Here is a 144,179-nt window from a genome sequence, read left to right on the forward strand (position 1 = left end):
AGAGTACATTATATACACCATGAGTACAGTATGTACTACCACCTCACCCCATTATATACACTGTGAGTACAGTATGTACTACTACCTCACAGCTCATTATATACACTGTGAATACAGTATGTACTACCATCACATAGCAGATTATATACACTGTGAGTACAGTATGTACTAACACCTCACCACATTATATACACTGTGAATACAGTATGTACTACCACCTCACTGTACATTATATACACTGTGAGTACAGTATGTGCTACCACCTTAGAGTACATTATATATACTGTGAGTACAGTATGTGCTACCACCTTAGAGAACATTATATATACTGTGAGTACAGTATGTACTACCACCTCACCACATTATATACACTGTGAGTACAGTATGTACTACCACCTCACAGTGTATTATATACACTGTGAGTACAGTATGTACTACCACCTTAGAGTACATTATATACACTGTGAGTACAGTGTGTGCTACCACCTTAGAGTACATTATATACACTGTGAGTACAGTATGTACTACCATCTCACTGTACATTATGTACACTGTGAGTACAGTATGTACTACCACCTTAGAGTACATTATATACACTGTGAGTACAGTATGTACTACCACCTCACCACATTATATACACTGTGAGTACAGTATGTACTACCACCTTAGAGTACATTATATACACCATGAGTACAGTATGTACTACCACCTCACCACATTATATACACTGTGAATACAGTATGTACTACCATCTCACTGTACATTATATACACTGTGAGTACAGTATGTACTACCATCTCACTGTACATTATATACACTGTGAGTATAGTATGTACTACCACCTTAGAGTACATTATATACACTGTGAGTACAGTATGTGCTACCACCTTAGAGTACATTATATACACCATGAGTACAGTATGTACTACCACCTCACCACATTATATACACTGTGAATACAGTGTGTACTACCACCTCACAGTACATCATATACACCATGAGTACAGTATGTACTACCATCTCACAGTACATTATATACACCGTGAGTACAGTATGTACTACCATCTCACAGTACATTATATACACTGTGAGTACAGTACTTACTACCATCTCACAGTACATTATATACACTGTGAGTACAGTATGTACTACCACCTCACAGTACATTATATACACTGTGAGTACAGTATGTACTACCATCTCACTGTACATTATATACACTGTGAGTACAGTATGTACTACCATCTCATAGCACATTATATACACTGTGAATACAGTATGTACTACCATCTCACAGCACATTATATACACTGTGTGTACAGTATGTACTACCATCTCACAGTACATTATATACACTGTGAGTACAGTGTGTACTACCATCTCACAGCACATTATATACACTGTGAGTATAGTACATACTACCATCTCACAGCTCATTATATACACTGTGAGTACGGTATGTACTACCACCTCACAGTGAATCGGTGCTGGTAGCAGCAGTGTTAGCTGTGCTTCTGGTTATTTGTTTTGGGGATGGAATTAAACCCAGGCCCAAAAAATACCAGTGGCAAATTCAGCGTGGAAAGTTTGGCTACACTTAATGAGATAGTGAGGTTAGTAATACAAGAAATCTGTCAATGGCATGAGGTGCAAGAAATAGAGGACGTGATGGAGGAACTTGGAAAGGAGATAGGGAACATGAAGAAATGGTTAGAAACGATGACTGGAATCGAACAATAGAGCGTACAACAATGAGAAAGTAATAGAGTTATTAAGGAGGAAGGTGAAACTTCTAGAAGAAGAGGTGATGATGGTGAAGAAGGAAGCAGAGTGATTCATTCAGGAGAGAATGAAAAAAGCCATATTTATATAAGGTGTGGAAGAAGGTGAGGGGGAAGGCAAGATTGATATAATCTATAAGGTAGTAGAGGTCATACGGAATAGGATGAAGATGATATTCAGTGAAGATTACATAGACGATGTGGAGAGAGTAGGCAAAAGCTAAAGGACGGAGACCAATTAGGGTACAGTTTTCTCTACCCTAATGGCAGTAATTGTGTTAAGAAACGGCAACAATTTGCAGGGTCAGAAAGTATGGATGAAAAGAGACATGGGAAAAGAAGGTGGTGAAAGTATGAAGATTTTGAACAGGCATCTTTGGAGAGCGAGACAGCAAGGGCTATAAGCCCACATAAGAGGGCAGAGACTAGTGGTGACGAATGGAAGATGGGTTAGAGAGCACTCAGCTTCGAAGCTGAAAGAGATGGATAAACACGTCAGTTCCGATGGGGGAGTGATGGCAGTGCAAGTTGGATGGAAGGAAGGAAGGAAGGAAGGAAGGAAGGAAGGAAGGAAGGAAGGAAGGAAGGAAGGAAGGAAGCAGAAACAACTAGGGGTGGAGTGGAAGAAGTAGTGGAGATCAACCCAGGTGGAAGTGGACAATGCAGTGTGGATACGGAAGAACAGAGCAGTGAAGGGGTGAGTGAGGGTGAGCCGCAAGAACCGGCGGGAGCAGAGTGCAGTGGTTTAGAGAACAAGAAAGGAGGTGAGTAGAGTGATCGACGGGAAGGTAAAGCTGTTATGAACAGAGGAAGAAGTAGGAGCCTAAAAGACTTGTGCGGTGAAGTGTGCAAGGGGATGGAGGATACGGAGGACATGGAACGGCAAAGTTTGTTTAAAAACGGAGGAATGGAAATAGGGAATGAGGGGGCGAGAACTACAAGGAGTAAGAATAAGGGAGGAAATTTAGAAGGGAGTGAGGATAAGTTATAAACTATATTTGAAAATAGGATGTGTGAATATTGAGGGGCTAATAAGCAAACGAGAAAACAAAAAGTTTTGGGAAGTAGTAGAAAGTTTTAACGTTGTGGCACTTTTGGAGACGTGGCTGGAAACAGGGAAAGAGAGTTCATGGAATGGGTTTGTGATTAAATATAAATATAGAAGAAAGAGAGGAATAAGGGACGCGCCCCAGGAGGACTGGTAGTACTAATTAGGGAAGAAATTAGTGAACTAGTAGAGGATATGAAGACAAATATGCAAGAAGCTATCTGGATGAGATTTAATATGGGATGGGCAGAGGGAGGGATGACGTGTGCTTTTAAACATAAAGTTCGATACCCGGGCTGCAGGCCTGACGTTTCGTTGACCACGCATTAACCTCTTACGACTTAGAGTTGAACTTGGAACAAGATGGCGGCTATAAGACTGTATACGTTTGTTTTAAACATGAAGTTCCATACCCGGGGTGCAGGCCTGACGTTACGTTGACCACGCGTTAAACTCTTACGACTTAGAGTTGAACTTGGAACAAGATGGCGGCTATAAGACTGTATACGTTTGTTTTAAACATGAAGTTCGATACACGGGTTGCAGGCCTGACGTTACGTTGACCACGCGTTAACCTCTTACGACTTAGAGTTGAACTTGGAACAAGATGACGGTTATAAGACTGTATACGTTTGTTTTATACCTGAAGTTCGATACCCGGGCTGCAGGCCTAACGTTACGCTGACTACACGTTAACCTAACTTATCCTCCTAGACCTTAAAGTTGAACTTAGAACAACATAGCCCGTTTTCGAACACACTATCTCTCTCGAATGCAAGCTTACAACAGCACGCACCTAACCAAACTGAATACAACTAGAGAGAATGTCCAGTACCTCGCTCTCCAGGTGGTTCTCACCTGCTGTGCAGAACATAAGGTATGTAGGAGGATAGGAAACGTAAACAGCATTAATAGGCTCTGTTATAGATTGGGTTACAGTAAATCCGTTTTTTCCGTTACGGTGACAAAACCAGAGAGATCAGAGTTCCAATCTATATCTGTAATACAGATTTTTCTGTTGCATGTGTTTGATGTTTTTTATTTGAACAGAGAGATCAGAGTTAGAATCTATATTTTTTTTCCGTTGCTTTATAAAGTTGATGTTATATTCACAAAATAAGGAGAGAGATAGTTTTATCTCATGCAATCATAATCCTCTGCGTGCGTGTCCATTTCTCTTGTTTTCTTATCAACAAGATACCGCGAGCCCGTCCGACTCGTTGGCTGAGTGGTCAGCGTACTGGCCTTCGGTTCAGGGGGTCCCGGGTTCGATTTCCGACCGGGCTGGGGATTTTAACCTTCATTGGTTAATTCCAATGGCCCTGGGGCTGGGTGTTTGTGCTGTCCCCAACATCCCTGCAACTCACACACCACACATAACACTATCCTCCCACGCAGTTACTTACACATGGCATGTGCCGCCCACCCTCATCGGAGGGTCTGGATTACAAGGGCTGCACTCGGCTAGAAATAGTCACTCGAAATTAAACCGCGTGCCCTCCTTCTAACATATATTTATAAACAAGCTAAGTTTTTTCTGTTCAGAACATGATGGGGAATGTATGGTGAATATTCAAATTTTTACTGTAAGATAACAACAGATTGTATTTTTTTCTAAACACAAAAAAATGTTGCTCTTGGTAGAAGGTCATTTTCCGGTCCTCTGTAACAGGATTGATTAACAGCATGATTTATCTTGTTCAGGAGGAGGTCTCGCGTCTGATGGAGATGTAAAGCCTTAGCGACGATGTAGTTAAGCTTCCTCCAGAAAAGTAGTAGAGGGGAGGGCATCTGTCCGAAAAACTGTGAGGAGGAGGTGAGATTGTGCTGACCTCCATGACGTCACGCTCTCGGATACAGAACTGTAAGGAGGAGGAGGAGGAGGTGAGATTATCCTGACCTCCATGACGTCAAGTTGTTGGATACAGAAACTGTAAGGAGTAAGAGGAGGAGGGATTAAGCTGACCTCCGTAACGTTACGCTGTCAAGATGGTCAGCTAGCCTTAAATTTAGAGTTCTTAGTCCTCTTCTCTAAGATGGTGTCGAGAAGGGCATCTTGCCTTAAAACTTGAGTCCTTAGGCCCCCTCCAAGATGGTGTCAGGAAGGCCAGGTAGCCTTAATACTAAATCCTCTGTGGTTAGGCCCGCTGGCTATATCGCGTCAAGATAATACCAGTGAGGTTATGGGATCGGCCACTTTTTCAAAATTCCACGGCAAAAGCAAGTGCATGTAGTTAGGACCTGTCAAGATAGCAGTGGGGTTAGGACCTGTCAATATGGCAGCAGTGAGGTTAGCCATATTCACTTGTTTAACAAGTGCACGTGTTTAGGACATGTCAAGATGGCAGCTGTCATCTTGTCAGCTGTCACTTATTTAAAATTCCGCGCCCCACGTAGTTAAGATGGTAGCAGTGAGGTTAGGGTCTGTCAAAATGGCAACAGTGAGGTTAGCCACGTTCAGTTGTTGAACAAGTGCACGTGGTTAGGGCCTGTCAAGATAGCAGCTGTCATCTTCACAGCTGTCACTCATTTCAAATTCCACGCTCCACGTGCTTAAGATGGCAGCAGTGAGATTAGGACATGTTAAGATGGCAGCAGTAAGGTTAGCCACGTCCACTTGTTCAACAAGTACACGTGGTTAGGACCTGTCAAGATGATAGCTGTCATATTGACAGCTGTCACTGCTTTCAAATTCCGCACCCCACGTGGTTAAGATGGCAGCAGTAAGGTTAGGGTCTGTCAAAATGGCAACAGTGAGGTTAGCCACGTTCAATTGTTCAACAAGTGCACGTGGTTAGGACTGTCAAGATGATAGCAGTGAGGTTAGCCATGCACACTAAATCAAAATCCGCCCCAAAGCAAATGCATGAGGTTAGGAACTATCAAGATGACAGCTATCAGGTTAGCCACGTACATTTGTTCAAATTCCGTGCGCAACGTGCCCAAAAACGTAAGGTTATGACCTGTTAAGATGGCAGCAGTGAGGTTAGCTGCGCCCACGTTCTTAAAAAGTGAGGTTATGGTCTGTCAAGATGACATCTGTCAAAACACGTGGCTTTGTTTAAAAAAAAGGCCACGTGCTCGTGACGTCATGGTCACGTGCTCATGACGTCATGAGATAACTGACCTTGGTCGAGGTGAATGACCTCTGGTGCTGACTCAACACAATACAAATGCTGATGAGGTGGTTTAGAACCCGTATGCCCCCCTCCAAGATCGTGTCGGGAAGGGGCATGTCGAGAAGGGCAGTTAGACTTAAAACTGGGTTCCTCTAAGATTAGGTCCCTCCAAGATAGTAACATGTCTAGAAGGGCAGCATGCCTTGAACTATAGTCCTTAGGCCTCTCCAAGGTGGTGTCGAGAAGGGCAGCTAGCCTTAAAAGTATCCTCTGAGGTTAGGCCCCTCCAAGGTGGTGTCGCACGTGGTTAAGTCCAGTTAAGGTGACAGCAGTGCGGTTAGGGTCGTTCAAAATTCCGCGCCAAAACAAGTGCACATGGTTAGGACCTGTCCAGATTGCAGCTGTCATCTTAACCCGTTCAGTGGGCGAGTCTACAAGTCGCTTGCTCGGTGGGAAACACGGATATATCCGCCGGTTCAATTTTTTTCTCAGTTGCGTATTCTGGATGAGTCTGCCCTCTGATGTGATTTTTTTTTTCAACTATGTTCTCCCAATACCAATGTGTCATCCGTGAGTTGCAACATAAAGAACGCAGCTGAGTCCGGGCAAGAACGACCTAAGGCCTAATAGCTCCGCGCTGAAGCTTTAGCTCAACGCCTTATCGTCCCTTGGAGGTAATAATATTGCTGTAGAAGGGATTTCTAGAGATTATGACACTGAACAGACCTCTCTGATAACATTTTAGAACTGTGACCTGATTTATTACATGAGTTCTACCTTCACGACTGGAGTGTGTGTTTACCGCGAGTTACATAATATTTAATTATCGTACGCATCCGTAATACAGTCATATTTCATGATTTCCGTCCAAACTGCTGAGACCAGGGTTCTATTCGATCCTTTTTCTTACATTTTTTTCCGCTAAAATATCTATAACGAATTACCGGCCCGCACTGTTAGAGGAAGATGATTTACGAGTCATGATAAACAAAATGTTGGTATTTAGTGGGGAGAATTGTGATATTAGTGAAGCAAGTTCTGCCGAAGGGGAATTAGTAAGTGATAGGAAATTACCTGGAATAAGTACTGCAGGCTCGAATATACATAGTTTGGGTGTAGCTGATGTGAATGTTCAGCAGTCGCAAAAGAGACAACACGTGTTCGATTCCAGTTCAAGTAGCGATCATGACAGTGCCAGTTGTGACTGATTACAATCCAACCATTGCAAGTTCTTCGTCAACTTATGTTAAAAAATGGACAAAGAAATTCCCGCTTTGATCCAAATTTCCATCGTGATGTAAAGAGAGTGATTTTAGGGAAGACAAAACTGAGCGAAATATTTTACTTATATTTTTTTATGGCGAGATAAGCCAGAGCATAGCTGAACAGACAAAAAATGCCAAGCAGAAAATCGCACATAAAACCCAGTTTAGTAAGACGAAAGGAAGGAATCGAGATCAAGACCGTGTCCGGACAAATAAGGACGAAATAAAGCTTCTTATGGCCATACTGTTACCTAAATTAGGACACTATTTCTCGCAATCGCTTGTTCACTACGCCTATTTTCCATGAGCTGATGACACAGAAAAGAATTTTTTCTCGCCAGATTGAGTGGCCTGGCCAACCTCCTGACCCCAACTTGGCAGGTTCGATTCTGGCTCAGACCGGTGGTATTTGAAGGTGCTCAAATACGTCGGCCTCTTTTCAGTAGATTTACCGGCGTGCAAAAGAACTCCTGCGGGACTAAATTCCGGCACCTCAGTGTCTCCGAAAACCGTAAAAGTAGTTAGTGGGACGTGAAGCAAATAACATTAGTATTATTATTATTATTATTATTATTATTATTATTATTATTATTATTATTATTATTATTATTATTATTATTATTATTGTTGTTGTTGTTGTTATTGTTATTATTATTATTATTATTATTATTATTATTATTATTATTATTATTATTATTATTATTATTATTATTATTATTATTATTATTATTATATTTTCCTCCACAGCCTTTTAATATCTCTAACAATGAGGTGACAATTTCCTCTCAAAATATACGAGATAAATCCAGTATTTGACCGCCTGTTAGCAAAATTTTCGGAAGCTTATACACCTGATGGCAAAATGTCAATTGATGACAACCTCTTGCTACGGAAAGGGTGGCTAGGGTGGAAAGTTTACATAACAAGAAAACGATCACGTTTCGGAATGGATTTATATAAATTATGCGAAGGCGAGACAAGTTATATAACATGACCTGCTTCCGTGTGTATCATAATGATGTGTATCATAATGTACAGCTGTAAAGGACATAATACTGTGAGTATTACCTGTATTGTAGTGTAATGTAGTCCATTTATGTCACTTAGTAATTGTAGGAGGCTATATAAACTTGATCCCTCGAAAGCGCAAACCAACATAACAGAAAATTTTGTGAGTATTATAATTTATTCCATTGTACATCTTTTAAGTACATGTAAACTTTGTAAATCTACAATTTACATATACAGAAACATTTATTTTCAGGCAGAGATCGATAGTAAACTGCCTACAATATTCAGGTGAAAGTTACTGTATAAACAAAAACCAGAGCTTTGCTGTTAGGAAGAAGCAATCTCGATTTCACAGTGTGAAAGCACTTAGTACGTTTTTGAACAAAGTATTGAAAAATTAAAATAATCGAATTTTTCAGCAATTAAATACATTGTATTCAAGTAAATATTTCTCTTATCGCCCTTCAATAGTTCATTTTAGTCTAAGATTATTTTTAATCAAGTAATTAAATGTTTTCTTCGGTCAGGGAAATCGCTCCCCACCTGAGAGTGAGCTAGTGTGTACCGAGCTCTCCGCTTAAGCTGTTACTTATTTCAACATCCGCGGCCCATGTGATTAAGGTGGCAGCACTAAGGCTAGCCACGTTCACTTGTTCAACAAGTGCACGTGGTTAGGACCACTCAAGATGGCAGCTGTCATTTTGTTAGCTGTTACGTATTTCAAATTCCTCGCCCTACGTAGCTACTATGGCAGCAGTGAGGTTAGGGCCTGTCAAGATGGCAACAGTGAGGTTAGCCACGTTCACTTGTTCAACAAGTGCACGTGGTTAGGACCTGTCAAGATAGCAGCTGTCATCTTGACAGCTGTTCAAATCCCGCGCTCCACGTGGTTAAGATGGCAGCAGTGAATTTAGCCACGTTCTCTTGTCCAAAAGAGTGCTGACCCAGCACAAAAAATGCTGACGATGTGGTTTAGATTCCCCCTTGCCCTACTACTATTATCTTTCTCTCGTTCTTCTCACACTGTAATTGAGGAAGAGCAATTTATCTTCAGATTTCAGTTCCCAGAAGGGTTTTTCCAGCAACTGTTTTATTACACACGGTTCAGCGATTTCAAAAAAGTAGCATCACATGGTCACAGTCACGTTATACACTACCGGTATAACTTCAGATAAACTGAAATTGTTCTGAGATATATAATACTACTGAAATGCACGAATAATTTTCAACAAAAAAGCAATCCCTGCACATGCAAAAACAAACTCATGATACAAGGGTGAATCCCATCAATTCGGACACTTCCGGAGAACTTCGAGTCTTTGGGCCTTCACTTTCTACCGCAGTCTCCCTCGTCAGCGGTGGCGGTAGCACACCTATCTCCTCGTTCCCCGCACCTATCCGACATCCGCCAACAAGATCAACTACAATCCTCAGACCTCAAGGCAGGTTTCGATTAGTGGCAACATGACCGTGGGTGCGGACCAGGCGTGGGTTTAATGTAATCGTGGATACGAGTTTAAAGTAATAATTGTTAAATAGGTATTTCGAGTCCGCGTGTGATCGTACTTGGTGATTTTAATTACTGGTAGGGAAGTATTTGTGTCGCCAGTTGCTTTTTCGTGGAAGCTTAAAATACCTGGAGGTTATTTCGTATTTGAACGTTGTACCGCATAGGTTATCTGATTGTTAACCATTGTGTTTGAGTGTTGGTGCTATAGTTACTGGTGTCTTCTTAGAATGTGGTGTGCATATATTACCTCACTGTGGGTCAAATCATGGAAATTCTTCGGGTATGACTGCCCTCACTGAAGGATAAGGTCTTCGAACGAAATGGTGCACTGATAGCGGGAATTTTGCGTAAATGATGAATTGTTGAGTGCATCAAACATTTTAACACTAAATATCAAAAAGAATTGCCACGAAACTTAAAAATAGGGAACCAAGAGGAATTGTTTTTTAGATGTCTGTCGGTGCTAGTTTTAGTCAGCTTCAATGTTTTGGTGAATGATGCTGTTATAGTGTTAATAACATCGGGCGAGTTGGCCGTGCGCGTAGAGGCGCGCGGCTGTGAGCTTGCATCCGGGAGATAGTAGGTTCGAATCCCACTGTCGGCAGCCCTGAAAATGGTTTTCCGTGGTTTCCCATTTTCACACCAGGCAAATGCTGGGGCTGTACCTTAATTAAGGCCACGGCCGCTTCCTTCCAACTCCTAGGCCTTTCCTATCCCATCGTCGCCATAAGACCTACCTGTGTCGGTGCGACGTAAAGCCCCTAGCAAAAAAAATAATAATGGTGACATTTTCAATCAAACTCTGAGCGGTGAACATCGTTCATCCACTATTCAACCTGATCAGAACGTTATTAACAATCCACTACTCTACTATCCTGATCATAGGGGTCCGTATGTGTATGTGTGGAATCTGTAGATGACAAAAATATTGGCGATATATATCCAATGGCACTTGGTAGGATTTTTTATGATAATCAAAGAGCAGGCATAACATCCATCTCAAAAAATGTGCTTACCATGCCAACAATTTTCTTCTCCACCCAATTTTTGAATCTGAAAATCTTAAAATTTGCATACCGTAGTCCAGCATTTTTCACACTGGGTTAATTCGGGGAGTAGATGATAATTTGACGGAGGAGGATATTGTCAAATACATACAATCACCAGTTCCTATTGTCAAGGCCCAAAGGTTAAACAGAAGAGTGACAGTTGACGGTCAAATTAACTACATTCCCACTGGAACAGTAAAGATCACATGCAAATGCCAAACGTTACCCGAATTCGTCGCCATTTTTTATGTAATGTTAGAAGCACAGATTTTTATTATTCGCCTAGTAAATAGTGGCAAATGTCAAAGGTAGGAGCATACTGCCAAGAACTGTCGAACAAGACCCCCGTCATGTGGTCACAGCTCTATGACTCATGAAAATGACAAATGCTCTGATAAACTAAGGAAATGCCTCTACTGTGGACATAATCACAGTGTGGGTTCAGATCGCTGTGAAGTCGATAAGCAACAAATAGCGATTAAACGCATTATGTGCGTTGACAATATAATTATCTTTTCAATAAGCACAAGAAAAACTGCAGCCAAAGGAATTTTCCCCCCTTCGGGTCCCACCCTCTTTTCACCCATTCGTGAACCCGATAACACGTCGATCCATCACGAAAGTGCAAATTCACTGAAGCGGTCCACAAAACCATATGACCAGCCTCGATTCCAGGTTTAGACAAGGCAGGGTATTCCACTATATTGTGAAATCCTATTTTGGAGCATGTCCAAAGAATCGATATCACAACCTCTATTAAAAATGTGCAAGTGGGACCTTCAACTAACACAGCTTCAAACTCATCAAATCTGCAGACTCCACCCGATCTGAATAAACTCCCTAGCTCAAAGAAGAGTGCCCGAGCTGAAATCCAGAAAGATTTCCAACGGTTAGCCGCGGTTTGGGGTGAACAACCTCAATGGGTGAATTTACTTAAAATTGTCTTTGATAAAGTTAGTCAGTTTTTCGTAGCGGAGGATGCGAATAATGCAATGGAACAGTAGGAGTATTACTCCTAAAAACAAGAATTAACATCATTAATTCAAGAATATCACCCCAACATCATTTTATTACAAGAATCGTGGCGAAAACCTGAGTCCAAATTGTATGTACCAGGTTACAATGCTTAACGCGTGGATGATTGTGGGTATGGGGGCGTGCTTACTTTAATTGAAACTAATATACCATATACAACAAAAGTACTAAATTATATTATTCCTAACACATGCTCTTACCGGTCGAGTTGGCCTTGCGGTTAGGAGCGCACAGCTGTGAGCTTGCATCCGTGAGATGGTGGATTCGCATCCAACTCTCGGCAGCCCTGAAGATTGTTTTCTGTGGTTTTCCATTTTCACACCAGGCAAATACTGGAGCTGTGGCTTAATTAGTGCCAGAGCTGCTTTCTTCCCATGCTTAGGCCTTTCCTATCCCATCGTCTCCGTAAGACCTAACTGTATCGTGCGACGTAAAACAAATAGCAATAAAAACATATACTCTTTAGCAGTGAGGGTAAGCAATTGCATTATTGTGAACATTTATTGTCCACCTGAAATACAGGGAAACGCCATTAAATGGAATCAGTATTTTGTTCATTTTTCGTCCCAAGAACGTTTCATTATAGCGAGAGATCTAAACGGACATCACAGTGACTGGGGATATGTCAATACAACATCAAAGGGTCGCAATATTTTAAATTCAGTATTAGATAACAAGATTTTTATTTTAAATGATGGCTCACCTACGCGTCTATCACCACCAGGACACCCTAATATTTAATTATTAACTATATGGATTATCTTGAGTTTACTGGTAAGATATTCCTGTTTGGAGATGGTATATTTATATTTTATGACAGCAGTTGCGAACAAAAGATTATGGATTACATGCAAAAAGATCTGGAAATACTAACATCATGGTTGAACAAAAGTAATCTAGTAATAAGCACCTCGAAAACAAAATAGATGATATTCCATAAACCAACACAAATTATCAATGCCTGTAATGTAGCAAAAATTGGCAATGAGACATTTGAAATAGTAAACCAATTTTCATATTTAGATCTGGCTTTAGGCCATAACTGAAGTTGGAATGAGCATATCTCAAATGTAAATTAAAAAATTATTAGTGTAATTGGAGTACTAAAAATATTGATGGAGTATGGAATAAACAACCAACACTAAGAAACATACATACCTTCCTCATACATTCACACCTTATGTGCATGAATATAATATGGGGGAATTGTACAGGGGAAGCAGTAAAGGAACTAGAAATACTCCAAAAGAGAGCTTTAAAAATTATGCATGGATATGATTTACTGAAACCATCTGTGGAAGTTTTTCAGGTAACAAACATATTACCAGTACAATGCCAGATCAAATACTTTCAAGCTTTATTTATGTTGAGGTATAAAAATAATATGATTTCTGTTAATACAGAACTACGATAAAGCAAAGATGTTCACACCCATAGCACAAGATCAGCAAACCAGTTTTAAAAAGATTCCACTAACACTACCAATTATGGTGTTAGAAACCTTTCTTATTCGACAAGCACAACCTTTAACAGTCTACCTCCAACATTGAAACAAATCAATAAGTTGTACAGATTTAAAAAAGAAGTGCGCAGGTACTTCCTTGAACACTATGTTAGAGAATAAATCGATAACCACTGTGTACCTGTTTATTCCACCAAAGTTTACTTTATTTTGAATATCTTCTTTTTCATGTAAAATAATGATATTATGATGTAAATCAATATTTGTAAATATTTGTTAACTGAGGAAAGCAACTGGAAACTACCTCACCTCTCATTTCCCTAGTATGCCTCTTCAGCGATTCCTAGGTCATCTATGACAGGTGATGGCGGAACTGTTGAGGATCCAGCCAGCCTTAGGGCTGAATACCCAACACATCTGTTAACTGAAACTAAAAGGTGCCAAGCTGTGATTGTAAGGGGCAGTCCCTCCTTGAGCCACTAGCTCACTGAGACATTCTATAACCAATAAATAAATAAATAAATAAATAAATAAATAAATAAATAAATAAATAAATAAATAAATAAATAAATAAATAAATAAATAAATAAATAAATAAATAATAGTGCGGTGGATTTAACAATTTGTTCCGGGAATCTAGCATATAAATCAATATGGTATACGCATAAGGATACTCATCTCAGCAATCATTTTACAATATTAATAGACATTGGTACATAACTTCATTCGCAGAACACATATTTATCAACTCAGCGTCGAACTACAAATCTGCACGAGTTTGATTGTGGACTGTCCCATGACTATATTTTAAACAACATTAAATTCCTATCACAAACCTCGTCAGCATATAATACCTTATACAAAATTCTGATATACACCACCCTCTTCAACCTCGGAACTACAGGAACACTCAATGGTGAAATAAACAATGTACGGCGACGACGAAGAAGCCTTCACAAAAATGTAAATTAAAAAAATATATTTACAATTATGTTCGATACAAAAGATACGGCATTTTTTCAGCCATTGACGAGAAGCTTGAAAATATTTCATCAACAACCTCACCGTAAAAGATATATGGGCTGCTATTAAAAACTAGCTCAAAAGGGAAACCACAAAATAGAAAGCATGCCCTTAGAAAGCATCAACACATTCTATCATACCTTAGCACCGGATTTTGTTATCCCAAATTACAGGCAATATAATACAGAGCCTATATCTGATAAATTTGTCACACTTTCACAACCAATTAATTATCTAGAATGCTTTAATATTCTAAAGAAGAAGCTTACTTCCGCACCAGGCCCAGACTCTGTCACCTATTAAATGATCATCCACGTTCCTTACCATGCACACAGAATAATGATATTATTATATTACAGATACTAAAATCAACCATCACTCCTTCTGAATGGAATACATTTACTCTTGAGCCAATACAGAAACAAAAACTCTCGCCTACAAATTTAATAGAATATAGAGGAATCTCTTTAGGATCCTTTTTAAGGAAGGTGTTCCTCAGCATTCTGTTACAAAGGCTTTTATGGTGCCTATCTTATTACAGTTTACGACCCAAATATCAATACGCTTTTATTAAAGGGATGATCACAGCTGATCCCGAAAATATTTTATTCACAGATCTGTTACAAAACAACGTAAACAAAGAACACTGCATTTATCGATATAAAAGCTGCATACAACAACGTCTCCATACACATCTTATTAACACAACAGAATAAGTTGAACCTCCCCATCTTCATTAACATATTCAAAAATATATCTTAGGTGTATGGAATTAGAAGACATAGTCACACGAGACTCTAGAATATTAATTTTTGCAGATGATGAATTTGCTCTTATAATGCATGTCTGGAAGAGTGCAGAAGTAATATTAATAAAACTTTAAATAATGATAAGGCATAGTTAAGCAATCACTATCACAATAACTACAATAAAGAATCATTCAAAATCAATAACATTACAGTTTCGGTTGTAGGAGTACACAAATATTTAGGCATATATTTAGATAACAAATTGTCTTGGAGACCCAATTTTGAACATCTAACGATGAAAGCACAAAATTTTACTAATATATTAAAAATAACAATTAGACGTAAATGGAGTGCTGATCCAGTAACAACTTTACTACTTTACAGGCATACCATACGATCGCATTTAGATTACGGATCCTTTTATTTCGATATTGCATCATCCACTCTTATTCAATAGCTCAACGTAATTCAACATAATGTGCTCCGATTATGTATATTTGGACCTTAAACTCTACTCCGACTAACGAACTACTCGTTGAAACATGCCAAATGCCTCTAAGCTGTCGAAGATTGTATTTAGCTTCCAAATATTCACTTCAAAGAATGGCCATAGCCCGGCATCCTGTACTACCTAAAATACAACTATTGGTGAAATATGAGCAACGTACTCAACAGCAATCGCGAAACCCGCTCTTTTAGAAGCCTTTCAGATGGCACGACAATATAAAAAATAGTATTCAGCAAAGTCTTTCGCTTCCACATAATGCAAAGTCATATAACGTTATGCATTACAAACCTAATATTATAGTGACCCATCACATTTCCTTTAACAACAGTACAATGCAAATTTCCGATATGCCTAACCGAGCAGTTAAAATGGCAATAGATAATCTAAACCCTAATCCCACAATACATACAGATGGATCCAAACATGATGGAGGCACAGGAGTCGCATATTACATCCTGAATCGTAACATCAGCGAGCAATTTAGCCTATCCTTCCTAAAAATGCCTCAAAATTTACTGCCGAGGCTTTTGCTATCAGACGAGCTACATAAAACATCACCTAATCCCAAAGGCCACCTTTTTTTACAGATTCCTTAAACCGTATCCTACATAAATCATATAAAAATTGGTACATATGCCCCATAAGACGACTGTTATCTGAATTAGAAAATGTTGGCTATGATATAACTCTAATATGGACCAAAGGACGTCCAAACAAATCAGGCTGATAAAATCGCAAAAAATGCTGCATGTGGAAAAGGTATCAATGCCTCAATTATATATTGGAAGTGCGCACAAATGTGCATAGTACAACAAAAGAAATAATTTAAATATTATTTCTAATAATACTTAGTTTTGCGTATTCACTTATTACATCCAGTTAATTAAACTTACCATTAAACGAAAATGGCAACACAACTGGACACAATAGGCGAAATTAAAGGGAAAGTATTACTATCAAATTCAACCTCTCATTCCTAGTCTCCCATGGTTTTATAAAACAAAATATTCACGAAGACATATTACTACCATTATCAGATTAAGATTTAATCTTCACCGGGCGAGTTGGCCGTGCGCGTAGAGGCGCGCGGCTGTGAGCTTGCATCCGGGAGATAGTAGGTTCGAATCCCACTATCGGCAGCCCTGAAAATGGTTTTCCGTGGTTTCCCATTTTCACACCAGGCAAATGCTGGGGCTGTATCTTAATTAAGGCCACGGCCGCTTCCTTACAACTCCTAGGCCTTTCCTATCCCATCGTCGCCATAAGACCTATCTGTGTCGGCGCGACGTAAAGCCCCTAGCAAAAAGAAAAAAAAGATTTAACCATGCTCTTATCCCGGCTTATAAATTCAAATTTAAATTGACAAACTCACCCATGTGTTCATGTAATAATAGCATTGCAGACGTCAATCATATATTTTTTCAATGCTTGCATTTCACACTACATAGAAAAAACCTTTTACACAAACGGATATCGCACAAAATGCAAGTTCCAACAACTGTAGCTAATCTTGTTAAAAACCCTACACTGTCACTTGTCGCCATTATTCAGGAATTTTTGGATAACTGTAATATCAATATATAAATTCTCTTGCATAGTGAGTATTCTGAACTAAAACAAATAGCATCCTCCTCTATATAACGTGCCAAATAATATTTCGTAACGTAACAAAAAAGCAAACCTACTGTTCATAAATGTGACGATCACTTCAAGAAATCTAGAGTGCAAGTCGAGTCTGCTTCCTTGAAGATAAACGATAACTCTTCTTCTTCTTCTTCTTCTTCTTCTTCTTCTTCTTCTTCTTCTTCTTCTTCTGGAAAGGTATGGTTAGACAAATGTGTTATCGTCCAGTCACAAACACAGGTAACGTCCACACTTACACATATATCATTCACAGTTAACGGAAATAGTGTGGTTGTCAGAAAAGCACGCTACATGAATCACACGAGTCATGATGACCTCACAGAGTAAGGGGAAGAAGGAGATATATATCCCACCAAAGAGTATGATAAACATGTTGCAATTGAAATGATGGCACAAAAGTATTTTCAGAGGTTTATAAAACAATACGTGCATCATCAAGAAACTGGAAGCTGTTAACAAGAGTAGGAGTGAAACACGAAATACTTGTAGGAAAGGGGATGTACATTTGAACCAAAGAGGATAGAAAGCGCTGTCGGGAGTAGTATAAGTCAGGGATTCGGCGGCCACCTCCACCTCCGGCTCTCGGGAGAGGGATAGCAAACTCTCTCATTCTTTTAACAGTCTTTTTGTTAGTGAAAGCATTATGCATACATGCACCAAAGCATTATGTCCACCAATTCCAAACACACAACATAGGCCCATCATGTGCCAAATTTTGCCACCAATAAGACCTCAAGAAGTCCGTTTTAGGCGAAGATACAACTTTAAGAAGGCTGACTGGGCAAGATTTTCTAGCATACTGGATGAGAAGATTCTGAGCATCGCTCCTGTTCCTGAAGAGTACGACAAGTTTGTTGATATCGTCCAATTTTCTTCAAGGGCATCAATTCCAAGAGGTTACAGAACCAATTTTATCAAAGGCATTAAACCTGAAACGGCCACTTTGCTAGAAGGATATTACAAGAAATATGAACTTGATCTTTTTAGCGAAGAAACATCAATCACTGCACAAAGCGTTCTTTCCTCACTATCACTGGCTAAAAGGGATGAGTGGATAAAAATAATGACAGATTGTGACATGAGCAAGAGCAGTCAGAAGGCCTGGAGACTATTACGTCGTCTCAATAATGACAACACAAGCCAGTACATATGGTAACATAAAGGCAGATCAAATTGCCCATCAGTTGCTAGCAAATGGAAAATCAACCCGATCTAGAAAGCTAGATAAGAAACCAATAACACGGAAGCCAAACCAAGAGAGCAACATCCTATCTCCACCATTTACTGAAGCTAAACTGGAATCAGCACTGAGGAAGTGCAAATTGGGAAAAGCAGCTGGACTAGACGACATTCGAGTAGAGCAGATCAAGAATTTTGGTCCTGTTACGAGGCGATGGCTACTGGAATTAATGAATATGTGTGTCCAAGAATGCAAGATTCCCAAAATCTGGCGGAAGGCTAGAGTCATTGCTATCCCTAAACCAGGCAAAGATTGGCTGGATGCCAAACGATATAGGCCTATTTCCTTGCTCTGTCACCTGTACAAGGTTCTGGAGAGGCTCATTCTTGAGAGACTGATAGGAAAGGTGGAGTCATCTCTTATACCACAGCAAGCTGGAATCCGAGAAGGAAAAAGTTGCACATCACAGGTTTTAAACTTGACACAGTACATTGAGGATGGCTTCGACAATCGGCTCATTACAGGCGCTGTTTTCATTGATCTTTCTGCAGCTTATGACACAGTCAACCATCATCTTCTTCTAACAAAATTGTATGACATCGCCAAAGACTTCATCTACTGTGCAACATTAAAAATATTCTCCTAAACCGAAGATTCTTTGTGGAATTTCAGGGAAAAAGAAGCAGATGGAGAACACTGAAGAATGGGTTACCGCAAGGCAGTTTGCTCGCACCACTGTTATTCAACATCTTTACTAACGATCAGCCTCTACCTGAAGGTATCCAGAGTTTTATCTATGCTGATGATTGTGCAGTCACTGCTCAGGCCAACTGTTTTGAAAAGGTAGAACAGATTTTATCCAAAGCTCTGAAAGAATTTACCAACTACTACAGTGAAAATGACTTGAAGCCAAATCCTGCCAAAACTCATAGCTGTGTATTTCATCTTAATAACTAAAAAGCAACTAAAACCCTACAAATCACCTGATAAGGAATCCCTCTTCAACGCTGTTCTACTCCAAAATATCTGGGAGTGATTCTGGACCGTACTAGGGCTCTCTAAAGACTAGGTATGCTCGCCCGCCATTATGGTTCATTCCTGCGCTACGTTGGTAAGGCAGTTGACCGCCCTAGCCTTGTATATCCCTCTTTTTACTGTTCTCCACGCTTGAAAATTATGCTGAACTAACATACTATAAAAATACGCATTCTCAATATTACTCAAACGGTTAATAAACATAAACATTAGTATATTTCTTACATTATTGTGCAATTTTTACTCGAGACGAAGATTGTAAAAGCAAGGTGGTTGATAATTTGCCTTTTAACAAACAAACAAACAAACAAACTAGGCATGTACTCTCACTGGAGAAATATTAGAAAAATAGCTTACTAATAAATCGGTTTTTTATTATTATAATATTGAATGATCAGTGTGACTGTAGTAATGTCAGTGGGAGCTGGATGCAGGTTTCAGCCAGCAGTTGAAGTAGAAGAGGAGTGGAGGCATAATGTAACCTCTATCGCGCAGTAGAGACATTACCACAATTAGGTGCAGAACAACCCACCATTATGTGATAAATATTGATAAGTAGAATAGGTTGTTCGTAAGGTATGGGCCACGTGATATTGATATAGGGTACTGTCGTTCTTAAATCTCGGAATTTGACGTGGTAATCGGTCAGTGTTGAAGATATATAAACTGTAATAGAAGATTTTGATACCATATGATCTCAGTCGGTGTTTCATACTTGCGTGAAATTGATACAGCGCTTTTTATGCTATTTTTTCGGGCGTCGACCTATAAAGATCTTTTGCCCCTACTTGCACCATATGATATGAACCTGCTTGTAATTGGAATTGCGGAAGTGTAGAGTGTTGAATGTGATGAAAGGAACGTTAATGACGACACAAACACCCAGTCCCCAGGCTAGGATATTAATCATTTACAATTAAAAACCCCTGAATCGAACGCGGGGCCGCCGGATGACAGGCGGACGCGTCGCACCCTACTCCTTGGGGCCGGACTGATACAGCGCTATTTGCAATGTTGTCAAAATTATAAGAAACATTGCTTCGAAGAAAAATAACGTTGAAATGTGATGTATGAAGACGAACACATCCAAGTAACTGGGATTCTTTAAGTTTATTTCTTTCTTCTAAAATTTAGTCCCTTTTCTTATTTACCAGTATTTAAAAAAGACATTCTATGTAAAAAGTAAACTTAATTTTTGGCGAGCGTTATGAATCTCATCAGCTTATTCAGTTATAATGAACAGAGGATTTTAGTTTATTCAACCGAGCATTCATGAAACAAATGTTATGTTATTATAAATTACATTCAGGAAGAAAATAGGAATAGAGTAACTACTTCTATAGCTGAATCTTCTCTCCCAACGTGAAGTATTTCACTGATAATCAGTTACCAGTGACTTAAAATAGAAGGGACCCACAGGCTGTGGAGAATATTGAATTTTTTTGACTTTGGCAAAGTTAACAGTACTTTTTTTTACAGAGATTCCTCTGATTTGAGGAGTAGTAGTATGATTTCTCAGCACGACTCACCTTATTAAACTTCGAAGGGCTGCAACATTGGTAACTTGCACAGACAGCACATTAAATATATATATATTTAAGTAATACTTTACTAATTCCATGTGACCTTGCTGCGGTGGGGAGGCTTGCGTGTCCCAATGATGCAGATAGCCGAGCCGCAAGTGCAACAATATCGGATGGGTATCTGTTGAGAGACCAGACTAACGAATGCTTCATCGAAAGGCGGGAAGCACCCTTTCGGTAGTTGCAATGAGCGGCAGTCTAGATGATCGACTGATACGGCCTTGTAATAATACCAAATACTTTAATATGAACATACCGGACAGCTTGCTGTTTTCAGCGAGAAAGCCGATAGTGCTGCTACCTACATGGCTTGGTGTGACCAACTCTTCAAAAACATATTGCCATCTGTATGATTCTTGGCGCACTGCCGTGTTGTTTATAATGTATCAGTGTTTGTCACTAAATAATCTTACATTGCAGTTATATTCCAAAAAAAGTGTTATGAGCTGAAAAAGTTACCCAGCAAGATAATGGGCGTGAGAAATGATAAGGACCGCAAGTATTACAAAAAGTAATGACCTCGCATCTGTGTTGAGGTTACATTCTATGCCCCTTATATTAAGAAATTCAATCAAATACCCTACTGAAATGTTAGTAGGACGTAAAACCAATAATATTAACAAATATGCAAATCTAGTATACTCAAGCTTGAGGGTCCATATTGTTAAACAGTGCCATAAATTTCACAATCGAAAACTTGTGGGTCTGTAGCGTAATGGTTATCGTGGTGGTCTTGAAATTGAAAATTCAAAGCCATGAGTTTCGAATCCAGTCACCTTTTCTTTTACTGTAAGAAAATAATAATAATTTTCTTTACGTCCCACTATGTACTTTTACGGTTTTCGGAGACGCCGAGGTGCCGGAATATAATCCCGCAGGAATTCTTTTACATGCCAGTAAATCTACCTACACGAGGCTGGCGTATATGAGCACCTTCAAATACCACCGGACTGAGCTAGGATCGAACCTGCCAAATTGGATCAGAAGGCCATCGCATCAACCGTCTGAGCCACTCAGCCCGGCGTAAGAAAATTATTTCAGTGCATTATTGGCATAGGCTTGAGCACCAGTCCAATTAATTTAAAACGTGGATATGGTAATTCTTCATGCATTAATTTGTGAAAGAGACTTTAGGAAATTCTGGACCCTTCATCGTCAGGAACATCGTAGTTCACTCACGTAACCCCAATATGTGTTATATATTATGTATCTTTGTCTTCAGAGATAAAGCAGAAAATTCAAAGAACGGCAAAAGCGAGATAGCAGCGTGAGGTTGAGTTGCTCTGTAGAGTTCGGGAAGATCGGCCGTACCGAAGAAGAAGAAGAACAAGAAGAAAGAAGTCAACATAATGGACCAAACTACTGTTTCTTAATTACAGCTTCTTCTCTTTCCCAAAATCTTAATAAATCATGGATGTTGTTAGGTTATCTGTCCCTGTTGGCTCTTTGGCTGATTGGTTAGCTCTTCGTGCCCCCTCCCCCCATTTATGATACCTTCATTCTTTGGAGTGTTGGACTTCTTCCATTTCCCTTCTAAAACCAGACCCCTTGGCACTACAGCCCTTGAAGGGCCTTGGCCTACCAAACGACCGTTGCTCATCCCGAAGCCCTGCAGATTACGAGGTGTCGTGTGGTCAGCACGACGAATCCTCTCGGCCGTTATTCTTGGCTTTCTAGACCGGGGCCGCTATCTCACCGTCAGCTAGCTCCTCAGTTCTAACCACGTAGGCTGAGTGGACTTCGAACCAGCCCTCAGGTCCAGGCAAAAATCCCTGACCTGGCCGGGAATCGAACTCGCGGCCTCCGGGTAAGAGGCAGGCACGCTACCCCTACACCACGGGGCCGGCCCATTTCCCTTCTGATTAGTGTTAATAGAGGATGGCTGGCCAGTTGTACTTCCTTTTAAAATAATCACCACCACGGAATGGTCAGCGTAATGACCTTCGGTTCAGAGGGCCTTGGTACGATTCCCGGCTAAGTCGGAGATTTTAATCGCGTCTGTTAATTCCTACAGATCGAGGGCTACGGGTTTGTGTTCGTATTCATACGCATCTTTAAGTATATACAACACATCATGCAAAAAACAACCACAAAAACACTAGTGAGTACGGTATTGAGAGGTTTCTTATCTTGCTGACTAATTTTACAACACATGCAAATCTGCATTTAACTTGAAAAATCTGAAATATCTGCATTTAAAATGGTAAATCTGAAAATTAACATTCATTAAATATAATACACACTCGTCGGACCTTGTACTCACACTTACTTGTTACCTGCTTGCTTACACATACGTTATTTGAAGGGCGCCAGCTGTCACTCAGTACAGCAATAATAGAATGAGACTCTTGACTATCTCTAGGGTGTGGGGTAATGAGCTTACTTTTGACAACATACCATATAAGTTCTGGGAAAAGGAGATTGGCGTTCGGTTTCCCCATTAATTTTGAGGTTAAGATATTTTACTGTAATTGAAATAAAACTATGAATTCGTTTGATAGAACAATATATATTCTTTAAATAATATATCAAAAAATAGTGAGTCTTGTTGCGATAAAACAGATGAGAATATGAAATTATGACATTGCAACTGAAAGAAACTAGGCATGAATTTGAATTCTTCTTGACCGGACATTTAACAATTTATACGAAATATTTCCCTCACTGATTCACTTGACTGTACCTTCAACACTTTTAGTGTAATTACGACGTATTCCTTTTATCTGGTGTTTACTGTAGATGTATCACGCCTAACTTGGTGATACATCCTTGTGACTGCTTCTTCTCCATATCATCTGACTTCTTTGTAAGTCAATATGGTATGACCTCTTGGCAGGTCCAGGGTTGCCCTCTCTGACTCCATGGTAAGCCCTTGCGTCCGTGTCTTCCACTAAGTGACGGACCAACCATTTGGTCTCACTCTCTCAATGACCAAGAATTAATGGCTCACTGAGTCTTCACCATCTCTCGTTCACACTCGTTGGCTGACCAACTAAGGCCTCTTGATCTAGTAGACTACTTCACTGTACTGCATCCGTATAACTAATGACATACTCCCACCTACGCGACAGATATTACACACAGTGGTGAAATAGCCCGCAGGCGGCTAACTCCGTGAGCGCATATCTAAATAAATACAATGCCGTAGCCATGGCGCGGCGATGACTTAGCAGAATCGCCACTGGTATCGCAATATAACAACGTCACTTCCAATCTCTGATATATACAACAATTCTCACTGTACAGGTATTGAGTGTTATACTACACATACGTATATATGCATACATCTAAGTGCAATCTTCCAAGCAACAGGCAATTGCAAAATTGAATAAAACGGATAATTACAATAATAGTACAATATCACAGATAACATAATAATAATACTGACATAATAATAATAATAATAATAATAATAATAATAATAATAATGACTTCAAGAAGAACAATACCAGAAACTTTTACAGAGGCTTTAAACGGAACGTTAGTCACTACAGTCCACCCAGTCTCCATTTCCGTGGACCAGATGGGAAGATAGCCTATAATGACACTGACAATTGCCACCTTCTCGCCAAGTACTTCGAGGATCTCCTTAATTGTGAATCACCTGATACCTTTTTTGTTTACCAAGACAACATCAAGCAACCAAACTCGCAACCACCATCCAAAGAAGAAGTAATACAAATCATCCAGTCTCTGAAAAACAACAAAGCATCCGGAGAAGACTCGATAGTAGCCGAACTATGGAAGCAGGCTGGAGACAAGACTGTAAGCAAGCTGACAGAAATTCTACAAAACATCTGGGAGACCGAAACATTACCTAGTGACTGGACCACTGCACTGATTCATCCCTTGCACAAGAAAGGAGACTTGACTGACATCAATAATTATCGAGGAATCTCATTGGTACCAGTCACATACAAAATTTTCTCTAAAGCCTTATTAAATAGAGCCGAACCTCAACTAGACCCACAATTAGGAGAGTACCAGGCAGGATTTAGAAAAGGACGCTCTTGTACAGAACAGATACTCAATCTGCAATCAGTATTACATCAAGCAAAAATGGCCGGTAAGAAATACGTTGTCATTTTCGTCGACTTTACAAAGGCGTATGACTCGGTAGACAGACCTACTCTTATGAAGATTTTGCAGGAACTAGGACTTGATGAGAAGACCCATAACCTAATCAAACAGACTTTAAGCAACACCAGGTCACGAGTAAAGTTCAGAGGAGTCATATCAGAAAGTTTTGAAATTAAATCAGGAGTGAGACAGGGAGATGGTCTGTCCCCTCTCCTCTTTAACTGTGCCTTGGAGAAAGTAATAAGAGAGTGGCGAAAGGAGTTAGCTAGAATGGAGATTCCAAGTGGCATTTATTTGGGACATAAGCGCAATGAGCTCAATGTTGACTGTCTGGCGTATGCCGATGATCTGGCCCTGATATCTAATTCAATAGAAACTTCAGTGAAACAACTAAATGTTCTCAGACAACAAGCAGCAAAGGTTGGGCTACATGTGTCTCTCGAAAAAACACAATTCATCACGAACATCGGTGAATCTCCTTGTACGTTGCATCTGGAACAGGGAGAGATCAGGAAAACCAATAGGTTTAAGTACTTGGGAGAATGGTTGGAATCCAATCTCTCTGAAGGAACAGCTTTGTCAACTCGAGTTAACAGGCTTGAAATGGCCTACCAACTGACCAAGAATACGTATAATAAAAAGTGTCTCTCTCGTAATACTAAGATGAAGCACTACCAGACAGTCATCCGCCCTGAAGCCTTATATGCTTCAGAATGTCTAACATTCAACAGGAAGGGACTCATGGAAAAACTTGAAATCCAGGAAAGAAAGATAATGAGGAAGATACTGGGGCCAGTCAAGGAAGGGGACAGTTATAAAAGACGGCCTAACCAAGAGCTCTACAAGTACTGTGAAAGAATAACGAATGTAGCAAGGAAGAGACGCCTAGCATTCTATGGGCACGTCTACAGGATGCATCCTACCAGGTTGACCAACCGGATTCTCAGCTACTGGCAAAATAGGAAGACCAAGTCACCATGGTTGATGGAAGTGAATAAAGATCTACAGGAACTGGGAATAACAGAAGGAATCTTAAAGGATCGTACAGCACTCAGGAAGATGCTTAAACATAAGAAGTTCCAGGACAGATTATCAACAAAGAAGACTGGCGCCCTTTGGACAAAGGAGAGGAAGGAGCAACACAACCTGAGGATGCGCAACTACTGGGCAAACATCAAAGCCCATTCCAAAATGCAATAGTTGAATGTCGTGGTCCTTAGCTGGCCTATACGAAACAAGAAGAAGAAGAATAATAATAAAATACAGATAAAATCATACAATAATAAAAATACAGATATCATCTTGTAACGGGATTTGAACCGTTACAATTCGCCTCCCTCATAAATAAATCGAAGAACAAAGAATCAATTGATTTATGAACAACATAATATATATATATAACACTGACACATATAAACACTTTAAATGAGTATACAACAATAATTTTCTTTTTTAGCATCCATACATTTTATAATACATCACAAATATGAGAATTTTTCTCGCACATTGCCATCGTAGATAACTGTTCAGTGTCCCATTCTCATACAATACATAAGAGCATAGCCCTTAATTTAACACACACAAATAATTTTAAATGATTACACTACATTCTTCTTTTTTTTAACATATCAAAACTTTTTGTGAAATATCACTTATATGAGAACTGTTCTCGCATATTGTTATCGCAGTAACTGTCCAATGTCCTGTTCTCCGTTTTTTTTTGTCACACAGTACATGACAATGTAGCACTTATTCTTCCAATACACCAATACGACACTTGGTTCACACGCAAATCGCAGATGTTAGTTTTATTTTGCCAGTTTCTTACAAAAATTAATCATCTTATTATTATCTCAACAAATCTCACGTGAAGTACTTCATTAAATATATAGTACTATAAATACCGACAATATCCCCTTCCTGATCTTTTATAAGAATATGCACACTCCCCGATACGGTTCACAATAGTGAAATACCCCTGATAAAAATAACTTCAACGTATTTCCCGCCTCTGCAGATGATAAAAATGGAACTCTGAGTAGCACTCTGTCACTCAAACTGAATCAATTTTGCCCTCATTGACTTACATATATCAATAAATCACATCCTTCTTGGCAACAATAATTAAAAGAATCAATACTATGGCTACAAGATGGTTCAATTCTTCCGTAATCCAGCATAATGTTTATTTGTTCTAAGACTTCACTAGCATTTTTAAGTTGAATGGGGTACTTACCTCCCACAAATGATGAATGGTCATGTACTACAAATTTATGTTCATATACGTGTTCTTCCTCACTCACCACTAAATACATCTCGATGCTTACCTAACATCGAACACAATTACTCCTGTAATTCACTCAAATTACCTCACGTCACTGCCTCATACCGACTATCCCTCGGATACTGGTCGTACAGGCACGTAACACACCCAACAAAACATTTCCTCTCACTAGGAACAACTTCACTTACCTCTCATATATTTCAAAGAACACACGTCACCAACACACTTACCTCAGACCATCATAATTAACACGTACTTCTTTGCTAGTTATATCCCAGAACAAACACACACTACCTAAATTAAAGTCTACTCTACTTCCATGATTTGCAACCAAGTCAGCCCCTAAAACAACTGAATACACAAGTTCTGGTACAACAAGGCATGTCTGAAACTTACAATTATCTTTACTTATGGTCGGTACCGCTATCATCTTATTTACTCACTGTGACTTGCCCAACGGCTGTTATAAAATAGTACCTTCTCTTACCTTCTTCATATCACAATTTCCATCATCGGAGTTATTCCCTCACTACTTACATCACATTCTCGGCATTCTAGGTATTTACATCACTTAACAAAACACTTCTTACGTCTAACTTACTACTGCCACTAATTACTTCATTATCTACGACTACGTCACTACTTAAATATCTCACTTAACATTACTTAGGTCACAATCACACTACTCTTAAATCTACTTTCCCTACATAACTACTTATACTAAATACCTGTTCATTTTCTACCTTCGGACTGTTCACTTTATTTACCCGATTCCCTGTGAATCTGAAATACTCTGGCTCGATAACAACACTTGGATAACATTCATATTAAGACTATCATAGTCTCTCTGATAACTCAAACCTGTACGCCTCCCATCTTCCGATTCTCTCTGATTACTCCTCTGACCACTATCACCTTCAACACAACTATTAATCCTCTGCGGATCATAATCAATCCCTCTCCTCTGATACACTGCTAACATTTTCCCCCTTCTCTCTACAATATTACTTTCCCTAGACATCATACGCTCTCTCTCTCGCGCGCGCGCCCTTGCACACATTCTTTCCAAAGCCTATCAATGAACACTTTAAACTCTCCTAAATTAGACATATTATTCCAGTATACTCGAAACCATATTCTACTTTCACCGACAAAATCATTAGACAAAATCTCCAACACATATTCCCATTCAATAATATTATTCCTCAACTTACTTGCAAATCTTTTCTCAACTACTTTTACAAATTCTACCGAACTGAACTGTTCTCCAGAAAACTTGGTTAAATCACGATCCCTACTGAACAAACCACTCACTATTACCACTTCTCTCGCCATCTCACCTGTACCTTCTTGCCGTATCACTTCCTGGCAACTCAAAATTTCTTCTTCTTCTTCTGCTTCCGCTGCTCTCTCAGAATTCTCTTCCACTATTCTCACGTCTTCCTGCAATTCTTCCTCTCTCTCTCTCTCACCTGCTGTGATAGCATTTCCTTTTCGTTCCGTAGTTCAGTGACCTCCACAAGTTTGTTTTCAATTTGCTCATTTCTACTAATCTGTTCCCTCGTATCTTCCCCAACTGTATTGCAAATCTTGTCCAATCTTTCCTCGACTACCTCATGAAATTCTTCCCGATTACTAGAACTTTTATCACTTAATTCTTTGATATTCTCTGTACAAGTTCCTTTGACATGCTCAATTTGAGTATGAAGATCGCTCCGACTCGACTCCATTTCACCTTCAATTTCAACACACTCTTCATTTAGCTTATTTTCTAACTTAGATTCTAATTTAGATGTTTGATTATTTATCTCCAATATCTTAGTATCTATATTACTATTGATCGTATTACAATTTTCTTTATTACTGCCAATTAATTCTTCCATCTTACTACTCACAGAGTTAATATGTTTATTAAAATTTTCGTTATAACTACTAATTAATTCTTTCATCTGTTTACTCCTATCTTCACAATAAATATCAATCGTATCCTCCATACGTTTCTGACTATTTTCATTGAGCTTCTTATTTTCATTACTGAACTCGGTAAATCTGGCCATCAGCAAATTTAAAAAATCTTGGTTCATTCCCCCCGCGATTTCCTTTTGAGTTTCAGTGTGCTTCTCAATTTCTGCACTTTCCTGAATTAATTCAGAAGCTTCCATCGTATTCACCTGTTCCCTACTCTGAATTTCACCTTGGATGTCCGCAGAAACAATAACCTCGTCGTCACATGACTTTTTATTGTCTTCCTTGTCCATCTTTGGTTCACTAGTGATAGTACGCGATCTCAAATTAATTTCCCTCTTCAAATCCCTTGACATATCCCCAAAATGCAAATATATAACACAAAATTACACTCTTAACATTTACCGGTAATACTTCCGCTGGCTTAAATGTGCATACTCTTCCCAAATGAACCTATGATATGCTGTCATTCAGACCAAATTCTGAATTTATTCGTGCACCACGTTGCGGGGCCAAAATGAGAATTTCCTTATCTTGCTGACTAATTTTACAACACATGCAAATCTGCATTTAACTTGAAAAATCTGAAATATCTGCATTTAAAATGGTAAATCTGAAAATTAACATTCATTAAATATAATACACACTCGTCGGACCTTGTACTCACACTTACTTGTTACCTGCTTACTTACACATACGTTATTTGAAGGGCGCCAGCTGTCACTCATACAGCAATAATAGAATGAGACTCTTGACTATCTCTAGGGTGTGGGGTAATGAGCTTACTTTTGACAACATACCATATAAGTTCTGGGAAAAGGAGATTGGCGTTCGGTTTCCCCATTAATTTTGAGGTTAAGATATTTTACTGTAATTGAAATAAAACTATGAATTCGTTTGATAGAACAATATATATTCTTTAAATAATATATCAAAAAATAGTGAGTCTTGTTGCGATAAAACAGATGAGAATATGAAATTATGACATTGCAACTGAAAGAAACTAGGCATGAATTTGAATTCTTCTTGACCGGACATTTAACAATTTATACGAAATATTTCCCTCACTGATTCACTTGACTGTACCTTCAACACTTTTAGTGTAATTACGACGTATTCCTTTTATCTGGTGTTTACTGTAGATGTATCACGCCTAACTTGGTGATACATCCTTGTGACTGCTTCTTCTCCATATCATCTGACTTCTTTGTAAGTCAATATGGTATGACCTCTTGGCAGGTCCAGGGTTGCCCTCTCTGACTCCATGGTAAGCCCTTGCGTCCGTGTCTTCCACTAAGTGACGGACCAACCATTTGGTCTCACTCTCTCAATGACCAAGAATTAATGGCTCACTGAGTCTTCGCCATCTCTCGTTCACACTCGTTGGCTGACCAACTAAAGCCTCTTGATATAGTAGACTACTTCACTGTACTGCATCCGTATAACTAATGACATACTCCCACCTACGCGACAGATATTACACACAGTGGTGAAATAGCCCGCAGGCGGCTAACTCCGTGAGCGCATATCTAAATAAATACAATGCCGTAGCCATGGCTTAGCAGAATCCCGCAATATATCAATAATGTTCACAATAATAACCTAAACATGAATACCGCCAATAAATCGAACCTAAACAAACTCAAAAACAAAATAAAACAGAACAATCTACTAATAACAAAAGCCGACAAAGGCAACACTACGGTCATTATGGATAAGAATGAATACATAACCAAGACTAAAGAATGTTTCCAGGACAATACTTTTTCAATTAAACGCCGAGATCCAACCAATAATATACAAAGAAATTTAAAAAATCTACTCAAGAACACACACTTTATTCTCACCGAAACAGAATCTGCTAAACTTATAACTATGAACCCCCAGTTACCATCCGCAAGGGCCTACCCTAAAATACACAAAGAAAATGTACCCATGAGACCGATTATAAATTATAAAGCCAGTCCAACCTATAAGTTATCACAATTCATTCAGAAATTTTTGAAAAAGCATAATTCATTTTTATCAAACAAAACAATACAAAACTCAATAGATTTTTGCAATAGAACCAAAGAACTAAAGATTGAAAAACATCATACCCTTACTTCATTTGATATAACAAACATGTACCCTAACATTCCTATTAAACAAACAGTCAAAACAATTGAATCTAACCTAAAAAACCATAGTAACTTGAGCACATTAGAAATAGAAGAATTCGTGATTCTGCTTAAATTCGCCTTAAACAATAACTACTTCAAATTTCATGATACCATATATCAGCAACAAGGATTACCAATGGGATCTCCTGCTTCCGGAATATTAGCAGAAATATATATCGACCACCTAGAACACACGTCAATTAATAAAATAGATAATATATATTTTTGGTGTAGATTTGTCGACGATATCTTCGTAATTATAGATAATAGATTCACTGATGCAGATACTATACTAGACAAACTTAACAATTTAGACCCCCAACTTAAATTCACTAAAGAAACAGAAAATAACCGTACCTTGAATTACTTGGACTTAACAATAACCAGACATGACACTCACTTATCTTACAAGATCTATAGGAAACCCACACACACTTTAAATACCATAAAGAATGACTCCGTTCATCCTAACACACATAAAAAGCAGCCTGTTATAGTATGATACATAGAGCTTTCAATATCCCAATGACAATAGAAGATCGAAATAATGAATTAAAATTAATCCACGACATAGCCAAATACAATGGATACAGCAAAGAAATGGTCAACAAAATCATCCACAAAATAAAATCCCAACCTAAAACTAAATTAATCAAAACAGCCAAACCGAAAAAAGATTATGTTCTATTTACCTTCAACAACACTAATATATATACTATAACTAATATCCTTAAGAAGCACAACCTGAAAATAGCATTCAAAACCACACACAGCAGCACCAACACTATACACAACACCAAAACAGTCAATAATAATAATAAATACAACCAATCAGGTGTCTACCGCATCAAGTGTAACAACTGTGACACAAGCTACAGTGGACGTACAGGTAGAAACTTCACCGTCCGTTATAATGAACATGTAAATGCAATAAAGCACAACCATTTCTCATCAATAGGCCAACATGTAGAAGAATCTAAGCACAACTTCACAGACATCAATAATGACATGATGATATTAAACATAAACTCTAAGGGCCCCCTGCTCAACATAACCGAAGATTTCTATATTACTTTGGATCAATACGCTAACCCCAATCTTAACATTAACGACATTACAGAGAAAACCAGTATAATTTTTGACAAAGTCATTCCTGCAATAAAAAACGATTATCTCAAATTAGTAAACACACGTCATAACAAACCGACGAATCACAAACCTAACCCCGCCCCTACCTTCACAATAGCCACTCCTCCATCCCCTCCACCAACATCCATCCACACAGCTCACATGAGCCCCAGACGTACTCGCAGCAGAACACAACAAATATCCAAACATATCGGTACACAACCTCCGCAGCAACAACAGTAAGTACTTTTTTCATTTCACACATACATCCAGGTATTCCTTCATACATACGCTATACTCATATTAGCTTTTCTTTACAGATAACGACCATATAACGTATATAGACGAGAGAAGTGTCACCAACAACTACTCTGATATTAAAACCTATCTTGCTACATCAACTTAATTTTCAAATTTTACTGACAAGAGTTCTTATAACATACCAATACAAAGTATATCAACCATAAAACATTCTCGATATTCAACTTAATCAACATAAGAACTACAAGAGGATTGATGAATGAATGCAACGCAACATGAACTCAAATTTTAATAGACGTTCTTAAAGATACCATGTTTTTATTGTGTCTAATGTGCTATATACTTTTTAGTGTCTTATGATGTGGCATATATATTTTAATATGTTTATGTACTCATGTCCATGCTCAATCAATAGGTTTTAGTTTATTCTAACCATCACCACTTATAATCAGAGCTATTTTAACGCAACATACTGCAATATATTTTACTTTCATTTTTATCAGACATCCGGATGCTCTTAAGTAACTTAAGTCAAGATGGCGGGCAATAAGCAACTAGCTGTGTGTGGTTCGTGCATAAAATCAATTACTGCCGAGGACGACTACATCATCTGTGACGGTAAATGTCATAGAAAACATCACAGAGCGTGTGTTAAATTAAATAAACGGGAATTCAAGACACTAATTGAGGACAAATCAAAGAAGTGGTACTGCGGCAAGTGTGATAGTGTGAATGGTGATCTGGCTGTAGGGCCGAGTGACCATAAGCTTGGGGATATGGAATCAGTAGTTAGGGACATCCACAAAAGGTTGTGTAAACTAGAAGGAATCGAAGCTGAACAAGCGGAAATTAGAAAGTCGGTGACCTTCTGTGTTGAGAGTTTTGACGATATTAAGCGTCAGCTGCACAAAATAACTGATGACTTTAAAAACGCTATGGCAGAAGTAGCGGCATTGAAGTCTAAGGTTGCTGTCCTCGAAAGGGAAAAGACAATAGCAGACGAAGAAGTCTCTAAGCTTAGAGAGGAAAATCAAGACCTCCAACAGTACGTCCGGAGGAACAACGTAGAAATTCATGGACTGCCTCAGCTTGGTGACGAGAATCCAGTCGCAGTTGTGAAAGCACTTGGCAATGCGCTCGGTGTCGAAGTGACCGACAGTGATATTGATGCGTGTCATCGTCTACCCCAAAAGAAACAGGAACTCCCTCCTCCTCTCCTTGTAAAATTGTGCAGCCGGTTAAAAAAGGATCAGCTGCTCGCAGCAAGGAAGAATAAATCAACACTAAGCTCAAAAGATTTAGGTATCCAAGCAGCTAACCGAGCTGTATACATCAACGAACATCTGACATCGGGGAATAAATATCTCCACAAGATGGCCAGGGATCTACGGCAACATGGATATAAATATATTTGGACAAGGGACTGCAAAATCTACGTACGAAGGACTGAAAACCATCGATCAGTGCGAATTAGGAGCATTGATGATATTAAAAAGTTGCAGAGCGAAGACACAAGTGTAACGGCACAGCCAAGATATCATACCAACACTCGTTAATGGCAGTACCTAAGTGTTACAACAAATATTCCATTTTTCCATTAGGCTGTTATGAAATACAATACGATTCTATAAATAATTTCGTTTTACAGAACATCAGTTCATATACAGTTGCTTCTCACCTGGACGGAAACAGCTCTACTGGCCCGTCAAAATCTTACAGTGCGGTTAGGTGCTTGTACCTAAACAGCAGGAGTATCCGAAACAAACTTGAGGAAATAGAAATTCTGTTGCACATTTTAGGCCAGGTAGATATATTGGTTGTGACAGAAACTTGGGTAAAAAGTGAGGAGGCGAAATACTATAATATACCAAATTATAGAAGCATCTTTTCACACAGAGACGGCAAAGCTGGAGGTGGCTTAGGTATTTACATTTCGCACTGTTGGAAAGCAAATGTGAAAATGAATTGTGAACTTGATCATAGCTTGATATGGGTTGAAATCTATAGGGATAAATTTAGTAGTAGTAAATATAAAAGTATTGATTTAATTGCAGGATATAACCCAAATAGGAATAATGCCATACCATTTCTAGCATCCCTCGAAAATTTTCTAAGTAAAACAACTAACAATTTATGCCTATTTTTGGGTGACACGAATATTGATATCTTAACTAGTGACCAACTAAAAAGAAAATACATGAACCTGCTTTCTTGCTATGATTTCAAGCAATGCAATAATGTATATCCAACACGAATATGTGATACCACAAGCACTTTAATAGATCATGTGTCTATAAATAATTCTGGAATATATTATTATTTATCAAATGTTGGTAGCTATATAAGTGACCATAATATATTAATATTTGATATTATTTTGCCAAATTCTAAATCTCCATCACAATCGCTTGAACTGAAAAGGCTGAAAGCAACTAATGTAGACCAAAATAATGATAGACCTGAAAGTAGTAATATCACTGAACATAACACAAAAGTCATAAACAACACTACTAGTAGAATTGACATAATGTATAATTCCTTTATTGACCAGCTACCGCTTGGTACACAAAAACAGAAAGCACAAAGTCATCAAACACAAAGAACTGGTAGCTTGCCATGGATATCTTCTGAACTTCTTAGCCTTATTAAGCGACGTGACATTTTACATGCAAAACATAAAAATCCCACCCTAAAGAATAACATCAATCTCAATCAGGAATATCGCAGGTGTAGAAATAATGTGACAAATCTAAAAAGGAGCTTAAAAAACAAATATTACTCTGAAAAATTCAGAATTCATAACAAGAACCCAAAGGAAACGTGGAAAATAATCAATGAAATCATACATAACAGAAAAACAACAAAAGGCGATAATTGTACATCTCTAGAAATAGATAACAAGATAATTACAGACAGTCAGGAAATATGTGAATCATTAAATTTATATTTTACAAATATTGCTAAAACCCTGGCTACAGCAATCCCTCCCCAGAGCACTGAAACACTTGCAGTTCCTAGTTACTTGAACTCATTTTACCTATATCCAACTGATGAAACAGAAGTAAGATCTATAATATCAAATCTAAAAAGCAAGAGTAGCTGTGGGCAGGATGGTATAATTGCCAACTTTCTAAAAGAATTCCAGGATTCTTTAAGTGGGATGCTAACAGATATCATTAACGAATCCTTGGCATCTGGTACATTACCTAGTGAGCTAAAAGTAGCTAAAGTAGTTCCTGTCTTCAAGGGTGGGGACGAGAGGAATCCTAGTAACTACAGGCCTATCTGTATTCTTTCCATAATCTCCAAAATATTAGAAACTATTGTTAAAAAGAGACTTCTCACTTTTTTAAACAAAAATAATTTCTTTTACAATGCACAATATGGCTTTCGTGAGAACTCTAACACTGAAATAGCAACCGTAGATCTCATAAATATGCTGCAAGAGTCAATAGATTTTAATAGTTTTGCTGGTGGGTTGTTTATAGATCTAAAGAAGGCCTTTGATACAGTAGACCATGAAAGACTGTTAGCTAAATTAGAGAGAGCAGGAGTTCGTGGTGTTGCATTGAAGTGGTTTGATAATTATCTGTCCGATAGAAAACAGTATGTAGTGCTGAATAACTGTAGGAGCTCAGCAATTAGGGTAACCCATGGCGTTCCACAGGGGTCAGTATTAGGGCCGATTCTCTTCCTAGTCTACATCAATGATATTGCAACTTGCCGCTTGAAAGGACGTATCACACTGTATGCCGACGACACAAACTTGTTCTATACTGGTAGTAATATAGACTCCATTGTTAAGGATATGCAGGAAGACCTCAATACTCTGTGCTTTTGGTTTCAAGCAAATAAATTAACTATTACTTTGCAAAAGACTAATTATATGATAATGACAAAACAAGGTCAGAATGAAATCCCACACAGTAAAATATATATGCAGAATACTGAAATAAAACTAGTTAGAACTGTCAAATATCTTGGGTTGGTGATTGATAGGAACTTGAACTGGACAGACCATGTTGAATACATTACTAAAAAGATCACACCTGTTGCAGGAATTTTAAAGAAACTTAGTTATCTTGTCCCACAACATCTTCTAAAACACATCTACTACTCTTTAATTCATAGTCACCTACAATATTTGAATGTAATCTGGATGCACTGTAAGAAGTCCGACTTGAATGAGCTAATGGTAGTACAAAATAGAGCTGTTAGAAATATACTTAATCTTCCCTACTTAACACCAATAAAATATCTATACCTAAGTGCTAAAATACCACCCCTAAGCATGAGTGCAGAATTCAATACAGCTGTACTCATGTATAAAATAAAACATAAATTTATACAACACAACACTACATATACTCTGAATTCTGACAACCATCCATATAGTACTAGGCATGCAAATGACTTTGCCTTATACAATGTTTGCTCTTATAAATATGGTATAAACACCTTGAAGTTCTCTGCGATCCAGTTATTTAATAACATCCCTGTGGAGATAAAAACAGCACCAACTTTGGCAAAATTCAAACAAAGAGTCAAGCATTATTTTTGGGAAAGGTACAGTGCTGTTTAAATCAAAATATGATGTCATTTAAGGCATTCTCCCAAACAATCTTGCAAACTGTCCGGAACTATTCTTGTACCTCTACAACTTTTATGTTATGTAAATGTAAATACTCTGTAATCTGTTCTTGTACCTCTGCAACTCTGTGTTATGTATATATACTATAAATACTCTGTAATCAATTCCTGTACGTCTGCAACTTTTGTGTTATGTAATTGTATATAATCTGAAATCTATTCTTGTACTTCAGCAACTCTTATGTAAATGAAAATATTCCATAATCCATTCTTGTACTTTTGCAACTTTCATGTTACGTAAATGTAAATACAGTCAGAAATAATTCTCTGTAATCCTCATATTGATGATGTACATATTTTATATATTGTATGTGTTTATATGTTCAACCATTTACTAATTATCTTATATACACAAACTATATTTTGATGTGTAAGTGCCCGCCAGTATGTAATGTCCTGTACAATTCCTATGTATGAGCCTGCAGGCTCGTTGGAATTAATTGAAATAAATGAATGAATGAATGAATGAATGAATGAATGAATGAATGAATGAATGAACTTCATTTGTAATTTATCCCATGACTGTAAATTTGTGTGCTAGCTGATGATGGCCAAGATAGGTCGAAACCGGTACTAGTGTAATAATTCATCCACAATAAATGTATTGATCGGTGGAACATTTTTCTTATCTATTACATTGCAGTACACCATTTTCACTGAAAACAAGTATCGTATCCTATTTCCCGCTATTTCATTCCGACAGGTCTGGAGCCGGTTGGTGCTGCCACCTGCTGCGGGTGTTCGTAAACGGAGTGTTTCATTTAGTGCCATGCAAGGGTTTGACAGCGGCATAGGTCCTACCCTTCCGAGGGCCCGGCTCAGACTGAATACTTTCGCCCTCCACGCGTGTGGGCGCGCTGTTGTACATCACGTCACTCACCGTAAGCCCACGTGACGAATACGGCAGCTCCTATTGGTAGAAACATCTCCCGATTGCTATTGATCGATTTGAGTTTGATAACTTGGACCACGTGGGACGACCACGTTTTCGACGTTTGTAACATTTTGCTTCACTTTGATTTGTATGCTATCTGTTATCTTCGTTTGTGTGTTTGAAGAAAAAGTACCTACAAGATATTTGAGGTAAGCATCCTTTTTGTTCTTGTTTTACTAATCTCCTGAGGCCAGACCATGAAAACATACCACATCAAGGCAAATGAATTTCGGATAATTTGAAACGTAAGTGTGGCCAGTATCCAGTATTCGGGAGATAGTAGGTTCGAACCCCACTGTCGGCAGCCCTGAAGATGGTTTACCATGGTTTCCCCATTTTCACACCAGGCAAATGCTGGGGCTGTACCTTAATTAAGGCCACGGCCGCTTCCTTCCCAGTCCTAGCCCTTTCCTGTCCCATCATCGCCATAAGACATATCTGTGTCGGTGCATCGTAAAGCCAATAGCAAAAAAAATTTTTAATTGAAACATAATCGCCTAGGCCTAAATTTTCTGTTTATTTTATCTTATTGTTTGAATAATGTTTGCAGATATTCCATTCTATTTTCAAATAAAATCCTATTAAAAGGATACTAGGCTGCAGGAGGTTAAGTAAGTTAATAAGTTAATGATTGATAGTTGCTATTATTTTTGGCTGTCACCTTTTTATTACCTTTTTGCATGGTGGTTGATATGATAGTTACATAAGCCTACTTGAAACAGACACCTTAAAATTCAGTTGATGTAATGTTATATTAGGCCTATGTCTGATAAGCCACTATCGTTTTGATAGTATTGATATTAGCAGTAAAAATATAAACTGATTAAAATGTCCTTAATTATTTCCTTCTATTTCTTTTCATGTCTCAGACCATGCACGAGTTTACACAGATAGCGAAGAAGGCTGGCAACAGGGAATCTTATTTCATCATTTCCCTGTTGCTAGACCTAACATTTGCAGAGAGTGGTTGGACGTTGTGGGGGTTGAACGGTTGCGGCAGCTTCCTCCGAAGCAGCTGAGGAACCGCACTGTGTGTTCGAGGCACGTTCGTCACTCCAGCTATCCAGGACCCCTATCAAGGATACTGTATAAGGATGCTGTCCACATGTCCACAGCAACCGACTGGGAGGCCTAACTCCAGTGTTACATGATTTGGAAGGAGCAATAGAACACTAGAAGTTCAACGTACTCTGTTATAACTTGTTTGTGATCATAATATTCAAATAGTTCAATTGTGCAGTTAATATTTACCTGTCTGATATTATTGTTAATGCCCTGAGGGGAACGAATTGAAATTTATATAAGTTTTATTCCCCGCCCGGCTACTCATTCTTGCCACCCGCCTGACAAACATTTCTGGGGAGAACACAGGTGCTAATGATATTAATGTTAATTTTACATTCAAATTAAACAATTTCAGTTTATGAATGCTAATGATTGTTTAGCAATATATTTAATTTTGTATTACAAAACACCCAACAAGTAGGCTGTGCAGTGTGGTCATGTATCTATGAAATTGCGCTTGGGCAGTGGTGGGTTCGAACTCCACTGTCAGCTATCTTGAAGATGGTTTCCCTTCTTTGCAATAGGCAGGCAGATACTAAGGCCATACGGTACCTTAATTAAGGCCACAGTTGCATCCTTCTGAGGCCCATTCCATCGTTGCCATAAATCGGTGATATATGAGCCTCATAGGCAAAAAAAATGAGATCATTATGAAGCCCAGAACATCATTATAATTGTTCATAAAGGTGGAAAACAAGTATGTTCAGTTCATGTTCAGTGTTGTAATTCAAAATATGCCATACATCTGCATGTTTCAGACTCCCATTTGTCTTAATTGCATTAATGACTTTTATAAATTCCTGCCCTACAGTTGTTATATATTCAAACACTTTATTTAAACTTCATGGGACATGTATTATTATTATTATTAATATTACTATTAATATTATTATAGGGAGATTAAGTACAGCATGAAGCATATCTGCTAAATGGGAAGTGAAAAACTGTAATGTGGCGTTATTTTCAAGAGCAATGAACCTTTCAAACATGTGGTTTACTGTACTCATAGTCTGTTCCTTTATATGAGATCATCATTTGTGTATAATTGTATGATAATAATCAAATACTGAAGTGGAAGTGTAGTGTGATATTGTGTGAATGATTTGTGTAAAGAAGTCATAGTTTTGGTTAAGCATCCATTTCTACCAAAGGAGGTTTCACTGAAAATCTTGTATTTTGGAGAAAATTTCTCAACAGAACACAGGGAATATATTATATTCTCACCTCTCTTATTTGCAGTTTGTATGCACAACCTCCGATACAAAAGTATGTACTGGTATGTATGCAATGTCCAAGTAACTAAATTAATATTTGTGAATTTTGTGATGTTGGTAACCCATTCATTTGATGTGATGGTAACAGTTGTACAAACTTTTCTTATCATAGAACTAGGCGAGTTGGCAGTGCGGTTAGGAGCGCACAGCTGTGAGCTCGCATCCGGGAGATAGTGGGTTCGAACCCCACTGTCGGCAGCCCTGAAAATTGTTTTCTGTGGTTTCCCATTTTCACACCAGGTAAATGCTGGGGCTGTACCTTAATTAAGGCCATGACTGCTTCCTTCCCATTCCTAGGCCTTTCCTGTCCCATCATCGCCATAAGACTTATCTGTGTCGGTGCAACGTAAAGCAACTAGCCTTATCATAGTTGTCCCCCTGTGGGTAGGGGCAGTAGAATAACAGCCACGGCATCCTCTGCCTGCTGTAAGAGACGACTAAAAGGGGTCCCATGTGGGCTCTGCACTTGGGAGCTTGGGTAGGCGACCACGGAGCCCTTAATTGAATTTTGGCATTGCTTCCGCTTACTTGTACCAGGCTCCCCACTTTTATCTATCCTATCTGATCTACCTTGATCACCATCTGTTCTTTTCTGCCCCCGATTGAATTATGTATGGAGGCCCAGGGAGTCTTATTTTCAAGCCCTCCATGGCCCTGCTCTTCCTTAGCTGATACAATCATTTTTCCTAGTGTCAGCCCCCTTCCATTTCTTCTCTCCGATTACTAATATATATAGTGGATGGTTGCCTAGTTGTACTTTCTCTTAAAACAATGACCTAAATGTTAGGCCCTTTTAATCAACAAGCATCATCATCTTAAGCAAGGAGATTTGTGGTGAGGGCGAGATGTTTGGTGGCCATGACATATACTAGGAACTGTCCCATCATTCGTCTAAATGCAGGCGAAAGGAAAACCATTCTCAGGACAGTCAGTGGTAGGGGAACAGCCCGTTTCTGTGTCCCAAATGCAGAGGTGTAGAAACACTGTGGAACCGTACCCACCCCTCCTCTGCTTGGTTGGCTGGTTGGAGTGCTTGCTGTCAGACCACAGATCAGCCTACTCTGCAACCACCAACATAGATTTCTGCCTTCGATATACAGCAGGTACAAATGGCACTGTCTGAAGTAAGTTTCCACTGTCTTCAACTGGCATTTCGTCTAGGTCACAGCAAAGTCCCTTGCACATCGTAATGTTGTGGAAGTAGCAGCATATTGTTCATAATACTGTACTAAATTAGCAAACAATTCCTTGGACATAGGTCTTAATAGGTGGAGCTATGTTGTGACTTGGCATGGGAATGTTTTATGCTGGATCAGCTGCGATGTTATTGTACGTAGATCCTGATGCTACATATTTCTGTCAATTTATTGGAATTCCTCTCCTGCAGATGGACTGAAAGGAAGCATTATTTGTACCTCCTGCATGTTGTAGAGGGAACAATCACAGAATCTGTAAGCGCTCTCTTGTCTTTTAAACCCACAAACATATTCATGATTCCATCTTTTTCCTTGTAGCAGAAAAATTTAGATATATCCTACTGTCACATAAAATAGAACATTTTTAAGTATTGTAAATAGTGCAGATCAATGAATACAAGGGATGCATACAATTTTGTAGCTTGACATTGTTTATCATCTAAATGCAGATGACTGATTGAATGATATGTTGTGTTTTGGTGCAGTATGTAGGACCAGAGTATGTGCTATCATGTCTTCGTTTCTTCAAACACTACTCTCCCAGAGATTTGCCATCCTCTAGTAGATGCAAAAGAAGTACAAATCTCAATATTTCTCAGTGTGTGGCCCTAGGTGCCTCTTTTGACAGACTGAAAGATGTATCACATAGTAAGTTCCTTGGGAAAATACAAATGCTGTTGCTGAAAACTTTTGCAATGTCAGTGCAACGTTAGACTGCAATAAGAGAGAAAAGTATTATGTTGTACCTTGTCAGTTCCAGTCTTGTGAATGATTTTGTATTTGTGTTGTATTGAATAGTTTTCAGGCTGATGAATATTAATTGATGATTAACACTGCTGAATGTAATGTCATGAGATTATGATATACTATGATCACTAAACTTTTTGTGCAAATTTCTACACAATTTTATACCTGTAACACTGTGGATACTAGGTAGAATATAGCTCCATAAATCAAAAGATCATGTTTCATTTCAATTTACCTTTGAATCCTACAAACTCCCTCCTTAGCATATGAGTTTCGTTTCATCATTTTGGTTCCTATGTATGGTTTTCTTTCTTACATTGTATTTATATTTTATTTCCTGCATAAATGGCATATCTTGATACTATTGACTGTTACAGTTGGCTTAAGTACGGTAGTGTTAAAGAGGACTGATGTACGAGGGTATTTTAGTGTCTATTTCTGTCATAGGTCGTAATCTGAGATAAGGATTGTCAATCCCACTCACCTTCTGGTCACTTCCTTCCTCCCTTTGTGAGTTAGCTTCCTTTATCCTCAGCAGAAACAAACAAAAGCAGCACAGGCAAAGCCAGTCACTCCCATCCTTCATGGCTTTGTGAATTAGTAAAAATAAAATATAGCTCCATAAATCAAATAATTATAATAAGCAGCACAAGCTGGTAAGCTTCTTTTCTCCAGCAAAAAAAATTATTAATAATACAGCACAGGCCAACCTCCAGGTGTATTGTTGTTCAGAATGCAGTATTTCAGAGAAAAGTAACAGAAAGAAGGAAAGAAAGAAAAGGAAATGAAAGAAAAATTTAAGATAAATAAAAAAAGAAAAATATATTTAATATAATATTTAAGAATGGAGGGGGGACGAGAACCTGGGGACCCTCCACGCGCTAAACGATTTAAATCGCCCGCTCGGTAATTTTAGTTCAGCCCTGTATAAGCTAGAGGCGCTAGTGTGCAATTCCTGGCGATCTTTGCGCAGCCGTTGCGTACAGAAGTGAAAAATAACGTTGAGACTCATCTCTTACTCATTCTCTTTGGGCAGTATAAGCAGCCTTCGGATGCAGATCGAGCAGGCAGTGTCCTATATGATTATGAACCGTTGCCTACGCTATAATACAAGGCCTTGAAATGCACTCGTGGAAACGGGTTGCTTCCTAGTTCACCATTCAGCCGCCAGGATCGCGGTCTTGCCCCCTTTTATTTGTATGGCCGTATATGTCAATAAGTAAAGTACATCCTAAATAAAAAGAACTGAATGTTTTTGCGAGTATTGACAGTACTTTATTTTTAGAGCGGTGCTGCAATGGCTTGGATATATCGTTGAAGTTTCAAAACTTTCCTTTTGAGGGGCTTCTTATCAAGTTTCAAAAACTTTCTCTCTTCTAATTGATTGGCTCAAAGTAATGTTGTCTAACAGAGGTCTCAGAAATGTTCATAGTAGAAAAAGAGGTGGTTTGTCGCCTTTACACTTTCCACACTTCATTTCACTGTTGAACATATCTTTCGGAAAAAATAAACGTACACCTTTTAGTAACTCTCTTCGGGACAAGTACTGCGTAGTGGAAGTGATAAATTCCGTCGTTCACTGCAGAAGTGCCACGGACGATTTTTGGTATCTGAGGGCTCCTCGACCTTGAAAACGAATAAGACACAATGTTGGACTTTGAGTAGCTGGAGAAGCAGATATGTTCTAAACAGACTGTGTTTTTTCTTTTTTCCACACGAACCATAATGTCATTGTATTCCGCTTGGCGTCTTAGGTACCGTAGCTGAAGAAGAGCTCGATGTCATAGCTCGTTAGGTTCCTCATCAATGCATAATGCAAATGTATACTTATGAGGTATTTTACGCAGGCCACAGTGGACTGGGTAGTCAAGATCTATGCCTGATACATTTTTCTCATGATTCTTTTTTACTTTCTCTGAATGAATTTTAAGTTTCTTAATATATGACAGGACATCTTTCATTCCAGCAACACTCTCCATTCTCATTTCATAGCATCTATCACTCATTAATATAAATCACTTTGGGAGTGGCGACCCCATCGTAATAACAGCCTATATATGATTCATTCATTACATCCCTGACCCGGTCAAAGACTGGAAAACAGGTTGTAGGTTTTCATTTTCATTTTCAATATATGACAGGAAATCATTACTTAACCAACCGAGGAGTTCATCATCAGTACTAAAAGATGCTTTTTTTTTTTTTGCTAGTGACTTTACATCGCACCGACACAAGTAGGTATTATGGCGACGATGGGATAGGAAAGGCCTAGGAGTTGGAAGAAAGCGGCCGTGGCCTTAATTAAGGTACAGCCCCAGCATTTGCCTGGTGTCAAAATGGGAAATCACGGAAAACCATCTTCAGGGCTGCCGACAGTGGGATTCGAACCCACTATCTCCCGGATGCAAGCTCACAGCCATGCGCCCCTAACCGTACGACCAACTCGCCCGGTTAAAAGATGCTCGTTTGTTCTCGTTCCTGAATATGTCCCATGTGAGGTGTTGCAGACGTTATGCGCATTGAACAATTTAATAAAATGTTCCATAAAACAAATGGCTTATTTTAAACTGTATTTTATGCTCTCGGGACAAAACCACCTCCATACTTTACAAAGCAGAGATTGTTTCAGGGGAAAATACAATATTTTTAGCTCATGCTACATTCATTTTCGTGAAATTTGTTGGGCAAATTATTTTCCTCGTTGGTTTTCTAATTTCAGATTTCTGAGTGTAAAGATGCCTCTCAAATGATTGCCGGCCACGGTAGCATAGTTTAAAAAATTCCAGTGACAAATTTTGGGATCGCCCGATTTTTATGACGTAACACGGATCAAAACTTAGGAACAGAGGCCTACTTCGATCAGCTTGAAGTCGATCTCATGCGTAATACTTCCTCTGTATAATCATTGGTATAATGTTTCGAACATTGAACATTCACTGGAAACTTGCGAAACGAAATTCCACTACCTTTAATTTCTCGTGAATAAACCATGACTGGAACTGTGAATGCTTAACATCAGACAAATACATAATACATTCACAACCAACTCAGTTAATGAACACGTTTAAAGGCGCGAGCCTGGTAGACATCAAGGTCTGTCTAGGGAGGTCAAGTCACGAATGCTTCTTATGGAGCCGCCATATTGGGTCTTTAAGCGAGCGTAACCAAAGGCAAGTGCATTCGAATTTAGAGGATTTCGGTGCCGTACATTGAAATAAAAACAAAATACCAACTATTTTTCATAAAGAATGTAATTGGGCATCTACTGTTCATGTAACTTATATATAACTGTATAACACTTAAATGATATGAATACATTCACAGCTATTTGAATAGGAAGATAATTAACAGAGCCTGATTTTTTTTTTTAGGAAACAAGAATCAACAGAAAAGCTCATGTCCTACTTTTTTACTTCCTTACAACTTTGTCTTACTGTGTTTCTTATTAATATCATCTGTCAAATACGTAATCTTGTTGACAGAAACATAGAAATCTGTACAGTACCTGTGTCATAATATGATTACCGGTACATGGAATACTGAACTTGAAGTACTGTACTTAAAGTACTAAAAGACAGTTGTAATAAATTACCTTCAGCGGTTTCTTGATTAAGAAAGTAATTACCGATACTGCGTTTCTAAAAGGTTACCCTAGTAGCCTATGTTAAAAGTTGGAATTCAAGAGGACAAACTGGGGCAAATATTCATTTATAGGAAGGGGAGTTAGGGATTGGAATAACTTACCAAGGGAGATGTTCAATAAATTTCCAATTTCTTTGAAATCATTTCGGAAAAGGCTAGGAAAGCAACAGATAGGGAATCTGCCACCTGGGCGACTGCCCTAAATGCAGATCAGTATTGATTGATTGATTGATTGATTGATTGATTGATTGATTGATTGATTGATTGATTGATTGATTGATTGATTGATTGATTGATTGATTGATTGATTGATTGATTGATTGATTGATTGATTGATTGATTGATTGATTGATTGATTGATTGATTGATTGATTGATTGATTGATTGATTGATTGATGTTGACAAACACTGAATGCCTCTTGAGTTGAGTGTATTAAATTATGTATGATAACTGTTGTTATCCATTCATGTGGTATTTCTTTTTTGGGTTCTAAGGCAAAAAATACTCTGCACATGTGCAACAAGAGTGATGTTCTTAGCTACTCTTAACTAGTTTATTGATAACCCATGCAGCTATATAGTACCAGGTGTTGGTGGTGATTATTGTTTTAAGAGTAAGTACAACTGGGCAACCATCCTCTATAAATACTAAACAGAAGAAAACAAATGGAAGGGGTCCAACACTTCGATAAATGAAGGTATCGGCAAAAGAAAGATGAAGGCCACAAAGTGCGTGGAAATGAAAAACTTCATAGGCGTCCGGCTCCATGGCTATATGGTTAGCGTGCTGGCCTTTGGTCAGAGGGGTCCCGGGTTCGATTCCCGGTAGGGTCGGGAATTTTAACCATCATTGGTTAATTTCGCCGGCTCGAGGGCTGGGTGTATGTGTCGTCTTCATCATCATTTCATCCTCATCACGACGCGCAGGTCACCTACGGGTGTCAAATCAAAAGACCTGCACCTGGCGAGCCGAACATGTCCTCGGACACTCCCGGCACTAAAAGCCATACGCCATTTCATTTACTTCATAGGCCTCGGATGCGCTAATGCCGTCGCGGTCGGAAAAGAACAAGTGTTGACCAGGGGAGGTCGGATGGGCTAGAATAGGTGAGAGCCTGACACAAGTAAGTGAAAGCAATGTAAAGACTCAGCTAAGGGCCTCGTAGTCACAACCCAAATGGATTTCCCCTGTGGGTGGGGGCAATAGAATAACACCCACGGTATCCCATGCCTGTCATAAGAGGTCACTGAAAGGGGCGTCAGGAGCTCCTAACTAGGGAGCGTGGGTTGGCGACCACGGGGCTCTTAACTGAGTCCTAACATTCATGGATATAATAATAATAATAATAATAAAATAATAATAATAATAATACTGGTTAAGAAAATAAAAGCCATTGGTAGACACAATTCCTTAAGAAATAGAAATTCAGTCACTATTAAGTTGACTTAACCTGGGTTAGGCTATTTTAGGGATTACATTAGGATATTATGTTAGGCTACGGTACGTTAAATTACAGTAGTTGGTTAGTGCGAGTGTTGTGATCTTCAAGTGTTTGTCCAGCCATATAATGTACTCCATAGAGCATTTAAGATGAAGGAAATATAGCTGTAAATAATAACTACAGTACCGTATAAGACAGCTATAAACAAATACTGGTGTAATGATGGCGAGCTGGACACAAATTGTTGGTTTGAAGAGATAGGCCAGCGAAATGAACCAATGAGGTTAAAATTCCTGACCTTGCCGGGAATCGAACCCGGAACCCCTATGACCAATGGCCAGCACGCTAACCATTTAGCCATGGAGTCGGACACATGAAAAGGAAATTTCATAAACATCAATTGTACTATTACACATTTCCCGTTACTTTTCTTGCTTGTTATGAAAGACAATTCCCTTTCTTTAGGAAGGTTTCCCATCATATGTCAAAGACTTGGGTGGATTAGGGACGTTGAAAATTGTTGGGATGGAATTCCACTTGAGTAGTTTCCGTCCATCTGCCCTCTTTAGTTCAAATTATGCTAGAAGAAAATACATAATAAGACCTATAAATCTAAAACATCGTTCATATAAACATATCATTATTCAGGAATAATACGAGTGCATAACTTCACTCTAACCGCGCACAAGACGGAATTATCTGTAGATTGCCATTTTTCACGCCTACAGTTTTGTACCCACTGAGCTCCCCTTTGCTTATCGCTCGGGAAGCGAAACACTCCAATTCCCTCAGTTGTCTTATTTTGACAATTTGGTGCGGCACAGTATCCCATTTTCCTTCAAAATACAAGTAATAACTCACATCATTACATCGGGCACGTCCACATAACAACGATATTTAAGACCCAATATGGCCGCCACCGCAAAGGATTGTGGTAGCGTGACCAGACCTCCCTAGACAGACCTTGGTAGACATGGGGCAAGATAGCGATCCTAGCGGCTGGGCATTGAACTTCTGTGTAACCACTTGCATAGCGTTTTACGGGCTCTATTTCCAGGCCTTGTTTTATAACGTAGGCAACGTTATGAACAGGGTTGCCACCGTTAGTACTTTAGTACTAGATCTAGTACTTCATGGACATTTTTAGTACGTTAGTTCTTTTTATGGAAATCTAGTACCTTTTACGGAGGTAAAGTAAACGCTCTTCTACTGCAGCAGAAGAACAAGAAAGAAACTGATAAGAAGTTTCAGAGCCAAGTGTATCTTTTCATGTTGAATTCTGTTAACAAGTTTATAAGAAGGTAGATTTTAGTGATCCTATTTTGAGAAATCTCTCCATGTCGAACTAGAAAATTGCAAAAGAGATGGCAGTTTCATCAGTATAATCCCATTAGCTATATGTTTCCCTAATGCAATTAGAGTGCTCATGAAGTTAGATTGGAGGAAATGGTGGGCAGCAAAGTCCAAAGAAACTGAAAATATTTTCAGTCTGCCGAACTTATAGGCTCAATATAAATATTACGCTATAACGTACCTGAGAAATACACACTATTAAACAACAGGTCCTATTTATATTGAACTTGTGTGTTCGACAGACTGAACGGCTTTTAAGTTACATTTATTTCAGTCGACACTCGAAAGTGCAGCTTCCTTCTTTACAAACAATTCCACAGAATCGCTGAAAGAGAAATAAGCATTTATGGAATTTTGGAACTCTTTAATTGAACTGAAAAATCCTGTAGGCGACTACAACTTTTCAAATTTGACGAATTTTTGCGACTGTTTACCACATTCTCCTGCTGAAACAGAACAGGATTTTTCCTGCTTTTTCTGTTAATAAGACCAGATTGAGAAACAAACTACTGTTCTGTAGCGTACCTAAGTGAATGGGCTCCTTGTAAAGCACGCGTCTGCCCAAACTTTTCATATTTCAAAATATTTTATTGCTTTGGCAATATTGTCCAAGGATTAAGAGAAGAGCACAATGTGAAATGCATGTTAATATGTTCTAAAAGGTGTGAATGTTGAATAGAAATGCGTGAGAATATTCATAGACTTCACATTCTAAACGTAAATAAAAGAATCTCATCACGTAGTCAGCTTGGAACTGGAAATGTTAGGATAGTGGGTATTGAACCTGCAACATTGCTGCTTCCCATTATAGATATCAAAACCGATAACTTCTGGTAATTACGGTTTTATCTTTTTTTTTTTTTTTTTTTTTTTGCTTTACGTCGCACCGACACAGATAGGTCTTATGGTGACGATGGGATAGGAAAGGCCTAGGAATGGGAAGGAAGTGGCCATGGCCTTAATTAACGTACATCCCCAGCATTTGCCTGGGTGAAAATAGGAAACCACGGAAAACCATCTTCAGGACTGCCGACAGTGGGGTTCGAACCCACTATCTCCAGATTACTGGATACTGGCTACACTTCAGCGACTGCAGCTATCGAGCTCGGTTTTTCTCATTTAATAAAGGTGTATTTTTGATAAGTATACTTTTTTCTATACTTCCATTATAAATAATCCTACTCCATTGTAAAAAGGATGATTAGTACGTTTTTCCATAATCTAGTACCTTTTCACGGGAAAATTTAGTACGAAAATGTTTGTCCGGTGGCAACCCTGGTCATGAACACTGTTTCGCGGGTGTGCATTTTGTTTTGCTTCGTAAGACTTGAATCGTTTCATAGTGCGAAAGACATCATCAGAGAGTAAACCAGTAATCGCATGTCTTACGTCATTACTGTTGGTAGGTGTGAAGAGTTCAGTAGCCGGGTTTTTTTTTTTTTTTTGTTTTGTTTTTAGGAATACAAGTTGTTCAAATAAGTGGGGTTAGGTTCATTGTCCCTCGTAAGATGTCATGGCAAGGGTGCAGTGTAACTTGTTTGAAGTTCCGCTTGCTAATGTGTATCGATGTTCATAAAACTGGATAGCATTCTTGTTTGTACCACTCCTTTCCGTCTTTTGATACGTTGTTTGTTTGCGATAGACAGATTTCCTAGAGATCATTTGTCAAGTAGGCTTAACAATTTATTTATTTAACCTGAAGGAACTGTTAGCTTTGGCATAGATGTAAATTGCATAACTCGCTGAGCGAAGCGAGTCGTACATGAAGGAGTAGACTTCGTTCAAGTGCGTGCGTATTTTAATTTATCACCATTGGCCTGTTATGATTAGGTTCTCAGGAGTACAGGCTTATCAGTGTGCGTACAATAGGCCTGTGCAGTTTGCGTAAGAATTAGATCAGGAGTATGTGTATACATTTAAATATCCCCGTTGGTCGATAAGGGTTGCTTCTTGAGAATGACTGTTACACACGAGAAAATTAACAATACTTGTTTAGTGCGAGTCTTAGCTGGCTGTAAATGCCACAAATTCAACCGCTCATTCCTAGTCTCCCATGGTTTTATAAAACAGAATATTCACGAAGACCTACTACTATCATTATCACATTAAGATTTAATAATGCTCTTACCCCGGCTTATAAATTCAGATTACTGACGAACTCGCTCATGTGTTCATGTAATAATAGCATTGCAGACGTCAATAATTCGGAAGAAGTAGGGCGGAAATATGGCCTTTCGGCACTCCATGTTCGTTTTTGTAGTAGGGCCTAACGATATGAATACAAGCCTGTCTGGACACGATATGCTTTAAGGAGCAAAGATCTGACGTACAGGACTTAACTCAGCAAGCGTTTCAAGACACCAAAGGGAACAGCTGAACTGTCTTATCTTTAAATGAACAAAAGAGCTATTAACCCTCAAAGACACGCGTATGGGGTGGAATCCACCCCAGGTCATTTTATTTCCTAGTGAAATGTACAAATAACTCTCCTGTGCTCTGCCCGCTCTTATATCTTTCTGGCTGGATCCCCGCAGACAGAGTCATTCTTATATAATCTATCTTAACCCTCTACTGCATACTGTTGCCTTTTGGCAACAAATAACTTTTCACCTGTATAAATGGATAAATATTGTAGACAGAGGTAGTTTTACGGCACACCTTCAACTGTACAATCAATTAAACACATATCCCAGTGATGCCTTGTTTTTTTTAAATTATACATAACATAAGTCAAAACAGCCCTACAACCAAAGGTACTCCTTCCACCCCGTCAACATCCACGCGAACCAACCACCGTTTATTTTACGTGGGCCCTCCCCATCACATTACCACAGGCTTCAGGAGTACCTCTGGCTCAACCTCAAAGACATTACCGACCTACGGTTGTACTTGCGCCTTGCAGTACGTACCCATGGCCAGTAGGTAGTAATGTTCGGTCTTTGAATATTAAAAGCTTAGCGTAAAATCGTGAAAAATCGTATATATATTCAACTATGGCAATCCACATCACATATGAGTGTTAAGCTATTAGCCCCAGTTAAGAATTGCTGGTACATCTAATACACTGAACGTATGTTGAACATTAAAGCTTGAAATTTTCTTCACCAAACGAAAACGAAAAATAATTCATGCAGTAGAGGGTTAAAATCTCCAAATAATACAGTAATTCATATTTTACAATACAATGATATGTGGGGTGGAAAGCACCCCAACGCGTGTGTCTGCATCCTAAAATTTGGCGCGTGTGCTTGAGGGTTAAGAAAACGGTGACATCTTAACAGTGTGAATATTACCACACTGTCGTGAAATTCTAACCATTTGTTACATAATGAGAAAGAGATGAAGGTGGTTGTATCTGGTGTATAGGGTGTTGTAGAGTTCCTGTGTGGCATTTGGGAGATAGTGGGCTCAAACCCCACTGTCGGCAGCCCTGGAGATAGTTTTCCGTGATTTCCTATTTTCACACCAGACAAATGCTTGGACTGTACCTTAAACAATGCCACAGTTGATTCCTTCCCACTCCTAGCCTTTTCCTATCCCATCGTCCCCATAAGACCTACTTGTGTGACATAAAGCAAATTGTTAATTAAAAAAAAAAAAAAAGCGTTTCTACAGCACGTTCATCTTGAATTAGCTCGGGATTACTCACTTCTATCTCCTAATTGATGTGGTAGTTGAGGAGAGTACATTAACAGTTCTCCTCGAACCAGTTGGCGAGTTGTGACAGTAGTTTCTCATACCAATATTGTTGGTCCGTTATTGGACGTTATAAATTTTCTAGCTAACTCATTCCTGGTTGCCAGCGCTTCACCGCAGTGTGCTAAGTTGGGCGCATCAATTGGTAAATAGTACACCCACCAAGACGTATGGCTAGTGCATACCGTGGAGGCCACTGCGTAGGCTACTTGGAGCCATCGGCAGTGCCAATGCACTATGAGAGACTCATTATCAAAAAATTGATGCCTGCCTGGCGATCAGATGATATAGATGTATAGATGCTATAGGGAATATGAAATACGTTTCCCGAATGAGTAAATTTATAACACCAATATTGTTATTATTTCACCCACCACGTAAACTGGGTACTAGAGCTTGTTTCGTTTAACAAGATGCATGAGATCCCCCCTTCCTCACATTATCAGGAACCAAAATATTGTGCTCCTTGTACCACTCAATCAACTCATTTCTAGCCGTCATTGCTGGTGCTTGACTGAGTGAACTTGAGAAAGACCGCGAAAAGAACTGAGCACAATTCAACACACAGCTGATAGCACGTGGTTACAGAAAACAACAGATCTACAACACTGGTAACTGGAGCTAGAGTCAAACGCGCTCTATCAGAGTGATCGGCTGCTGATCATTGGCTGTTTATTAATTTACTTAACCTCCGCCAAAAGGCAGCGCTCAAATGCCAAGTCGAAACACATAAGAACTGAACTATAGTTGGACAGTCTTCCAAGTAATGCCATATCTCTAAACTTGGCCATTCTCTTGGGGATTATACGGACTTGTTAGACTATCTGCAGTGTTTTGGTATCTTAAGAATGATTTAAATTTATGTGACATAAATAATTAACCTTGATCAGAGAGCACATAGGAAGGAATTCTAAATGTTAAAAAATGTTCTGTAAGTGTTTTATCACTGTGGCTGCAGACAGGTCAGGACAAGAAATAGTAAAAGGAAATTAGAAAATTCATTGACTGTGGTAAGGAGATTCAGATTTCTTGAATTTGTTGATAGGAGACCCTTGTAATCCATAACTTACTTAGCCTTTCAAATGGTAAGTTTGCTTTAATTAATTTCCCTTCATTTTTAACAAAGCAGGACATGAATTTATAACTTTCCTTATGTCTTCCACAGAAAAGGGCAAGTTTTTTTGCTCAAATCCAATAGATCGTGCAAGTAACTCCTGGGTGGCAAAAGGCAGAATGTAGTGTGGTTAGGTTAGTCCCTAAGCCTATTGCAGATTTTTTTTTTTATTTAAATCAGAATTTTCTGCAATTTTACAAATCATTGGATGTTATTTTTAAATTGGTGTAGGCCTATGCTTTATTGTTTATTAAATACCTAAGATGAATAATGAAGGATCAATCTGTGTTTTAAACAATAGTTTGGATCTGGGTGTTATATTACAAAGTATTATGAAACTACGTTTTCTTTCTCATGGCTTATTCTCTTAGATAAAAGCACAAACTAGAAACATTTACACCAAGCCTGTTCGTAAACTAATTCTTCATATTCAGGCACATTTATAGCTCCCTTATTTAAGTGCTTAAAAATACAAAAACACAAGCTTGGAAGCTTTGTCCTTAACTTTGAATGAACAACACTAAATGTTGAAAAAACACGTTATGTACCAGGGGATTATGTCTAGCTGTCAAGAGTTGCACAACTTTGTCTATTACCAACTTTCCAATGACATTTTGTTGAGATTTCCACCACTGCAAAGCAGGCACACCATTGTTGAAACGTCTCAGGGGGGCACCCTTCGGTCTTGAACCGGAGCCAAGTTCACCATAGAGGATCTGGCACGGTAGTCTGGTATCATTCATACAGCGCACATGTCCTGCCCATCTGAGGCGATGGCCAATGTACTGATGTAGTCATCTGTAGTTGAAGATCACTAACCTTTCTCTTAATGGAATCTTGAATATTGTCTTTATTTTCTTCACAAATCTTCATAAGTCGTGACCAGTTTTTAATTTAAGACTGAAGGCAGTCAGACAACATATTCCATCAAACTTCTTGAGGCAAGATTAGGGTTGCCAGGTTTTTGAAATGCCAGTAAGGGACAGGTCATGTTGATACGACATATCATTTGCTCAGTAAAACACTGTTCTAGGTATAATTATATTGTTGGCACAAACTTTATTACAGTATTTTGCTGATCCATTTTCTACATAAAATATTTGAAACCCTTATTTTCTTCACTTTTAACCATCTTGAATAATGATGAATCACGTTATAACTGCACTAGTATGAAATCTCATGCTCTCACCACAGCACAACACAAACCGCCAGCTTTAACAATTCCTGCAAAAAAAAAAAAAAAATTGAAAATGAAAGTTTGCAGGGTTTCATTAATTGTTGCATAGACATAAGCCAGATACCTCTGTATCTCGCTTCCGCAAATCACGCTCTTGGGCTCTGCTCCGGCGGTTCACTTACTTACTACATGATCCGATCATAGTGCAGAATCGCTAGATGAAAAATAATGAATCGAAATGCAGGATCAGTAAATGTTACTGTAAATAAACAGTTCAAAAAAATTAGGTGAATATGTTTTGTAACATCTGGTATGTGAACGTTAATTTGGTAGATGGGGTTCCAATGGTCGTACAGCATACCTTGAGACCTTAGCTACACAGGGTATGTCAAATCAAAGTTATACTCTATCTGTAGGCGTAGCCATGCATTAAACTGTCAGGTGACCCCTCAAAACAAAGTAAATAGTGGTGTGTCGTGAGGTACACAGACTACTGCAGCCATTTGAGCATGTTGTACGTAAACAAGCACATCCCATGAGACATCTTAACGAGGTTCAAGTTGCAAGGGCCATCACTTTAGTCCAGGAAGGATGGACTTTTTGTCGTGTTGCTGTGGATCTCAACGTCTCTCCGTCAGTTATTCACCGCTTGTGGAATTGCTACAATGAGACAGGCCAGTTCACAAGGAGGATTGGACAAGGTCGTGAACGCATGACAACCCCACAGGATGACCGATATCTGACCATCTGTGCATTGCGGTGTCGTTGAGCAACTGCCAGAGAACTGCAACAAGACCTCAGGAGGGTCACTGGAGTCACGGTGTTTGACCAGACAGTAAGGAACCGGTTAAGAGAAGTGTCCTTACAACCCGAACGTCCTGTTCAAGTGCCCTGTTTAGCACAGCAACATCGCGTAGCTCGCCTTCTGTTTACTCGTACCCACGTCGACTGACAACTTCGTCAGTGGAGACCTGTGTTGTTCGTAGAAGAGTCCAGATTTCCCCTGATACAGTGTGATGGACGTCAATGTGTATGGAGATGCCGTGGTGAGCAGTACATGCCAAATGTCCAGGAAGGCGACCGATTCGGGCAAGGTTCTGTGATGGTGTGGGGTGGCATCAGTATTGATAGCCGTATGGATTTTGTCGTCATCCATGGTAATCTTAACGCTGCGGGGTACATCGAGCAGATACTGCTACAGCATGTGTTGGTTTCTGCATATGGTGTTGGCCCTGCATTCGTACTCGTGCACAACAATGCCAGGGATCATGTAGCGCTCATCACCAGAGCTGTCTTGCGAGAACTGTACATTCAAGAGATAGAATGGGCAGCAGTGAGTCCCGACCTTAATCCCATCGAGCGTGTGTGGGATAGGCTTGACAGAAGTATTCATGGGCATGCTGTACCACCACAGACTCTCCAAGACCTCGAACAGGCTCTCATTGGAGAATGGGACCTGATACCACAACGTGACCTCCGTCGACTTATACGGAGCATGCCGCGTAGGTGTCAAGCTGTGATAAATGCTCGTGGAGGACATCCACCATACTGAAGCTCTCCAGCTGTGATAGAAATCCACTCTGGAGGACTGTATCATTTTGTTTTTGCCCCTATTTGGACATTGTGTTCTGAAAGTGAACGCAAATCCATCGATGTTCTGTTGTATACTTCAATGGTAAAGAATAAAGGTTTAGTTGGTAATATATCTGGGTGTGAGGTATTGTTTTGTGGAGCATGGTATACGTTCAAAATCGTGTTCCCCTAATTTTTTGAACTGTGTAGATCATTTTAACCATGGCAGAACTGAGTTAACGCTGTTAAAATGGGACTACTTCAGACATTCAGACCCAGGGCACCTGGCATTGCCCTTCTTCACTCCTAACTTTTGCATTGACGAAATTATTATTGCAGAAGTATTTCACATTTTCTGCTATATGTTGCCTTATATTTGAAGTGTCCTTGGTACGATCCTGAGAGAGAAGATTCAAAATGTGAGCAGAGCAACAGCATGGAAATATATCTTCCCTTTCCTTGAGAGCACTCCTCATTTTTGCTATATTGCTTGCATTGTGTGTAAGAAAACTTCTCACATTACACTTTAATTCACTCTCACAACTTTTTACTGAATTTATTTTAAGTTCAATTAAAAAGTCGTGTGTGGGGAGCCCTAGATGTTTCTATTGTGTTGAACACATGTGCGTCCCCGTTTTGACTGGTCACTGTATTTACAAGTAATGAAAATCATTTTCTCCGTACTGAAGGAATCTTAATATAATATAAGAAATTTATTTTAACTTCAGCCTATTCAATACAGTACTGTACTGTATTGAATTTATTGGTCACTGCAACACACACAGTGAGCTCATAATGTATATTTGACCATCTACTTAAGCTCATACAAACTGTTTTCTCAAATAAATCTTTGAAACATTTATCTCTCTCACTGATAAATTTCTTCAAGAAGGGGTCCAGCTACTGCATCAGATGGAGGAGTATAGCCAGGTCGCAACATACTAATGGGTTTTCTGAATTCTGCATTGTTAAACTGCCATTACCATTATCATTACTACTACGTACATGAAACGCACACATGGAGCCATGTGTAGAGAGTTATTCTGCAGTGAGCACCAAACTTGAAAAGAATCGTGAAGTTCTTTGTGCATTAGTGCCATGCCCACCTCAGACTGAGACATGAACACACCGATCCATTTAAATCAATTTTCTGAGCATATTTATCCACAAAGAACAATATATTTTCTTAACGTAGAAGAATTAAGCTTCCAGTAGGAAACAGAGCTTAAAAAGTGAAAATTCCGTCCAGATAAGTCATTTCAAATGTAGCCTATATGAAAGACTTAAATACATAGTTGATTTTTATATGAATTTGAACAATAGACAGCAGGTTATGAGATGAGAATAAGTTAAGGCAGTTGATTTTAATCATAGATATTTACTATGAAATCAATTGATTTTTAAAAGTCATCACGCTCTGGCAGTATCCTCTAATAAAAGCATCTTTAATGTACTCGTTTCTATGCTGTTCACTAGAAAACCTTTTAAAATTCTTTGCTCATTTGATTCAAGGCTTCAAGGTCTAGTGACTCTCCAATTTGTTGATGTCTAAATGCTAAACAGTGTCTGGCATGAGTCTCATTTGAGGGTTTTGCGTACTAAGAGTCTAAGATAGCTGTAGCATCTGAGTACTTATTAGTATCATTAATGTATTGATAGACTGGACGAGTTAGCCGTGCGGTTAGCTGTGAGCTTGCATCCGGGAGATAGCGTGTTCGAACCCGACTGTCGGCAAACCTGAAGATGGTTTTCCATGCTTTCCCATTTTCACTCCAGATGAACGCTGGGGTTGTGCCTTAAGTAAAGCCATGGCCACTACCTTCCCATCCATCCGTCGCCATGTTAGTGCGAAGTTAAACAAGTATTTTTAAAAGTGTATTAAATTGATAGGGAATGCAAGCCTTTCTCGAAACGATATAAGGTTTAATAAACAATGATGTGGCATATAGAACTTCATTAAACAAACATTACAAGACACCAAAGAAAACAATTGCACTATCATGTCTTTAAAATAAACAAAAAGCTATTAAGAAAATGGTGACATTTTCATGGTGCGAATATTAAGACAAATAACAGTACTTTATTGATAGAAAAGAAACATGTTACGTTAACTTAAGCGGTACTTATAATTAAGAAATAAGTGAGAAATTGTTATTGTAATAACAGGTAAAATTATTAATACTATATTGCAAGTCAAATAAGCTACCTAATGGTTATGAGTTTAATACTTTAACATTTTTTGGCATTTTTCATAAGCAGACAGTAAAAAAAATCAATGTCTAGCTTATTTCCACTGGACTATGGAAGGCATAACTAGTTCTATGCCAGTTAGTTTCAAATGACTGATTATATCTTGTGCATCTAGGAAAAACATTAATGTTCACCTTCTGTAGTAATTCAGAGCATTTTATTTGAGAGCTAAGTATGAAATTAATATCAAACTTTTTATGTCGTTCTTGAAGAGATTTTAATTTCAGAGATTTTTCCTTTATAATTATATTCTATGCAGTGGAGCCTCCATGGCTCAGGTGGCAGCTCATCGGCCTCTCACCGCTGGGTTCCTGGTTCAAATCCCGGTAACTCTATGCGAGATTTGTGCTGGACAATGTGGAGGCGGGACAGGTTTTTCTCCGGGTACTCCGGTTTTTCCTGTCATCTTTCATTCCAGCAACACTCTCCAATATCATCTCATTCCATCTTTCAGTCATTAATCATTGCACCAGAGGGGTGCGACAAGCTTCATTCATTCCATCCCTGACCCGATCAATGACTGAAAAACAGTTTGCAGGTTTTCAATTATATTCTATGCAATCAAATGGGATACCAATTCTGTACCAAGTTCTGTGGCCTTGTTTAGTTCTATACTCTTATCTTTAAATAATGAGAGACTGAGTCTGTCTTCGTCCCCCTCTTAGCTTCCATGACAAGAGTCCATTATTCTCTTAGGTAACCTATTCTACATTTGCCTTACGTGACCCCACCACCAAAGCAAGGTTATGCGTACAGCTTCATTAGTTGTTGAGTTCATTCGTAACTTTTTCTCCTCGTTCAAGAGTACCCTCTTGCCATTGTTCCACCTGTTTGTACCAGCAATCATTCTCACTACTTTCATGTCTGTTACTTATAACTTTTGAACAACATATCCTGAGACCACCCAGCTTTCACTCCTGTAAAGAAAAGTGGTCTAAAAACAGATAGGAGATAGGTGTAAAGATAGTTTCATCTAGGAGCTGATTTCCTTCTTACAGGATACTGTTACAAGATATTAGAGCGAGTTGTTTATTGCCTAATAAGATTAAATATTGTATATTGTGCTGTTTTTATTTCCGTCTTGCCTCTCTTTTGTTTTTCATTTGTTCCTTCATTATGTTTTTTGGCACATTTTTAGCTTGTATTATTTAAATTACTTCAACCCCCCCCCCCCTCTCTTTTTTTCACTGAAGATGGCTCAAATGAGTCGAAACATGTTTGAATTTGATTACTCCATCTAATGATGGAATTATATGATGTATTGAATTAGGAGGATACACTTAATTTTACCTTTGTAATGAATGCTGTTGGTTACAATTCCAAGCTCACTGCATTAACTTTACTGCACCTTGTTTCAGTCTGTTACAATACGACCATCTTGAGAGAATACACATCCTAAATACTTGAAATGATCTACCTATTCCAGCTTCGTATTCCCAACCTGACATTCAGTAGGGATGCACCGAAACACTACCGATAGATGTCTCACGAGTGGTAGAAACAAAAGATTGTGTTATGTTGTTTTATTCTTTGATCTGACCACTGATGAAGGGAATGGTTGAATAAATAATTTTCTTTCATTAATATGTGTATTGACAAGGCTGATTCAAATATAAATATTTTAAATATTTCTGTACTACGCGGTACACAGTATGCGCTTGCCGATCATCATTTGTTCCTCTGTGTTTTTAATGGAATTTGTCTAGTTAATTGATGAAGTTTAAGTTTTAATATATCGCAATGGCAGAAAATAAAACAAGAAAACTGTTTTGCCCGACTATTGCACTATTTCAATGTTCCAAAATTAAGGCCAATCATATTCATACCATCAATTTCCTAAGGAGGAGCCCTTCTGTAAAAAGTGCTTGCATGCACTTTGTAGACAGGACCTAAGAAATAAAAGTGTGACTCATAATATCAATGTCTGCTTGAAGCATTTTTCAGTTGAAGATATTGTCATCGCTGAAAGGAGTGAATGAGAATTAATTCTAATTAAGAAATAATTTTATAATAAGTTAGTGACGTTCTCGGACGGTAGAGCGCTGGCCTTTGAGCTCAACTTCGTATGTTTGATCCCGGCTCAGTCCGGTGGTATTTCAAGGTTCTCAAATACGTCAGCCTTGTGTCAGTAGATTTACTGGCACGTAAAAGAACTTCTGTGGGACAAAAAACCGGCACCTCGGTTTCTCCGTGTACTCCGGTTTTCCTTGTCATCGTTCAGTCCAGTAACACACTCCAATTTCATTTCATCTGTTAGCTATTAATTATTGTCCCAGAGGAGTGTAACAGGCTTCAGCAGCCGGCACAATGTCTAGCCTCTCCGCTAGATAGGGCCTGGAAACAGGCTGAGAATTTTGATTTTCAGTATTATTCCATAGTTTATGTGACAGAAGAAGACTTAAGGAGAACGCTTTACCTTTGATATTTTAATGGAGTGGCACCAGCACCTTAGAAATAATCCTGAGAGCAAGAAGATTTAGAAGTAGGGAAGCAGCTGTAACATCGTGTGCGGTGTTGTACCATGAATAACAAAGTGACCTATAATTTGACACTGGAGCACCATCAATTCCAGACTTCCTGAACAGGAAATAATCCATCAATTCCAAATTTAAAATATCTGTCTTATGACATGAAACAAGGTCTTGAAACTCGTGTACTCAAGGGAAATTCAATTCAGTAGTACTGGGTGTAGCCTCTGGTACTGCAGTCGTACAAATATCGTGCTTTATGTACACCTCTAACCAAATATATATATTACTCGTGTTTTCAAAACGATTAAGGAATTCAATCTTAACAAAAACACTAAAATGAAAGGTTGTTACTTTTGGTCATTCACTTTCAGTCAACTCGCTTCTTTCAGAATAATTTTCTGACCTTTTCCATCAGTTCTGTTCTCAAAGCCGCAATCGTCATTGCACCTATATTGTTTCCCATCTCTTTCATCAAAACATCGGCATAACATGGTAATTTCATTTTCATGCATTTAAAGTAACTGTTTTGTTTCGATTATCATAAATTTAGAAATACTCCATATAAGTCTCACGTAAAACAATCGATAAGCGGAAAGCGCATACCGGGTATTACCATTACGCTGTCTAGCGGACAAGTTTTGCGTGATACATCCCTATTCTCTTGGATTTCTTACCTACTGACATCACTTTAGTCTTGAAAAGGCTTATTTTCATACCATACTCATTGCACTTATTCTCGAGTTCCAAGATATTAGACTGGAAGCTTTCAGCACAATTTGCTGTTAAGACAAAGTCATTGACATAGGCCAAACTGCTAACTACATTTCCACCTAACTGAATCCCTCCCTGCCTAGTAAATGATCCATGTTAATTATGAACACCTAAGGTGAAAGATTACAGATTAGATATCACCATTCTACCATAAATTCTCAATGCAACCTTTGATTGCTTTTAATAATTACCCTTAATCCCATAGTCCTCCAGTAGGGCTAACATCATTTATTCCTCTTGTAGCATTGTTTAATTACCTGGAACTTGCTGAAAATCTGATCCTGACGGTGGTCTGACACCACACTTCCTCTCAACCACTGGTTGTAACCCTCCCTTTCCAAAATACCAGGAACGTATTGCCTGCTATACTGGTCAATGAAATACTTTGTTAGTTGTTGCAATTCTTCCTGTTCCCTGGCTTATATAGATACGTGCAATTACTGCTTTTGTCTAATTAGAAAGTACCTTACTAACATTCCATGCTAATCTCATTACTCTATGAAGCCATTTCATCTATTCCTGCTGCTTTATGATAATGGAGTTTATTTACGACCCTTTCCACTTCCTCGAGCGTTATTTCATGAACATCATTGTCCTCCTCGCCATGAGCCTGATTGTTTGCGACGTCACCAGAAAGATCTCCTTTAACCTTGAGAAGATTTTCAAAATATTCCTAAATTCCCATAGAGTTAGTTAATGATACACCAGAGGTAGCATTGGCACTGCAGTCTCTTGCGAAGTTGAACAAGCGCGCTGTTTGGTAAAAGCTGAATTGTTTGACACTGTCGCTACTGGAGCTTCCCGATAAATTGAAGTATATACTTCTCTGAAGGAGAATGCCAGTCTCCTGTGTAGCTTATGGCTGGATAGAGAGGTTCACAAAGGGCCATGGCATATCTTTTCACAGGTATTTTCCTTGAAATTAATTTCCGTACGTATAAAATAATACTTTGCGTGACACTTATTGTCATGTGAATTGTTCTACTAGGGCTGACTTCGCGACTGATTCCCCTGATTCCCAGAAAAATCATGTGCATGATACCGAGCGAGAGACTGCAGGCTTTAGGTCAGGTAGCTGTCAGCTTGCATTCAGGAGATGTGGGTTTGAACCCAAATGTCGGCAGCCCTGAAGATGGTTTCCAACTTTTACACCAGGCAAATGCTGGGGCTGTACCTTAATGCCATGGCCGCTTTCTTCCCACTCCTAGTCCTTTCCTATCCCATATTCATCGTAAGACCTGTGGGTATCGGTGCAACGTAAAGTGAATTGGTACAAAAACGAAAATAAGAAAAGATGTGCATGATAGCCTGGAATTGTGGTCCGTTTTTCACTTTTTGGGTGTATTTTTAGTTGGCCTATTAAAAGCTATGAATATATTTTCTGTATATACAGTTTGTTGCTTTCCCTTCGTACAATACGTGTAGCAGTCCCCGTTCATACCTTGCCAGATTTTACAATTTAGAGACTAGATGTGCAACACTGTGTGAACATCTGAGTCCTTTACTTTCATCAGTATTATTCCTTTAAATGTCATATAGAACTATATACAAACATAATGAATTATTGACCAGGCGAGTTGGCCGTGTGTTTAGGACCACACAGCTGTAAGCTTGCTTTTGAGAAATAGTGGGTTCAGATCCCACTGTCAGCAGCCCCGAAGATGGTTTTCCGTGGTTTCCCATTTTCACACCAGGAAAATGCTGGGGCTGTACCTTAATTAAGTCCACGGGCGCTTCCTTCCCACTCCTTGTACTTTCCTATCCCATCATCGCCATAAGGCCTATCTGTGTCGGTGTGATGTAAAGAAAATTGTAAAAAATATAAGTATTTTTTTCAATTTTCTTCAATCATATAATGTACCACTCTCCCTTTCCATTAACAGAAATAATTTTACAAGTGAAAATCTTAAAGCAAATCATACATTTCAGGAAAAGCTAAATAAAATCTCCATAATAGGCTGAAACCACAACTGAGTGTCATATTTCCACTTGTAATCACGTTTAGAAAACATCAACAGTAAGTACGATTTCAACATTCTCCGCTCGCTACAGTGATTCTCTCATAGACGGTGGCGCCTGTTGTAGTGTCCTCCGCCTGGGAGCTCCGCAGCCCGCTCCCACCTTGAAGCCACTCGAAGCTACGAGTGTGTGTCCAGCAGAGCGCTGACATATGAGGTGAGACGTCAGCCAGCGACGTTTCCACCATTCCAGCCAGTCAGCTGTGTCCAGCGATCAGGCTACACTGTATGTCAGACACGGAGGAATCCCTCTTGAAAATGTGGACTGAATTCTGATCGAAAGGTTTCACCTCAGGACAACTACGCCTCAAGATACCCGCCTCCCTTGTAACTTGCCTACACCTACCTAGCATTCTGCTAGCAAGAACTTCGTCTCAAGTTCCATCCAAACTTCTCAAACAACAGATAGCCATCTGCTATCATAAACTTTCACTCATTTGTGGCACTCTATCTCGTCAGGATAGACTTTATTGTACGTGTAGCATCTTAATTGTACATATGTATATACTTCTTCAACTAACTGTCAACTTAGTTATGTTATTATCTATCGTGTTCACTATTATAAGAAGCAAGTCTAAATTCCCTTCATTTTGTACATATTGTATGAAAGACTGCAATCCAATAAACTTTAAAGTTGTGTTTTGTATATCGTGCTTCTTATATACAACACAACAACATGGTGACGAGGAAAATTCAGAGCACCATCATTAACAACATTATGATGGGAACAAGCAACATTATCACTACAGTACCATATTATGTTTACTCAGCTCACTAGGACAAAATTACATCGCCAGTGCTCCCACATTTGTGCAATGACATAGATTCCAGTCCTACAACTTTCAAGATTTATTTCAAGTGTGTGCACCCAGTCGAACAGCCAGCTTTGGGCATTGAACACCAGGCATCATTTCACATCAAGGACACACAGCATTTGTTTCTACCATGAGTCATTCTCCGCCCAGACACTTCCCCTGCGCCCGCTGAAGGTCATGCTACCAAGCTCGATAGCTGCAGTCGCTTAAGTGCGGCCAGTATCCAGTATTACATGTGATAAAATTCATTTTTGGGTCCGTATTGAAAATATTTGTATTAAATAACACTTGTATGTTTTAATATTCACCCATAATATGATACAATTTTTAAAAATTAGGACATTGTCATTAAAATTGTTGACATGAAATTAGTATATTAAATGGTACATGTTTCGCCCATCAATAGCAGGCAAACCAAAATTCGCGAAATTCACATATACCAACCCAAAAATCCATCAAATCACCAATCCCTTAAGAAAACATGAGGTAAAAATCGCTTACACAACACAGAATACAGTATTGAACCTCAGGTATATATAAACTCAAATGCTCCGTATGTAATTTTTCTTATGTTGGTCAAACTGGCTGCTGTTTTTCAACTAGATATGCAGAACATTATAACGCCCTAAAACATAATAAATCCTCTGCGATGAGTAACCACATGAAAGAAACAGGTCACAAATTCACTACAATAGATCAGAATTTACAAATTTTAAAAAGAATCGAAGGGTAAGCTCATGACAGAATACGAAAACTTATACATCTTCTTAGATCAACAGTTTAACAAAGACAAGAACTTAAATGACGTAATAGATAACAAAAGTCTTCTTTATGAACAGATTTCAATTCTATTACAAAAACCATTCCTTCTGAATAATTTTTACAAAATATTCAGCACCAAATCAGTAAACACGCCCACCAATCCAACATACACACCACCCCCTCCCCTCCTTCCACTGCCGACAACTCCTCCTCACGCGCAGCGAATGGGCCCTCAGCCACACCTTTTCAAGCTCAACCCCCTCCACCAAGAATTCACAAATACAACACGCATAGTAAGAGCTCGGCGACTGCCAGTTACTCTGAAACTCTCAACGTAAACTAACATCTCAGCGATTGAAGGGGTGTCAACACTCATTTAACTTCCACTATTCGGCCCCTTAATTCCAATTATGGTAATTCATTAAATTCTCAAATTAACTCTTTAATTACAGAACTCATCATACCTTTGGCTAATCACCGAATGACAACAACGTTCCCTTCCAACTAACACGCTCAACATCACAAACTCTTACCACATCAAAGATGATGGTCTAATGACGCCTACAAAGACTTCAATATAGCCTACGGCACCAACATTTCCAACTAATATCATCTCAAAAGGAACCAGGCCATAAAAACAACTCTTCAAAATCTATAAGCAAATAAATGAAAACCAACATTTATTAACTGCAAGAACCAACGACCATTAGCATTGCTTAACTTTCCATTAAAAAAAAAAAATTAGCAATACGCCATTTGACAACTAAATAGAATGTACTTTCTGATTTTTATCTTCATTGTAATATCTTTTATTATGTCATCCTCAAACAACTGTCACGTTTTAGACTCCAATATTATCACAAATATTGTCAAATAACAGCATACTACATTTTATATTGTAATAGTTGTTTAACAATCTCCAATATATTTTATACGACATAGTTTTTAACAGCATTCATAGATTATTTCCAATCAGGTACCTGATCTATTCTAAGGTGGAAAATATGGCTGATGATGCCTACTATTGATGGGCGAAACATGTACCATTTAATATACTAATTTCATGTCAACAATTTTAATAAGGACAATGTCCTAATTTTTAAAAATTGTATTGTATTGAATAGGTGGATAAATATTAAAACATACAAGTGTTATTAATACAGTATCCAGTATTCAGGAGATAGAGGGTTTGAATCCCACTGTCGGCAGCCCTGAAGATGATTTTCCGTGGTTTCCCATTTTCACACCAGGCAAATGCTGGGGCTGTACCTTAAGTCCATGGCTGCTTCCTTTCCTATCCTATCGTCAGCATAAATAGCAAAAAAAAAAAAAAAAAGTCACGCTTCCAGCTCGTTCTACTACACCCTGCTTGACAAGTCGTGCCAACTGTGTCATACATATTATATGCAAGCATGGCGAATATAGAACAAGTAGCAGCTATACTCCAGGCGTTACAACAGCAGTAACAACAATTTATGCAGCAACAGCAATCAGCATTAATTATGGCCCTTCAGGCTCTCTCTACGTCCCAACAGAGCAATGCCGTTCCTACATTTGCTTCCTTTGACCCAGATAAAGAGGAGTGGTCTGTATATTTTGCTCGTTTACAACAGCACTTCATCTGTCATGCCATTACAGACAAGACATGCCAACGAGCTCCCTTCCTCAGTTCTGTGGGAAATGAAACCTGTGAATTACTACAGAAATTAAGCCCAGAAGAGCAAATCTCGAAAGTTCCTTTCACTCAGCTCCTAGCTTGCCTCAGTGAGCACTATGCTAAGGATCCCCACATTGTAGCAGCTCGCTATCAATTTTTTTAGTGCCGAATGAAACCCCACCAGATTCACACAGAATGGATTGCGGAATTACGTGGTCTCGCCAAGAGCTGCAAGTTCGTCTGTTCTAAGGATAGTTGTGGCACGCCATATACTGACTCACTCATTCGGGACATGGTCATTCTCCATATGCCACAAGACAAAATCCATTTCGATGCTATCAAAAGCAGTAACCCTTCCTTGGAAGAAGTACAGCGTATTGCCACAGTCTATGAAATGACTATTAAGACTGCAGCTGAGATATCTCACAAATACGAAGTAGCTCAGGTGTCTCATATGGCCAGCAAGCATTCTGCTCCTTCAAACCACCAGATCAGCTCGCTCATCTCGACGCGCTCACGCCAGGTTCCTTCTCGCTCTTCTCAAAAGAAACGCTTACCTAAGCAAACTCCGAAGCTCTTACCTTCATGTAGAGGATGTTTTAAGCATCACGAACGCTGTGCCTACCGCCTCCTAAGACATGGAAGTTGATCAAATCAACCTAGTTCTACCTACAACTAATTCTAGCAAGATCGTCATTCCGATCACTTTTCCGGATCACTCAACTGATTTCCAGTTGGACACTGGAGTGCCTGTCTCCCTTATCAATCTTGCTACATATCACAGCTTAGGATCGCTGTCATTCTCTCCCGCTGATGTCCAGCTTGTTACGTTTAACAAGAAGAAAATTGACATTAAAGGCAAAATCAGTGTTCCTGCAAATTACAAGGACATTCATAAAGTAGTTACCTTACTGGTTGTCAACAACTACACTGCATCCAACATTCTAGGCATGGATCTCTTCAATCTATTCAGATTTCAGATAAATGACAACGTCAATGTCGTTTCTGAATTACAACCTACCTCAGATGTCACTCATATACTTGAGCAATTTCCGGCAGTTTTCGACTCCACCCTAGGCACAGCCAAAGAATACACAGCTCACATCCAGCTTAAATCAGGAGCCAAGCCCCACTTTTTTAAGGCACGTCCAGTCCCAATTGCACTTCAGTATCAAGTTACGCACGAACTACAGAGATGGCTAGCAGCCGGTATTGTAGCTCCAGTTAACTCCAGTAAATGGGCTACACCGTTCGTCGTAGTTAAGAAGGCAAATGGTAATATCCGCATTTGTGGTGATTTTCGCTCTACAATCAATTCTCAAATTGAAACTGATGTTTTCCCGATTCCCCGTCCTGAAGACTTGTTTAGTCGGTGGACAGTTCTTCTCTAAAGTGGACCTGAAGGAAGCTTATCTCCAGCTACTTTTAGATGAAGAATCTAAACAGTACCTCACACTGAATACCCCTCTTGGTCTTCTACAGCTCCAGTGCCTACCTTTTGATGTATCTTCCTCCGCTGCGATTTTCCAGCGATATTTAGAGCAACATACAGCCTCCATTCCCGGTTGTGCTAATTATCTTGATGACATTATTGTCGCAGGAAAAGATCATCTGAATAATCTGCACCTGCTTCTCTCGAAATTGAAAGAAAATGGCCCGGTGCTAATCTTGCTAAGTGCACCTTCTTTCAACCGCAAGTTCAATACCTGGGACATATCGATAAACATGGCATCCGTCCCAGCGAACAGAACGTCTCTGCCATTATCAACATGCCAGCACCGCAGAATCTCAAGCAACTGCAATCCTTCATCGGAAAAGCTAACTACTACAGCAAGTTCAATCCGCGCTTTGCTTTAGTAGCGGCTCCTCTGAATGCCTTACGCAAGAAAGGTGCTAAATTTCATTGGTCTCAGCGATGTCATCATGCCTGGCAGACCATCAACAAGGCCCTTGTCCAAGCTGTCAAGCTTACGCATTTTCAGCCTGGTAAGCTACTGACCCTAGCAACTGATGCAGTTAGGTGGGGAGGGTGTTGTAGTGCCTTCCGCCTGGGAGCTCCGCAGCCCGCTCCTGCATTGAAGCCACTCGATGCTACGAGTGTATGTCCAGCAGATCGCTGACATGAGGTGTGACGTCAGCCAGCGAGTGTATATTGAAGCAGCGTTTCCACCGCTCCAGGCAGTCAGCTGTGTCCAGTGATCAGGCTACACCGTATGTCAGACACGGAGGAATCCCTCTTGAAAATGTGGACTGAATTCTGATTGGGAGGTTTCGCCTCAGAACAACTACGCCTCAGGATACCCGCCTCCCTTGTAACTTGCCTACACCTACCTAGCATTCTGCTAGTAAGAACTTCATCTCAAGTTCCATCCAAACTTCTCAAACAACAGATAGCCATCTGCTATCATAAACCTTCACTAATTTGTGGCACTCTATCTCGTCAGGATAGACTTTATTGTACGTGTAGGATCTTTTGTACACATGTATATACTTCTTTAACCAACTGTCAACTTACTTATGTTATTATCTATCGTGTTCACTATTATAAGAAGCAAGTCTAAATTCCCTTCATTTTGTGCATTTTGTATGCAAGACTGCAATCCAATAAACTTTTAAGTTGTGTTTTGTATATCATGCTTCTTGTATACAACAGCGCCAATGCTACCTCTAGTGAATCATTTACTAACTCTATGTAAATTCCCAGGGATCTATTATGAGTGCATTTGATTTACCCAAAACTATTGATTTCCTCTTTTTCTCCCTTTCTAGATTCTTTATTATTGTGCAGAAAGGCTTCCCTGCCAGTTAACCTACTCCTAGCCTTTCCAGGTTATTACCAAAATTTTCCCACGACTTCTTGGGTCCAACACTTTTTTTTTTTTTTTTAATTTTCTCTCTATTTCTGTCATGTACATACAGTTCCCTGCTTGGATCACCCCCCTGTGGGTGGGGGCCGTAGAATAACACCCACGGTATCCCATGCCTGTCGTAAGAGGCGACTAAAAGGGGCCTCAGGGGCTCTGAACTTTGGAGCGTGGTTTGGCGACCACGGGGCCCTTAGCTGAGCCCTGGCATTGCTTCCACTTACTTGCGCCAGGCTCCTCACCTTCGTCTATCCTATTCGACCTCTCGTGGTCAACTCTTGTTCTTTTCCGACCCCGACGCTATTAGGTTTGCGAGGGCTAGGGAGTCTTTAATTTTCACGCCCTTCGTGGCCCTTGTGTTCCTTTGGCCGATATCTTAATTTTTCGAAGTGTTGGACCCCTTCCATTTTTCTCTCTGATTAGTGTTATATAGAGGATGGTTGCCCAGTTGCACTTCCCCTTAAAACAATAATCACCACCACCACCACTGTTTGTATCAGTCTTTGGAGCCATTTCTCCTTTTTATGTTTTACAAGCTGCTCTCACTTCATCATTCCATCAAGATGTTCGCTATTTACACACAGTTATTCCTGCGCATTGCCTTGCTGTTTCTAGAGATGAGTTAAGGTAACTTTGCAATTCGTGACATTGTGCGAGGGAGACAACTGAGGGAAGAAACAGATGCATAGGCTGGAACAACTAAGCACCTCTGTTACTATCTTTTCTACGTCTCTGAGTGATCACTCTGCCGGCCCATCCTCTGTCATTCTTCTCATCATACAGCAGAACTCTTATTCCAGAATGTTGATATTCATCGTCCTTGGTAATTATTTACTTATTGACTTGCAGTGGCAGAGTTAGTCCTCATGGCCCTCTCTTATACTTGTTGATATGATTTGTTTGCCGAGGAGATGAGGAAGTGAAAATTGTTCCTCTTGCTTTGCTGATAATATTAATAAATGTTTAATTTGTAACCAAAAGAAAAATAGGTAGATTGTATTTAATATTTACATAAGAATGTTAAATACACCTTTGTATAGCTAACCTGGATAAATTATGTTCTCTTATTATAGTGTGAGAAGTACAGTCATTTAATGTAAGTTCGGTAAATAGATTTAGTGACTGCGATATTAGTTGTATTTAAGACAGCGCCGCCTGTGAACTCGAAAGTAAAATGCAAGAAGCTGCATACACGAGGCAGGGATATAATTTTAAAGTGATAAAATTCATCGAAAAGGAAACCACTGAAATCAACTCTAGTAAGAATTTCAGAAGCAACAGGAGTATCTTAGCACTGTGTCACTGAAATTAAGCGTGTTGCCATTACTGTTGAAAGAAAGGGGGCTTATTGTATAATATTTAAACTTTATTGTTCCTAAGTGGTGGTGGTGGTTATTTCTGTAAGAGGCAGTTCAACTGGCAACGATCCTCCGTTAAGATTAATCAGAGTGAAAAAATGCAAGGGGTCCGACACTTTGAAAAATGAAGTTATCGGCCAAAGAAAGGCAAAGACCACGAAGGTACTTCAAAGCACTCGTTACTTTCAGAGTTCTGAATAATTTATGTGAAATAAACTTCATCATAAAGCCCGTATTGTTGTAAGTAACTACTTATGCAGTTCTTAATCATCCACTCCACCTTTACAATACAAACTGCCTGTCTTTTATTAAGACAACATTAAAATTTGATACATGTTTCATCATTTATCAGGACATCTTCAGTCGAAAAATAAATGTACAGACCTTAAAACTGCAACAAGGATGCTGAACCTATTAAGTATAAATATTCAGTGAGAATTGCGACCAGCTAAAATGTGACATATGAAACGTCATGTCGTAACAATACTAAAATATCAGTGAATTTGAAATAGCACAGATGAAAATCTGAGGTGAGCCTGTCTGTGTGATGAATGAATACTTGATGCACTCGTTGTTGACTGCTGACCTAAAGATGGTTTTCCGTGGTTCTCCATTTTCACACCAGGCAAATGCTAGGGGCTGTACCTTAATTAAGGCCACAACCGCTTCCTTCCCATTCCTAGGCCTTTCTCGTCCCATCATCACCATAAGACCTATCTGCGTTGGTGCGACATAAAGCAAAATAGCCCCAAAAACATTTTGACTGCTGAATGCACAGACTGTTGCAAGGCTTGGTTGCTTTGTAAGCAAATTTACAAGGAGGTGGAATATTTCATTGAAACTGCGCTTAGTGTTGGAACTTGAGGTGAGCCAGGGAGGACGCCAACTTTATTACTGCGGCTCAACCCTCAAAGCAACTTGTGCAGTTTGAATGAATTGCACACAATTTTTCTCTTATGTGCAGGAATTCACATTTTGTGCTAGATTTTCTCCATCATAAACTAATGCCAGACCGGGTTAGAATAAGGTCACTTGGAGACCTGTACTGCAGAAATACATGCATAACACTACCATGGAACAGCGGGACGCACTCTCGAAACCGTCGACAGAGGGCGGTGAATCACAGCACGACGATCCTTGAGTCCAATTAGTGGCGTAGGCCGTGGGTAGTATGGCCATGACGTCCACGTTTCTTTGAATTTCTTTGCTCACTGTCAGAAGCAGAACTTAACATGCCCTGATGAAGGCCAATGAAATTTGGCTAAAAGCTCGGCTTCATTAAATAAATATAGTGACTTTAATCCCGTACAGTCACTTCTTTGCCAACTTGAATTTGATGTCAGTGACATTTCATTTGTGTATACTTGCCACGTAAGACTATACAGTAAAACGCAAATATCATCGCCCATCAGTGCTGCCAGCTTGACTAGTTACATATTGTAATCAGACATAACCACCAACAAACTAACCTCATTGTAAGTGTTAATAATGGAGGTTCCCTTACCCAAGTAAATGAACAATCAAGATGTTCATAATTAAATCGGTTTTCAAGCTCAATGAGGAATGAAATACACACTTTCTCTCACCCTCGCTTTTGCCTTTATTTTGATACACGCATTACTATAACCGTATTCTGGGTGGAAATAATTCAGCTCCCTTCTTGAAATTTGTTATTACTTGTCGGACGTCCGTGAAACCACGCAAGCAAAAAAAATTACATGTGCGTATATCTTAAGTCGATAAGAATACACAAAGGCTAAGTCTGAAAACCATGAAATTGAGACAAGGTTAGGTTAGGCTGATAACGAAATTTCCATCTATTTCAACTGAACTGGCACTCACCTTTTCATTGCTGATATAAAGTCTCTCTTTTAAAATACCTGCTGTGCTGAATTATTTTCAATAATTGACATGAATATATAAAAGTCAAAAAATAACATGGGAAATTCATGTCTCATTGGAACTGTTCATGTTCACAAAACAAGTTAATCTCCTACAATACCCTACGAGGATATGGTAATTTCTGAAGCAGGGGTGTACACAGAGGCCAATGTCACATTTGGCACATGTGTGCCTACTTTCTTTCCTATTTTTCTTACCAAGCATGGTGTTTGAAATTTCTTCTTCAGGGTAGGTTGGATACGGGAGGGGAAATGCCTGTTTGTCGCCGGCTTTTGCTTGTAGGTTGGGGTATGGGAAATTTCTCGAAAATATCCTGTTTTTGACGTTAAATTTGAACTGAAAGTCGGCAAGTGAAATGTTTTCTCCTGTTTGCACGTTGTTCAGTGAATGACATTTGTACCACCCCTCCTTAGCTGATTATCGCAGAGTTTGACGATTCAGTTAAAGACTAATAATAATGGACTCGGCTGGAGCAGACAGAAAACTGGAACGAAACCTCTGTCTCGTATCATGAACCTTAGACGTGAATGGGAACTACAGTACAAAAATGAAAAGGATTAAAAGTAGACATAAATGAAGCAAAAATTGAGCCTATGGCTCTGTGAAATTGATGCGTAACAATAGTAAATAAACCTCTTACTCACAAATAAGTCTCCGCACTTGGCATTTTAAATAGTCCGAAAAGAATCTGGTCCACACCAACCAATTTAATGATTCTCTTCATTCGGTTCTGCTTACAACAAAAACAACCAGCCTTGACACAAATACCGTGAAGTAGTTCTTTCCAGATAAAATAAACTTCATTGAGTTAAAATTTAAAAATACGGTATGTGTCTCCCACACACAATCTCAAATGTGGGTCATTAACAAAAATCCCCCACAAAATATAAAGAAATCAAGGAACAATAGCTTAAAACTCAAGGTGGCCAAAAAAAACCAAACAAATAAAACAATTAAAAAATAATGGTAGTCTTACTAGGATAAATAAACACGTTGCCATACTTTCCTAAGTAAATAAGAATAAAAGGTAAAGAATAAGCAAATCTAGAGAACAAACCAATAAAATGGCAATATGTGCCAGTAATAAGAATTAAAGTTACCTTTAAATAAAATGTATGGAATCCTGGCAATGGTATACGTACCATATCGAACTTCAGTCTCACACACATGCTTTCAGAGATCCAAAACTCAAAACCATAAGAGAAGCAATAACTCGGTGATAACACATCACCTACACTTACTATCACATGTAATCCTAAAAACCAACTGTTAATAACCTACTCAGAATGAAGGATCTACCATCAGAACTCTTCCACCTTGCAATCACGAACACCCGCTGCCAAAACATTGCTGTACAGTATGAAACATACTCTTGGTGCTGATCATAGGTTATGAATTTTATTATGGTCCGTATTGACAGTTGATGACTGTCAAAGGGTAGAGAAGGGTCCACCTATTCAATACCATTAGCTTGTATAGTGTCCTGTATAATTGGGACTAGTTTCGACCGCATATACTTTGGCTCATCTTCAACCATGATACAATTGGAAAAACATATGCTCACATACAACCAATAATAAAGTAAACAGTTTGGTATGTCACAATTTACAATCCAAATTTAAAACATTGATGAAGTCCGAACAGCACATCCAAACTTGAAAGCAAATGACACATCAAAACTGCTGCGGTTGGTGCCGAACTGCGTTGAGATTGATATTTTCAGTGTGTCCGTAAAGGTCCTCGTTCTTTCTTTCCTTCCATATCCTATCAGTACTACTTAAATTTATTATTATTAAATTATATCTCTCTTCTACACCTTTTTCTCTCTCCAACTAATCCACAAATATTTCTAAAACTTTAAATTTCAAGTACTTAAATCAAATGCAGACTGTAAAGGCTGTGCGAGGAGTGCAAATGCTGTGTGTGCTCCCAGCCTTCACACCTGAATATTGCCTCTTCTGTGTTATTTTTCTGTGGTAGAACTTGCTACGCCACTAAGTAGCATTACTGAATGTTAAACATTTGAGGAGAGTTATTGGATTGACCAATAACTATACTGTATCCAAATCCTCACTTCCCTGAGGCTGTAGCTGACTCATCATTGCATTATTTCAGGTTGACAGAAGACACAAAGAACTAGAACGCTGTTAGAATGCGACGCAGGAAGTCAGCAAGAACACGCATCAGCAGTAGGGTGGGTATTAACCTATGGAATATGTAGATGTATGTTGAGTATTGAGTCTTAAGGCTGCTTGGATCCTCAACAGCTCCACCATCAGCATCACTGAAGAGGCATACTAGGGAAATAAGCAGTGAGGTAATTTCCTGTTGCTTCCCTCAGTGAGCTGTATCAGTCTGAATTGCATGCACCAAGCGACCTATGAGCGACATTTTCAGACCATTAAAATATGGACTGGCATTACTAGCATCGTTGATACCTCGGTCACTTTCATATCGTCAAAGCCAAGGATAAGGCTGAGACAGGTCAGTGAAAGTAACACTCACCACAAAGCATGGAATATGTAGCAATACCTCAAAATATGTAATATCAAAATAATAAAAATGTTTCAAAAATGCTTTTCTTAAGTATGAATTTAAAACAAATTACAATATAAATAGTTGTCACTTTAAATTGTGGAGCGACATAAAGTCAGTTGAAAATAAAATTTAGTTTGTGGTTCAAAAGTCGATCGATGTTACATGGTATTTCTGCATATTCTCAGGAATCAGGTTCCGTCATGTTGGGTAAGTATATTCTGGTACATTGAAGATGATCGCTCGAGATCACTGGGAGCTAACAATAAACAAACCCAGAACTGACTTTTTCACCTGCTGACTCACAAACAGCATTCAATGTATTTTTCACATCACTGATAATAATAATAATGATGATGGCATGTAGCCTCCGTAGATGCCTGGTGAATGTCACGGATGATGGCCATCGATTCAGTGAGCGGTATTCCTGAAGTTTCCTACTTTTCAATGTTTTCAAGAATCCATTAGAAATTACATTTGTTGTACACATCATCATGTGCAGTTTTAGGATTCTTCAAAATTGTTTGTCTATCCCTCACCGAAACGGCTGACTGCGGGGGATAATAAACAACAGTCTTAACATCTCTAACACTTTATCTAAGTACCCCATTGTGTTAGTATCCCAGGCATTTATTAATCAAACGAATTATATACAGTTTTGATGCTCAGCCTTCCCACAACCGGGTGTGTTAGTTACATCCACAGCATTGTCATATACCTTGCAAAGTGTAGATTCATCAAGGAACTTAGCGTCTGAACTTTTTGATGATGATGATGATTCTTATGCGTGTTGTTTAAAGGGGCCTAACATCTAAGGTCATTGGCCCATCTAAACATTTTTCCACGGTACGTTTGCTGTGGTCATGGCTTCACATGCCTTTATGAAATGCACTTTGACACGAATCTTCTTGCGTTTGTGTTAATAATTGAGGGGAACTGCTTATTTTTCTTGTAAAGTGTAGTTCATGTACTGTATGCTGTTCTAGTCAAGAATTCATTCTATAGCCTACTTTTTTTTGGCCACACTCTCGACACACCACTTTCACAAATATGAAGATTTGAAGCTTCCACCTATCAATACATATATTTATATATTATTGTTCTGCAGTAGCCGGCCCCGTGGTGTAGGGGTAGCGTACCTGCTTCTTACCCGGAGGCCCTGGGTTCGATTCCCGGCCAGGTCAGGGATTTTTACCTGGACCTGAGGGCTGGTTCGAGGTCCACTCAGCCTACGTGATTAGAATTGAGGAGCTATCTGACGGTGAGATGGCGGCCCCGGTCTAGAAAGACAAGAATAACGGCCGAGAGGAATCGTCGTGCTGACCACACGACACCTCGTAATCTGCAGGCCTTCGGGCTGAGCAGCGGTCGCTTGGTAGGCCAAGGCCCTTCAAGGGCTGTAGTGCCATGGGGTTTGGTTTGGTTTTGTTCTGCAGTACCGGTTTCGACCTTGTGAAGGTCATCTTTAGCTGACAATCATAACATACAATTAAAACATCACAATAAGAATGTCACATGGTATGGGTGAAAACATAGTCATTACAATTGTTCTGGTTTAAATAATCGTCTACAATAACTGATATAATAATTAAAAAGTTGACATTACTATATGTACATGAATGATGTATGTTAAAATACGTTTTCTTAAATTATAAAGGTGTTGCATAGTATGGATATAAACATTATCAAATGTTTTCTGTCTTATCTTCGTCTACGTTAATCGGTATGAGAGTTAAAACTTTGCACTACTATTATGTGCACAGGTGATATATGTTGAATATACAATATTCTTGAATTGTGAAGTGTCCACTGTTCCACATTAAAACTTATGGCTAGATGAATGTGGCGCACGTCGCTTTGGGGGAATGCCCTAGAATGTTCTGAATTTCAAGAAGACATGCCATAGATGCGACAAAGAATACCTCAACCGGCTGGTCGCTTAGCCTGTCGTTGTGGGCATTTTATACCTACTGCCAGGATTAAACGAGACCGCCCCTAATCTGGGGTACAGGCGCCTTCGACAGCCGCCATTAACAGGGGGAACAGATGCTATCTAATAGAAAGTTGTACTCTTACTAATCCCTGAGTACAGGGCTGCCTCTTCTGCCATCCCCACTGTACTGAAGTCCACCATCTCCACTGTAGATGCCTTAACAGCATCGTAACCCTGATATGGGACCTTTACCAGATGCTACACACCAGGTCGATGTGCTCTGGGACGCACATAGGCAGGGGGGCGCCACTCCCTGGGCAGGGCTACCTCCCTGCCAACAATTACGTATTTTACATAATCTCTGCATATTTTTGCTAATATTACAGTAAAGGGCAAATTTATTACACAGGTGTCCACCCATATGGAAAACCCAGAAATGTTAGGAAATTTAGAAAAAAATCTGAAAATTGTTCTTCTGCCATAGAGCTGCATAATAAAAGCATTTTTGTAACATGAATCTAGGCAGTGTTCTCCCTAGGACGTTTTTAATGGGCGGACCGCCCTGCCATTTTTTCTGACCGCTCGGCTAATATAACCTAATTACATAATATTAATACATATTTGAGACATTGGGGGCTCCAAATTAACATGTAACTACTGTAAAACTGTTCGTTGAAATGATAAATCATTATTGTCAGTGTTGTATGTCCGTCGCTCCCTTCTCGATCCGCCAGCCAGCTACACGCGTGCCAGTGTGTTATTCTTCGAGCCTCAACGCGCAACCCTCAGTGCGCGTGCCTGGAACGTCGTGTGTGCTATAAAAAGGAGCTCCTAGCCTGTCCAGAGCCCCACTGACCACGGTGTCCAGCTCCAGAATACACCCTACGTCGAGCACGGAGGCTACTCCTCTTTAAAATGTGCTTCGGCCAGGTGGACTGAATTTCTGGCAGTAAGAGGTCTCACCTCGGGTCACCGCTCCTCTTGCCTGTTCCGCTGTCCATGTCTAGTCTTACCATTATATGCCACTATCATTCCCTAGCTAATGCAAGCTCCCATTATCAACTTAGTTTCGCTAAGTAGGAACTCTTCAGTCATTGAACTTACGTTAATGAACTCAGACACTTCAACAAGGAAGGACTCTCTGAGATATTTACGTCAATGCTTCTGATAGTTTTCGACTATCAAGAACTTTTCATGTCACAAGGACTATCTTTCCGAAATAGTAGTGAACGTGAATACTCCAACGTGTATATAGTGTACAAAGACAGACTCTTTCTCCAAATTCATAGTTCATTTTGCTTCGAGATAACTTTCTGTTTTGTTAGTGTAAATATTGTAATTTTACATGTGAAGCAAATAAAGAAGTTGTGTTTTTTGTAAACCCAACCTTGTTTACAACACAACTCTGTGGCGACGAGGTAAAAAAAAAAAAAAACTACAATTCATCGGCCCCAGTCGCCAACTCTGTGGCGACGGGATAACAAACTTGCAATTCATCTGCCCCAATCGACACTCAGTGGTGACGAGAAACTGCACGAACTTTATAGGCCCCGTCATCCACTCATTCACAACGAGGTACAGCAAACTCCGTGCCCTCAGACACTTATACATTGGCGACAAAGTCAATCAGTGCTCAGTGTGTCGCCCACTCAGTCGAAACAAAGGCAAACCTGTGTCCATTCGGTTATCAACTCATTTGCCGCAGACCAACAAACTCTTGCGGGATATTGTCCACTCATGGGCACAGTGCCATTATACTACGTAACTATCATCATTCCACATTGGCGCCCGTACGGCCTATCACAGCAGTTCGCTTTTCTCAAGTGGCGCTATTAGACTTCTTCACACTACGGAACGTCAGCCGACATTCCACAGCTCTCTGTCGTGCGCTCCACCTGTGTGGCACGCTCCAGCGTGTTTGCTTGCTCTCTCTCTCCCTCCCAGCTATACCGGTCAAGGTCTCGCCTACAACCAGTTCTGCCACACAGCTATACTTGCTCTTTATTGCACGCATCTCGCAATGGCTACAGCTGAGCAACTCGCTACAGTATTCCAGGCCTTACAGCAGCAACAACAACAGTTTATGCAACAACAACAGGCAGCATTAATTCAGGCTATTCAAGCTATTTCTGTCTCTACACAGCCATCAGCTATTCCTCCGTTCTCTGCTTTTGATCCGGCTAAGGAAGAATGGTCAGTTTATTTAGCCCGCTTACAACAGCATTTCATCTGCCATTCTGTCACAGATGATCAACGCCGCCGAGCACTATTTCTTAGTTCGGTTGGCAATGCTACGTGTGAATTACTGCGTAAATTAAGTCCAGAAGAAAACCTATCTGAGGTACCATTCGCACAGCTCTTGGCCCGTCTCACTGAACACTATGCCAAAGCTCCTCACATAGTGGCTGCTCGCTATAAATTTTTTCAGAGCAGAAAGCAACCCCATTAGACACATACTGAATGGATAACTGAATTGCGTGGTCTAGCTAAACCCTGCCAGTTCATATGCTCCAAGGACGGTTGTGGTTCACCCTACACTGATTCTCTCATTCGGGACATGGTAATTTTACATACTCCTGAGGACAAAATACGTTTTGACGCTTCTTTAGAAGACGTCCAGCGTATTGCTACGGTTTATGAGCTTACTACCAAGACTGCCGCAGCCATAGCTTCTCCACACGAAGTTGCTCACGTCTCGACTCAGGCCCGCAAGTCCTCTGCTACAGTGAACCGCGCAGACACGGCGCTCTCTACCAAGCATTCTTGCACGGTTCCCTCTCGTAATTCTACAAGGAAGCCCAATTCTAAAAGCAACTCGAAACTCCTGCCTTCCTGCCGAGGCTGTTTCAAGCATCATGAACGTCGTGACTGTCGTTTTTTCAAAGCCACTTGTGAACAGTGTAATAAACTTGGACACATTAAGACTGTATGTCAGAGTTCGCTCCGCCCTGCTAAGACTCCTGCAGCCCGCCGGAAGCATATACAGCCCCGCCAAGACATGGAAGTTGATCAGATCAATCTTATTCTTCCCACAAAGAATTCTCACAAGATCATCGTTCCTCTCTCATTCTCTGATCGATCTGTCGATTTTCAATTAGACACTGGATCACCTGTCTCTATTATTAACCTGGCTACATACCACGACTTAGGTTCACCTTCATGCTCTCCAGCTGACATCCAGCTCGTGACATTTAACAAAAGGAAAATTGATATTAAAGGTCAAATCAAGCTTCAGGCTAGTTATAAAGGAATTCAGAAGGCCATTCCTCTTCTTGTAGTTAACAACTACACTGCATCCAACATTATGGGCATGGATCTATTTAACTTATTTGGTTTCCAGATACATGACAACATTAACGTCGTATCTACATTGCATCCTACTTCTGACGTTACCGCTCTCCTAGAGCAGTTTCCTGAAGTCTTCGACTCTCAGCTCGGAACAGCAAAAGACTATACAGCTCACATACAGCTGAAATCCGGAGCTAAGCCTCGCTTCCTCAAAGCACGTCCAGTACCCCTCGCACTTCAAGACCAGGTCACGAAAGAATTAGACAGATGGATACAAACTGGAATTGTGGTCCCAGTTACTTCTAGTCAATGGGCTACTCCACTCGTGGTCATCAAGAAACCTGATGGTAATGTTCGACTTTGTGGAGATTTTCGATCTACAGTCAACGCACAAATTGACACAGATATCTTTCCTATTCCACGTCCAGAAGACTTATTCCGTCGTCTCTCTGGTGGACAATTCTTCTCTCGAGTTGATCTTAAAGAAGCATATCTCCAGCTACTTTTAGACGAAGAATCTAAGAAATTTCTAACACTCAACACTCCTCTCGGACTGCTCCAGCTCCAGTGGCTCCCATTCGGTGTTTCATCCTCAGCGGCTATTTTTCAGCGCTATTTAGCTCAACTCACCGCCTCCATTCCCGGTTGTGCTAACTACCTGGATGATATTATTGTTACTGGAAAAGATCATCAGGAACATCTAACCAATCTACGCCTCCTTCTCCAGAAATTGAAAGACAATGGCCTACGAGCGAATCTCCCTAAATGTACATTCTTTCAGCCTCAAGTTCACTACCTAGGACATATACTTGATAAGACTGGAATTCGCCCTAGTGCATAGAATGTCTCAGCTATCGTAAACATGCCGGCACCTCAGAACCTCAAGCAGCTCCAGTCATTCATAGGCAAAGCGAACTACTATAAGAAGTTCATTCCCCGCTTCGCTACAGTGGCAGCTCCATTAAACGCTCTACGTAAAAAAGGTGTTAAATTTCAGTGGACTCCGCAATGCCAATAGGCATGGAAAACCATCAACAACGCCTTAATTCAAGCTATACAACTCACTCATTTTCAGCCCGACAAGATCATCACGCTAGCTACTGACGCTTCAGACTACGGTGTCGATGCCGTTCTCTCCCAGAAGGATCGTCATGGACAGGAACGCCCCATCGCCTTCGCTTCGAAAACACTTAATGACCATCAACGTCGATACTCACAGATAGAGAAAGAAGCTTTAGCCATCATCTTTGGTATTCGCCGTTTCAATGAATATCTCTATGGCAACCATTTCCTGATCATTACTGATCATAAGCCTCTCGTACACTTATTCCATCCTGGTAATAAGATCCCTGAGAATTCTCTCAGAAAGCTTCAAAGATGGTCCATGTTCTTTTCTGATTATTCCTATCAGATTGTCTATCGAGCCACATCCCAGCATTGTAATGCTGATGCCCTCTCACGCTTACCAGTTGGTCCTGATACTGCCTTCGATTCTCAAGAATCTGACTGTCTTCAGTTGGACATAGAACTTGAAGATACTGTATCCAGTTTTCCTATTGATGCTACCTGCATAGCTAAAGCTACGGATAGGGACAGTACACTTGCTACTGTGCGTACTTACATCCGCAACGGTTGGCCTCTTCAGAGCAAGCTTCCTGCCCACCTTGCACCTTATCATCGTATGCAGCATCGTCTCACGACTCGTGCTGGAGTCGTACTCCTAGAAACAGGCACCATCTTCCGAGTGGTTATCCCACTTAGCCTACAGAAACAAGTTCTCGAATTATTACACCAAAGCCATTGGGGTATATCCAGAACAAAGCAACTAGCACGTCAACACTGCTACTGGCCCGGTATTGATGCCGCCATCGAAAAGCTCATCTGTCATTGTGAACAATGTCAAATGCATCAGAACGCCCCGTCTTCTGATCTAGCTTCATGGCCTCCTGCTACTACTCCATGGGAACGAGTTCACATCGATTTCGCAGGTCCTTTCCTCAGTTCCATGTGGTTAATAGTTATCGATTCACTATCGCACTTTCCATATGTAGTGGATATGCATTCGACTACTACGACAGAAGCTACCATTCGTACTCTTCAGAAAATATTTACTACAGAAGGCTTACCTCAAGTACTCATTTCGGACAACGGACCTCAATTTACAGCTACTGCTTTTACGAAATTTTGTACATATAATGGCATTCGTCATATCCTAGCACCGCCTTTTCACCCTCAATCTAATGGTGAAGCTGAACGCTTTGTACAAACATTTAAGAGAAGTATGAAAAAAGCTGTCTCTTCAGGCTTAACTAAAGACCAAGCATTGCTCCAACACTTAAGCAACTACAGAACTCTGCCTGGCGCTGATAATATCACTCCTGCACAGAAGCTCCATGGACGACCTCACAGAACTTTACTTTCTCTGTTGCAGCCTCTTCCGGCCCAGCCTCAGACCTCACCAACGAAGTTCTCAGTCAACGACAAGGTCTACACCAGGACATTCAAGTCAAACCCACTCTGGATACCTGGAGTCATCTGCAGATCGTTGGGTCATCGTCTCTACGAGATACAGACTACGGAGAAACGCATCTGCCGCCATCAAGACCAGATGCGTCTGCGCTACCGCCCATGTCCAGCTATTGATTCTATTGCTAAGCCAGATAAATCTATTGCTGAACGAGCTTTAGACCATTTAATAACCATGGGTTCCTTTCAGGACGGGGCAGCGCCACTCCGCCCAGTCCCAGCTCCGGACAATACAACAGAGACATCAGCAGCTCCGGCCCAACATCGCAGCCGCCGCCGTTTCACGCCGTACCGGCGTATTTAGGAGGGGAGGGTGTTGTATGTCCGTCGCTCCCTTCTCGATCCGCCAGCCAGCTACACGCGTGCCAGTGTGTTATTCTTCGAGCCTCGACGTGCAGCCCTCAGTGCGTGTGCCTGGAACGTCGTGTGTGCTATAAAAAGGAGCTCCTAGCCTGTCCAGAGCCCCACTGACCACGGTGTCCAGCTCCAGAATACACCCTACGTCGAGCACGGAGGCTACTCCTCTTTAAAATGTGCTTCGGCCAGGTGGACTGAATTTCTGGCAGTAAGAGGTCTCACCTCGGGTCACCGCTCCTCTTGCCTGTTCCGCTGTCCATGTCTAGTCTTACCATTATATGCCACTATCATTCCCTAGCTAATGCAAGCTCCCATTATCAACTTAGTTTCGCTAAGTAGGAACTCTTCAGTCATTGAACTTACGTTAATGAACTCAGACACTTCAACAAGGAAGGACTCTCTGAGATATTTACGTCAATGCTTCTGATAGTTTTCGACTATCAAGAACTTTTCATGTCACAAGGACTATCTTTCCGAAATAGTAGTGAACGTGAATACTCCAACGTGTATATAGTGTACAAAGACAGACTCTTTCTCCAAATTCATAGTTCATTTTGCTTCGAGATAACTTTCAGTTTTGTTAGTGTGAATATTGTAATTTTACATGTGAAGCAAATAAAGAAGTTGTGTTTTTTGTAAACCCAACCTTGTTTACAACAGTCAGCATAATTGCATCATTTACATCAGAGGTCAAATGTTTAGCTTGACCACCACGTAGTGTCGTGCGCAAGTGGTGTCTGGATTAGTGTGGAATCGCATGCGAGTCCTTTATTCCGCATGATGTCACAAAACCGTACGGCAGTCCACATGTCCACAGCAACCGAGTGGTAGGTCTAAGCCCGATGTTACATGATTTGGAAGGAGCAGTAGAACACTTAAAGTTCAAAATACTCTGTTATGTCTTGTTCATGATAACACTCAAATAGTTCAGTTTTGCAGTTAATGTTTACCTGTCTGATATTATTGTTAAATCCCCGAGGGCAATGAAATTAATTTTTTCATATTGAAGTTAACGTAGTATTCTCCGCCCAGCTACTCATTCCTGACACCTGGCTGACGAAAATTTCTGGGGAAAAACTGCTAGGGCATGTCTTTTATTAAGCCAGGAAAAAAATTGTAAAGAAAACTCAATAAACATAAACAAATGTGATCTTGAATGTGATAGAGATCGGGCCAGCTAGGAAGACATTTGGGAGCGCATGCGCACTTTGGATTGTCTTGCGTAGCGTATCCCCTCCTAACAGAGCTCCTGCTAAGAGGACAGTTCAGTGCATAAGTTTACACTCAGCTGCCGCGCTCTGCTTTCTAATTTCCCGTTTAGTAGTAACTGTGGTTAGTGGTGGTGTACGTTAGGCCTATCTGTGACAGTATGGAAGTAGCGTGCATCGTAAGGTGCTAAAGAGTCAGACTCGTGCAGCAATCTTGAACGTTATAGACTTTATGGAAAGGGAGGCAATGGAAGAAAAGTTCGTGATAGATTGTAAAAAAAAGTGCAGGAAAGAGTAGCAGCAGTTGTTGGAGTGTCAGAAAGTTCTTTGGTACGGATTAAGAGCGAAAAACGAAAGAATGAGGAAAACCTATGGATAGTCTGTTTGAAACACCAAACAAAAACAGAATGCGCACAAAGAATATTACTGGATTGGACGACTTTGACGAAGGTGCCGTACGTCGTATTGTTAGCAATTTTTATTTAGATGAAAAAAAGTTTACCTACAGTTTCAAAAATTCATGCAAATTTAGGTAAAGACTTAAAGTTCAAAGGATCCAATACTAGTGTCAAGCGAATTCTTCGATCATTAGGATATCATTTTAAAAAAACTAACACTAACAAGTGCATCCTAATGGAAAAACATGACATAAAATACAAAAGGTTTGTTTATTTAAAAAATGCCCAGTGTCGGGCGGAGGATAGTTGTACATGCTGGCGGTGAAATGGGTTTCATCGAGAACTGTCTGCTAATCTGGAAGTCTGGCAGCAAGAGTGGCGACTACCACGATGACATGAATAGTGACTTTTTTTAAAAAGAGAATGAAAGGTATGAAAGATAACTTCCACCTCGCAGTGTTCTCGTGATTGACTACGCATCATATCACAACAAGGAAGTAGATCGTGCTCCAACCTCCAGCTCACGTAAAGTGACGATGATCTCCTGGCTAGTGAATAGGAACATTCTACACCGTGAGATGATGTACAAACACGAGCTTTATGAGCTTATCAAATTGCACAAGCCGGCACACACAACCTACATCCTAGATGAACTCATGGAACAGTACGGACACTCAGTTATTCGACTGCCCCCGTATCACCCTGAATTGAACAGTACTGAAATAATGTGGGCTAAAGTGAAGAACTGGGTAGCTTCTCACAGCGTCACCTTCACTATTGACGACATAGAGAAACTCACTAGACAGAAATTCGCGTCAATATCCGCCGAGGACTGGACATTAGGGAGTCCTTTGCAATCCAGCTGGGAGCCGACGACACGTCATCCGGTGAGGACGACAGAAGTTATGACGAAGGACGCAGTGGAATTGAAGAGATGCAGTGGACATAATAAACCAAGAATGTGCTCATTTTGTGAATAATTATGTCATTATTTTATTACTTATTATTTCTAGTGCCATTCAAGTTATCTTCGCGTACATACGTTGTTACTCAGCATATGTAGACCCTTTATGGTGTTTCCTTTTATGAATTATATTTTGTTTCAATACCTGAGAACAATTATATAATTATATATGTCATATCGTAAGTCACATTTCTTATTTTACAAGAAAGCAACAAAATATTGGCATTAAGGAGGTAGGGGCAAATGATCATATAGTTTAACACTGCTTTCTCGCCTTAAAGCAAAAGTTATTATTATTAATCTTCTTACCCTCCAGGGTCATTTTTTCCCTCGGACTCAGCGAGGGATCCCACCTATACCGCCTCGAGGGTAGTGTCCTGGAGCGTGATACATTGGGTCGGGGGATACAATTGGGGAGAATGACCAGTACCTCGCCCAGGCGGCCTCACCTGCTATGCTGAACAGGGGCCTTGGTTGGGGATGGGAAGATTGGAAGGGATAGACAAGGAAGAGGGAAGGAAGCAGCCGTAGCCTTAAGTTAGGTACTTTTTTTTCTAGGGGCTTTACGTCGCGCCAACACAGGTAGGTCTTATGGCGACGATGGGATAGGAAAGGCTTAGGAGTTGGAAGAAAGCGGCCGTGGCCTTAAATAAGGTACAGCCCCAGCATTTGCCTGGTGTGAAAATGGGAAACCATGGAAAACCATCTTCAGGGCTGCCGATAGTGGGATTCGAATCTACTATCTCCCGGATGCAAGCTCACAGCCGCGCGCCTCTACGCGCACGGCCATCTCACCCGGTAAGTTAGGTACCATCCCGGCATTTGCCTGGAGAAGTGGGAAACCACGAAAAACCACTTCCAGGATGGCTGAGGTGGGAATCAAACCCACCTCTACTCATTTGACCTCCCGAGGCTGAGTGTACCCCGTTCCAGCCCTCGTACCACTTTTCAAATTTTGTGGCAGAGCCGGGAATCGAACCCGGGCCTCCGGGGGTGGCAGCTAATCACGCTAACCACTACACCACAGAGGCGGACATTATTATTATTATTATTATTATTATTATCGAGTTATTTTACATGACGTGGCTCAGATTATGAAGCCTGGTGTTATAGCAAACCATATTCTACACTGTACATCTACAGCGTCGTAAAGTTAATTTTACATCAGATTATAATTTTAAAATAAGGACTACGCTAATTGATACACGGAAACGGTTTTTACAGCTACTGTAATAAGAGGTTAAATTATGTTGTAAGTCCGTCAATCTATCTGTCATCTGTAGCACTTCTAAATACATTCATTTGGTTTGGTATGTCTGTAATTTACAGCCGGAAGGGAATTCCACGAACTGAAAATCTGCGAAGTGTTACATGTCAGTTATAACAAATATTTCGGGTCAACTGTACGTCGCCACAACACTGAGCGAGAAGGGGAAGTCAGCGTTCTCGCTCCCACGACTCTGCTTTCTCATACCAGTATAAATGGTCCGTTATTGGACATTATAAATTTTCCAGCTAACTCATTCTTGGTTGATGGTTATAGAAAGGATAATCAATAAACACAAACATCGCCCAAAAACTACCCTCAAAAAAGAAATAACCAAACCTCTAACATTTTCCACCTTCACGTTCAACAATGATATCTACAAGTTAACCAACATCTTTAAGAAACAAGGCGTTAAAATAGCCTTCAAAACCAACAATAAGAACATGAATGTTTTATACAATACTTCACACATCAACAAGACCAGCAGTTTTTTAAAATCAGGAGTTTATAGGATCAAATGTACCACCTGTAAAAAAACCTACATCGGGCAAACCGGGAGAAACTTCATTATCAGATACCACGAGCACACTAACGCAATAAAATACAACAAGTTTTCAGCCATCGGCCAACACATGCAAGATTATAACCATAATTTCACCAATATTGAACAAGACATGGACATCCTCGTATTAGCAAACAAGGGCCCTTTACTGAACATAATGGAAAATTACTACATACACCTAGACCAATACTTTAATGCCAGTCACAATCTCAATGAAATCTCAGAGAAACCCAACATACTCTTCGATCTATTTATCACTTTCCTCAGAAACAATAATGCAGCCAACCTAAACTCAATCCTAAATTTAATCAAAGTTACTTTTCCAAGACAATTACACTTTCTCCCGCACCCTTCAGCCCCACCTTAAGCCCTCTTCCTAAGCCATATTTCATTTCAATACAAGAACTTACTGATTTCCATGATTATAATTTTTACAACACCCCATTTATACTTTATTCTTTGTTAAAAACCTCTTATTATGTATATTCCTTGTATTATTAACTATTACCATAACATCTCATTTCACTTGTTATTCTTTAAAATAATATTGTCTTAGGATTTCGCCACAAATGATCTTTGCTCCAATACGGCTGATGATGACCCCTAGATGGGTCGAAACTAGTACCGTATAATTTTGTAAATTTGTGAATATATTGTATTGAAAAGGTGGAAACATTTAAGTTATTATTATTATTATTACTCATTCTTGGTTGCCAGCGTTTCGCCCTCGTGTGCTAGGGTGGGCTCATCAGTTGGTACCTAGCACACCTACCAATACGCTGGCTAGTGCATACCGTGGAGGCCACTGCGTAGGCTAACTGGAGCCACCGGCAGTGCCAATGCACTAAGAGACTTTGTCTCATCACTAAAAATTGATGCCTGCTTGGCCATCAGATGATATAGATGTTGATTCCCATAGGGAATCTGAAATATTTGTCCTGAATGAGTAAATTTATAATACCAATATAAATGGTCCGTTATTGGACATTATAAATTTTCCAGGTAACTCATTCTTGGTTGCCAGCGTTTCGCCCTCGTGTGCTAGGGTGGGCTCATCAGTTGGTACCTAGCACACCTACCAATACGCTGGCTAGTGCATACCAGTTAGCCTACGCAGTGGCCTCCACGGTATGCACTAGCCAGCGTATTGGTAGGTGTGCTAGGTACCAACTGATGAGCCCACCCTAGCACACGAGGGCAAAACGCTGGCAACCAAGAATGAGTTAGCTGGAAAATTTATAATGTCCAATAACGGACCATTTATATTGGTATTATAAATTTACTCATTCAGGACAAATATTTCAGATTCCCTATGGGAATCAACATCTATATCATCTGCTTTCTCACTCGCACACTTCCCCTCACCGGATGTCTTCCTAGCTGGCCCGATCTTTAGCATCAATAGCTACAATGGACAACCTATAGCAAGCAGTAGTGACTACGATTGATTAAATTTGTAATGTTTTGATCTTACTATTGAATATTCTGTGTTATTGGGAAATCAAAGAATTATGTAGCCACCAAATCAATACCTTTATTTGCCTTTGACAATTTTATAAAATGGGGAATAGCGAGCTTGATCAGTTATATTGTGTTCACAGTTTTTCTAATCGCTTAAATGTGATACATGGCCTCCACCACAAAATAAGTGCAATCCAACGGATGACTGTATATGTTCACTATGTAATGATGTGTGCGATATTTACTACCTCCTAGCAAATTTGAAGATAATTTGACCCCATACAGCGAGCAGCCCTGATGAAATAATTTTTTTTTATTATTATTATTCATATACAATTGTATCAGCACAAAAATACTATAATCTATCAGCTTCATGATCCGTATTGATAATTTGAGCACACAAGTATAAAGGATGAGTTTTCCACCTAATCAATAATTTATTTTACAAAGTGTTTAGAATTATTTACATTAAAAAACAGTACCGGTTTCAACCTGTAAATGGGTCATCAACAGCTGTTGATGAACCTGCTTAATAGCAATTGTACATAATAAAACATGACTAAAAATTAATTAAACAACAATGCCTTATCTAACCAAACCAAACCCCATGGCACTACATCCCTTGAAGGGCCTTGACCTACCAAGCGACCGCTGTTCAGCCCGAAGGCCCTCAGATTACGAGGTGTCATGTTATCAGCACGACGAATTCTCTCGGCCGTTATTCGTGGCTTTCGAGACCGGGGCTGCTATCTCACCATCAGATAGCTCCTCAATTCTAATCACGTAAGCTGAGTGGGCCTCGAACCAGTCGTCATGTCCAGGTAAAAATCCCTGACTTGGCCGGGAATCGAATCCGGGGCCTCCGGGTGCCTTATCTATATATATAAAATAAGAATTTTGTCTGTACATTGCTCAGAATTTGAAAAGAATGGTATTTCTGTATCGATCATGTCCACAGTAACAAGGAAATGCACTTCTTACTTTTCTGTAATTTATGTATGTATGTATGTATGTATGTATGTATGTATGTATGTATGTATGTATGTATGTATGTATGTACACGCATCACGAGAGAAAACGGTTGAAGAGAATTTCATGAAAATCGGTATGTAAAGTCAGGGGATGAGCCACTACAATCTAGGCTATCAATAATTTTATTCAAACTGAGTGAAATGGTAGTTTAGGGGAAGACCTAAAATTCATTTCTCAAATATTTATATTATTAGTAGTCCTATAGATAAATACTACATAACTAAAGTTACACAGAATTAAATTTCCGATCATTTATGTCTTATACATTTTTACCGTACCGGCTATGATAACACATATATTCATGAATTTCGATGTTTGTTGCTAAGTCCACATCAACGCTGAGCCACGAGAAAATGGGTGAACAGAATGTAATAAAAAACAGTATATAGAGTCGGGGAATAAGAAACTATAGTCTAAGCTATAAACAATTTTACTGACCCTGGATGAAATGGTAGTTTAGGGGTAAGCGCCTAAAATTTAATTGTTAAATTCTTATGTTATTGGTCCTATAGAAACGTACTACATAACAAAAGTTATAGTGAATACAATTTCCAATCATTTATGTTTTATTCAGTTTTACCAGACCGACTATGATAAGAGTGGTATTTCAGAGTCAGATGAAAAATAAATGTGGAGGCCTACAATATCGAAAGCGCGTAACATTGATCAACAATAACAGTACATTGACCATTGTTTGTTGTGATGTTCTTTGCCTCTTATGGTGCCCTCAGCTCCGATAGATGGGATTACTGCTGCGTACCGAGTATAAGACCCTGACTGAATATTGGCAGGAAATAGCTGGGGAGTCGGAAAACTTTTTTCTTTAGTATGTCATTCCTTTGGTTCACACATTGTCTGATACTGCTGGTACATAAAACACTGGTTCATCATAGTATTCCAGCTATTCGATCCCTACTCTGACGCGCTGTTTTGAATGAGCAGTTGGCAGAGGCTCACTTAGTAATAGTAATATGATCTGGTCTAGAATTACAATTTTGGCCTATTCCAAATTATAGCCCCCACAATTCACTAAATAATTCAAAATTCAACCCTGAAAAGAGCCGTTTCTTAAGAAAAGCGTCTTCCTCTTCACTTTTATTAAATTCTACATTCATTTTATTCCAAGTTAGCAGTGAAGAGGGGTTTTCTCCCCTGGCTTGGAGGAAAAATTTGCCTCCAAGTCAGGTAGATTTTTTCACCGCCAGTGTAGCGAAATGAGATTTTCCAACTCGTCGGGTACTCCTGGGAAACAGAGCAGTAAAATGGCATAGATTTGCCCTGGGACTCTCCACTATTCACTCCCTGTGGGTGGGGGTGGTAGAATTAACACCCACGGTATCCCCTGCCTGTCGTAAGAGGCGACTAAAAGGGGCCTCAGGGGCTCTGAACTTTGGAGCGTGGGTTGGTGACCACGGGGCCCTTAGCTGAGTCCTGGCATTCTTTCCACTTAGTTGTAGTAGGCTCCTCACTTTCATCTATCCTATCCGACCTCCCTTGGTCAACTCTTGTTCTTTTCAGACCCCGACGCTATTAGATTTGCGAGCGCTAGGGAGTCTTTCATTTTTACGCCCTTCGCGGCCTTTGTCTTCCCTTGGCCGATACCTTTATTTTTCTAAGTGTCGGACACCTTCCATTTTTTCTCTCTGATTAATGTTATATAGAGGATGGTTGCCTAGTTGTACTTCCTCTTAAAACAATAATCACCACCACCACTCTCCACTATTCAACACACACACACAACCGAAAAAAAGACGAAGAGTGCTCACGGATCACAGCTGTCTGCGGCTTGGTCATTCCAGCTCTGGAACTTTGGACTGTTAGATCGGCAGCGTAGTACTGTTCGTTAAAAGTGAGAAAATTTGTGATCGAGTATTTCATATTTCGCCATTCCTACTGACGTCATTGTAATGACCTTTGTTCATTTCACTTGGGAAAACCACTAAGACAGTCTTTCTGAGGATGTAAAAGAGCAGGTGAAGAGGGAGTGACATAATGAAAACTCCCCAACCTGATTGTGACGGTCTACCATTACAATGAAAATTCCCTACCCAGTTTTCATATGAGGAAAGACGTTTGGCGACTTCCCCGTCGCGTTTCTAGGGTTACGTTAAGAGCTATGCAATATAATACAATGTTGCCCACAAGGTGTACACGACCTAACCTAGAATTCTGTATACAATGTAGAATTCCGTAGCTAGTTCTAATATAATACTAATGTAAAAATTTATACAGATGGTGCAATTAAAGGGCTTTGATATGGTACAATCTTAACATTGGTATTACATTAGAATAAGGCATTCTTGTTTAATTCATTTTTAGTAATGTTTTATTATGTACAATCGCTATTAAGCAGGTTCATCGACAGCTGATTATGACCCATTTGCAGGATGAAACCGGTACTGTTTTTTAATGTAAATAATTCTAAACACTTCGTAAAATAAAGTATTGATTAGGTGGAAAACTCATCCTTCATACTTGTGTACCAGCACAGAAAAGGTTAATACATAACCAGTTTACGGACACTAATATTTAATTCCACATGAGTGTGTCATCAAATTGAGTTAAATTAAGTTTTTAAAAATATAATGTTAAATGAAACAGCCACAAGCAATATTTTGTTTACAATCTTGAGTTGACGTAACATCATGTGCTTTCAGCATAACCTTAAGGTGACGTAACAGCTTGCAGCATGTTCCGTACTTAAAGCTGACCATTTCTTTAGTACTAGAGCAACAGCCTGAACATGAGGAAAAGCCCAGCCCTTCCTATGGTATGTTCACACCGTCTACATCATCACTGTAAGTTTGTATGTATATGTATTATTTGCATACTTTTACACTTTTCTTCTTTTCTTATTTTACAGTTGATGTCAACAAAGCTACATTATAATTTTTTTTTAATTTAATTTAACTCAATTGGACTACACACTCATGTGGAATTAAATATTTAAATTTTAACAGTGATGATGGACCTTAGTGTCCGAAAACTGGTTATGTATTAAAAATGTTTGTGCTGATATAACTGTATATAATTAATAATAATAAAAGTATTACATGTTACTAAGAAATGGCTTTGGTATTTTATAATGATTATAATTCCTGATGAAATACCGAGCCGTATACTCCGTGACTGTGCTGAGTCGGTGGCACCATCTCTCTACGAACTATTCAAGCTGTCTCTACAATGTGGATCTCTGCCTCAAGATTGGAAGAGTGCTGATGTAGTTCCGATTTTCAAGAAAGGGGACAAATCGCACATTGACATCTATTGGCTGGTGTCTCTCACATACTACGATGAAACATTTTACATGATCCTTACATACATACATGCATACATACATTATTATAGACAGTTATGCCTTTCAGCGTTCATTCTGCAAGCCTCTGTGAGTTTACTAATCGTCACCACAATCCTCTATTTAGTGCTGTGGCCTCATTTAATTCTATATCTCATATCTTTAAATTGCGTTGTCTTGTTCTCCCTCTACTTCTCTTCCCCTCCATAACAGAGTCCATTATTCTCCTAGGTAACCTATCCTCCTCCATTCGCCTCACATGACCCACCACTGAAGCTGGTTCATGCGCATTCCTAACTTCGCCTTTAGCTAGCTCCTCATTCTGAGTACCCTCCTGCCATTATTCACAGCTGTTTGTACCAGTTGTGTTAGTTGTGTTTAGATCTTTATGACTTAATTTTTGCACTGCTTTGCTAATTGGCTGATGATGACACTTCAAATATGTTGAAATCGGTCCCAAATGAACAGGTTGTAACTTCTATTTGGTTCAACTTAACAACGGAGTATTGAAAGGTGGGTCCTTCCTTCTATTTAATTTTGTATACCAGCAATCATTCTCGCTACTTTCATGTAAGTTACTTCTACCTTATGAATAAGATATGCTGAGTCCACCCAGCTTTCGCTCCCGTAAAGCTAAGTTTTAAAGATAGTTTTGTCCTGGAGATGACTTCCTTCTTACAGAATACTGTTGATCGCAACTTTGAGCTCACTGCATTAGCTTTACTGCACCTTGATTCAATCTCACTTACTACCTGTTCCAGCTTTCTATCATCAATCTGACATTCAGTTCCCTTTGGATTTCTTACCTACTGACATCAGTTTAATCTTTGAAAGGATAATTTTCATACCTTATTCATTGCACCTATTTTCAAGTTCCAAGATATTAGACTGCAGGCTTTCGGCACAATCAGCCATGAAGACCAAGTCGTCAGCCAAACTGCTTACTACATTTCCACCTGCCTGAACCCCTCCCTGCCACTTTATACATTTCAGCAGATGATTCATATAAACTACGAACAACAAGGGTGAAAGATTACAGCCTTGTCTAACCCCTGTAAGTACCCTGAACCAAGAACTCATTCTACCATCAATTCTCACTGAAGCCCAATTGTCAACATAAATGCCTTTGATTGACTTTAACAATGTACCCTTAATCCCATAATCCCCCAGTATGGTGAACATCTTTTCCCTTGTTACCCTGTCATCTACGAAACATAAACAACGGAAGAACGGATGTTGTCTATACAGACTTCGAAAAAGCATTCGACAAGGTAGATCATAAAATTCTTGTCCAAAAAATGCACCAGTTTGGGTTCTCGAAACCACTACTTCGAATGTTATGTACTTACCTGAAAGATTGACGTCAGTTTGTGTCTTTTAAAGGCGAATCTCTGTTTAAAATTTAAAGACACCTTGGACTACACCCCAAATTAATAAACATGATGAAATTGATTCTCACCAATACCAAGTCAAAAGTGAAGTTTAGGGGTGAAACATCAGAGACATTTGAAATTAAAACTGGACAACAGCAGGGAGATGGGCTCTCACCACTATTATTTAACTGTGCTCTAGAAATGGTAATGAGGGAATGGTTTAGAAAATGTCCCCCCAAAATAAAGATTGGCCGAAAAATCAAAACAAATTGCCTGGGTTTTGCTGACGATTTAGCATTACTAGCAGTGGACATAAAAGAAGCAAAAACCCAGATATCAGAACTTCAAAACATTGCAAATAAAATTGGCCTCAAAATATTATTTGAAAAAACAGAAATTATGCCCCAAAAGCCAACACAGCTAAAAGAAATCACCATAAATGGTAATAAAATCAAAATAGTAACTCAGTTTAAATATCTTGGAGAAGTAATAACACATAACTTAAATGAAAAAATCTCAATCCAAGTAAGAACAAATAGATTAGCTAAAGCACAAAAATTAACATGGGAAATCTACAAAAAGAAATGTCTATCAATAAATACAAAAATAAAACACTACAACACAGTTATAAAACCACAAGCTACATATGCAGAAGAAACACACTTTTACCTGAATAAACAATCAAAGACTGACAGACTTCAGAAAATTGAAAGGAGGATTGGAAGAACCTGCATCAACAAAAAATACCAGAAAGATGGACAGTGGCGGTTAATACCTAACAAAGTCGTGTACAAAGAGCTAGAACCCATTACCGATACTATGCGTAAGAGAGATTGGGATTCTTTGGACATATCATGAGGATGCAGGACTCGAGACTTCTGAAACAACTAGTACAACACAATCTCGTCTCAAAAAATACCACAACAGGATGTAAATAGATCAGAGAAGTGAGAGAGGATCTGAAGAAAATTGGCCTTACAACAGAAGACACCACAAATAAGATGAAATTGAATACAAAACTCAAGAATACAAACCTCCGCTTTACCCTTACACAAAACAAACCAACAACATGCACATTTTCAACTGAGGAAAGGGCACGAAGATTGGAGCGTCTGAAGAAGTACTGGGAGGACCGCAAAGCCCGAACAATCCCTTGAAAGAGACCTGAATGACGGACTGACTAAAGTGACCCTATGTGGTCATAAAAGAAGAAGAAGAAAGGCGAAATCTCAGACAACTTCATTAGTTACTCCGGTGTTCCTCAAGGATCTAATTTGGGTCCCCTTCTATTTTTAATTTTGATTAAGGACTTGCCGAATAATCTTCGTCATGCCAGTTGTTTGCTGTTTGCTGACGATGTAAAACTATTTAAAGTTATACATCACAAGAAGGATGAGGATGAGCTACAGCAGGACATTGATCGTGTTGTACAATGGTGCGATATGAATCATATGTCTCTTAATGTAAAGAAATGTAAATCAGTAACTTTTACCAGGAAAAAGAAAGGTACGATTGCGTTGTACTATATAAAAGATACCAAACTAGAAACAGTTTCGGCAATAAGAGACTTAGGAGTAATATTTGATGAAAAATTAACAATCAACGCCCATATTACAAAAATAACGAACGAGGCCAACCGTGTGCTCAGGTTTATAATAAGGAGTTCTAAATTATTTACTCAATCATCGATTGTTATTCAGTTATTTACTAGCCTTGTTAGGAGTAAATTAGAATATGCATCTGTAATTTGGGATCCGTGTTCTAACGAACGAATACATACTATTGAAGTTGTTCAAAACATGTTTTTGCGGTATCTGTATTATAAAACAAATAAGAAATTTTGCCCTTTTGATACATCAACACGGTATTTAAGAAGTAACTTTAACCTCACATCGTTGCACAACAGAAGAATCATTATTTCTCTAAAAACGTTAAACAAAATCGTAAGAAATAAATTTAATTCCATAGGACTGCTCAATTTTATCTCCTTTCATGTTCTACGAGCAGGAGCTCGCATAAACACAGTATTTCAAGTTCCAAGATCAAGAACATCTCATCACTTTAACTCGCCATTTATTAAAATGCTACGATTTTACAACACATTTGCTGCAGGAATAGATTTATTTTCAGAATCACACACTGTCATTAATTCACATTTAAAGGCCTATGTTTCTAATTAATAAATTCAGGCTCCTTTTCTATATAATAGGTGCTCTTTAACTTATTTATTAATATAGTCACTACTTTATTATATCCTTGTTTCAGTTCCTGTATTTTTATAGTGTAGAAATAATCATTGTTGTACTCTGGATTGTAATTTTCTCTGTATATGTGTTTTCCATTCATTCTTCCTTATCTTTATTATCTTCAGGATTATTATTATGTATTTATCTTTACTTACATGTGTGCGTTATAAGTATTCTTGTGTTAAGAAGGTACTGTATTGGGCTTACTGCCTGTGTACTTTCAAAAAGACAAATAAATAAACATAACTGTCTATTCCTCTTGTAGCATTTTTCAATTACCTGGCGCATACTGAAAATCTGATCCTGACAGCCTCTCTGTGGTCTGAAACCACACTGGTTTACATCCAACTTCCTCTCAACGACTGATCGCACCCTCCCTTCCAAGATGCCAGTGAATACTTTGCCTGGTATACTAACCAACCATAACTGTTCATCAGATTTAACGCAGTGTTAATGACAATAACAACTTGCTACTAGAAGACAGCACTGAGCAAAGCGTTATTCTTCATAGATCAGAATGTTACCAAGCATTTCACCAGCGTTTTATTGCCTGTGTCAGTTTGTGTATCGCACACTTTTTAGCTGAAGATGTCCCACAAATCATGTACTGATTAGACGTTAAGCTAAGTTCAAAATAGACAATAAACTAAGTTTATGTAATTGTAGATTAGCCATTAAAAAGCATTGGAACGTGGAAATCATCTCTTAAAACCCAAGTTGAGTTTAATGCCAGTACGGAACCCCACAGTGAAATTTATAAATTATAATATAGTGGTGTAGAGTGACAACGCATTTTAGGGAAGGAGAGTTCAAAGGTGGCAGTACACTTATTAGTATTGCATTAGTTCAAGTGTCTTCGAGATAGATAGTAACTTCCCCCCATTAATTTGTAACTGCCAAAACTTAAATTACCTCAAGAAATGTTTTGCACCACCTGGAGTTCTAGCTTACTGATGATCCAGGACTAGGCAGGTTGGCCGTGCGGTTAGGGCCGTGCAGCTGTGAGCTTGCATCTGGGAGATAGTGGGTTCAAGCCCCACTGTCGGCAGCCCTGAAGATGGTTTTCCACAGTTTCCCATTTTCACACCAGGCAAATGCTGGGGCTGTACCTTAATTAAGGCGATGGCCGCTTCCCTCACACTCCTAGCCCTTTCCTGTCCCTTCATCGCCATAAGACCTATCTGTGTCGGTGCGACTTAAAACAAATTGTAAAGAAAAAGATGATTCCAGGGAATGCAAATACACACTTTATGTAAAGAAAAAGCAACAACAGACACAACACAAACATGCACCCACCTATCAAACATGGTAATCTGATTCTCCCTCTCAGTATGGTGTTACTCCACCCCATGCAGCGAAGCATGATCGGACCTTTCATGGCATTCTGTCCTCAAGGCGGTTGAGGCTGTCCTGGTCATTTCTAACGCCACTGTTTGACAGCAGCCCTCCGGAGGTCGGCCAGGGTGAGAGGTGGATTAATTCGTCGTCGCACTACCTGTTTCAGCATATCCCAGGCACGGAGACACGGCAGGCCAATCCATCCGATGGATGTGGGTCTCCCTGAGGAAGAGTAGGAGTGCAGGCGTGTGGTCATGAATCTGTCTCCGAAATGGTTGAACAATGGGCCCAAGGATTCTGTTCCGGTATTGTGTACCAGTGATATTGATCTCAAGGATGAGTGGCACGAAGTGGGCACTTCTGAACAATGTGTTGTATGGTTTGGTCCTCCACTCCACAGTCACAGGCAGCAGATGTACGGAAACCCCATTTCTTTAAGGTGTGACCACACCTCCCTTGACCCGTTCTAATGCGATTCAGCCTCGAACAGGTTTGGCGTGGTCGTTGGAATCCCTCTACCTTCTTTGTAGGATCTTCAACCACGTGAGCATTATTGGGTGGATGTTCGTTCCAACATTGTTGCCACTTGTAGGTACTGTCGAAAGAATTGATACGTCCATACATAATGCCGCCCCAAAAGCAGGATGGATCTGCCTCCCTGATGGACATGTGGGATGGTGTACAGGACTCATCTGGGGTTACCTCTCTTTCTCTCTCTCTTTCTAATGATTAAATGATGTCATACACATTCAGCACTCAATCTGTGAAGAGAACCCACCGCCATTCTCCAGAGTCCAGCCCAAGTGCTCCCTTGTCCATCTCTAGCTGGCGTCTGTATTGGGGTGTACGTGCAGGTGCTCGCTAAATTAGATGGTCCCTAGGGAGACTGTTTCTGATTGTCTGCATAGATACAGCGCTACCAGTTTCATGCTGTAAGGCATTACGCTGTTCTGTTGCGGTGTCTGCCAGGTTCCTGCTAGAGGTCTGCAAACAAGTCAGTTCGTTCGCTGACGCTCATTCGAATCTCATACAGTTGGCTGTATCTCGGTCAACCTTGAGTGGGTTGTCTGAGGTAAGGCGGCTGATGCACTTACAGACAATATCAATAAAGTTGCGACGAACAAACTTAGAAGGAAGCGAGGAAAGGAGAATGGCTAGCTATAAAATGTTGGACACCATGCAGATATTTAATAATTATAATTTTGTGTGGCTATTTCTATCTGGGTGCAGCCCTTGTAAGGCAGACCCTCTGATGAGTGTGGCCGGCATCTGCCACGTGTAGGTAACTGCGTGTTATTGTTGTGGAGGGTAGTGTGGTGTGTGAGTTGCAGGGATGTTGGGGACAACACAAACACCCAGCCCCCAAACCATTGGAATTAACCAATGAAGGTTACAATACCCGACCCTGCCGGGAATCGAACCTACGACCCTCTGAACCAAAGGCCAGTATGTTGACCATTCAGCCAACGAGTCAGACATATTATTAATGAAATATGAATTGAAGTAATGTAATTACAACTCTACTCTAAACCCTTGTCACATTAGTAGACATGTTCACTCTGTTTTAGTACAGAATGAATCAAGAGCGTATCAGCAACGTTCCTTTGTCCATAGTCTGCGCTAACATTAACTTGTTTTGACATGGAACCTTGTCCCTGAAACAACCGTAAAGGGACGGAGATCTGTGGTGCTGTATTTGATGAACTTTACACCCATGTGCTTTCATATGTGAGGTAGTAGAAAGGAGCATATATCCTGCATGTTGATCATTCGCAGTTGGTACTAGTAAGAAGTATTCCTACACTGTACTCTTCGTCTTTTCTTTATTTAGCAATAATCCATATTGCTTCCACTCAGGTTTTGCTTTCACCCTCTCTTTGGACTCGGATTCCATGTTCGCAAAGTATGTTGTAGTGACTGCGAGTGTGAATCCCTCGGACTGAGCCTGGTGCATTTGGTCAGACTGTCGAGCGCCGAGCAAGACTTAACTACATGACTACCTTTGTTCAACCAACCATAAATGGAGAATGCCGACCTTTAGTTCCTACAAGTGAGGATTCATACGTAACGATCGTCAGCTGCAAGGACGCGGTAGTAGCTGTATGTCCTCACAACATAGCTATGGCATACAGTGTTCTCCCCAGAAATTTTCATTACCTGGGTGGCAGGAATGAGTAGCCGGGCGGGAATACTACATAAAAAATAATATGATAAACTTTCAACTTATTCCCCTCAGGCCATTAACAATAATATTAGACAGGTAAACATAAATTGCAAAAATGAACTATTTTAGTGTTATCACGAAGAAGACATAACAGAGTCGTTTGAACTTCTAGTGTTCTACTGCTCGTTCATAATCACTCGCTTGCTGTGGAGAGCCAGGCGGGTTTGTTACATCCTGCGGAATCGAGTGCTCGCATTCAATTCCATGCTAATCCAGATACCGCTCACACACAACACTACGTGATAAGCTGAACTCCAATGTAACTCGCGCAATTATGCTGACAATAATGAAGTTTTTTCATTTAAATAAACAGTTTTACAGTGTTTACATTTTAATTTGGAATACATAATGACTGAAATATGTGTAGTCTCCATAGCTCAGGCAGTAGCGCACCGGCCCCTCATCGCTGGGTTCCGGGGTTCAAATTCCGGTTGCTCCATGTGAGATTTGTGCTGGACAAAGCGGAGGCAGGACAGGTTTTTCTCTGGGTACTCCGGTTTTCCCTTTCATCTTTCATTCCAACAACACTCTCCACTATCATTTCATTTCATCCGTCAGTCATTAATCATTGCCCCAGAGGAGTGTGACAGGCTTCGGCAGCCGGCACAATTCCTATCCTTGCCGCTAGATGGGGCGTCATTCATTCCATCCCTGACCCGGCCACTGACTGGAAAACAGGTTGTAGGTTTTCAGTGACTGAAATATGTATTAATATTACATAAACCGAGCGAATTAGGAGCGTGCAGCTGTGAGCCTGCATTCGGAAAATAGTGGGTTCGAACCCCACCATCGGCAGCACTGAAAATGGTTTCTGTGGTTTCCCATTTTCACACCAGGTAAATGCTGGGGCTGTACCTTAATTAAGGCCACAGCCGCTTTCTTCCCACTGCTAGCGCTTTCCTATCCCTTCGTTGCATTAAGACCTATCTGTGTCTGTGCGACGTAAAGCAACTTGAAATATTATGTAACTAGCAGATATCTAGGTTATGATAGCCGGGTGGTTAGTGAAAACCGCTTCCTAGCGAGAACACTGGTGTGCGCCAACCATGCTGGCAATTGCCCTCACAGAGAGCCCTTGCTGACGCAGTGTCACTATGTACATATGGTCAAAAGAAGTAATGACTCGTTGAGGTATGTCTGTGAACTGCACAGGACATAAATGTGCTCTTGTCTTTGTCCACAGGTGGCTGTAACAGTGCATTCTTCTGGACTATTCTGAAACTGTGTGTATTACCTCCACATCCACTAACAGATAGGATTACACGTCATTTGTCTGTCGTGCAGCAACTCTTAGAGCCAGGCTGAGTGGCTCAGATGGTTGAGGTCTGGCCTTCTCACCCCAACTTGGCAGGCTTGATCCTGGCTCAGTCTGGTGATATTTGAAGGTGCTCAAATATGTCGACCTCATGTCAGTAGATTTACTGGCTTTGCGGGAATGAATTCTGGCACCTCGGCATCTCCGAAAACCGTAAAAGTAGTTAGTGGGACGAAAAGCCAATAACATTTTTATTATTATTACAACTCATCCTTCGCAAACACAAAAAATACAGGTAGAGCAAAACCTTTTTTGAGATGTGTATTATAAAGTAAAAAGACAATAAGTTCAGATTCTTTTTAAACCACACAGAGTTTTAAAAGCTACAATGTAATTTTCATAATGCAGAGGTGCTAACTAATATGGACTACCCTTAATTATTATGGATTTCATCTCACTATTAATGAGAAATGATTATGGAAAAGCAAAATTAACATAGAAAGAATTCTACAAAGAATGGAATATGTCAGTGGTATTTGTTTCTATGCACACTAGTTGACCAGCATACATATTTGAATGACACTTCTATTTGCTAAACGAACTGGGAACTAAACACTAACCCATACATTTCCGTTAAGAACGTGTTTAGAACTGGCACTCACGGCAATTTCAAGAATAAGGTCCCTGGTTAGTTTGAAGAGTGATTGACTGTGTTTCTTGTAGTGGCTGTATATGGCGGGATTACTGATAACCCACTTCACAGATTGGCACTTGGTGTTGCTTGTTTGACTTAGACACATTTATTTCAAGTTCTTTATGCCATTGTAAGTGTTTGTGCAAAATATGTTTCAAGATGATGATTCCACAGTGTAATAAACATTCTTGAGCGTCACTCTTATGTACCATGTCCCACTAAATTAAATGCAGCGAAAACAGGAATATCCTGTTGAAAACAGACTTAGCTTGCTAGTGGGAACCCTGAAATTACACATTCATTTCAAAATATTAAGAGCATTTTGTGAATTGTTTAGAACAAGTCCATTATATTATCATCTGATGGCCAGGCAGGCACCAAAAATAATCTTGAAAATGAGACAATGTCTGTCATAGTGCATTGGCACTGCCGGTGGCTCCAAGTAACTTACGCAGTGGCCTCCACGGTATGCACTAGCCATGCGTCTTGGTGGGCTCAACTAAGCACACTGGGGCGAAATGCTGGCAACCAGGAATGAGTTAGCTGGAAAATGAATGGACCAACTACAACAAGTCCATTAGGTAATTTTCTGGTGAAAGTGTACAAAGTGGACTATTAGCAATATTGAGTGCAAAGTATTAAGAACTTTTTTAATATTTCTACAGGTATGACATCAGGTGCAGTTGCTTTTCTGTTTTTGCAGTTCTTTAGTGCATATTCTGCTTCCTTGCAAATGATTAATGGTCCTTCATCTGTGTCACAAACAGAAGGACATGCTCCTTTATTATCATGGAAAAGGTCAGTCACATAGAGTTTCCAGCTATTCTGTTCTTCTTCCATGTCAAGTGATAACCTTCCTTTGATTGTTATGCAAGCGTCCATTTGTCCTCCTAGTATGTTACCCTTCTTCAGTATTTTTGTGCATGTTAAAAGTGTCATGTTTAGATTCACATTCTTCTGTGTCCTTACACTGGTATCCATTCATTCAAATTTTGCTCTTCTAATGATCTGGCAAATTTTGGTATGGAGTTTGTTCTACTTTTCCAAGTTCTTGTTTTTTTACCAGCCTCCATTGGTCCATCAAATCGAGGATTGCTACCTCACAAATCTGGACGTGTGAGGGTAAAGAAGCAAGTTTGGAACCTTGGAACATTGGAACCTTAACAGAAAAAAGTTATGAACATTCAGAAACTCTAGCAAGAAGGAAATGGTAGCTCTTGCCCATTTCTCGTGGTCTCCAGGAAATGAAACTGCGTGTCGCTTCCGGGGGCCGCCGTAGCATTGCACTTGGTTCTGTTACAGACTGATCCATATTAGATTTGGCTGCTAGCCTGATGCCAGGCCTGGGAACCGGCAACAGCAGAATGCTTCATAGGATTAGCATAGAATTTAATTTAGGTACCTTCTGATTAGAAGAAAGTAGTTATTGCACCTACACTGAGTGGCTTGACACTGAATGTGAGGTTAATAACGAGTTGCTACTCAAAACGGCAGCAATATGGCGAGGCATTGACTCTACAAGGTGCTGAAATCGTTTTGGAGGGATTCTTGCACTGCTAGCCACAGTTGGTCTTGTGTAGTTAGTGCTGTACACTAGCACGACAGCACCCCATAAATGCTCGACTGCATTAAGATCGGGGGATCTGGGGGGCCAATCCGTGGTTGTAACTTCACTGGAGTGCTCTTCCAACCACCTGCATGCCACCACAGAGCGGTGACATGGCGCATTGTCCTGTTGAAACATGGAGTCTTCATCAGGGTATTCTAGGGCCAGAAAGGGATGCAGATGGTCTCAAAGAATGTCCACAATTAAATAGCTTTCGTTTTACATTATATTGCTCTTCAATACGGAATAATATGAAATTATTACCTATGATCACTTTCAACTGGGTGATAATGTTTCTGCCGAGGCGACGTGTGGTCCGGTCGTTAAACACCTGTGGGCTTCCCGTGCGGCAGTTTACGCGGGTGGTAACATTCTCCCTGCAATATTAAAGATGTACCCTCGACACTGTTGACCTCGGATCTCAAGTGCTATGACCTGTGTGCCGATTATCATCCCACGTTCAAAGTCTGTTAACTGGCAACGTGCTGCCATCTTCACAACACTAGTGTGTGTGATAGACTACTCGGCTGTGTTGCAGCTAGCCACAATGCTCAGGGGTCATACACGGCAAATTTTCTAATGGGATACCCCATCCCGCTACATTTGGCCACTCTGGTGTATTTATAAGCAAGAGAACAGAAAGTATTGCAACAGTTAGATAGATAGATAAGAAATGGGTGAGCCCTGTCTTCGCAGAGCTCCACACGTAGGTCTATGAAGACCCTTTGTGCCCCTTAAACGGGTTTGCCTAGTCCAGCCCTAGTGCTCCTATAAAGGATACCAGTGTCCGGATATTGGCATTCCTGATGTCTTCCAGGTTCACAAAATGTGAGCCAAGGTATCGATGTCGAGTGTTTGCAAGTGCCTCGCACTGACATAACACATGCGCGGAGGTCTCCCCCTCCTTACCGCATCTTCTACACATCGGATCCTGGGTGATTTTCATGATGTGTAGGTGTCTCTGTAAGGTATTGTGGCCTGTTAACAGTCCAACTACCATTCTCATTCTGGTCCTATTCAAATTCATTAGGACCTTTTTATAACTTTGGCTAGGCCCTTTGATAAGTTCACGTGCCTGCCTTGCTATAGTTAACCTCTTCCAAATATCTAAGTGAGACTGGTTTGTCCACTGGGATATTACCAGTCTCACGCTTCGGAGTGACACTCTCAGGAAGGGCTTTGGTCCTGTGAAAGAACCTTTTGAACCTTGTTTCGCTAGTTTGTCAGCTTCTTCATTTCCACTGATACCTGTGTGCCCAGGGACCCATAATAGGGTAACTGAGCTAAATTCACACAGTTGATCTAACATCCTTTGGCATTCCCATGCCAGTTTTGATGTTGTTTTAACTGCACATAGTGCTTTTAGCGCTGCCTGGCTATCACTGCAAATAGTGATGTGTCTTCTGTGTCCAGGCATATTCCATGTATATACAGCACAAGCTAGTATTGCGTATACTTCGGCCTGGAAAACAGTAGCATATTTACCCATAGGAAGGGAGAGCCTTGTCTTAGGCCCCCAGACCCCGGCGCCTGTGCCCGTCTCCGTCCGCGAGCCATCTGTGTACCATGTACAGCCCCCAGACTTAAGACGGGCCCCAGCATCCGCGGCCCACTCCTCCCTTGTGGGTATCACCACTGTAAATTTATAATTCAAGTTAAAGCTAGGCTTCATCAGATCCCCGATCATCATTGTCATAGGGCAAGTCTGGTGAAGCCTTGTAAGAATAGAGGCATGACCTCTATTCGAGTTTTTGAAGGACCATCCTCCGAGTGACCAGAGGCGATAGGCACTCATTCCCGCTATTACCTGAACATATAAATGTAAGGGAGGAAAACCTAGGATGGCCTCCATTGCACATAATGGTGTAGTATCCAGTGCCCCTGTTATTCCTAGACACGCAAGTCTTTGGACACTGTTTAACTTGGTGGTCACAGTTTACTCTCTGAAGCTGGCCACCAGACTAAAGATGCATAAGTGATCGTGGGCCGTACAATAGAGATATAGAGCCACTGGACCACCTTAGGTCTTAGGCCCCAAGTCTTCCCGACGGCCCTGCGACAGGCCCACATAATCTTGCGAGCCTTATCCACCTTATAATCTATATGTTTCTTCCAACTCAGTCTTACCTCAAGGATTACCCCTAGGTACTTGACTGAGGTTGTCTTAACTAATTTTTTTCCAAATAGGAAAGGCTCTGACAGTCCGTCTAGCCTCCTCCTCCTGGTAAATACCACGAGCTCCGTCTTATCAGGATTAACCGACAAGTCTGTCTCGTGGCACCATCTTTCCACCCTACGTAGAGAGCTCTGTATGAGCTCGGAAACCGTGCTGGGGAAATTTCCTACCGCCATCAGGCTTATGTCATCTGCATAGTCTTGGGCGTATATTCCTCCAACATTTAACCTGGTAAGTAGTTCATCCACTACCAGACACCGTAATGTTGGTGATAATACTCCTCCCTGTGGACACCCCCTGTCTATATTAGCTCTCAACATTACAGCGTTGAGGGTAAACAGAACTTGACGGCCCTGCAGTGAGGCCATAATCCATTTTATGAGCATGCTACTCAGTGGTGATGGTGGTGGTGATTATTGTTTTAAGAGGAAGTACAACTAGGCAACCGTCCTCTATATAACACTAATCAGGGGGGAAAATGGAAGGGATCCGACACTTCGAAAAATGAAGGTATCGGCCAAAGGAAGACAAGGGCCACGAAGGGCGTGAAAATGAAAGACTCCCTAGCCCTCTCAAACCTAATAGCGTCGGGGTCGGAAAAGAACAAGAGTTGACCAAGGGAGGTTGGATAGTATAGATGAAAGTGAGGAGCCTGGCACAAGTAAGTGGAAGCAATGCCAGGACTCAGCTAAGGGCCCCGTGGTTGCCAACCCACGCTCCAAAGTTCAGAGCCCCTGGGGCCCCTTTTAGTCGCCTCTTACGACAGGCAGGGGATACCGTGGGTGTTATTCTACTGCCCCCACCCACAGGGGGTGCATGCTACTCACTCCTCTTCTCTCTAGACTACGTTCTATGGAGCCCAAAGATGTATAGTTAAAGGCCCCTTCTATATCTAGGAATACAACCATAGCAAGTTGTTGCTGATCCAAGGCACTCTCCAGCCTAGAAACTAGCTGGTGTAGTGCCGTCTCAACCGACTTCCCTGGTTGATATGCATGTTGATGAGATGCAGGGGAAAGTCTCTTAATACTTTCTCCCTGATATGTCTATCCACCAGTCTTTCCAAGGTCTTAAGTAGAAAAGACGTTAGACTAATGGGTCTATAATCGTTAGGTCTAGTATATGAAGACCTTCCGGGTTTAGGTATATACACCACCTTCGCCTGACACCACAAGGAGTACACGTACCCCATAGTGAGACAGGCTAAAGATTCTGACCAGGTATGGTATAAGGACACCCCCCCCGCTTCCTGAAGAAGTGCAGGGAAGATCCCATCCACCCCTGGGCTTTTGTAAGGGGCAAAGGATTCTAATGCCCACTTAACCCTTCTTGGGGTAACAATCTCTGCAGCTTCCTTCCAGCCACTTTTATCGGATCTGAAGGATCCGCTCGATTCTACCTCACTATTCGTGACTACCGAACCTGGAAAGTGGGCATCAAGCAGTAAGTTCAGGGTCTCCCTCTCTGTGGATGTGTATCCATCCGAAGGCGACTCCATTGAGCCCAGCCGTGCCCTTCTATCCAAGGTTAAAATTTTATGAAGCCTTGCCGCTTCATGCTGACTTTCAGTGGAGTCACAAAACTGTCTCCAAGATTTCCTAGAAGCCTTTTTGACTTCTGACTTGTACCTTCTTTGTGATTCTTTGTAAGAATCTAGGCTTTCTTGATCCTGAAGTTCCCTGTATTTATTCCAGAGCCTTCGTGTATTTCTCCTCAGGTGTTCAAGATAACTGTTCCACTTGAAGCTTCCTGTTACTCTTTTTGCCTTAACAATAGGGCAGTTTAATTCATAAGAGATAACAAATGTCCGTGTGAGAAAACTCACACTGAGCTCCAGCTCCTCTTTGTTTTTAATTATATTTGAGGGTCCTCCCTCCAGTCCCTTCCTCACGTCCTCCCTAAAAGACGTCCAATCGGTTCGTCTAGGGTTTCTATAAGACGGGATCTCGAGGGAGCCCTCTATATAAAACACAATGTGTCTATGATCTGACAAGGAAGGCTCCAAAGAAACTTTCCAGTCTTTAAATTCCTGTACGATTCCCATGGAACCCAGGGTAAGATCTATGATCCCCTCACTCCTATTATTAATGAAGGTAGGGGTATCACCAATATTCATGATCTCAAGATCAGTTGTACATAGAAATTCTATGAGGTGCTCTCCCCTTCGGTTTGTATATTTACTTCCCCAAATGCTGTGATGAGCATTGGCGTCACATCCTACTATGAGGTTTAATCCTTGTTTCTTACAATATATCACCAGTCTCTTGAACTTCTCCGGCGGGGGTGGAGAATCAGAGTCTCCTGGGAAATATACAGAGCAGACAACCAAGTCTTTTGGCTGTCCGCCCTCTTCATATCTCACTAGGACTGCTACCAGGTCTCTAGTAATGAAGCCTGGTATAGCCCAGGCGTTGTGATCTTTAACTAATATACATGCTCTAGGCTTCTCCTCTGCTATTCCACTGAATAAAGTGAAACCTGCACATTTTAGTCCCATGATATGCCCCTGTCTAAGCCAGGGTTCTTGTATCAGGGCGACCGAAAACCTGCCCTTCTGGATACTTCTAATAAGTACCCTAGAGGCCGCTATGCAATGTTGTATATTTGCTTGTATGAAAGTAATCATTCTTACCTTCATGCAATACTTTACCTTATGCGGTCTCCGGAACGTGCTGCTCCGTCTCCCGCGATGAGTCTTGAGGCTTGGCTGGCCCAGGTTCCTGTCCGGGCTCCCGCTCTTCGCCCCTGTTGGTCTCGGTATTGTCTGTGGTGGGGTTGGTCCTCTGCTTGTCGCGCTTGCCCTCCACCAAGGTGAAGGTAGCCACATGCACCCCGCAGAAGACCTTCTTCCCCACCACTTTCTCCACGTCTCTGGAGTCCATGCTGACCACAAGTCGGACACCTCTCTTCTCCTCCTTGCGGTCGTAGACCTTCCAGCTGGTGGGATTTAAGCCATGGTTCTGGCGTGCCATTCTTCCCAAAAGGACGTTATTGTCCTTTGGTTGTCCTGGTATCCAGACCATGACTCTCTTGTAGGAAAGAAGTTTATCCATGCCCACAATTGTGAGCCTGGCTCCTTCCCACGGTTGTATACCTGTAACAAGACTGGAAAGCCATGCTACAGTCTCGTCGTTCTCTGCTATAATGACGGCCGCACCTCTCGACAGATAGCAATCCAGGAACTGAGGCTTAATGGGCCCCTGCTCCGGAAGCTCGTCTATCAGATTGGTGATAGCCTCTTCCACAGCTTCCACCTGTTTCTCGGTTAGCTGCTGTTCAGGATATCCTACAGGTACTATGGCCATCCTGATCCCAGCTTTAGCTATCCTTGCATATTCCACCTTGGGTTTTTTGCGGGTCTGCAGGTCTTCTTCTGGGGTTGCCCCCGACAGAAGTCGTTTCCCCGCTGGCATCTTGGTGGGTGGGGTCCTCTGTGCCCTAGAAGCAGAGCCCTTTTCAGAGTCCCGCCTCTTGTGCCCATTGGATCCCCCCACAGTTGTTACTGTCGTGGTATTAGAAGGCCCCTCAGCTCCCGAAGTTAAGCCCTCTTTGGCCTGCTCCCGGGCCTTTAAGGCCTTCTTATATCTCCTCTTCTCAGCGCCAGAGCGCTGTTTCTTCTTCTTATTATTATTCTGGACCTGTAGATTGCCCACCTCTTGAGTGAGCCCTCTAACTGTCGAAGATGAACTATCCGAGGGTATCTCCGAAGAGTCCCTTTCGGTTGTCGTTGTATTAGTGTTTCTCTCGGAGGCCCCAGAAGAGCTCTCCGGTTTATGGATACCGTATTCATTCAAGTCCCACGAGTAGCTAGGGAAATATATGTCCGCCCAGGCAGAGCCCCGCATACCTGGGTAAGGCTACTTACTTCGAGAGGGCGCCAAGTATCTCGAAGGCCCCGTTCAAGACACATCTCCCATGTGCCATGCACCCCATCGGCACGGGTCGCATTACACCTTAGGGTTGGGCGGTACTTTAGCTTCCTCCTCCTTGTATACTGAACGGTTACCCAATAGGGCTCCATTCGGCATCGCAAGAAAGGAGCTATTAGTCCCCCTCACCGCGAAGAGGATCTTCAATTGAAGAGGGTAACCAGGGTTAGCCCCCTACAATTGGAGAAGCACACACGAGGGGGATTGCAACAGTTATAAAGGCTTAATGGTGGGGAGTGAGGGTAGCTATCAGTATGCATTGAGTGATTGATAAATACTGCGAGAGGAATAGATGCTTATGGAGAAGACATATGAGGAAAGATGTTGGCCATACTGAGGGATTATTAGACATTTGCAACTTGATGACAATTTTGCCAATGACAGTTAATGATGGGGTTTACTGAAAGGTGTAAAGAGACTGTGTTTCTTCCCACATCGAGACTCTGTTTAGGATGTGCCACCACACATTGTCCTGGGATAGATTCAGGATATTTTATTCATAAGCTGAAAGTAGCAGATTGTGAGGAGAGCACTCACAAGTGGAGAAAAGCTTTGGTGATGAGATCATATGAGGTGAATGGAGGGGGATAGGTTAGTATGGTGGTAAGAAGTTGGTGTAAAAGTAGTCAAGGTTTGTGGAGAAGCTTACAGACTGATGAGAGAGAGTTTTCACCAAGTTTCACTTGGCACTGTTTATATTTTACGCTTGCTATATCCACGAACCTACTACGCTGGCGTAGCAGGGGGAGAGGTGATACTCCTACGTGGCCTGTCCCAGGTGGCAGATAGTGAGGTCCTAACCGGCTTGCCGGCAGACTTGAGTGAAATAAAATAGCTCTTGCGGACCCAACACACAACCTGCTGTGGTTGGGGGATGCAGACAAATACACCTACGGTATCCCCTGCCTGTCATAAGAGGTGTCTAAAAGGGGCGACCAAGGGATGATCAAATTAGAACCATGAGCTACTTGTAATTAGTACCATCACTCAGGGAACGCAATGGGTCACTATTACTTGCGCGTAGTACCACTATGTTAGGTACAAAATAGGTTTGTGATTAGTAGCGACAGTGTGTGGCTCAGGATGCATTTTACAGTACGTGTGATTCGTACCCCTATATGAGCAACACCATGGTTCTGCCTTGCCTATGCTTAGTACCCACTATGTGAGGAACACCACGGTATAGTGCGGGTCCCTGTGGTTAGTCCACGTATATGAGGAATGGCATAGGTTACCATAATGTGTGGAATACCGCGAGTCTACGCTACTTTTGATTAGTATTGCAACATGGCAGATAACATGGTTCTATTTTCCTAGCGATAAGTACCATTATGAGGAGCCGATGACCTGGATTTTGGACCTGGTTCGACTACAAGCATCATTGATTTAGTATTGTGCTTTAGAAGCAGTCCCTTGGTCAGTAATACTATTTTCTAACGCTAGTTTCTGGGAATGTGGGGCATTGTGGGTCAGATCCACTGATTGTTTTTACTTTCATATCCATCCATTCATTCTTCATCCTCACGTTTTCAAATTCTGGTCAGTGGAGGATTTTTTGTTTTTGGTTTTTGTTTTGTTTTTGTTTTTTTTTTTCTTTTCTTCTTTACGTCGCACCGACACAGATAGGTCTTATGGCGATGATGGGACAGGAAAAGGCTAGGAGTGGGAAGGAAGCGGTCGTGGCCTTAATTAAGGTACAGCCCCAGCATTTGCCTGGTGTGAAAATGGGAAACCATGGAAAACCATCTTCAGGGCTGTCGTCAGTGGGGTTCAAACCTACTATCTCCTGAATACTGGATATTGGCCACACTTAAGCGACTGCAGCTATTGAGCTCGGTCAGTGGAGGATTATTGATTTTTAAATTATCATAACATCTCGTCTCATTTTGTACCACTAGGGGCCGATGACCTAGATGTTAGGCCCCTTTAAACAACAAGCATCATCATCAAGCTTGCCATAAATTGGCGTACAAAGTGAAGTATTATTTTCTTGTCTCAGACACTTAACTAGAACAGGTAAATAAGAATGGGATGGTGTAGGAGTTACAAACATATGCCAGCGACCTGCAAAGTCAGGGGAAGTTGGGGATTGTCATGGAATTAAAATTTGCCGGGGAAAGTTAGGGAAGTCCTTTAAAAATTGACGTGTCAGGGAAAGTCAGGAAAGTTGGCTCAAATTTGTTATGTGTCAGGTAATTCATACTGATGACAAAGTGCAACATGTGAATCCTTTGAAGCGAGGAAAAGTGATCAGTGGATGAGATAAGTTCAATTGTTCATGTTTCATGCTAAAACAAGACGAGTTTGTTGAAATGCTGAACAATGTGCACTGTATTTGTGCTTTGATATAGTTTTTGTGTACAATTAACAAGCTGTTTTTCTTTTGTTTCAGATGAAATGAAATGGCGTGTGGTTTTTAGTGCCGGGAGATGCCAGGACGGGTTCGGCTCGCCAGATGCAGGTCTTTTGATTTGACGCCCGTGGGCGACCTGTGCATCGTGATGAGGATGAAATGATGATGACAACACACACCCAGCCTCCGTGCCAGGGAAATTAACAAATTATGGTTAAAATTCCCGACCCTACCGGGGATCGAACCCGGGACCCCTGTGACCAAAGGCCAGCATGCTAACCATTTAACCATGGAGCCGGACTTTGTTTCAGATTAGGCCCATGCATTAGATAAAATGGCAAGGAAGAAACAACTATTAGTGGCTGGATTCAACCCTTAATCCAGAGTTTGTAGATTGGCTCAGTGATGTACTGTACAATAAATTTGAAGCCTACTGTAATGTGTGCAGAATGAAGTTTAAACTCAATTAAAGGCAATTCATTCACATAGAACTGAACCAAAACACACTCTGCTGTAGAATATTAAATCAAGACAGCCATCATTGTCATCATTTTTTGTCAAACCTAGTGCTAGTTCAACAGAAACAAGAAGTGTAGACATTGGTCATGGATCTTTTGATAATCCCAATGTCAAACCGTGTGCAAGTTCAACAGAAACAGTAAATACTGAGGCAGGGATAGAAAGTGGAAAGTCGGTACACAGTGCTACTTGTTATTTTAATAAAGATGAAGTAGCCAAAGTGGATATTTTATGGGCGTTAAAAGTTGTTGCTGGTAAACACAAGACGAGTTCATGTGCAGATATACAGTATGTGGTACATTTAAACTTGTTCCCAGATGGTGCAGTTGCATCGAAATTCACCTTTGATGAAAGTAAATGTTCCTACATGATTAATCATGGTATTGCACCACATTTCAGTGAGTTATTAACAAACAGTTTGAAAACTTTTGAGGACTATGTAGTTTATTTTAATGAGTCGCTCAATAAGGTAACACAACAAGGACTAATGGATCCCATTGTCAGATTTTTTTATATCAACGCTGATAAAGTAGTTTCTAGATATTTCTAGATATTGGAACTGTTTTTCTGCTGCAGAAATTTAATCATTGACTGCAACCTCTCCAAAGAAAAAACTTGTTGCAGGCCTCAATGGATGGGCCAAATGTGAACTTGAGCTTTCTCAGGAAGCATGTCAACAATAACAGGTTTAATGACTGTAAATTGGAAGCTTAACTCATTCCTGCATAACATGTATTATTTATTCATAGACTGACCAGCTCGCCGGGCCCAGTTCACTGCAGTGACTGGTAGTACAGTGTTCCCACTGAAGTATTGTACAGTACGATGGCTTGAAAATGTTCATTGCCTGGAACGAGCCTTAGAAGTATTTCACCATATCAAGGCATATGTTGTGAATGCTAAGTAAGTCCTGTAAAAATATTAAAGAACATATCCCTTTAATAAAATATAAACAAGCATTTTTCAAAACCATTTCTTTGGAATGCAACCAAGTCTTGTTACAAGTAACTCACCTTATGTTTTAATCCGTATTGAAAGTCTGTGGTTTATAATAAAACATGAAGTCTTGGTCAAACCTGAATGGAATATGTGTTGGAAGTGTTGCATGAAGCTAACAGAATAACTGAAAATGTAACCGATAGGGCTAAAGCACAATACATTTCTCTATGTTCTGAATGAAAGGAAGCTTTGGAAACTAAATTCAAAAAATGTATCTCAGTATCTGATGATAGTATGGGTTTAGACATATTAGCAGAAAACAAACAGTATAGTGAACTTTGGCAAGTAATAAAGCTTTGTCTTGTATTGTCTCATGGAAATGCTGCAGTGGAGAGTGGCTTTTCTATAAACAAATCAATGTTGGTAGAAAACACTGCACAAAGCAAGTGTATGATTCCATTTTGTATTATGGAGGTGTCATATGCATACCAATTAATCATAGAATGTTGTTATCTGTGAGATGTGCTCATAAGAAATACCAGAATTACTTGGTGAAGACTTGCCTGAAGGTGAAAGAAGAGGACCAAAACAAAAACTGAGAAACGGAGAATAAGTGATGAAATAAGAAAGTTGGAGGACGAAAAATAGTTGACAGTCACAAGAATGTGAAGCCAGAATTGAAAATAAAATACGCCTACTTGAAACCAGAATAATGGTGTGTAGTTTTTATTAGTCATTTTAATACTTTCATTATTCATGTATAAATAAAATGTATTAACATGTATTATTATCTGGCAGATCATTATTAAATTGTATGTACTTTACTGTTCAAAATGTTGTATTTCCTATTTGAGTAATAAATATTGTGTACAGGTGTGTGTTGGACAGCTAATGGAGGTGGAGGAGGCTGTTAAAAATTCTGCAACTGCCAAATTTTTGTCACTGGGAAATTAGTTTGACTTTCTGGCTGGGAACCCTGTATACCTGGAATTCTCTTGTTTAGAGATGCAGAAATCTTGGAGATATGCTTTAACAAACTGGATCCAGTTAGGCTCCGTTGATAACATAATCAGTTCAATGAAGTTTCTGGTATTTACAGGAAATGGTGACGACTTCCATCCATGCCTTGCCAGAGGAGGTGCTCATCATAATCTTCTCCTACTGCTCCTACTCTGAGCTGGTGGACTGTCTCCAGTTCGTGTGTACCCGTTGGCAGCAGGTGTCTAGAAGCAAGTTGCTGTGGAAGAATCTGGTGTATGCTCCAGGCGCAGACGTCCGCGAACGTGACATAATCGTCAAACTGAGGAGGTCTCCGAGGTTGCAGGCCGTAGATTTCTCCATGCAAGTGGAAGTGAGTGCAGACATGGTGAGGACATTAGGTCAGAGTTGCCACGAATTAAGGGTGCTACATTTTGCAGGGTCTCAAGATGTGAGCGTTAAATCCTTGCGTAGTCTGCAGATGAATTGTCCTGACATTGAAGAATTGTCTATCGCTGATCTCATTTTCATGAACATTAGAAAAGTGAAGGTTTTGGCAGACTTTACTCGAATGAAGACTTTAATTGTCAAAGGTATCAACAAGCGCTATGACACTGTCGAATTAATAGCTAACGAATTTCCTCACCTTGAGCATTTGGAGTTAAGAAACGTCTTGTTCACTAAGAAAGATCTTGAACACTTAATGGAGAGGAAGCAGGACCATTTGTCTGTCCTCACATTATGCTGCTCCACCCGAGACCACTACTGTGTTCTGCCGTATCTGTCGCACTGTACTCACCTGAAAAGTTTAACTCTTGAAAGGTTGTGTAGACATTTCGAACTTCTGCCATTTGAAGCTTTTCCCAATTTACCCACGGTATCCTTCCTCATGTTGACATTTGGTGGTTTTCTGAACATTAGCTACTGTAAAGCATTCTTTAAGTCTTTCTCCCAGATAAAAGAGTTACACCTCTTCCTTTGCCAAGTGTATGAGAGTGATGACATCATTAGTTTGTTTGCTCGTGAGTGCCCTTTACTGCAGAAAATAACTTTCAATAAGTGTTACGGCTTATTGAACGATCAGAGAGTGATGGAACTGCTGTTTCTAAAGCAGCTCAAGTCTCTCACCATTATCTCAGATCACAACATCACAGACAAAGCCATGGAGTATCTCCAGAACCTTCCAAACTTAAGGTACCTCAGCTTCTATCATTGTGACCACATTACTGAAAAGAGCTTAAAAATATTGTCAGATTTTCCAAAGCTTGAGTTTTTAGAATTCTCTCACTGTAAGAGGATGTCTAAAAAATCAGTCATGTATCTTAAGAGAAAGCTACCACATTTGTTGTTACGTATGGAGAATCCCATCAGGACATGATTCCTGGTATTCAGTACAGCAAGAAGTGATTCTTAGTTGAACAGCATCAGCACCAGCTGATTTAATGTGTGAACATAGTGTTGAATCTGGTTAAACTGTGTGACTGTTGTGTTGAAACTGACTACACTGATATTCTGTGGGATTGTAGTAAGAAAGCTAGCAGGAGTGAAATATGTACACTTCTAGGAAAGCAGCGACTCGTGGATAGAAGTTTTCGTTAGTGGAGGATAGAATAGACATTGTGTGAGTTAAAGACAGACGAGATAATAGAAACAAGCAGCAGTTAATGGCAAGTGCTTGAGCACTAGTTGATGTCCAACTTTGGAATGTCTAAGAGCAAGAGGGTGGGAAGTTTGAGGACTTCAGCAGTGAAACAGTCATCGAACGTGGTGTGACTGGGGACAGGAAGATCAGGTACCATTTGGCTGTGTGTAGGTAATTAACCTTTTCGCTGCCGAATTCTTGGACAGGCTCGTGCGACCCCTGTGCTGCATAATTTCAGCCAACATCCTAGTCAAAAATTATCGCCAGGTTCAACAAGTTTGAATATAAAATACAAGCACTAACTAGAGAATAATATTTTGAGGCGATATTTTAACTCTCCAGTATGTTCCTACAGTGTTGGAGATAGTTCATGTTTGGGATGAAGTGTTCAATTCCACATGAGGTGGCGAAAATTTCGTCCATTAGGAAGATGCTTAGAAATTTTAATTTGCATTATGGGCTATGCCTATTATATGTACGCACAATACCAAACCATACAAATTAAACACACAGTATTGATCTACCTTCGCTGACATCTCACAAATACCCTGAAATAATCCATTTCAGGTCATTCATGGATTTGACATAGCTAGGTTTGGCACTTGAAATGTGTTAACTCGTCATTCGACCATGTGGGCAGGCCTAGGTCATTGTAATTTCTTCCTCTCTCTGGCAGCAAATCATCTCTCCCTATCACTTCACTAATCTCTTCAATATCACTACCATCACTGTCAATCCACATCGGACTCAATCTCTTCTAAAAGCGTAAGATTTCCTCCGGACGCATCTTACGTTCGTATGCAGCAGCCATCATTCAGACATGTTGTTTACAACTGTTACAAAAGAAAAACATTTTCCTGCAGAACTACTCACAGAAAACATAAACTGCTTAGTTTAATGTGTCACTAATAGATGCCAGAAGCACATAACACAGTTATAAGGCAAATCAAGTATATTTGACCGCAGCACTGGCAGGGCAAAGTCTGCCTAGAGTATATTCGATCGCAGCACTGGTGGGTCATTTCAGGCAGCTCGAGTATACTCGATTGCAGCCCTTGCAGAAAGCTGGGCAGAGTCTGCATTGAAGTTGGTAGGTGATGCCAGTGAAAGTGTGCTTGGTATATGTAAACGGCTTGTGTTCACAGGAAAATGGTTCATAGTAAGTGAGAATGTTTTTGAGGTTAAATAGGTGCCGATCGCGACTGCGAGGCTTTCTGGAAGATCACTACTGTAGGCTGAGGAGGAGAGAAGATTGATTTTGTTTAGATCAGAATGATTTGCGGTTAACTCATTGGGCCCGAGCCACGGAACCGTTTCGTGCTTCGTCTCGGTGGACCAAACGCCGGACCACAGAACTGTTCCGTTGTCTCATTTTACTATGTAATTCTACTTTTCCTCAAGAGATGGCAGAGTGAGTTGCATTTGTGATTTGTGTAGGGACTCTTTCTTTGCAATGTTATATGCTCTTTGGTAATATATATCGATAGTGTGCTTGGTAATATTAGTTTGAAGTGGGCTATCTCTACCTTTGAGATTCGCTTGTAAACAAGATGGCTGCCAGTATAGAACTGATATTTACAGATATATAACCCCTTTTAGGAAGAGTAATGATGATTAGGAATGTAATTTTTTCAGTGAAATTAGTAGTAATATTAGTACTAGTGTGAGCAATGCTCCTGAATAACAAATAGATGTGGAAATCGAAGAGAAAGTGCAAAGAGAAAACTGGGTTACAGCTCAGCAGGCGGACTGAGTAGGCCTACGGTCCCGTGATGCTAATAAAATAAAGTGTTTTACTGTATTCCTTGTTCTGCAGTTTGTGGTATGGAAGCCTTTTGTGTTCATGTATATTTAAATCTTTAATGGTCTTGTAACTAAGAAATTTCTCATGATATGAAGCGACACTATATTTCCTCCAAAATAATCCCAGCGCCAATGCAGTTTCAATCCAACAAATATGCAGGGCTCAGTGGGTTAAGGAAATTTGGGACAAGTCATTGTCAAGGGAAGTGAGAGATGTAATAAGAGTTGAGCTGCTGTAATGTAACCCTACTGTTGGACATTAATTTCCCCTATAGCAACATGAAGCATTCCTTTACTGCCTCAATTCTAATTACAGTGTCCATTACATCTCTCACTTCCTTCACATGTACAGTATCTCCATCACAGCAGTTTTCAGCCATATCACACCAAATGTTTGCTACCATTTCAGCTTGCCATCCAGAACGAATGCATTTACTCAACCTCTAAAGCCCATGCCTCCTACAACAACCAGGACATCTTCCGGGCCATGAATTCTGTCCCACATTTCCTTAATAACCATAACCACATATCATTCTGGTCTAAACAACATCTATCCTCCTCAACCTACAGCCGTGATCTTCTTCCAGAAAGCCCCACAGTCGCAATCAGGCACCTACCTAACCTCAAAAACATTCTCACTTGCTGTGAACCATTCTCCCGTTAACACATGCCGTTTACTTATACCAAACATGCTTTCACTGGCATCACCTACCAATTTCAATGCAGACTCTGCCAAACTTTCTGCATTGGCTCAATTACCAACACACAGCCAAATGTACCTAATCTTCCTGTCCTCATTCGCACCACGTTTGTTGATTGTTTCACTGTTGAAGTCCTCAAGCATTCATCCCAAACTTCCCATCCTCTCGCTCTTAGACATTCCGAAATTAGACGTCAACAAGTGCTCAAGCACCTGCCCTTATTAACATTAGATAATCGCTCCATCTTGTCTTTCTTTACCTCACACAGCATCTACAGTACTTACCCACAATGATCATCTACTGATGAAAGCTCTATGCACGTGTTCTTACACGGTAAGTCACTGCTCTCCAACTGTTTCCTAGACTATTGTATGTCTGACTGTAGTGTTGCCACACCGTGCATTTTTCTGTAATGTAACTCAGAAATTGATATGGCTAGTGAAACTGTTCAAAATGTCCACCATGCATTGCAAACATTTGACCACTTGTCACACATTTGTGGGTTATTCTTGAAAGTGTTTTCAAACTGTTTGTAAGTCAACCTCGACAGGTGTTGCAGGTCTTACACGTCATGGTGTAAGGTCCAGTAGTACCACGTCTGCCCGTCTGGTGCACCATCTTGTTGCCACATGAGTTAGTGCGTCCACTCCTTGCCATTTACACCCTCTTCAGGAAAATACAAACTAAATGCACCAGTACTGCATACGCCTGCATAGACTGTGACATCAGGAACACTTAATTCCTCTTGAATTACTGCCTGAGGATGCTGGTTAGACAATTGTTTATCTTTCCATTTAACTTAAAGCATGCCTCATCAGACCATAAAATTAACTTTTAAAAATAGGACCTGCTTCCTTGCAAATCATAAAGCATTTGAATAATTACAAGCGTCTGTCAGGATCATCTTGTGTAATGCTTGTAATAATCTAGGCCTAGAAGATTTCATTCCCAGCATTCCTCCAACACCCGTATCCACACTTCCTTCGAGGTACATCTTGCTGATTTTTTGCCAGAACTTATAAATGCTTGCTGATCATGATAGAAGCTTTCTTGAGTAATCGCTAGAGATTGGAATTTCCCAGTGACTTGAGAACCCTAAAAGTTGTATCTTAAAATAGGAAAATTGCTGGATTTAAACAAACAAAAAAGATATGTTTGCAAGTACACATACTGTATGAGGTGGCTAAAAGATATAATTTATGAAATAAAGCTCTGAAAAGAGATTTATATTATTTTCTATGAAACACTGACGCTTATTTGAAAGAATGTAACTGTAAACAGAAAGAAAGATGTTCACAATCAATATTTGCACATGGCATCCACGAGAATTCAAGAGTGCAGGTGCACAGAGGGCGTACTTCATGGTCATCCCAGTTAACATTGAAATAATGTCCACCTTTTCCCCACGGTTCAATTTTATTACATCATCCATCTTTACACTTGCTCAGATTAGACATTACAAAGTTCTGGGGTTTTTTAACTGAACTCGTTTCTGCATTTTTATAGCCAGATGCCCTTTCTGGTGCCAGTCGTCACTACTGCATTAGGTTTGTAGTGTGATGTGTTTTGTGCATTCACCGAGCCCTCAAGCTAGACAAATTAACCAAAGTTGAAATCTCTAAACCAGTTGACCTTGCTCACCATTATGATTATTATTATTATTATTATTATTATTATTATTATTATTATTATTATTATTATTATTATTATTATTATTATTATTGAAATAAAAAGTTTGCAAGTTTATTTTCAAGTTAAAATACAAAGAGATTAAACGTGTCTTAAACATGAAAAATGCTCATTTCACAAAATTTGCAACTGTGAAATATTCTAATCCCTAGTAATCACAGATTGTACTCTTGGTAGTCTTGTACTGAACCTGTCCATTCAAAATGTTTATATACACAGTACCTGAAAAATGTGCACAGCATAATTATGATCACACTACTGCCACTTTTTCACAACAAAAATACATGATTCCATTGATAACTATCTATTCATAATGGCGACCACACTATGCATTAACTAAACAATGTCACAAGCTTAATTGCAACCATCCTTCAAGCAAGAACAGTGTGGTAGTGACCTGGCTATATGTGTCACTTAGTGGTAAATCAAACTGTTCTCTTGTCTCATCGATGGACATGTTGTAGTACAAAACTGTGTGATATTAAGGTGACTTTGTACGTTCTTGACATATTGACTTATATCATTTAAATTCTCATTATTTCTCAGCATAGCTCTGTGATACTTTGTCCAGTGTTGTTGCAAAACATTGGTGCTGTCAGAGAATTCAGATTGCAAAGTACTCTTAAGCTGAAGATGTAAAATTTTTATTTCTTGAAAATGACTGCCATGTAAGGAATTTTTCAGGAGGAGATGGAAGTTATAAGTAGACCATTGCCTCAGTCTTCTCTTACATATTCTTGGTCCAAAAGGTTGGCATAGTTCTCTCCCAAAGTATACAATATAATATATGCAGGAGAACTCATAGCCTGCTTGAAAAACTGGCAATTAAGGAAAGGAAGATTATCCGAAAAATTCTTGATCAGTCTCAAAGATGGTGTTTACAGACTTCGGAGCAACTTTGAAATACCGTATTTACGCAAATAATCCCCTTTCCATTCCACCAAGATGTCTCCTTTTCCTTCACTCTCGCCGAAATTCTGCCACAATTCTTCTTCTGCGCATTCCATTTCTGACATACGAATGTGCTGTTTTAATTCCTCCTCAGTTCACTTAGCTTTTAATTTCCACTCTTTTAATTTGTTCTACCTTATATTTTTTAATCTCACATTTTTACCTACTTTAAATTTTGCTGTGTGATCTCCATCAAATGCCTCATCTGCAGGTAACAGGTAGGTACCCACTTCGAAGGCAGCCCTTGCCTGTGTGAGACCCGGTGTGTATCGTCTGGTAAGGGTTCCAGCTCAGACTTCAACGGAATTTACAGCAGAGAAGATGGACTTCGGAACGGTGGAGGTTGTGAAAGAGGCAACCTAGGACTTGGGGAGTACACTGTTTATTCATCAACAGCATTTGTTTCCCATTTTAGGGGTGTCTGTTCCCTATATAAGGGGTGGCCTGAATAATTACAGGCAGTACCTCAAAAATTCCTTTGGAATTGGCAACCCCATCGTAACAATAGCCTAAAAATGAATGATGGTTAATAATTTGTATTTTTTAATGTTGTTGATCAGCTACAATTTGAAGTTTTTTATCCTTGTCAATGAGACATGTATTTTATCAGTTAAGACATAATGGTATGTATGTCCAACCCTTGTCCTGTTACTGTATGGCATTGGATATGTAGGGAGATGAATCTTCATGGCAAGTTTTTACGGCCGGATGCCCTTCCTGACGTCAACCCCATCGGAGGAGTTAATGAGATAAAAGTGAATGACGTGATATACGATAGTAGGAAGGGAGAGGATGAAACCTGGTATCGCCACATGGCCTGCTGTTGTTGAATAGCTCCAAGGGCTCCTGAAGCTTTACCGTCTCCATCCGACGGTCGAAGGGAAGGCCTTGGAATTCGTACAATAACTGATATTTCTGATATTGCTTCAGCTTATGGAGTATCTGATTTTATCAAGCCTCTGTTCTTTGATTGTGGTTATAATGTCAATATTTGCCATATGACTTATGCAAGATATCACTGGAATGCCATGACCAATAATTTGAGCCTTCGAGCATTCCTGGACTCACAAAGAAGTTGGAATACGAGTATGATAAACACCCGTCAAATTTTTGGCCCTGTGATTCTGTCATGTCCAGCAGAAATGAATCCAGCACGATATCTCACTCTTCAGGAAAAGGAAGCAGGCTTTTCCCTCGGCCAATGTGGGTACACCTATGGATAACACGTCATTTAAAATCGCAGTCGACTTACGTCTTGGTTGCAAAATATGCCAGTCACATAAGTGTATATGTGGAGCGGAAGTCTACGTTATGGCCGCCATGCTTTAAGTTGTCCTAAGAGTGCTGGTCGATTTTCAAGACATTGTTCACTTAATGACATTATCAAAAGAGCTTTTACATCTATCGATGTCCCTTCTGTCCTAGAAGCGAGTGGAATTAGTCGTACAGGCGGAAAACGCCCTCATGGTCGGACTTTAGTGCCATGGAACAAAGACAGATCTCTCCTGTGGGATCTCATTTGCTCACACTTGCAAGGCTGCGGAATTGGCTGTGGACAATAAAAGGACTAAATACAGAGGAGTGACGAACAACTATATCTTCGTGGTGTTCAGTGGCGGCTCGTGAAAATTCGTCCTACGTGCTACAAGAAAAGCTAAATACGCAGTTTTAATTCCATGATGAACAACTCATACTTCAAATTGTTAACAATAATAATGAAACTTTTCTCACAATTTATAACTCAGAACAAACAAAAACATTAATTTGGAAGCAGATGAATAATTCGACAACTGTCTACGAGATAAATAATTGATTCGAGAAATATTGTTTTTACTCACCTAATGACACAATATAAAGTCCATACGGCGATCTTTTTTGCTGCAAAAGTTGTCAATCACCTTTTGGTTGAAGTTCATTATTTCCGAGATAAGCATTTTCTCGACTAATGGCATCGCTAATACATTCAACCGTTCCTGACACATACTATTTCGAAGGAACCTTTTAATTCTTTTAAGACTCGAGAAAGCATCTTTCCGGTTCTGAAGTGGTCATTGGAATAGTAATTAAAATCCTGAGTAATTCTGTTATTTGGGCGAAGGTATCTAGCAGGATCAGTTGAAGCAAGAGAACTGCACTGTTAGTTTCTCTGAAATCAGTTCTTTCGTACAGAACGCTAAGTTCAGTCTGTTCTTGCCTGGGAGTTTGTATACGTCACACACGGCGTTAACACTTTTTACAGGAAACTGTTTTGAATATTCGCTCAAATTAATCGAATCGAATAAATTTACAACCTCTAAATAAGAAACAGACTAGTAGTATAAGTGAGGGCTACTGCCACCTCCACCGGCCTTCTGCAGACGCCTCTTCCTCCCGCGGGAAATTTGAATTTTGGCGCGAGATTTGAATTTGTAAATATAGCCACTTGCTTTTTGACAGCTGCCATCTTGCATCGCTAACCTCAGTGCTGCCAACTAAACCTCACTAGCGCCAGATTTCAAATTGGAAACAAACCCACGTGCTTTTTTGACAGCTGACAGCAGCCATCTTTAATCAACAGAGCACCGTGGTGCTATCCTTATCGTAGTAGCGGGGAATTTGAAAAATTCCGTCAGCTGTCATCCGCCATCTTTAATAAACAGAGCACCGTGCTGCTATCTTTATCGTTGTAGTGGGCAATTTGAAAAATTCCGTCAGCTGTTATCCGCCATCTTTAATTAACAGAACATCGTGCTGCTATCTTTATCGTAGTAGCGGGTAATTTGAAAAATTCCGTCAGCTGTCATCCACCATCTTGCATCGTAAACCTCAGTGCTGCTACCTTTAGCTACTACGTTTGAAATGTGGTGGCGGCGATTTGAAATTCTATGAAGCTGCCATCATTACAGTACAAATCTACATACCTTCCACATGTGGTAGTGGTAATTTGAAATTCTATTAAGCTGCTATCTTTACAGCACTGTGGGCAATTCTACAGCGACCGTCAGCAAAGTGCTAGCTAGATCCACATGCTTGCAACATTACGCAGGCAATGTTAGGCGCTACTTTTTTGTTGACGGTCCCTATCCAACGGATCTGTTTCACGATTCGAGTTAAAACATGCAGAAGCAACTACAGCCTTAGGCGAATGCTGCTCAACACGACTTGCATCTAACATGCTCTTGCGCAAGCAAAACGGAAGTGACTTAGCAGAAATAAATCTCGGTCCTGTGACGTCAGCAAGGGCAACCGGCCGTCAAACAGATTATTGCTACTTAAAATCCCAGTCTTTGGCATCAGGAAGGGCAACTGACCGTAAAACAATTGTTCATAGCGTAAGACACTAGATACTGCGATTTAAAATCTTAGACTTTACGTCAAAAATGGCATCTAGCTGTAAAACGGATTCTTACGATTTAAAATCCCCTGTCCTAGCGTCAGGAAGGGTATCCGGCTGTAAAACAGATTTTTGCGATTTAAAATCTCAGTTGTATCAGGAAGGGCATCCAGCTGTAAAACAGGTTCTTGCGACTTAAAATCCCCAGTCCTAGAGTCAGGAAGGGTATCCGGCTGTAAAACGTATTCTTAGGACTAGGAGCGGGGAAGCAGCTAGCCGCTCCCTAGCATTTACAGTGTAGTTCGGGCGTTATGCCTTGCTAGTAGGTATGTACTAGCACCGAGTTTCGAAAGAGCACTTGTGCAGACTCTAGAGTTCTAGCGCCGAGTTAGAGATGTGTAAGTCCCTCCCGAGCAAGAAAAATATCGGGGATGGGTTTTACTAAAATGTATTAGAGTGAGCTTGAAGCAAACACACAAGCTACTTCAAGTCGGCTAGCGCACGGACACCTGCCGGAATGTGATGCATCAGCGAGTTTCGCCCAGTACAAAGTTCACTGCTCGCTTACAGCCCGCGTCAAAAGTTACAGCAGCAGCCTGCTCTCTTTTTGCCGGGTCAGGCTGAGTAGCTTAGAAGACTGACAGTGCTTAGTAGAACTTCTGAGGGACTAAAGTCTTACACTTTGGCGTCTCCGTTCCACCCTGGCTTAGTCTGAAAGTGCTCGGAATAACTTGTAAGGAACTAAATTTCTGGCACTTTGCCGTCTCCGGGTTCGATCCTAGCTCAGTCTGCTCGTGCACGGCAGAACTTCTGAGGGACTAAATTCCAGCACTTCGGTGTCTCCAGGTTCGATCCTGGCTCAGTTTGAAGGTGCTTAGTAGAACTTCTGAGGGACTAAATTCTAGCACTTCGGCGTCTCCGGGTTCGATCCTGGTTCAGTCTGGTCGTACACGGCAGAACTTCTGAAGGACAAAATTCTAGCACCTCGGCGTCTCTAGGTTCAATCCTAGCTCAGTCTGAAGGTGCTTAGTAGAACTTTTGAGGGACAAAATTCTAGCACCTTGGCGTCTCTAGGTTCAATCCTATTTCAGTCTGAAAGTGCTCGAAAGAACTTTTGAAGGACAAAATCCGACATGTCGGCGTCTCCAGGTTCGATCCTGGCTTAGTTTGAAGGTGCTCGGTAGAACTTTTGAGAGACTAAATTTCGGCGCCTCATGTTGTTAACATAGCAGGTTCGATCCTGTAGCTCAGTCTAAAGGTGCTCGATAGAACTCTTGAGGGACTAAATTCTAGCACGTTGGCGTTTCCAGGTTCATTCATGTAGCTTAGTATAAAGGTACTTGGTAGAACTGTTGAGGGACTAAATTCCGGCGTCTCTAGCAGGTTCGATGATCCGGTAGGGGATACCGTAGATCATCCCTTTCTTTACGGCGCGTTGTTGTTAACTTAGAGTTGCTCCTTGCTAACAACTATTTTTTGGGATACTAACACGGGAAGGAAGAAGGGCTTTAGTCTACCGCTTACTTTAAAGGCCTGTGTGTTTTCTCCCGACTGCTTAGAAAGTCAGTGCATAAATTTTTGTTACAACTGTAGTGCAGACGTTTGCAGATTGTATAGCCGCCTGGTAACAAGTCGCATTCTACTGGATGTAGTCTGTGTGAAGCGCACGCAGTTCTCCGTGTGTGTGTTAAGCGTGTGCATATACAATTCCTGTACTTTGATTCAAGCTTATAATCGTCTACCGTCTAGTAGTAAAACAAAAGGTAAGATTAATTCTTTGAATATTATTGTTATTATTATTATTATTTACGATTTCTTTTTTCTTTGGTTTTAGAAAATCACCGTCTGCTGATAACATTATTCAAGTGAGCAATCTTATTCTGCGCATCTTAAAGTAAGCCTAAACTGTTGGTTAGTGTTTGCATTTTTTCGAAAGCAACTTCTACACTAGCTAATAAAGATCTGTGTAAAGAAGGCTAGGCTAGCTGTTGGCGAACCGACTTGCCCTTTCATCTCTCATCATCACTATGTGCGATGCAAGTGGTCTGTGTGTAAACATGACAATGTGCTAACGCTACTTTCATACAGTTAGACGATATTCATAACAGGTTAACTGTTAACAAGCCAAGTTACTTTTGTAGCCCTTTCCTATCCTATCATCACTATGTGCGATGTAAGTGCTTCTACGCTAGCTGATGAAGGTATCCGATTTCCATGTTTTTAACACAGGAAAGATAGCTAGGCTAGCTGTTAACGAACCAACTTACCCTTTCATATCCTATCATCACAATGTGCGACACAAGTGCTTCTACGCTAGCTAATAAAAATCTTCGAGTTGCATGTTTGTAACTTAGTAAAGATAGCTAGGCTAGCTGTTATCGAACCGAGTTACCCTTTCATATCCTATGATCACTATGTGCGATGAAAGTGCTGTGTATGTAAACATGAGAATGTGCTACCGCTACTTCAGACAGTTAGACGATATTCATAACAGGTTAGCTGTTAACAAGCCAAGTAACTTTTGTAGCCCTTTCATATCCTATCATCACTATAAGCGACGTAAGTGCTGTGTGTAAACATAGGTATGTGCTAACGCTACTTTCAGGCAGTTAGACGATGTTGACAACAGGCTAGCTGTTGACGATCCGACTTGCCCTTTCATATCCTATCATCACTATATGCGATGCAAGTGCTAACGCTACAGACATATATATTTTTGTTTTTTTCTAGGTACATCAAGAATTATCGTCGACATTTATTCGAGTTACAGTTTGAAAGCCTTGAGCGTGCACATTTTAAGAATTATCGTTATTCATCCGAGTAACAGTTTGCAGTCTGCAACGTGTCCATTTTTAAGGCATGTTTCGATCTTTATTATCGATCTTATATGTTACATTGTGTTTTTAATCTAAACAATAGTATTCCGCTTTTTTGTAGAAAAACCATGGAGAAGATTAACCAGATAGGTCATAGATAGATAGATAGATAGATAGATAAAGAATGGGTGAACCCTGCCTTCGCAGGGCTCCACACGTAGGTCTGTGAAGACCCTTTGTGTCCCTTAAATGGGTTTGCCTAGTCCAGACCTAGTGCTCCTATAAAGGATACCATTGTCCGGATGTTGGCATTCCTGATGTCTTCCAGGCTCACGAAATGTGAGCCAAGGTATCGATGTCTAGTGCTTGCAAGAGCCTCACACTGACATAACACATGCGCGGAGGTCTCCTCCTCCCTACCGCATCTTCTACACATCGGATCCTGACTGATTTTCATGATGTGTAGGTGTCTCTGTAAGGTATTGTGGCCTGTCAACAGTCCAACTGCCATTCGCATTCTGGTCCTATTCAAATTTATCAGGACCTTTTTATAACTTTGGCTAGGCCCTTTGATAAGTTCACGTGCCTGCCTTGCTATAGTTAACCTCTTCCAAATGTCTAAGTGAGACTGGTTTGTCCACTGGGATATTACCAGTTTCACGCTTCGGAGTGACACTCCAAGGAAGGGCTCTGGTCCTATAAAAGGACCTTTTGAGCCTTGTTTCGCTAGTTTGTCAGCTTCTTCATTTCCACTGATACCTGTGTGCCCAGGGACCCATAATAGGGTAACTGAGCTAAATTCACACAGCTGATCTAACATCCTTTGGCATTCCCATACCATTTTTGATGTTGTTTTAACTGCACATAGTGCTTTTAACGCTGCCTGGCTATCGCTGCAAATAGTGATACATCTTCTGTGTCCAGGCATTTTCCGTATATATACATCACAGGCCAGTATTGCATATACTTCGGCCTGGAAAACAGTAGCGTATTTACTCATAGGTAGGGAGAGCCTTGTCTTAGGCCCCCAGACCCCGGCGCCTGTGCCCGTCTCTGTCCGCGAGCCATCTGTGTACCATGTACAGCCCCCAGACCTAAGACGGGCCCCAGCATCCGCGGCCCACTCCTCCCTTGTGGGTATCACCACTGTAAATTTATAATTCAAGTTAAAGCTAGGCTTCATCAGATCCCCGATCATCATTGTCATAGGGCAAGTCTGGTGAAGCCTTGTAAGAATAGAGGCATGACCTCTATTCGAGTTTTTGAAGGACCATCCTCCGAGTGACCAGAGGCGATAGGCACTCATTCCCGCTATTACCTGAACATATAAATGTAAGGGAGGAAAACCTAGGATGGCCTCCATTGCACATAATGGTGTAGTATCCAGTGCCCCTGTTATTCCTAGACACGCAAGTCTTTGCACACTGTTTAACTTGGTGGTCACAGTTTTACTCTCCGAGCCTGGCCACCAGACTAAAGATGCATAGGTGATCGTGGGCCGTACAATAGAAATATAGAGCCACTGGACCACCTTAGGTCCTAGGCCCCAAGTCTTTCCAACGGCCCTGCGACAGGCCCACATAATCTTGCGAGCCTTATCCACCTTATGGTCTATGTGTTTCTTCCAGCTCAGTCTTGCCTCAAGGATTACCCCTAGGTTGTCTTAACTAATTTTTTCCCAAATAGGAAAGGCTCTGACAGTCCGTCTAGCCTCTTCCTCCTGGTAAATACCACGAGCTCCGTCTTGTCGGGATTAACCGACAAGTCCGTGTCGTGGCACCATCTTTCCACCCTACGTAGGGAGCTACGTACGAGCTCTGAGACCGTACTGGGGAAATTTCCAACCGCCATCAGGCTAATGTCATCTGCATAGCCTTGGGCGTAAATTCCTCCAACATTTAACCTGGTAAGTAGTTCATCCACTACCAGACACCATAATGTTGGTGATAATACTCCTCCCTGCGGACACCCCCTGTCTATATTAGCTCTCAACATAACTGCGTTGAGGGTAAACAGAACTTGACGGCCCTGCAGCGAGGCCATAATCCATTTTATGAGCATCCTGCTCACTCCTCTTCTCTCTAGACTAAGTTCTATGGAGCCCAAAGATGTGTAGTTAAAGGCCCCTTCTATATCTAGGAATACAACCATAGCAAGTTGCTGCTGATCCAAGGCACTCTCCAGCCTAGAAACTAGCTGGTGTAGTGCCGTCTCAACCGACTTCCCTGGTTGATATGCATGCTGATGAGGATGCAGGGGACAGTCTCTTAAAACTTTCTCCCTGATATGTCTATCCACTAGTCTTTCCAAGGTCTTAAGAAGAAAAGACGTTAGACTGATGGGTCTATAATCCTTAGGTCTAGGAAATGAAGACCTTCCGGGTTTAGGTATATATACTACCTTCGCCTGACGTCACAAGGAGTACACGTACCCCATAGTGAGACAGGCTCTAAAAATTCTGACCAGGTATGGTATAAGGACCTCACCCGCTTCCTGAAGAAGCGCCGGGAAGATCCCATCCATTCCTGGGCTTTTGTAAGGGGCAAAAGATTCTAATGCCCACTTCACCCTTCTGTGGGTAACAATCTCTGCGGCTTCCTTCCAGCCACTTCTATCGGGTCTGAAGGATCCACTCGATTCTACTTCACTATTCGTGACTGCTGAACCTGGAAAGTGGGCATCAAGCAGTAGGTTCAGGGTCTCCCTCTCTGTGGATGTGTATCCGCCCGAAGGTGACTCCAGTGAGCCCAGCCTTGCCCTTCCATCCAAGGTTAGAATTTTATGAAGCCTTGCCGCTTCATGTTGACTTTCAATGGAGTCACAAAACTGTCTCCAAGATTTCCTAGAAGCCTTTTTGACTTCTGACTTATACCTTCTTTGTGATTCTTTATAAGAATCTAGGCTTTCTTGATCCTGAAGTTCCCTGTATTTATTCCAGAGCCTTCGTGTGTTTCTCCTCAGGTGTTCAAGATAACTATTCCACTTGAAACTTCCTGTTGCTCTTTTTGCCTTAACAACTGGGCAGTTTAATTCATAAGAGGTAACCAGTATTTGTGTGAGAAAGCTCACACTAAGCTCCAGCTCCTCTTTGTTCTTAATTATATTTGAGGGTCCTCCTTCCAGTCCCCTCCTCACGTCCTCCCTAAAAGACGTCCAGTTGGTTCGTCTAGGGTTTCTATAAGGTGGGATCTCGAAGGAGCCCTCTATATGAAACACAATGTGTCTATGGTCTGACAAGGAAGGTTCTAAAGAAACTTTCCAGTCTTTAAATTCCTGTATGATTCCCATGGAACCCAGGGTAAGATCTATAATCCCCTCACTCCTGTCATTGATGAAGGTAGGGGTATCACCTATGTTCATGATCTCAAGATCAGTTGTACATAGAAATTCTATGAAATGCTCTCCCCTTCGGTTTGTGTGTTTGCTTCCCCAAATGCTGTGATGAGCATTGGCGTCGCATCCTACTATAAGGTTTAGTCCTTGTTTCTTGCAGTATATCACCAGTCTCTTGAACTCCTCCGGCGGGGGTAGAGATTCAGAGTCTCCTGGGAAATATGCAGAACAGACAACCAGATCTCTTGGCTGTCCGCCCTCTTCATATCTCACTAGAACTGCTACAAGGTCTCTAGTAATGAAGCCTGGTATAGCCCAAGCGTTATGATCCTTAACTAGTATACATGCTCTAGGCTTTTCCTCTGCTATTCCACTGAATAGAGTGAAGCCTGCACATCTTAGTCCCATGATATGCCCCTGTCTAAGCCAGGGTTCTTGTATCAGGGCGACCGAAAACCTGCCTTTCTGGATACTTCTAATAAGTACCCTGGAGGCCGCTATACAATGTTGTATGTTTGCCTGTATGAAAGTAATCATTCCTTACTTTCATGCAATACTTTACCTTATGCGGTCTCCGGAACGTGCTGCTCCGTCTCCCGCGATGAATCTTGAGGCTTGGCTGGCCCCGGTTCCTGTCCGGGCTCCCGCTCTTCGCCCCTGCTAATCTCAGTGTTGTCTGTGGTGGGGTTGGTCCTCTGCTTGTCACGCTTGCCCTCCACCAAGATGAAGGTAGCAACATGCACCCCGCAGAAGATCTTCTTCCCCACCACTTTCTCCACATCTCTGGAGTCCATGCTGACCACAAGTCGGACACCTCTCTTCTCCTCCTTGCGGTCATAGACCCTCCAGCTGTTGGGATTTAAGCCATGGTTCTGGCGTGCCATTCTTCCCAAAAGGACGTTATTGTCCTTTGGTTGTCCTGGTATCCAGACCATGACTCTCTTATAGGAAAGGAGTTTATCCATGCCCACAATTGTGAGCCTGGCTCCTTCCCACGGTTGTAGACCTGTAACAAGACTAGAAAGCCATGCTACAGTCTCATCATTCTCTGCGATAATGATGGCCGCACCTCTCGACAGATAGCAATCCAGGAACTGAGGCTTAATGGGCCCCTGCTCTGGAAGCCCGTCTATCAGATCGGTGATAGCCTCCTCCACAGATTCTACCTGTTTCTCGGTTAGCTGCTGGTCAGGATATCCTACAGGTACAATGGCCATCCTGATCCCAGCTTTAGCTATCCTAGCATACTCCACCTTGGGTTTTTTGTGGGTCGGCCGATCTTCTTCTGGGGTTGCCCCCGACAGAAGTCGTTTCCCCACTGGTGTCTTGGTGGGTGGAGTCCTCTGTGCCCTAGAAGCAGAGCCCTTTTCAGGGTCCCGCCTCTTTGCCCATTGGATCCCCCCACCGTCGTCGCTGTCATGGCAGTAGAAGGCCTCTCAGCTCCAGGAGTTTGGCCATCTTTGGCCTGCTCCCGGGCCTTTAAGGCCTTCTTATACCTCCTCTTCTCAGCGCCGGAGCGCTGTTTCTTCTTCTTATTATTATTCTGGACCTGTAGATTGCCCACGTCTAGAGTGAGCTCTCTTACTGTCGAGGTCGTACTATCCGAGGGTATCTCCGAAGAGTCCCCATCGGTTGTTGAACTGGTGTTTCTCTCGGAGGCCCCAGAAGAGCTCTCCGGTTTATGGGTAGCTACAGTACTCATTTAGGTCCCACGAGGAGCTAGGGAAATATATGTCCGCCCAGGCAGAGCCCCGCATACCCGGGTAAGGCTACTTACTTCGAGAGGGCGCCAAGTATCTCGAAGGCTCCGTTCAGGACACATCTCCCATGTGCCATGCACCCCATCGGCACGGGTCGCGTTACACCTTAGGGTTGGGTGGTGCTTTAGCTTCCTCCTCCTTGTATACCGAATGGTTACCCAACAGGGCTCCACTCGGCATCGCAAGAAAGGAGCTACTAGTCCCCCCCACCACGAAGAGGATCTTCAATTGAAGAGGGTAACCAAGGTTAATCCCCTACAATTGTAGAAGCACACACGAGGGGGCAGATAGGTCATATTTCAACTCCAAACACCAAGCCGCTGACAAGTCTACCGCTAAATGAGCAATTTAAAGTGATTTCGCTACGAAGATTATAAACGAAATTTGGAGAAAGAATTTTATGCGTGTGTAAGGACTTTCAAGTTTTTCTACCCAATATATTTAGTGTCCTAACTGATTTAGAAGAACTAAATCAACGTTCTATTTGCATTATATATCGTGGAATAGAGAACAAACCTTGTGTTATTAGTTTTGTTGATGCGTAATAAATTAGGAAACTATACATACATGTTTTATTGTGTTAGATCGAAATTCTTTGCTATAAAGTTTTTGTAGAAAAATTTGCTGTTTATGCATATAACGCTTAATCTAAACCTAAATAACAAATTAGTCGGTTTTTGTGTACAGCTTAAAAGTAAGTTTCTTATCGATTGGTTTCTTCGATATGGCTTTTCTTAACTGCAAAGAAACAAAAAATTTGATGAAAGAATTTTGTGCGTCTGTCAGGACTTCGAAGTATTTCTATCCAGTGTGTTATACGAAATTCAGTTTTTCTTATTAGTCAGTTCAAAACAACTGGATGCCCTTATTGATGGTCCTCATCCGACAGACCTTGTTATTAGCAAGTGTTGTTTCTTCAATATTCACTATCAAACATTCTAAGTTTCGTATCGATTGGGTTTTTGATATAGCATTGTTCGCTGCAGCATGTATTTTAGTGCCGGAATTTTGTCCTGCAAGTGTTGTTTTTTTAATATTCACTATCAAACATTCTAAGTTTTGTGTCGATCGGTTTATTGATACAGCATTGTTCGCTGCAGCATGTATTGTACTGCCGGAATTTTGTCCTGCAAGTGTTAGAAGAAAAACAGTATGTGTCCTAGAGTTTGCAATAAAACATTCTGCAGTTTTAACTTTTTCCTCAGAAAGCATGCGTTTTGTTGCTCTTCTTACGTTTTTATATTAGCACGTTCTGCTTAGTCGGTTTCTTGACTATTGCATGTCTATAACACTCAAAAAAAGCAAAAGGTGTACGTTAGCCGTTCACACCTCACGACTTACTTACCTCTAGAAATGATGTACGTAAACATTATGTATACGATCGAACAAAATATATGTGTATTGCTTCTTCAAACGTGTATAGGATAGCGATTCCCTTACTTGTGTTCTATAGGGGTCACAGCATAAAATAAAACAAGTACATACAAGAATTGCATTATTAATTGTAAGATAAATCTTGTACATACAAGAATTGCATAGAAAAAGGAGAAGTACGCAAACATTACTACGGTAAAATGATTCAAGATAAAACTTGTACATACAAGATGTAAATAAGTAATGTAGAATTGGCTCCTTCTTCGCAAGATAAAGTTTTGTTCAATACTATATCACTCGAGGAAGAAGAGTAAGTATGTCAAGAAAGAAGGTATTCAGCAGATTCGTAAGTATGTTATCGTCTTAGAAGAGCAGCTCAGTACGTATGTTGAGAAGAGAATTTTTTTTTGTACAGTGTTTGATTCTAGTCTTGCAATACAGTGTTCTACAACATCGAACTATAGTATGTGATTCTAGTTATAATATGTTTTGAACAGCAGTATGTGTTCAAGTCTAAACTTGCACAATGATGTTATTACTGCAGCACACGCACACTCTTGCTTTTGCAATGCATGTTCGATAGAGATGTACCTTGACAGAGGAGGAGGAAGATGAGCAGCTCAGCAAGTATGTTGAGAAGGATTTTTTTCTAAACAGTGTTTGATTCTAGTCGTTCAATGCGGTGTTCTACAACATCGAACTATAGTGTGCGATTCTAGTAGTAATATGTTTTAAACAGCCGTATTTGTTCAAGTCTAAACACGCATCGCTGCAGCTACGCGATATGCATTAAAGTATCCTCAGACATGTTGTATCGTGTTCTATTCCAGTCTTGATTACTTATTTAGTGATCTGAGCACATCAAACAATGTTCTAATCACATGTTGAAGTTAACGACAACGAGTACAGTGTTCGATTCTAGTTTTGTTATGTTTCAATCTGATCTGCTTAGAACAAAGGTATCCCCTGACATGTTCTAAACACATGTTGTATCGAGTGCAGTGTTCGATTCTAGTCTTAATCACTTATTTAGTGATCTGAACACACCAATCAATGTTCTAATCACATGTTGAAGTTAACAACAACCAGTACAGTGTTCGATTCTAGTCTTGTTATGTTTCAATCTGATCTTCTTAGAACAAAGGTATTCCTTGGCATGTATTAAACACATGTTGTATCGAGTACAGTATTCGATTCTAGCCTTCATCGCTTATTTAGTGTTCTCAACACATCAGTCAATGTTCTAATCACATGTTGAAGTTAACGACATCGAGTACAGTGTTCGATTCTAGTCTTGTTATGTTTCTTTTGTAATCCGCAAGTCTAAACATGCACAATGATGTTATCGCTGCACACTCATGCCTTGGCGATGCATGTTCGATAGAGCTATGCCTTAACAGAGGAGGTGGAGGCTGTAACAGCCCCCGCCATCTTGTGTAGTAGCCTCTAAGCGCTAATCAGCGTCGGAAAGGGCATCTTGTCGTAAACTAAGGATAGTCTCCTTCAAGATGGTAGATGAGAGGTTAGGTTCGCGTATGCACTAAAGTTTTACCGTTTAATGATGATAGCTAACGGAATTTTTCAAATTACCCGCCACTACATTTCAAAGGTATGTAGCTAAAGATAGCAGCACGGTGCTCTGTTGATTAAAGATGGCAGCTTTTCAAAAAAAGCACATAGAATTTCAAAATGCAGTCACCACATGTTAAAGGTATGTAGCTAAAGATAGCAGCACGATGCTTTGTTGCTGAAAGATGGTCGCAGCTGCACGTGGAATTGCCCACTACTACGATAAAGATAGCACGGTGCTCTGTTGATTAAAGATGGCGGATGACAGCTGACGGAATTTTTCAAATTGCCCGCTACTACGATAAAGATAGCAACACGGTGCTCCCTTGATTAAAGATGGCGGATGACAGCTGTCCTAAAACGTAGGTTTGTTTCCAAACAAGAGCACGTGGAAATTGCCGCCACCACATTTCAAAGGTAGTAGCTAAAGATTGCAGCACGATGCTTTGTTGATTACAGATAGCTGCTGTCAGCTTGTCAAAAAAAAGCACGTGCGTTTTAAATTACCCACCGCCACCACATTTCAAAAGTAGCAGCTAGAGATAGCAGCGCAGAAGGTAAGCGATATAAGATGGCGGATGACAGCTGTCAGAAAAGCACGTGGCTTTGTTTACTCTGTTAAATAAAGATGGCGGATAACAGCTGCCACGTGGAAATTGCCGCCACCACATTTGAAAGGTAGTAGCTAAATATGGCAGCACGATGTTCCGTTGAATAAGATGGCTGCTGTAGATTTTTTAAATTATCCGCCACCACATTTCAAAGGTAGTAGCTAAAGATAGCAGCACTGAGGTTTGCGATGCAAGATGGCGGATGACAGCTGGCGGAATTTCTCAAATTGCCTGCAGTGCCGTAAATGTATCAGCACGGTGCTCTCTTGATTAAAGATGGCGGATGACAGTTGTCAAAGAAAGCACATAGAATTTAAATTACCCACAACCACCACATGTCAAAGAATAAGGTTTAGTGCAATAAAGATGGCAGCACGATGCTCTGTTGATTAAAGATGGCTGCTGTCAGCTGTCAAAGAAGCACGTGGATTTGTTTCCAAGCAAGAGCACGTGGAAATTGCCGCCAAAACATTTCAAAGGTAGTGCCGTAAAGAGGGCAGCACTAAGGTTAGCGATGCAAGATGGTGGATGACAGCTATCAAAAAATCACGTGGATTTTTCAAATTACCCGCAGTGCCGTAAAGAGGGCAGCACTAAGGTTAACGATGCAGGATGACTGATGATAGCTGTCAAAAAAAAGCACGTGGAAATTGCCTACCACCACGTGCCTATAAGGTTTGGTGCCGTTAAGATTGTAGCACTGAGGTTAGCGATGCTTTGTTGTTGAGGTTTTGTGCCGTTAAGATGGCAGCACCGAGGTTAGCGATGCAAGATGGCGGACGGCAGCTGTCAAAAAAGCACGTGGAAATTCAAATCTCGCGCTAGTGTGGTTTAGTGCAGTTAAGATGGCAGCACTGAGGTTTGTGCCCATCAAGATGGCAGCACTGAGGTTAGCGATGCAAGATGGCGGATGGCAGCTGTCAAAAAAAGCACGTGAAAATTCAAATCTCGCGCTAGTAAAGTTTAGTGCCGTTAAGATGGCAGCACTGAGGTTTAGGCCCCTCAAGATGGCAGCACTGAGGTTAGCGATGCAAGATGGCGGATGACAGCTGTCAAAAGTACGTGTCTATGTTCACAAATTCAAATCTCGCGCCAAAATTCAAATGTCCCGTGGGAGGAGAAGGAGGCCTCTCCCGACAGCCTGAGGAGGAGGAGGAGGCCTCTGCGGAGGGCCTGAAGCGGAGGTGGCGGCCGAATCCCTGACTTTATCTACTCAGATTCAAATCTACAACTTATTTTTCAGTGATTCGATCACAAATATCCTTAGCTTCAGCTGTCCTGTAGGATTCCGTTCTGCGTCTTTTGCTTTGTGGCATTTCTTATGAAACTTAATTTGCTATTTTATCGACAGAATCCCTGACTGAAGCAACAGTCTTCGTAAAAATGCCAACAGCATTTCCTATTTTGATTGCATCTGTCGATCTTGCTTGTAGCTGGGAGTACAAAATATCTACATGAGGCATTATTCTGTGAATGAAGGACAGGCAAAATAAAAACTCTTCATCTCCAAATTGTGTCCGAGTTCACGTGCTTCTTGAACAGTCCTTACAGATTTCGACTTTTCGAGATCCAGAAAGCATTGCAACAAAGCATTTTTGTTTTCATACACGACAGCCCCTTTGGGTGGGGAGGCAGACGAAGAATTCACCCACGGTATCCCCTGCCTGTCGTAAGAGGGGACTGAAACGGGCGACCAAGGGATGATCAAATTAGAACCAACTACTTGTGATTAGTACCACCACGCGGGGAACGCCATGGGTCGCTTTTACTTGCGCGTAGTACCACTATGCTGGGTACCAAATAGGTTTCTGTTTAGAAGCAAACGAGGGCTTGACGGCTTTTACAGTACCTGCCTCTGTGGATCAGTGGTAGAGTGTCGGCTTCCGGATCCCAAGATAGCGGGTTCAAACCCGGCAGAGGTAGACGGATTTTTGAAGGGCGGAAAGAAGTCCATTCGACACTCCATGTTGTACGATGTCGGCATGTAAAAGATCTTTGGTGACACATTTGGTGTTTACTTGACAAAATTCATTAAATCTCAGCCAAAGGCGCCCAAGAGAGTTTCGGATTACTCGGTCTGACATCTAGTAGGTCTAGAGTAAAACGGAACGTCGAAATTGACGAGTAGACAGCCAGAGGCGTCAAATTGAAATGTCTGCAAACGGTAGCTGAGGTCATACGATGATTATTATTATTAATACAGTACCTGTGATTAATAGCACTATATATGAGCGACACCATGGGATGAAGGAACTCGTGGTTCTGGCTTGCCTATGATTAGTACCCACTATATGAGGAACACCACGGGATAGTACGAGTCCCTGAGGTTAGTACACTTAGGTGATGAACACCATAGGTTTGCGCTGCCTGTCAAGGGCGCCGCAATGCGGGAAACACAGTAGGTCTGTAATACATGTGCGAATTTTACTACCTGTGAGCAGTACCATAATATGTGGAATACCGCGAGTCTACGCTACTCTTGAGTAGTACCGCAAGATGACAAATACCATGGTTCTATTTTTCTAGCGATAAGCACCATTGCGAGGGGCCGATGACTTGGATTTTGGACTCCTTTCGACTATAAGCATCATCGTTTCAGTATCGTGCTATAGAGGTAGTCCCTTGGTCAGTAATACTATAATTTTTACGCCAGCTTCTGTGCATGTGTGGGTCGTTTCCACTGATCGTTTTAAATCCATACCCATCCATTCATTATTTGTCCTCACGTTTTGAATTTTGGTCAGTGGAGGATTTTGTGTTTTTAATTCATCGTTTCATTTCATACCATTAGGGGCCGATGACCTAGATGTTAGGCCCCTTTAAACAACAAGCACCAATCAACCAATCATCATACACGACATTGACGGTTCTAGAATTGAAGTTCCATCTTGTTGATGAACACCCTGGAATTCGTTGTACTATCACTTTTTCCAAAGCTGCCAGACGTTGAGGAGAATTGGAAAAGAAAATGCAGATAGGCTGCAGAAAAATACGCGCGTTGCTTGATTTTGAGAGGCCGCATGTTCAAATGCGAGGTTGAGATGGTGGGCGTACTAGCAGTGAATGTAATTGCCTAGCTTTGATTTTCCTTTGAACTCCACCTCTTTCACAACTCATCACAGATGCTCCATCGTAAGTTTGGGCGATAATTTTATCTGGATTAACCCGAAAATTACTATTTTTTGCTATTTGGTTTTTACTTCGCACCGACACAGATAGGTCTTATGGCGACGAAGGGATAGGAAAGGCCTAGGAGTGGGAAGAAAGCAACTGTGGTCTTAGAGGGATTGGAAGGAAATGGGGGAATTGCGGAAGACAGGTGGTCTAATGTTTTAAGGGGAAGGAGATTGCAGGCTAAGGGCTCCATTCAGGATCAAAATTCAGGACAGGTGTCGGTGAGAAATCGGTACGAGTCACTGCAGGTAGAACAACCGAGGGAAGATGAGGAACAGGGAACTGTTGCCGAGAAGTTTGGAAGTAGGAAAAAGGGAAGAGGTAGGAAGGGGAAATGTGGAGTAGTGGATAGGAAAAGACAGGTGGAACAGGGTCATGGGATGGAGAAAAGGGAGGAGGAAGTAGCTTCTGCAGCTGTCAGGAAAGATAGGACTGACCAGGAGGGGAGGGGATCAAATGAGGTGGGTAGGGTTGAGGTCTGGTCATGGGGGATTCTATCGTTAGACATATCGGGAAAGTGTGTGGAGGAAAGGGTACCAGGTTAGAGTGTTATCCACGAATTAGGTTAAGGCAGATGTTGAAGAAAGTAGAAGAGAAGGAGGAGGGAAAGGAGAAGGTGGTAGTGTTTCACGTTGGTACTAAAAACGTAAGACAAGCAGATATAAGTACCAACATAGTTGGGGATGAGTGGGATCTGGTAAATGCAGCACGGATGAAGTTTAAGGAAGCGGAGATTGTTATCAGTGGAATACTGTGTAGAAGGGATACTGACAGGAAGGTGATTGGGGATTTAAATGAGACTATGGAGTGGGTATGTGGGAAACTGGGAGTGAAATTTCTAGATCATAATGGGTGGGTAGAAGATAGGGATCTGCGCTCAGATGGCCTTCACTTAAACCGCAGTGGTACATATAAGTTAGGAAATTTGTTTAAAAGGTTTATAGGGAAACAGGGTGCGCTAGGCAGCGGTGTTAAGGGAACTGGGAACTGGAAATCAAGTAGGGATGACATAAAACTGTTAGTGCTCAACTGTAGAAGTATTGTAAAGAAAGGAATAGAATTAAGTAATTTAATAGATATATACTTACCAGATATTGTAATAGGAGTTGAATCGTGGCTGAGAAATGATATAATGGATGCAGAATTTTTTTCACGGAACTGGAGGGTGTATCGTAGAGATAGGATAGGAAAGGTAGGAGGGGGAGTATTCATTCTCGTGAAAGAAGAATTTGTAAGCTACGAAAAAGTTAAAGATGACAAACACGAAATTCTAGGGGTAAGGTTCATTTCTAAAGATAATAGGCAACTAGATGTCTTTGGAGTGTACAGACCAGGAAAGGGTAGCGCAGATGCTGATTCAGAATTTTTTGATAAGATAATCAGCTACGTGGGAAACGATAAGGAAAGGAACGTGATCGTAGCGGGTGATCTTAATTTACCAAATGTCAATTGGGAAGGTAATGCAAACGACAGGAAAGTTAATATGGGAAGGGCACCTGATTCAGAAAGTGATGGAACCAACTAGAGGGAAGAATATTCTGGATGTGGTGCTGGTAAAACCAGATGAGCTCTATAGAGAAACCGAAGTAATAGATGGTATTAGTGATCACGAAGCTGTTTTGTGGTAATTACAAATAAATGTGAAAGGAAGAGATTAAAAGTAGGACTGTTAGGCAGTACCATATGGCTGATAAAACAGGCATGAGGGAGTTTTTAATAAGCAACTATGATCGGTGGAAAATGGTAAATAAAAATGTAAACAGACTCTGGGATGGGTTTAAAGCAATTGTTGAGGAATGTGAAAATAGGTTTGTACCTTTAAAGGTGGTAAGGAATGGTAAAGATCCACTATATTATAACAGGGAAGTAAAGAGACTAAGAAGGAGGTGCAGGTTGGAAAGAAATAGAGTTAGAAATGGCTGTGGAAGTAAGGATAAATTGAAAGAACTTACAAGGAAATTGAATCTAGCAAAGAAGTCAGCTAAGGATAACATGATGGCAAGCATAATTGGTGGCCACACTAATTTTAGTGAAAAATGGAAGAGTATGTATAGGTACTTTAAGGCAGAAACAGGTTCCAAGAAGGACATTCCAGGAATAATTAATGAACAAGGGGAGTGTGTATGCGAGGATCTTCAAAAGGCAGAAGTATTCAGTCAGCAGTACGTAAAGATTGTTGGTTACAAGGTTAATGTCCAGATAGAGGAGGTGACTAATACTAAAGAAGTATTAAAATTTACCTATGACAGCAATGATATTTACAGTAAGATACAAAATTGAAAACTAGAAAAGCAGCTGGAACTGATAAGGTTTTGGGGGATATACTAAAGACAATGGGTTGGTATATAGTACCATATCTGAAGTACTTGTTTGATTTTTGTTTGCATGAAGGAACTTTACCAAATGAATGGAGAGTTGCTATAGTAGCCCCTGTATATAAAGGAAAGGGTGATAGGCATAAAGCTGAAAATTACAGGCCAGTCAGTTTGACATGCATTATATGTAAGCTTTGGGAAAGCATTCTTTCTGATTATATAAGACATGTTTGCAAAATTAATAAATTAATAAATGGTTTGTCGCAGCTGGCCATGACTATATCATTACATATATGAGAAGCTCTGTATTAGTACTTTTATAATTCTGTTTTTTTCTGAATTGATATAGATTTGATGCTGTTGTTATGAAACTTATAAGTCATCTTTGTAAAATACACTTACTGGTGTCCTGAATTTTATAGTAGTTTTTTTGGAAAATATGAAAATTATGGTGCTGTGAAAGATTAGTGACAGTTGCTATGGTTATCATAAACAAGTCTTTTATATCCTTTGAAGATTGAAGTTTCCTTATATGGTGAATATTTTAAAATTATTATATTTTATACACTTTATATGTATTTTATCTACACCATGAAGAACTTGGCATATTAACCTATTTGTTATTGTTCTGTATATTATCCAAAATGAACTTTATGTGGAATACATAACCTCTCCTGGCAATGAAAAGGCCAGTGAAATGGACAAAGATTGGAAGAAGAAAACTACTTTTAGATGTGCTACCTGGAATGTACAAGGTATCTCACACAAAGATGACCAGCTGGACGACATTCTCGCAAAAAAAAGACATTTTAATTGCAGCAATTTCAGAAACAAAAAGAAAGCTTCAGGGATCAAAAGAGACAGTAAAATTATTTACAGTTTTACAGTGGGGTTGACAGAGATACTAGAGCACAGGCGGGTGTACTGCTCATGGTACACAAAAGATTAAGATCAACAATTGATAGCTACACTTTTTGGAATGAAAAGATTATCCAATTAAGACTAAAACGATTCAGGAGTTATCTTACATTTATAGGGGTATACGCTCCCGTGGAGGGCA

The 144,179-nt window shown here is 40.5% G+C and overlaps 1 protein-coding gene across 3 annotated transcripts; it reads left to right on the top strand.

The window, feature by feature from the left end:
* Positions 1 to 50,456: 50,456 nt before the first annotated feature.
* On the top strand, positions 50,457 to 119,026 carry LOC136883091 (F-box/LRR-repeat protein 2). Of its 3 annotated transcripts, none has more exons than XR_010861218.2 (3): positions 50,457 to 50,587; positions 75,728 to 75,806; positions 113,672 to 116,026. XR_010861218.2 is itself a non-coding variant. In XM_067155271.2 (3 exons), the coding sequence occupies exons 2-3, from the start codon at positions 75,765 to 75,767 to the stop codon at positions 117,444 to 117,446; spliced, it is 1,299 nt and encodes a 432-aa protein (XP_067011372.2). In that variant the 5' UTR covers positions 50,457 to 50,587; positions 75,728 to 75,764; the 3' UTR covers positions 117,447 to 119,026. The 3 variants fall into 3 exon arrangements, 1 of the variants encoding a protein (XP_067011372.2); XR_010861219.2 differs by lacking the exon at positions 113,672 to 116,026 and adding an exon at positions 83,800 to 84,891; XM_067155271.2 differs by lacking the exon at positions 113,672 to 116,026 and adding an exon at positions 116,190 to 119,026.
* Positions 119,027 to 144,179: the final 25,153 nt, after the last annotated feature.

Source organism: Anabrus simplex, chromosome 11 (assembly GCF_040414725.1).
Source record: "Anabrus simplex isolate iqAnaSimp1 chromosome 11, ASM4041472v1, whole genome shotgun sequence".
In the NCBI taxonomy this organism is placed as follows: domain Eukaryota; kingdom Metazoa; phylum Arthropoda; class Insecta; order Orthoptera; family Tettigoniidae; genus Anabrus; species Anabrus simplex.

What these genes read in the sequence shown, in the direction of transcription:
- LOC136883091 (XM_067155271.2), top strand. Translation starts at nt 75,765, where the DNA reads ATGCGACGCAGGAAGTCAGCAAGAACACGCATCAGCAGTAGG. An exon ending in GAACACGCATCAGCAGTAGG is followed by an intron (nt 75,807 to 116,189) that starts GTGGGTATTAAC and finishes TGGTATTTACAG; the next exon opens with GAAATGGTGACGACTTCCAT.